We start from the raw sequence: 144,179 nt of genomic DNA, 5'->3' as shown, positions 1-144,179 counted from the left end.
CATTGTAAATAACAAAGCTATTAATTTCGCTATTTTCAAAACAAGCACATAAATAAAAAATGTGTCCTTTACAATACCAATAGCTCAAACTTTCCTAATGCGAGACCTATTGCATTGTTGTGCTTCTCTCCCCTGCTGCACTCTCCTGCTCTCTAGAGATGTGGCCTAACGACCAGAGCTGCCATCTAAGTCACGTAAATACAAAACATGTTGCATTCCAAATGCTATAGGTGTCACATTCGCGAAAGTTATAACTATTGGCATTGTAAATGACAAAGCCATCAATTTAGCAATTTTAAAAACCAACAAATAAATAAAATATGTCATTTACAAGACCAATAACTCCAACTTTTCTAATGCGAGACCTATTGCATTTCCAATGCTTGTTTCTAATACAGTCTATTCCCACATTACAGGTCTGTGCGGCCAAGCAGTACTTCACACCCCCCCACACACAAATGCACAAAAGACATACTGAGGCGGGTGCCCTGCGATGGAGTTACCAGCCAGTAACCCCCAATATCATGCTGTGAAGACAAAGTTTATTTATGGCTGCTGCTGAGCGGCTCGAGTTTCACAACTTAAGCAGGCCGAGGGCCCTAAATAAAAGCAACCCCCGCTGCAGAGAAGTAGAGAAGAATACAACTAGTATTCAAGTCAACACTACATGAAATAGTGAGGGCATGGGACTACTACTATTCATCTCGTCATCTCTGGGTGTCTGCTGCACCTGCCCCATCACTTTCACTAGTGGCAATGTGACTTTCCTATCTTATCATTTGTGGCCAATTGCACGCCCCAGCCCTCCAGCATTGACCTGGGAGCATGGATGCCCGTGTTCATATATCCTACCATATCCTGATACCTTCAGATGTCCCTGGGCTCGGAGGCGCTCTTCCCGTCATCTCATCTCATCACATATCATTACAGTGATGACGTGCTGGCAGGCCTCCCAATATTGAACAGGGCTACTGAATCAGTCGGGGTCATTTAAATGAACATGAACTGCTGTTTGTTAGAGGACAGAGGCCCGGCCCTGTAAATTGATACCACTGCTGCGGAGGAGGGGCACCCGGGGCAAGATTCCATGCCGCTCTGACAAATGCACGCTTTATGACCCTTATCCATTCGTTCCTCGCTCTTTTACAGCAAATGTGCTGATGGTGCAGAGTTGTCAGGCCTCCCTCATTCATTCATCACCTATCCTGTGTCCGGCTGCTCTTTTGGTTTCCATTCTGTGACGTGCACCTCGCAGGTTCAAAATGCTCTCAAGTCCTTCCCTCACCCTGTCTTGCACTCAGTGACATCCCTATCACTCAATGAGCACGCAGCGACAGGGTGCGCCTGACCGAGAGTCATCTTACGGGCCACTCTTCTTCAAGATAGTGCATACGGAAGCCTTCTGCCGCTTCATATGTTCAAGGGTATGCGACCAGCATTAGTATCATTTTAGGGTAGCACCTGAAACTGCTGGCTTGCACCCTTGCTACCCTTGGCCAGTCAATCTGCCTCCGTCCAAGACTCCGACTGACTTTAGGGCTGAGGCCTACAGCTTAAGTGGCACTGGAAGGAACAGGCAGGCGGCTGAAGACTGGGCAAGCAATCATTAAATGATGGCCTCACGGTCCCTTTCAGTGCAGCCTCAGACCCACTGGCCACCTCACGTGCAGTACGTTGCAATTTACAATGCTGAGCCCAGCCCCACCCTATGTCCCTCTCTTAGGGTGAAGAACATGCAGATGCAGCTTGCCGCTGCAAGTCAGGTGCAACCCTGTCAAGCGTAACTTTAAAACTACGTCCAAGTCGGATGTCACAAACCCAGTTGTCAGAGTGTAGTGCTGTGTGCACTACTGCGCTGAGGGGCTCCTGGATGCTAGGGCATGGGGCACCAGGGCCAATGTTACGGTTTGCGCCCATGTCTCTGAGACTTTGACTCACCTGAGGCCTGCAGTTTTGGTGGCAGGCACAGTCAGGCGGCAGAATACCTGGCTAGCAATTATTAAATTATGGCCTCATGGTCCCTCTCAGTGCTGCCTCTGACCCACCCGCCACCTCACTTCACTTCACCTCACATCACGTGCAGTTTTAGTTGCGCATGATAAGCTACTGAGCCCAGCCCCACACAATCCCCACCCTAATGGTGAAGACAACGCAGAGACTACCGCAGCTGCGCGCGATGTAGCCAGCACGCACCATTTAGTTTATGATGAGGTGAGGTGCAACGCTGGTGAGCGCAACATTAAAACTACATCCTAGATGGACGGATGTCAGGGCCCATGCTTGCTGGCTCTGTGGTTGGGGCCCCTGGAGCGCCCCACCACAACACGGTAGCCTAGGTTACACCCTTGGCCACATGAGGTTTGCCCCTGTATTGAAATAGTGGTGCATCTCAAATGAAGGGGAGGTTTTTTCTACAGAGGAAGTTTCTTTCTGAAGTAATTTTTGATGCACACAGAGATATTTCAGCAGGGGGCACGGAGGCAGCATGAGGGGGATTTGGGGTGGCACAGGGGTGGAGGAGAAGTGGTGGGCTCGACCACCTGCAGCCGAGCCACATACTTTGACAGCTGATATTTTCCATGGTCATTTCATGCAGCTCCTCTGCCACCTCTCGTGGCCTGGATAAAAGTGGCCCCTGCACTTCCTTATACAGGCAGATGTAAGGATGTAATGCCGAAGCCTAGCTGCACTCGATCACTGCCACTAAATGCCAACATCCTTTCAATGCAAATCCTTGCTTTAAAAAATAAGCATACATGTATCACAACATTTCTTGGGTCTGGGCTTGGCTAGTTGGCTGCTGGCCTGGGTCATCTGCACATGCACAGCCTTCAAGAGAGAGCACCACCACAAGGTCGTCTGACGAAGAAAATCCAGAGAGGCTGTGATGTGTGTGGGAAGTGACGGAGGGTGGGTGGACAGCGCAAGGACAGTGATTGGTGTGATATTATACAAGGGCCGTCATTGGTAGCGCTTTCTCTCAGAGCAGCACATTGACAGCCCTGTGAGCAAACACACCACTAAGAGATGGTCACATGTTGAGTCCATGTAGCTGTAAGCACTGGCAGGCCAGCCCCAGGAGGCTGGAAACAATTTAGAATTGAGTGATTATGCTCTGATTAAGCCTGCTTATTACTGGGGGCTAATACTGCAGTGCTGCTACAAACCCAGTAACAAAATTACCCCTTCCCATCCTTCTTCCAGCCTCCCGGAGAAACACCTGATGTGCCCCGGTCTAGCCTTTATCATTCTGATACTACTCAGAGGTGACGCCACAGCCCCATTGATTGCAATCAAGGTGGCAATGGATGGCTTAGGGGGTCACAGTTGCGACCCCTGGCCACCCCTAATTGACGTCAATGAAGAAGGTCCTTGCTTCTGAGCAGAAGTAGACAAAAGATTTGCTTAATATCACTGGTTTGAATGCCTCCTAAGTCAATGAGATGTGTTGGCAAGTGAAGAATACAGGGCGACAAATGTGCTTGCTAATGTGGAAATCGTTCAACTGGTTTGGGACAATATAAGAGCATATTTTCCAGATGATCCTATCCTGGGATCTACTGGAGTATAGTTATGAAGCACATGAGACTTCTGACTCAAATGTGCACCTCACAGAGAGGATGGCCTTCATCTTTTGTCCAGTTTGACCTCATTCTCTATTGAATCCCCTGGCCCAGGTTCCTACCGACAAAGCTTTAAATCAGGAGTATTCATATCTCTGCTAATATCTCCCTCATTCTTCTGTATGGTTTCACAACACCCATTTTTTTTTATTCAAAACACTAAATGACTTTCATTGAGATCTCTCAGCATCTTTATTTATCATCGGCTCAGTCCCCTTCAGTCAGGTTGCCAAGCTCTTCACTTATACAGCTGCATGGTCTCTTTCTCATGTTGCAAACTTCACCCCTGCCACCTACAATGATCCTTATTCTTGTCAACCTCCCTACAGCGTTTAATACAGTTGATCACCCTATTTCTGTCACCCCTGCCTGTATTCGGCTGTGCCCTAGACTGGATGTCATCTATCTGACTGCTGATTCTCCATCTCAAAGGGGCTCTTTCTGCCTTCCTGGACACCTACCTGTTAGCATCCCACAGTGTTTGCCCTCTGTCAATTCCGTTTCTCTCTCAGCACCAGTTCCAATGTTACATGTTTTCCTATAATCTCTATGTGGAAGTTGTATGACAGAAGCACGCATGGGTAAACCATGCTTGCCTATACCACCCTCTTCCAACAATGACTGTTTCTTAACAACCCATGCCTTTACTATGTTTCCTTGTAAGGGCATGATTGGTAAAGGGATATGCGTGGTAAAGATCACACACTAGCCCCCACCCCGAGCCCTTATTCCTGGCCCACATACTTCCTGTGCCCACCCATCCATGCATTTAGACCATGCACGGTCTTAGGCACGCATATGTGTGGATAAGGCTTATGCGTGGTTATGGCAAGAATGGTTACTCTTGTGGGGAAACAGCACACAAGGCTGAGCCTGGGATGTAAAGGCTGTTTCCCCTATGCTGACTACACTCAATCATCTTGATTCCTACATTTGACCATCACCTATAAGCCATTAATCTCAGGATGGCTCTCTGACTAACTCTAGATGGTGCTCTGCATTCTCTTCCAAACACCCAAAACATAGATAGTTTAGGGTGAGCACCGTTGCCTACTGGAGTTTTGTGAGAAACCCAAGGCCTGAGTTATGGGCCACTCTCTATAGAGAAATGTAAAAGAATTGGACTGAGAACATGAACATAGGCACTTATAAAGTGCAAGGCTACGCCACAGAGAGTCACCTTTTGTGTTTGGGAAAACAATGCTCAAGCCATATTTATTACACAAAGCATTATTAACATTTTGATTTCCATCACACATTGCACACCAGTTTTACAGTTTCACATTTTAGATGAAAAGAATTTGAGAACTGCTATTCATTGGAATTACTTAACCAACACTGTTTGAGTCGTGTTTTGCCAATCCACTGGTTCTTAGAGCACCAGCTAATTGTCTTGAGAGCCACAGTGCAAGCCTTCCGGCCCCTCAGAAAAATCCTGCTCCCTCACAAGGAGAGAAGCCATGTCCAAGAAGTTACCTGAGCCACTTAAACATCCATGTCAGAGTCAACCCAAAGAAGGATCCCCCATGGGACCCTTTTAGGTGATGGCCTGGTCAACCAGGCCATGTCTTGGACCCCTGGCACTTGCTCCAACTCACAATAATCCACAGACAGTGCAACAGAATACCTGTTTGGTCAAGGAATATTGCTGTTATGCATGTCCCTGATACTGCTCTACAGACCGTAGTACTACTATCCCAACTTGAGCAAAGGTTTAAAACAAAATGTATCCAGAATTTGACTACCATTTGCTTCCAAAGCAAAGGTGTATACTAGCTTTGTGGCCAAACATTACTCCGTTCCCACACAAATATGACAAACCATGAGAATACAACAATATGCCCCAAAGAAAAACCAAGGGAAACAATCAACAATAAACAATCATATGTCACCTTACCCCCTTCACCGCAATCATCATCCCTGCAATGGGGGGAGGGATTAAGAAGCTTCGATCCAGGGCAGCAGTCTGTAATGGCACAGCAAGCCAGGAAGCCAAATGGCTTAAATGGCCCTTCCTTTTCCCCTTCTGGCAGCCCCGGCAACAATGCTGATGCATTGCAGCCAATGGGCAGCAAACCTGGCTTCTTGGTTGTCCCTGAAAATCATTGCACTTTTGAATACATTCACAAGAGCAGCAAATTGTTAGTGCACCCCCACACCACAGGCCAGGTATGTGCTACAAATGTGGCTGAGGCCTTCCATTATGGCATCACCCTTCTGAACATTTTCTTGCTACCTCTACACCTGCCTCCCTAACCATACTTGTTGCTTTTCTCTCTCAGACACTTTGAAGCTGCACTGTCGGTCAGAACACTTTTCGTCCTTTTTAAATATCTGATGCAGTTCATAGTCCCAGGTTAGACCATGCCCACCCCCCCCCCTAACTTAACCGAATCAGTGACAAGACACTACACTCACCATGGATAAAAGGCCATGTTTATTCCTAACAAACATGACATTCATAAACTTTGAACAGAAATACAAACAAGTTTGAGTATCTAAGGATTGCTACCCGCCATCCAAGGAAATGTGCAATTAACACTTCCCAAAAAATTGTGCAAACAGCAGATTGATTATATCAAACAGAGGGTACCCCCAAAACATATAATTCTAGGTTTGGTAAAGGGTCAACAATAACAATGAATAATAACACTTCCTTCTAAGCTGTCAACATTAATCAGTGTGATTAATCCAGCATGGAGAGACCTAAAAGAAAATTATTTCATTTACATTTTATTTCACTTTGCATGATTAATTTTCTAACACTATTTCCTATTCTCGTATATGCCATTTTCACATGAGCTTGATTGATGTGAATGCAGTTCTTCATTTCATTTAATCTAAGATCTTTATTTCAGGCAGGAACGTAGCCATAAAGGTGCAGCAACTACAAAATGCATCAACTCTCTTCATAAAAATGCATAGATCATAAACGACCGTACACAAGAACAGTTCAGAGTCTCAGAACATCAGAAAGTTACCAACATGTTACATATGAGGAGGCAGCACTTCACTTGTTATCCCATCTCCATGCAGCCAAATAAAGTGCAAGTGCCAATTTACTATGGAAGAAATAAATAACTGCATAACATTCCTTTCAATGCTTAATAATTCTTGTGCAAAAAAAGAGCCAATTAAAACAGCATTGAGTTCCTCCTATTATTAGCAAATTTTAAGAAAGAACATTTATTGACAGTTAGTTGGGGCATACAGTACTTAAAATTAATATATTCATTTTGGAAACAGCACTACACAGTATATAAAGACATATCCACTTAATACTTCGCATTACAATGTGACAATCACCCCACTCGCCAATCACTCTCTCACTCACACAACACTACCATGCTCTCCATATATATACATCAGTCTTTAACAGTCCACCAAGGAGACATTTCTTTTTTGGACTTCCATAGATGTATCCATCCTGATTGGGGGTTTTCTAGCATTGGTCATCACATACTTTGGTGGTATGCAGATGTTTCTAACCACCTTCTTCCGGACCTATATATCTTTGATTTCTTTATCAATTTAATACAACAAGTGGGGGGAGCTCTAAAGAGGTAAAATATGTATGGGTAAGAATCTCCATTGCAATTGAGCATATCTTCATATACTTTTTTTAGTTATAGTTGCTCATGACCAGATCCCCCCATATAGTCAGTAGACTCCCTTTAAGTGAAAAATTACCAATTTAGAAAATCCATTATAAAAAGATCCTTTTTACCAGGCAAAATATGATGGTAACTATCACCTCACAGACACCACTGTGTTATATCACCACAATTGATCAGTAATCGTGAAAAGAGAGGGACAAGGAAAAAGGAAGAGAAAACCACAACACCATCATGTACATCATCCAACCTTATGCCCAGTGCTCATATGTTGTATTACACTTTCAGTCAATTAGGTTTATGGTTATATAGATTGCAACTGTGTTGTTTTGTTGCCAATATTATCTCATATTATCTCATCATGCAGCAACTCCAAATTTGGACAGATGGTGACTTATATTGAAAAAATAAGGATACAAGGTTTTTTCTAAGACATACCTAAACAATATGTAGACTCTGATTTGGCTTTTAATGAATATATTGACCCAGCATATGGTCCACCATATGCAAACTCATATGTAAACAGGCCCCATGCGATTCACTAAGGCACAAACTGTCGAGGCACCCTTCTTGGAACTAAATCACAGAAACGTCAATGAATATCTTGAAGTTTATAGAATATAAAGTACATGAGCACTATATAATATTCGCAAAAGTAGCATAATTGGAATTAAGCTCCATAATAATAATGAAGCTCCCTTAAGCAAAGATGATATCCAAGCAGCAATATATTCTCCAACTTTACACTGTTTGAAATGTTGCCATCATAGAACAATAGCAGCTCCCACACTATGCTCTCTAACTTGTACTAACTTGTAAGCACCACGCCTGACTTAATGAGTGCAGCCTTCCATATTACTGGCCGAAAAGTGTACAATTATGCAACAACATGAGTTCAAAGAATGCCTTCTCTGTGGCTGGAAGATGAGCACAATATCTGTTCCACCTCCCCACTTGCTTTGGCTGAAGGGCTGACAGCATCTGAAAATACATGTACAGTTTCACAAGTTTTGGCTAAAGAGTAGACAGCACCTCTAAATGCTAATGCGTTTTTCCGAGCTTTTGACCTAGAAATGTTACCTGGAATTCTCCTCATGTTGAAATCCGGTTCCACCAGATACGTACGCTACGGCCTGCATCCTTACAATCTGAATGATTCTGCAGTTTACTGCACTAATCTCTGTATACTGACCCACTCTATGTTCTTTAACCATTACACAGTCACAAGTGTCAGACCACTTGATCTACACGTTCTATCTGGGCACCATTTAAAAGGGAGCCATACATAAAGGAGAGTGTGATGTTTGTATAATAATCATAATTGGAAAGTCCAAAACCTTATTCATCATAAAAGGAGATCTTTATTTGTTGAAAGATGCCTGACCTATCAGTTCATTGGTTGTAAAGAGGAAACAAGTAGGCTTCTCAAATCCAGATCATGACTCGATGTTCCTCAGTGGAAGCCATCTTTATTGGGACGCTTTCCTCCATAGGACCATCAGAAACATGAAGACCTAGGATCATACCTCTGCATTCATTCGCTCTAATCTTCTGATCCTAGCAGCCTCATACTAATTTTCTAATTAAATCCTCACTGGAATAAAAATCCTAGAATGTAAAATCCTCAAAGGCACCAAAACTAGGGTGATTTCTAGTAAAGGGTGTCTCTTCAATGTGATGGTTTTTGCTCTAATTAATTGATACAGAGATGTGCCAATGAATGTCAACTATGTTAGTAGGGAAAAGAGCGGAGCTAATATTTCAGTATGCTCTATTTCCTCTGTAAAGCTGCTTATATCGCCTTCAACAATAATACGTTGACAAAACATTTTTTTTAAAACTCCATCCGTCTTATGTGGTGAATTATAAGCAATAAAAATATTATATCCATGTCTACACTTATGTATGTTCAAAAGAGATACCTAGTCAAGAGTCAATATTGCTCAAATGGTAGTCTATGTATAAGCCTTCCCATATAATGACATGGCCATCTCCTTCGTTTCCACTAACAGGAATTGACATACCAATATATTATTGGTTGTAGTCTTACTTCAATCATAGGAACTCGCATGAAAATATGGGTATTTCACAAAAGTCAGATTGATAGACAGGGGATAACATATTAATATGTGCTTGGCCAAATAATTTCATCACATTGTATATCTTTAGCAGTAATACATTTGCCATTGGTATAATATTTTCTTAAGGATATGTTAATTTCCCCTTGAATTTGTTTTATATGTACTTTGTTCAACTTAAAAAAAATAATAGTGATTGATTTTGCTACTCTTCTGTCAAAGCTTCTTAATTCCCATTGGCATATTGTGCTATAATGTACATCTAAATGTCTATCTTTATTACCAGGTATTTTTTCTCTACCAAATATTGTTGGAAATGCTAAAAATTCAGAATCTTTGTCCTCTTATAACCCTCTAGGTGAGTTATGTTCAGCTGGTGCTAATTTTAATATATTAATTGTTTCAGTAGCAATAGTTTGATTAGTTAACATAGTATCTAAATTGCCTGTCTCTATGTTGTCTGTGGTATCTGATGAATTATTGGTCCTGATGTTTCACTTTCATAGTTAATTTCTTGTGGTGTATACTTCGAATTGGGATTAACAGTTATTCAATATTCTCTAAACATGCTACTATTTATTTCTAACCATAATGCTGCTTGTTTGACTTTATTTGTTCTTACATTTTGAAAATGTGCATATGATTTATAAGCTATTTTACTGTTTTAATTTAATAGGAATTGTCATGTTATCATTAATTTGCTTTGGTATGTTATGTTAGAAGGGTTTTGTAGAGCGCTCATTCACCGGTTGGTTTATTGGCGCTGATGAGGCAGAGGGATCACCAGTCTGAACAGATTAATTATAGGCGCGTGAGAAAAGCCATGTTTTGAGGGACTTTCTGAATGTGATAAGGTTAGTGCTTAGTATGATTTCCGCTGGGATGGAGTTCCATATTCGAGGGGAAAGGGTCGCGGACCTGCAGCTGCTTGTCGCTTCCGTTTGAAGGTGGGTACTGTGAGGAGGTGAAGGTGGGCTGAGCGGAGGTTGCGTGAGGGTGTATAACGGGAAATGAGGTCAGTGATGAATTTGGGGCTGTGATTGTTTAGAGATTTGGACACCAGGCAGGCGATCTTAAAGGCACAACGCTGGGGGATAGGTAACCAATGCAGTTTTTTCTAGGAGAGGGGAGGCGTGTTGCAGTCTGGGTTGTTGGTAAATAAGTCTAGCCGCTTGATTTTGCACTAGTTGTAGTCGTTTGGTTAGTCCAATTGGGAGTCCCAGGAAGGTGGCGTTTGCAAAGTCAAGCCGGGATAAAACCAGGGCTATCACGACCTGGATCAGTGCAGTTTGGGATAAAAGCCTTCTTATTTTCCTAATCTTGCGTAATTGCAGGAAGCAGGTGGAAATCACGGTGCCTATGTGCACTTTGAGGGACAGATCAATGCTTATGGTGACCCCAGGGCTTTTTTACTGAGTTGGCGTGAGAGGGTGGGGGGCTAGGTTGTTAGGCCAGTAGTGTGGGCCCCAGTGATTTGTGATCCATCCATAAGCGGATGGAAGTCATTGTGTCTTTGAAGTCAGATATTGACTGCGGGGAGTTGTCGATCTGGAAGAGGAGTTGGAGATCATCGGCATAATTGAAAATGGTGATTCTTCTCTCCTTGAGGGTGCTTATTAGTGGATATTGAACACATGGGGGGGAGAGGGACAAGCCCTGTGGGACCCCACAAGCTGTTAGCTTGGGAGCAGTGAACGGTTCGAAGCAGACTGCCTGAGAGCGGTTGTTAAGTAAGGATTTTATCCAGCAGAGAGCTGGGCCCCTAATGCCAGCCTCTTCAACCCTGTCGGCCAAGATCCCATGTTCGACCGTATCAAAGGCCGCCGAGAGGTCAAGCAGTACCAGCGCATGTGGTGTACATGTATCTGCTTTTTCACGTAGGGAGTCAAGTACAGCTAGGATCACTCTTTCCGTGGAGTGTGCTGGGCGAAAGCCGGCTTGACAGGGGTCGAGGAATCCTGTCTGTTCCAAGAAGTTAGGGAGGCATCTGGCTACATGAGCTTTCAGTAGCTTGGCCATGTAGGGGAGCAGAGAAATGGTGCGGTAGTTGGCCGGCAGTTGTGGGTCCGCGCCAGATTGCCCTGTTTGCATACTATACGATTCCGTAGTTGTAGATTAAAGTTATGACTAGCTGAATGTGGTCAACGCGTTTTAGAAACCCGAATTTCTTTAACGGTTCGTCCTCAGTACCAGGACTAGGCCAAGCACTGTGGTACACATACAAAATACATAAGTAGTGATTACAATAATGTCCCTAGTGTTAGAAATTGTCCTACATATCAAAAAGAAGGATGACAAGTGTGTCCTTACCCTTCACGCTTGTGAAAGAATGGAACCCGTGAGGGAGCATGTGTCCACTTTAAACATCAGTTTCAGTTTCAACATCAGTTTCTGAAAATTATAAAGAACAGAAGTGCGGGCTTAGTGAAGCTGAGCGCAGTACAACCGTTTTTTAAGTAGATTCTTTTGAAACAGGACATAGTAATAAATATCCATACAGTGCTGGACTTCTTTAAATCAAAAAATGTATATTACCAAAAAGTTAAAATAAAGCTGCTGCAACTTGCCTTTAAATCATGGCCTCTAAGGGGGATTGCAGTTGTTTCACAATAAGGTGACCATGTGAGAAATAATTATGTGAGGTCAAGGAAACTGCTTGTTCATTTCTGATGCTTTTATGTGAAATTTCTCTGAACAAATAATTTGGCACTGAACTCACTTAAAGGCGTCACCAGCAGAATCCTTGCGTGTCAGTAACGTGTCAATTAGTCAGTACCTAAGGGAATTGAAGCAGGATGTAAGCGTGTGTTCAAATGCTGGGTGTGCTCTCTCAAACGCGAGCAAGTAAAATCTCATAACTTGCCTGATTTTTTTAAGCTTGCACGAGTCAAAGAGCATTCCGGCGTGCGCTGATCACAGCATCTGAATAATGCGGAAGTTTGATAAAATCAACCTTAGACCTAACTTGTAGATTCAGATTATGTGAGAGGCGCATTGCATGATGGTACTGGTAGTTTAACAACAGGGCAGAATAATCATGTTTGATATTGCGAGGCTATATTGTGGGTATTTTTATAGTCTGTTTACTGCGGCCATCTCGTTCAAGCCAGAAGAGGCAGTATTAAATTTCATAATAAAGTAGGCCTCTCTTTGATGAAGAATTCTTTCACAGTCGCCACCTCGATGGTTAGGTTTTACAGTCCCAACAGTCAAAAAGGAGGGGCTTGCATCAGTGTTAACCAATAACAAGTACAATATTTTAAAAGGCACATTAGATAACAAATAGAAATAACGATTTTAAAAGAGGTGGTTCCACACATAGTAAAGCATATACTTCATGTCTCAATGAGACAGCGCATGCGCTGCCTAGGCGAGACCTATAACATGAACGGAGAAAAGAGACAAGTTAACAGAGGCAGGGCAAAACATATTTCAATGCACTTCAAGGCAGATGTAGCATTTGAAGCATGCGGAGGCCATAACCTCCTTTTTTAACAAAACCACCCCTACCCTAACGGTCACCTCCCTATAGTCGTAACTAGTTGGGGATAGTAACCAGACGGCTCAATCCGAATCGCCCTGAGGGCAGTAGCAACATCTGATGAGAATGTGCTCACTGGTCATTTATGGAACTCCGTAGCTTGATGAACAGTCTATCCTGGGAAATGCATACACATCTTGGATTCCTATGGTAAAGGGCAGAGGTGTGCCCCAAGTGTTCACATTTGTAGCACATGGCTGGGCCCAGTCTTCCCTTATATGCTTCTAGGATGACGGTGCAACAGCAAAGTCTTATGGCTACTGAAAGATCAGCAGGTTTTCGATCTTGGTTTGCAGACATGGTTACAACGAAGAGAAGAAATGTCTTGTTCTTGTCTGTAAGTGAGGCAATCTGGGTTTTGTTCCTTACAGGAAGTCCAAGTCCTGATAAATGGCACGTGATGTGTCCAAGCGATGCGTTTACTGGTAGTCCCCATATTACAAAGTTCTAGGCTTTTACTGGGTTACTTCGTTAGTAAGCTGTTCACACTCCTATAATCTTCGGGTGTTGCAAGCATGATTTTGGCATGGTGGTGCCGGAAAGTAGCCGAGGTATAAGTAGTTCCTTCACATCACACATGAATAGATTCAGTGAAACAGGCATGCAGAGTGTTCTCCAGTATGCAAGAGTTGCAGTGCAATTCTCCCAATTGTGATGCTGCATAAGGAGTGTTACTCTGATTTGAAGGCCTTTTAGTGAACGTAAAACAGTAAGTACAAAGGTGCACAGAGTGCAGAAAAAGTATTTTCCAAGGCACAGAGTTTACGTACTAAATAAACTTCATGTTCACAATTTATTTCTTGTACTCTGGAACCTTTTCAGAAAGTGAAAGTCTCAGGAGGTGATGTGCATCAGTCAGTTTTCTTTTTGGTTTGTTTTAGAACAACCATTGTGGAAAAGGAAAACTTGCACATAAATGTGGAGGCAAACATGCAAAATATTTTCTGTGCCCAGGTAAAAAGAAGAGGGACTTTTTCAGAGGGCACACTTTGCCAGAAATCTTCTTGTTCCTTCTCCAAGAAAGAGGACTCCGGCACAGAACTGTTTTGTATGCCAATTAGTTTCATCTAAGCTTGTGCCCTTTTAAAACCAATAAGTTCAACAGCTTCAAGATTCCTTGCACTAACCATCCATGGATTTTCTACAAACCTGAAAAGGCTTGTAAACTTATAATATCGTCTCTTAATGTCCCCAGAAACGTCCTCCAGATGAGTAAACAGATTGAGACTCAAATACATTTCTTAAGCTTTTTCAACACTCTGAGTTAAAGCATACAACCTAGGGAAGTGGGTGAGATCACCATCATCCAGCTTCTCTCAGAAAAGGTCAAGTTTACTTTGGAGCAATATATTGCACTCATCATTGAGGACACAAGTTTCTGTCTCTCTTGAAGCATCAGTTTGAGAGTGTTGAAATGTGAGAAAATGGCACACAGAAAATGGAGCATGGTGAGGCACTGCAAGTCATACAATTCTGGGAAGGACTGTCCTCGACTGATTACACTTTGTTCAATTCCTGGATGCAAAGTGATAAGCCTTTCTAGAACTCTACATTTTCTCAACCACCTAACTTCAGTATGAAACAACAGGTCTGTATATTCAGTTTCAGTATTCTTCAGCAATAATTGAAAATGTCTGTGGTTGAGTGCTTTTCCTCAAATGAAATGTACACCTCTTACAACTTGCTTCAGAACATCATTTAGTTGTCCTTGTTTTATTTTTGTGCACAATGCTTCCTAATGGATTATACAATGATAATCAATGAAAGTGGAAGATGGAAAAAAAATTCTTAACAGATACAAATCTCCTCTCATGTCCAATCAGGGAGGGTTCCCCGTCTGTAGTGATACATACAAGATTTTTAATTGTCAAGTGACTATATTCAAAGAAATTACGCATGCTAATCAATACATCCTCTCCTCTTGTGTGATCATGCAATGGCAGAGGACAGATGAGCTCTTCCTTTGGGGTGATTTCTTGTTCCAGATACCTCACCCACACTGTTAACTGAGCAACATCACCTACATCTGTTGACTCAACAGCACTGCTAGAGATGGGGGACAGTTTAACAGTATTATGCCCTGTGCTAGAACATTGGCACCCATTGACTCAATTCTACATGTGTTTGCCAAAGCTGACAGTTCTAATGCCCCTATTTCCTATATAATGTTTGATTTATTAGAATGGTTGGAAAGTAAAATGGCTGCTGCTGAACAGAAAGATTTTCTTTACCAGCTCTGTAAATGATTTGTAATGTTTTGCAAGCAAGTAGCATATTTGGAAGGATGCTTTGGGTGCAGCCTGATTCTTTCATCTAGCACAGAACACTTTTGTTGTGATAGAAGGACTTGCTTAAGTGATGCTACTTTCGCCGAACACGGTTTTGAGAACTTTGGGACATTTTCTGTGAAGTCAGAAGGACAGGTTTTATAATGTTGCTCCAGGTTATATCTTTTGGGTACATTGATCTTCTTTTCTTTGCAAAGGAGACAATTAACTTTCTCATTTAGATATTCCACAAAAAGATATTGTTCTTCCCACAAAGCCTGGAACACCCTGTGTTCACTCTGTATGGATCTGAGTCTTTTGCAAGATTTTGTTACCGGACTGTATGCCATTTCTGTTAGGTTCCTTATAAATACTGCAGGAAAACAGGATTTGTGTTAAGGACCGATGACAACCCTGTCTCATGACTGATGGCACGACCCTGTCTCATGACGGATGGCACGACCCTGTCTCATGACGGATGGCACGACCCTGTCTCATGACGGATGGCACGACCCTGTCTCATGACGGATGGCACAACCCTGTCTCATGGCGGATGGCACGACCCTGTCTCATGACGGATGGCACGACCCTGTCTCACGACGGATGGCACGACCCTGTCTCACGACGGATGGCACGACCCTGTCTCACGACGGGGGGCACGACCCTGTCTCACGACGGGTGGCACGACCCTGTCTCACGACGGGTGGCACGACCCTGTCTCACGACGGGTGGCACGACCCTGTCTCACGACGGGTGGCACGACCCTGTCTCACGACGGGTGGCACGACCCTGTCTCACGACGGGTGGCACGACCCTGTCTCACGACGGGTGGCACGACCCTGTCTCACGACGGGTGGCACGACCCTGCCTCAGGACCCGCGGCACGTCCCTGCCTCAGGACCCGCGGCACGGCACGGCCCTGCCTCAGGACCCGCGGCACGGCACGGCCCTGCCTCAGGACCCGCGGCACGGCACGGCCCTGCCTCAGGACCCGCGGCACGGCACGGCCCTGCCTCAGGACCCGGGGCACGGCACGGCCCTGCCTCAGGACCCGGGGCACGGCCCTGCCTCAGGACCCGGGGCACGGCCCTGCCTCAGGACCCGGGGCACGGCCCGGCCTCAGGTCTCGGGGCTATGCTAAAAGCTCAAGCCAGCGGGAATTGCATAGTTGTTCTGCTTTGCCGTGGTCCAAACACAGAATTATCTGCCGTACTTCATTCCTTAATTGAAGGATGCGAGTCGGCACTTTACCCCGGGATACCCACTGCACTTCTGTATGAAACAAATAGCCATCATGTTGTGCTCCCATTTCTGCACATAAAATTGCAAATAGACGACCTATTGTGGAATGGGTCTTTATAAAATGTACTATTTTTATAGCAGAATTCAGCACATCCTCAGGTTAGCTGTCTATGTTTCAAACAGCAAGAACGTCCCTGTGTACTATACAATAGGTCCATAGAATATATGGTGCCACTTTCAATATGTTAGCTTTTAGGCCATCCCTAGTATCACACGTTGAAGGAGCACCATCTGTACAGATTCCAACACAGTTTTCCCATTTTAAGCCATGGGTACTCAGGAAGTCATTAATAATGGCAAACAAATCAGATCCAGTTGCTCGCCTTGCAAAAAAAAAATATTCTCATAATAGCATTTCATAGCAGTATCGAACATAACCAGTTAAATGGCATCCTTTGACACATCAGTTGCTTCATCCAATTTCGAAGCAAACAAACTTGATTTCAACTGGGCTATGAGCTGTCCCTGGATATCTTCTGACATGTCAGAGATGCAGCGGCAAACTGTTGTGTCTGAGATGGGTATACTTTTGAACTTCTCTGCTGCTTTTTCAGCAAGCATTGTCCTAGCCACATCTAGCAGTGCTGAGAGAATCATCTTTTCTCCGTCTACAAAGGACCTTTTGTTTTTGGCAAAGTGGTATGCTACTTGGTATGATGCTTTCAATGCATTTTCAGGAGTATTTGCCATATGTTTCACTGCTTCTTTCTACTGAATTATCTTTTGCAACTTCTTGTCAAAAAAATCACTGCTTTTTTCCGCTAGTGACCCATGTTTTGTTTCAAAGTGATGCCTTAGTTTGGTTGTCTTCAAGCTGTCGTTAGCTAACATCACACCACAAACCCCAGACTGTGGTCTACTTTCTCCCCTAACAACAATGCAGGTGAAACCAATGTCCAAATAGGAGGAATCATATTTCCTTGTTCTTGCAGCTTCTCTCTCTCCATTTGTTTCTGTTTCAGCCTTTTGCTTGAGCACTCTACCATCTTTGCGAGCAGAAAACGATCCATGTCAAATGTTTGCTTAACCTAAGATACACATTTTGAGGCTGCATGTTAATGAATAGTACATGCCTGCAATATTACAGGTGCATGAGGTACAGCAGATTGTTAACTTGGTTGCTTCAAAAAAATCTTTTAAAAAGTCCTATGTTTTAAATGAAATACACTTGTGTAAAAGAAAAATGTTGTGGTAAGTGGATAAAAAGTCATTCCAGCTAATCCAGGCTTTAACTAGGTGCTCCCAAAATTGCTGCAGTATGTATATACTGTATACCACCGATGAGGCTCTGCAAGTTACTTGTTCAAAGGTTAGTGAGGGCAAACTTCAGCACTGCCCCTTCACCCAAAAACAAATGCGTACCGTCTTATCACTGCCTCAGATGTTCCTGCTGCTGGAGTAGGAGTGCTTGGCCTAATGATCAAGTAACTTTACCCTTGTAATAGAGAGAAAATCTTTAATAAATATTACTTGCATGTTCTTGGTATGTTTTGCATGAGACACCGTGAAAGCTACCCCGAGATCAAAATCAGTGATGGGCAAGGGAGTGAATGACATGCCTAGAAGTTACCTGCTGCCTTATCTTAAGGGCAAATAAAATACACGATGATCTGCAAGTTATTAGTTTGAAGTCCTGATGGCTGCTAAGATAGCATGATTTCCAAGTTAAAAATTTGATTTCTGACATGGCCACATTAGCTTTCCATGCTTTCAAGTTAGGTAAATTGATCTTGCATGTACATCCTTGCAGTTTCTCCTCGTCAATATCCCCCATACATAACACACCACCTCTCCTGTAAACACAGACTTTCTTTTACTTGTGCCATGTTAATATTTCAACACCTGTGCAGTTCCTTCTTGCACTTTGCATAGAATCACAACTGGCACATGTAAATAATGTAACGTGCACTCTGCAGAGAAGCGCAGGATTGAATGAGCATGTATTTTGAACAACTTTACGACCAACTGGCAGGCACTGTGAGAAACTTACACTGCCTTTGATTCTCCTTTTTTTCTTACTGTAGTCCTCATACCACCAAGAGCATCTGCAACTCTCAGGGGACCGCTCGGTCTAACCGCCCAGCGGTCACTGCATTCGCCCATGGTCCTGACACCATACAGGACCTTCACTAATATTGATGCCTTGGTGTAATCATTGGGATATATGACCAGAGCCGAGGGGACCATACCAAGATGAGAAATCAGACCATAACGCCATAAAAGAGCTCGATTTTGTGCCCTGATCCAATATTTTACTTTCGGGGTTGATAGGGTCTTTCCATTTAATTCAAATTTCCCGTCTAGCTATTAGTATCAGATAAAAAAAACAACTGTCTCTGTGATCGTTCTAGGAAGTTACTAGTTATCTCATGAACTCCAAATAGGACAAGCCTCGCATTCACTATAACCCCCCACACCCATTATATCCTTTAGGGAGAGCTCTATACCTTCCAAATAGGCTCCCAGTCTGGGACATTGAAAAAAGATATGGACATCATCAGCCTCTAGGTGTCCACACCTTATACACTTAGGAGAGGGCAAGGGGGCAAACTTTGCAATTTTAAATGGTGTCCAATGGAGTTGATTAATGGTGAAGAAAAAGTGGTTCCTCTTCAAGTTTTCGGGTCTAACAATAGAATATAAAAGCCTCAAAGAGTTATCCCAAATTGATTTAATGTCCTCCACCAGAAATACCCCACTCCATGCTTGGTGGGGGGAGGGGCAATAACTTCTTCTCCTCAGCCTCTAGAAATTATTCATACCACCTTGCAACCTCCTTACCTATAGGTCTTATATCTTGAAGAACGGTCTCAAACTCCCAGTCGCCTCCCAACTCCTATTTGGAGGCAGCAAACCAAGAAGACAATTGGATCAATTTAAATTTAGAGATCATTTCCTGTTTTTGCCTTAAAGACTTCCGATGGGAGCATTCATCCTCAAGTCGGCCCATGTATTAAGACCGGCCCCTTAAGTGGAAGACTTAATGTATCTTTTAAACAAATTGGAGTCCCTGGGGAATCCCAGACTGGGGCCAGATTGAGAATAACCTAATCCTCACCTTCTCCTCATCCTGTACCACAAATTTAGGGTGGAGTTTAGTACTTTCAATCGGACCTTCTTAAAAAATGTAGGAGCACCTAACAAACTTATGAAGGAATCCCTCCATACTTGCACCTCTCACCATTTCCCCTAATAGGTTACCCCACGTGAAATCATCAGGCTTTTCCAGCAGCATCCAGATATTTTTAAATTGGAATGCTGCACAATATAAATTGAAGTCAGGCAAGGCCAACCCTACCTTAATAAGCCTAGGGATACGTTTTTTTTCCAGGCCAGCCTAGCCCCTTTATGAGACCAAATAAAACTGGCAACCTTCAGCTGGATTATGTCGATGTTGGATTTTAGAAACATAAGTGGAATAGCATTAAAAAGGTAGGTCAATTTGGGGATTATCACAATTTTCATCAAATGTACGCACCCAAAGATAGTTAATAGGAGATTTTTCCACCTGGCAAGTAAGCCATCAATTATTCTGGCTACCCTCTCCAGATTGATCTGGGAGATATTATCAATATCATCCACAATTGTGATCCTTAAATATCTAACAATTTGTGCTTACTCTCCCTCCCCAACCTCTAACATTCCAGCACATGACCTCCGTTTTAGATGTATTCACAGAGTACCCTGAGAGAGCCCCGTAATCAGCTAAAAGGTGCTCTACTCCTGGAATAGTTAAGGTGGGGTCTGCCGTATAGATCAAAAGATCGTCTGCATACAACGCAACCGTACTACTATAGGGTGGAGAACTAAAACACACCACCAAAGCGTCTGATCTTAGAAGTTGGGCATAAGGTTCTATGTAGATATCAAACAAAAGGGGATACAGAGGGCAGTCCTGCCATGTTCCTCTTGAAATGCTAAAGCTGGATGTTAGTGTATCATTAAGGAGGGTCTTGGCAGTGGCACCCTCATAAATCGACTAGAGTGTATACAGAAAACAGGAGCCAAATCCCATTGCTCTCAAAATCTCCAAGAGAAACCTCCAACACACTCGATCGAAAGCCTTGGCCGCATCCATGGCAATTACTGACAATGGAGCAGATCTGTTGATGGCAATTGTGATTGTGCCAATAAGTTGCTGAGTCTGCTCCTCTATTTGCCTCTTAGGGATGAAGATATATTGAAAGTGGGTGACCCAATAAATCATTGCGAGCTTGGGCTGAGATATAGTATAGGCAAAATTGCTTACAAGGGAATTTGTTAACAGGGAACTTTTTTTTGAAAATGTATTGTGAAACAGGAGGTTGATCAATCTTAACTGAAAAGAACTTAGGACCAACTTAAAACTATTAAAACATGTTTCTCATACAGTTCAACATTTGATTAGTCAATAAAGTGGTGACAACTCACTATAGAAAAATGCTACACGGGAAGTAGTTTTTATGAAAAAAAGTTTTTATGTATCAAATTTTCATTTCATGGGGTACAATTTCTTAAAAAAACAGTGAAAAAAATCAACAATAAACATGTGGATAAGACATAGATTAGTTGTTCTTTAAAATCCACTTGCGTTATAGTCCACTCTTTTAAGTTATATCACAACGAAACTTATTCACTGTCACCAAAGATAACGTTGTATGGAGTTAATCTGACAAACAAGGAGAGATGTGGACTGATATGTCGACGTTTCGGCCTTATTATTGACAAATCCTCAAGGCCATCCTCAGGACTTTCAATCTTTTGTATAGTATGACCCCCTGTGAAGGAAACAATAACCATATTGTTACCTTATTATCTTAAAAAATAGATATATTTACAATTCTTAACCCGTGTGCTAAACAGAAAAAAGTAATACGTTAACTCATCCATATTACTCTCCTATGATTGATTCCTAACAAAACATTTTCATATTTCATTGATAGAACTTTGACGAATAACTTCTTCAATAATTGTAAGGTTATTCACATATCAAAGGCTTCTTCTTTGTCACATTTCAGAAGAGCCATGTCTAATTTTCGAACAATTTCTACTTAAGCTGTAAATCGCAGATAATACAACATCATTTGTGCAATTTGAGAACAAAGAACAACTGGCTTGTATGATCTCACGTTTTACAATGTGCACTGATCACTTCTATACAGTTGTCACCAACCCCTTTTTTTTCCGATCTATTGAGATCTATATCCTGGTGAGGTTTTGAATCTAATCTTGTTATTTATATAGTGCTGAATAATTTACCTGAGTCTCCAACTGATCAGCTTCAAATATGTGTTTAGTACGGGACCTTTGGTTCAACCGTTCCTATCAAAGAAAAAAACTCAATTTGTTTCTATGCCCGACTGATGAGATAATCAATCTGCACACTAGCTCTATGCCTAAAAAAGATAGATTCGTTTAACTTCATACCTTAGCTGTTGAAGCTTGTATTCGACAATGGTTTTATGGCGTCTTTTATCCGCTTCCACAGTAAATGCCTAAAGGGAGAAGTTACTGTATATTATTTTGTGCACTTTATCGAATATTTGTGATTCTCGAATTATAATCAGATAGAGCACGCTATATTTATAGGTATCAGGTGTCCTATAAAGTTACTTATTATGCTGCTTCAATTAACAATAATACGCTGCTTGATAACGTGTTAGTGAAAATGGGGTTATTCGATTTACACATAACCTAAGTTATTGGGGGGTGAGTGTCGGGAATCGCTAACGCACTGTGTTTTGGGGATTAAATGCTTGAACGTTATATCGTAAAATCTTTATCGTTAACAACAGCATAATGGTTATATCTAACTCTGTGCTTGGCAGTTCAAATGGACCAAGTAGCTTGCTTTTATTTAGTTAAAGACCTCCTCAAGACCGAGAAATACTCGAGGAGTATGCAGGCACACTAACATACTTGGATCCATTAGCTTACTTCTATTTAATTTACGACCTCCTCTAGAGCACTCGAGGAGAGTGCAAGCAAACGTACTTCTTCTTATAGCAAAACTTCGTACGGCGTGGCTCAGTCTCACGGGTAAAAAGTTAGACAAGCACGAGGCGGCCTACCTTTGTTTTTATACCACTATTTTGATGCTAGTCTTTTCTTGTCGGCCATATTGTAAGGGTAATGTTACCTATAGAATAGGTTTTGGTTCATCTCTCTGGCTTCATAACGCCATTACTTTGATGAACTTCATATGATTGCATTAATCTAATGAGACATTGGATATTATATTTTAAATAAAGAAAGGTGGTATTTCACCACCGTATCACCTCATTTAATTCTTAAAGTTACGACACCTTTTGTTTGATTTAGTAAGATTCATCACAACATGAAATGGCAGCCATCTTATAACGATATACACCGAGTATTTCTATCTATCGGATGAATATGGAATTTACTCTCGTTTTGTATATATATCTATATGTGCCAGATCGCTTCCGCATTGGACATGTTGTCTACGATTAGCTATATCTGTCAAAAATAAATCAAACATTATTTGTGTATACAGATGAAATGAAACCTAGAAGAATGGCGGCCATATTGTAGTGGTCTACTTTGGTTACTGTTGTATCTATTGAATCGATCTATGAGCTGACTGATTGGTGACATTTGACACATCTATTCAGTTAATCTATTGTATACTCAAATAAATAACATTTACTTAAATGAATGTCTTTATACCTCATTGAGACAATTCGATAATCTATTGTCATTAGGCAATTATAGGTGTCGCCTTTTTTTTTATGTACAAACATTTTTCATTGATATTTCGTTTAGAGTTCATTCAATCAGACTGTCATGAGTCCCACATACAAATTTTACAACCTGCTGTATCCATCAAATCTCATTTCAAGGTATCTGCCAAATTGTGTGAATAGGTTGTAAAAATAGACAAGTGAATTATAGACTATATGTCCTCTTTCATACATCACATATATATATCACATAAACAGATGTCTAAGATTCGTGTTATTGGACTATCTGCAGAGTATTCGAGCTGAAACCATTTATGTACAAACTTTTCATGTCAATTGATTAATACATGATAGGTCGATATATCATCTGTATCAATAGTGGTAATACTTTTGTTTGCCATCACTGTCAACCTCTAAGTTGCTCACAATCTGACCATGAATCTTTGTCCGTCGACTCAGTGTACAGCAATTACATCTGAAACATTTCCAATAGAATTAAATGTAGCTGTCAACCTTTATGTTGCTCCCAATCTATAAATGTGACAACCTATATTTCCATAGAAACAGAGTATGAAAAGGTTAAATTGCAGTTGGCTGTTTTTTCATATGGAAAGAGTTTCTTACAGTTGAAAAGCTACAAGAATGGTGACCTATTTATCTTAGGCAGGCTAATGTGTGCCACTCCGTGGCTGAGTTCAAACCTTGTTTAATGCTGTTGGCTGACTCTATCCAGCGATTTTCCTTCATAGTTAGCAGATGGTCAACATTTTTCCGTCTAATCGTGGGTTTCACAACTTCTATTACCCACCATTCCATTTCCTTTTCTGAGTGTTTAAAGGATTTGTAATGATCTACTAATGGGGCATTTTCCACATTGCATCGTATGCGGGATTGATGCTGCAGTATTCTTTGTTTGACCATCTGGGTTGTCTTGCCTATGTATGGTAAACCACATGGGCATCTGACACAGTAAACCACATTAGTGGTTTTACAATTTGAAAAGGACTTTTATTCTGTAGTTCTTTCATTCAGTTTAAAGTTCTTAATATTCTTGGTTGTTTCACAAGCTTTACATGCATTGCATCTAAAGTGCCCTTTTACTGGTATCAGTTGATGCATGTTATCCACTATGTTTGTATTGCTCTGTTGGTCATATGCTCGGACCAGTTTGTCTTTTAAATTTTGCCCACGTTTAAAAGCAAAAATAGGGTTGGCCTGCAATTCTGGTTGGTTGTTTAACAGAGACCAATTTTTGGTTATATCCATTTTAATTGTTGTGTCATTGTACCAAATGTGGTAACACATACTAATATATTTGATGTTGTCTTTCTGTTATTCTCTAAGAGGGCTTCCCGGTTGTTATACCAGGCCCTTTTCAAGGACATTTTTAGGAGCTTGTTCGGATAGCCTCTAGCTGCTAATTTTACTTGTAATTTCTTGGCTTCTTGAAAGTAATCTGTGCGTCTTGTGCAGTTTCGCCTCAGTCTGAGGAATTGCCCAAAGGGCAACCCATCTCTTAAAGATTTAGGATGATGGCTAGTATATTTAAGCAATGTATTCCTTGCTGTTGGTTTTGTATAGAGAGTAGTGTATAATTCACTTTCTTCTCCTACTTTGATGGTAATATCCAAAAGGTTCATCTCTGTGGTGTTACTTTCCGTTGTGAATTTTAGATTAGGGTTTCTCTCATTTAGCCATTGATCAAAATCATGTAGAAGCTCAGCTGAACCCTTCCAAATCAGTAAGATATCGTCAATATATCTTATCCAACATGAAATGTTGGCTAAGTAAGGGTTTAATGCATTATTGACATGTTGTTCCTCGAAGTTGGCTACATAAATGTTTGCTATATCGGGGGCGTAAACCTCCCCCATAGCCACTCCTTTCAGCTGTTTATAAAAAGTTTTTTCAAACAGGAAAAAATTCTCACATAAGGAAATCCTTACGCAGTCAATTATAAATTCTGTTGGTACATTGTGAGGAGCTACACGGGTGTTTAATTTCTCCTCTAAAAGGGTAAGTACCTCCATTATCCATGGTAACCATTATCTCCTCTTTTGGGTCAAAGTGATGATGTTCTAGCCTATTAATGACTGCAGTGGTGTCTTTGATGTAACTGTTTGCCCCTATAGCAAATGGTCTAATGAAAAAATCCGAGTACTCTGCAAGAGGTTTTAGAAGGGAATTACACCCCGAGACAATGGGTCTCCGAGGTGGATTTTGTGCGTCTTTGTGCACCTTGGGCAAGATGTATATTGCTGGAATTGTGGGTGCTTGATTTATCAAGAACGATGCTTCTTTTTCACTTAACCACCCTCCCTCTAGACCTCTTTTGCTCAGGGAGACTATTTCTTTCTCAAGTCTCTTAGAAGGATCTGTGGACAACTGTTGGTAATTGGTTTTGACATTCAATTGTTTTAACATTTCTGTCCTGTAAGCCTCACTGTCCCACAAAACAATTCCTCCTCCTTTATCGGCTGGTTTGATTATCGTATTGTTGAGGGATTGTAGATTTTTCAAGGCTATGTGTTCATCTTTGTTCAAATTGTTTCTGAAAAAACCCGGTTTTCTAAACAGGTTCTCTGTTTCGATCAGTACCGCATTCTCAAACTATTATTTCTTTGGCTACTAAATTGTTAGGGGGAAAAAAGGATGATGTATCCCCGTTATATCTTTGTCTGTATTCGATGGTTTGTTGGAAAAGAAATTTCTTAGTCGAATTGTTCTAAAGAACCTGTAAAGTTCGAGCTTAGTCTGAAATAAATTGTTTCTATTGGTAGGTACAAAGGAGAGACCTGCAGATAAAACTGAGATCTCTGTTTCATTCAATTGATGTTTGGAGAGGTTAAAAATGGGAATGGTCTTACTTTCCTCCATTTCTGTTCTCTCTGTGCTTACCACTCGTAGTGTTGGTTGCGAGTTTGCCTCTGGCCTGGTGTGTACTGATTGCGGTACCAACCCCGTCTTGTTGTTCGGGCTCTCCGAGGTTGACCGGTTCCTCTCCGACCCCGTGCTAAAAAAGATCGCCTTGAGGTGGAGGGTTGTGGTTCGTAATGTTGTCTTTGGGGACCAGTGGTGCTATCTTCCCCGTCAGTCTCAGAGCCAGTTTCAGAAAAAGTGATTCTTTTCTGTTGAAATTGGTTTGGATTATTCTGATAACTACCTTGATTTTGATAGTAGTCTTTCTGTAGATACAGATAGGTGCGTTCTTTATTGTATCTACGTATGTCGTTGTGTAGTTTGTCTGGTTTTTTTTGTGAATTAAATTCTTCAAATTCTTTAATCGTGAGATTCACTTTATCTAGTAATGTTTTGGCATTGGTGATATTCGCATCACCTAAGATTTTATTCTTCAAGGTCTCTATTTCTTTCAGTAATGACTTGATCTGTCTGGATGCTGTTTCTATACTCAAAACCATCCAGGTTCTGGAGCATTTATTAGCTGCAAAACCAGTTTTGAATTGATCATCATCTATAAAGATGATAGGTACATTCCTGATTTGTAGACCTGATGGTATTATATTGGAGCTCAAGCAATCTGTTAGGAACTTCGCATGTAGTTCAGTCCTAACTAATTTTTTCTTGAGACGCTCGAGTTGGTTCAGATCAGTATCATATGGTGAACTTGTAACTGTCCCTTTGTTTCCTGATAAGCAGGGCCTTGATGCTATTTTTAAAACATATTCCTCTGAATACGTTAGTGCCTCAAATTCAGACATAGATTGATTTGGTCTGACAAAATAATAATTTAAACCATTTATTTCAGTGGCCCACAGCAGATAAAAATCTGCGCTAAATATAGATATATTGAAAGTGGGTAACCCAATAAACCCTTGCGAGCTTGGGCTGAGATATAGTATAGCAATTTTGCCTATACTATATCTTAGGGATGAAGCCCTGCTGATCTGAGTGTATCAGTTGCGGAGCTAACTTAGCGAGTCTCCCTGCTAAAATGCTCATGAAGATTTTATAGTCCGCATTAAGCAGGAACATCGGTCTATGAGAATCAGCTCTATTGGGATCTTTATCGGTTTTAGGGTGAGAACTATTGTAGCCTCTTTCCAAGATGATGGTAGGGCCCCCCAATCTATATATTGAATTGAAGAGGGTTTTCAACATTGAAACCAATTTCTCAATCAATAAACCATAGACTTCTTTCGGGAGAGCATCTGTACCTGAAGCCTTACCACTCCCATTGTTGGCCAGGCTTAGAGAGATCTCCTCCTTTGTAATTGGGGCATCCAATAGCTCCCGAATCCTCACAGTAAGGCAATGAAGCTGTATCTCATTTAGCCAAGCTTGGAGACTATCTTGATTGGGACATATCTCCTCCTTATACAAAGTAGAGTATAAAGCAACTCGACAAGCTTGCATATCCCCAACTTTATCCGAAACATCCCCTCTACCGTTCACAACCAGCTGCTTAATGTAATTCATTGATCTGTCTGTTCTTACTTTCCGAGCAAGAATGCACCTGCCCTTTCGCCATATTCGAAGTTCTACATAGATCTCTACATAGTCTCGAGTCTCGAGTCTTTGATTTCGCAGTTCAGTTTGCCTTGACCCGAAGTGATACTCTGTGCTTTATGACTGAGACTGTCCCAGTGATTAATGGGTAGAATGTACTTTTCAAAATGCAAGTCATGCAGTGGAAACCGCTGGCTCAGCTGTTCAGGTAAACACATTTCTTTCTTACAGTAGGGCAGGCGGTGGAGGGCTCGTCAACAATCTGTTTATGATGGACCTCGTGATGTCCCCTTCTGTGATAACCGTGATAACCATTCCAGATGTGTACGATAAACTTTGCATTGGCTGTGGGGTGTGTGCCGCATTCTGGCCATGCTGTGTAATTCATCTTCAGTAGAATTATAGAGCAACTTCCATTCATCTAATGAGCTGGTGGAGCCTGCCGCGCAAAACTTGTAGTAAAAGTAATTAATACTAATCCTGCTCCCGTCTACAGCAAATGTTTGCCAACAATTAGCAAAATGTGCGCTCCTTTTCAGGAAGGCTTTGTACATGTGATCAGGCAAAATTACCTTACTCACAATGCAAGACAACTGGATGAAGTGGTCTGACCCATTTACCCATGCTGTATGCTGTGATGGGCTGAAGAAAGGTGTGAATGACGCACAAACTGACCAATGGATGCAGAAGGCTGACCGAAAGCACAAATACGTGCGTTTATTTTAATTTAATGTTTTTAAACAAGAGGCTAGTGAGTCATCTTAAGCCTTCCCTAGCAAGACCTAAACAAATTGAATGACACGAGTAAGACTGTTAACATTGCAGATATTTATTTGGCTATTGTTTACATTGAGTGGAAAACAAGGTTCCCTCTAGTTGTCCAACCCCATGTTTTATTTGTTGTTGCTTAACCAACCACAAGTTTTGAGACCTACTGGAAGAATGCGGTTATAAATAAAAACTGGTAACAGAACCTTATTGGGCACAGAACATTCTCTTCACATTTTTGTTACGTTCACAAAAATAGTAAACCCACAGCACTTACCATAGTTCTTGCTGTGTTCTTACTTAATGTGGAAACAGGGGTTATGGAGAGAAGACCACATAATACAGTTCATCACACCCCCATTGACTAGCTATAAAATAACAGTTTCAAATAGGCCCATGCCTACCACACTTCAATCCACATTTTTCAATAAAAAAAGAAAAATCTAATCTTGAACGTTAATCCAGTTGGTTCAATTGAGCATGATCAGGACAGCAATTCCCAGAATGCATTTAGGTTGCTAAGAGTTCCGTGGATTCAAACAGTCCATGGCATGTCATCAGCTAACCTTACCCTGTGATCCTTGTTTTCCATCTTCATACTTAGTTTTAATAGCACCTGTAATGCTTTAACTTAATAATTTTGATAAGTTTATTGAAGTGTTGGGCTAGCTTTATTTGACTTTACTAAGTGGGTTTGAACAAAGTGAGTATCACTGCTTCCAGGATGAATGTGTGATACTAAAATATTTCTGCTCAATAAAGAGTTGGTCATTGGGAGAGTCAAACAAAACTAGGCTGAGGCAAAGATTAGCCCTACCAGCAGGCAATACTTCCACATTTAGTGAGGTATGGGAAGACGAATGAGAGGGGAGCTCTACACAGACACCTTACAGCGATACCTGCGTGCAGCTTCGCGTGCTCTGAAGGCCACTGCATGCTGGTGCTGGAAGGAAACTATCGATCAAAATGGCACCTATGTTGCAGTGTAGACAAATTTGTGTGTGTTGGGGGTAGGGCACAAGTCAGACGACGACATCGGTTTAGGGAACTAGATCGAAGCAAAATATAGAGTTTTCTAAAAGCACGAGTAAGACCATCTTTGCTGTGACATGTCAGAATTATGTTATTGCATTAAACGGAAATACCGTGGGAGAGGCTAGGCTTTGCAAAGGTATTTATGGTAATGAGGCCCTAAAGAACAGCTCTCGGCCTTCCAAAATGGCGCGCATCTCGAAAGAGCCATCTAGTGTATGTTGTTGAGACACTCACGTTATTTTTATGCCTTAAAATATAAACGTAATTTTTTTTAACTTAAAAAAAGGGGGCTCCGCTGAAGCCAGGTAAGTCTGGACAGAATGCGAAGGGTACTAGTTTGAGAAGTGTTATGGGCAATATCTATAAAAAATAAGATCTGGGGTGTTTTCGTAACAGACGGGTGCCAGCTTTCTCCTCCGTGTCTGCTAGCTGGGTCTTCCCAGGGAGGGACAGGTGCTGAGGTAATTCACACTGCACGCGACTGGGTTCTTTCAGTTACAGCACACTTGGCACCTGGGCGGCAGTCCCGACCTGCCTGTGTTGCAGTATGGGCGACACCTTTGAGTGATGCTGTTTGGGATAGCTGCTTTCCCACAGGAGAGCCCTCAAACCCCTTTCCCACCCCCTCTTCCCACGTTGAGAGGATTATAGGGAGGAAACAATTGCGTGCTAATTAACCTCGCAAGTACCACCAACCCTAGCAGCACACATCATGAATGCGTAATAACAGGAGTGGGTAACAAATGTTTGTATGTTTTTAGGGGGAAAAAATGTTTGAAATGCTGTGACAATTTATGAGGTGACTACCGTTTGCGTTCCACAACCCACTGGAGCTGCATTATTTATTTGGAGGGATACATGGGCCCAACACTGTAAATTAAAAGGCCTTTTGCCATTTTTTATGCTTATCTATGTTCAAACCGTTTGCTACAAGTAGGTTGTTTTAAGGCTTTGTCATGAGGATGCCCCATACCCCCATTTTGGCCGCACCTCCACACCACCCAAACTAGGCACCAATAGCACTTAAAAAGAAAAACATGGTTTATGATGGAGCAGCTTTATTAAAAATTGGCAAACTACACTTGTGAAAAAACAGTCCTAAAAATTCAAAGTGATAAAAGACATGTGAGTAATGAAAGTGATTCGGTTTCTGTGCCTCTGTGCCCTGCTTGTGATCCGGTTTGTGTGCCTCTGTGCCCCCCTGCCCCCTCGTTGCTTGTGCTTGCTCTCCTGCCCCCTCGTTGCTTGTTGTGCCTCTGTGCCCTGCTTGTGATCCGGTTTTTGTGCTTCTGTGCCCTGCTTGTGATCCGGTTTGTGTGCCTCTGTGCCCCCTCGTTGGTTGTGCTTGCTCTCCTGCCCCCTCGTTGTGCTTGCTTTCCTGCCCCCTGTTCCCTCATTGTGAGCGTTTTTTTCTGGCCTCTGTGTGTGTGTGCCTCTGTGTGTGTGGGGGGCTCTGTGTGTGTGTGTGGGGCTCTGTGTGTGTGTGTGTGGGGCTCTGTGTGTGTGTGTGTGTGGGGCTCTGTGTGTGTGTGGGGGGCTCTGTGTGTGTGTGGGGCTCTGTGTGTGTGGGGGGGGGCTCTGTGTGTGGGGGGGGCTCTGTGTGTGGGGGGGGCTCTGTGTGTGTGGGGGGGGCTCTGTGTGTGTGGGGGGCTCTGTGTGTGTGGGGGGGCTCTGTGTGTGTGTGGGGGGGGGCTCTGTGTGTGTGTGGGGGGGCTCTGTGTGTGTGTGGGGGGGCTCTGTGTGTGTGTGTGGGGGGGCTCTGTGTGTGTGGGGGGGCTCTGTGTGTGTGGGGGGGGCTGTGTGTGTGTGTGGGGGCTCTGTGTGTGGGTGTGGGGGGCTCTGTGTCCGCGAATACTCTCTACTACTCCCTAATGCTCACCTATTGCCATTGTAAATGACAATACCATTTATTTATGTTTAAAAAAAAAGAAATGTCATGAGCAATGCCAATAGCTCTACCTTTAATAATGCAGAGACCATTGCATTGTAAATGCTTGTTTTAAAATGTGTTGTTGAAATATAAATCTTTCCTATGCCAATGCTCAGACTCCTTTGATTAAGACACCACTTTGATATATTGGGAAAAATTAGTGCCAATAAATCCTTTAAAAATATTATATTTTCACAATTTTAGATTGTGCAAACTCAACTCCTGGGCACTGGGACACTTTAAATGAGTACCAGTTACATTACACAGGGTCAGATTTATTACATTATGCATGGATAAATTAAATTATTTTGTCCAAGACCACAGGATGTTGCGCCAAGGCCAGGATTCAAACCCGACTCCCCAGGTACAAAGTCAGCAGCTCTGACTATACAACCACATCCTCTCTGCTTCCATTTTAGACATTCCACGTCCTACACACCCAGTAGCTATGAAGAGTGAGCATTCTGATGTAAACAAAGCCTAAAAATGCCAGAATTTTCAATTTTAAGTATGCTTTTTCCACCAAAATCAATCTTGTAAGTAGAATCATGCTAAGTGCAATAATGTGTGTATATGACGCTTTGAATCTCTGTAACTTCTGTAGCATTTTTAAGGCTGCTAGTGATAGCTGTGTGTGTGTGTGCGCACACGTGCACTAGTATGTGTTTGTGTTGCAGAATGTGTACCCTTGTAAACGTCTGAGTGTCTGTAAGAGAGACAGTGTTATCAGATTTTTCTAGCACTCCCTAGCTCAGAGCTGGTACATGAGGAACAATTATTCTCTAGAAATCATTAACAAACATTTCAGGCAGCATTATAATGTTCTAAATGCCCAGCAACCAGTTATGGAGCCAAAGACAATGGTGAAAGTCCCAGGGAGAGGGCGCTGAATGAACACTTCATTGAGAATTCCTTAGAGGTATGAAATGTTGCTTGCCTGAAGGAGGGGGGGTTAGGACACATATTGGGTTTATGTTTAAAAAAATAGAACTAATAACAAATTATTGATGTTGCCTATTTTACTTCAGAACATTGTTGTCTGACTGACTTTGTGGTGACACGGAAATGTTAAGGATTTTGGGTGCCCTGTTCAGAACAGCTTTGAGTTTATGATTCACTTTCAGCTCTGCCATTCCCTCTTTAACCAGGCTACTAACAGTGCACAGGCATATTGTCGAAATTCTAAAAACTGTTTGCATCTAATAATCTAATAGTAGAGCAGCATCCCCTAATTTTACAGCCAATAATATCTGTGACATCCTCCAATTTTCCGTTATGATCTAAAATAAACTTTTTTGTAATTTTTAAATGAACCAAACACATTTCTCTTCAAATAGTGATGGACTCTCTCACACCAATCACATTAAAAAGAAATTTTTAAAAAACGTATTTACAAGAATCTGTTTAGGAATTATTTCAGGCTATCAGGGCAAAAGCAGCTGGTTTTATCAAGGGGCCCCCTGAAGGGCTGGATTGCAGTGCATGTAAATGTGTACTTTTGTAATTTAGGATGAGAACCTTGCACAGTCTTTTTGGTGCCCCTCTCTCATTGCCTCTATCTCCATGAATTCCCTCACTAATACTCACCAACAATGCACCTCATGTCTAAATAGCATCTTTCTGACAAACTTTTCATTTTTTACAGCCCTATTCACAGTTTACTCACATTCAGTTCTTTGATCTGCATAGTAGACGTTCTTTGTAGCAGGCACATTACCCTCTGCGCTGTGTGGGTATCAGGAGTGCCCATGTGAGTGCACGGTGAGCAATGCACCTGTGTGAGAGTAGGGTAAGAGGAGTCACTGCAGGGTGAGTGAGGTGACCATATGAATTTAGGTGCAAATGTAAGTGCAGAGTGGGATGAATGAATAAATGGTGGTTAGTGATGGGCTTATTTGAGTGAAATTGCAGATTGAGCAGTGAGAGGGACAGGTGAGTGAAGTGTCACATGATTGCCGCTTGAGTAGTGTGCTTGCAGGGTGAAGTACAGAAGTAACCAGTGCAAGTGCATTGTGAGTGCCGAGAGATCGCTGTGAGTGCAGGGTGAGCGTTAAAGTGAAGGGCGAGAATGAGGAGCGAGTTGTCTGAATGCAGGGTGCATTCCCAGACACTTGAAGTAACTCAGCATGTTATTGACCGTGGCTTAGGGTTTCAGATATGTTAAACTACTGGTATTATGACTTTAACCAAGGATCGAGGGTGGAGGAAATAAATAATGTGCTGATCTTGCAACAAACTTCCAATTTTATGATTATGCTTGCCAGCTCATTATTTTGATGTCCCAGGAGGTTACAAAACTAAACAGTAGCCTAAAGCCGTATTTTCAGCACTTATCTATGCATAATTCGAACAGAAAATATAAATAGAAAACACTTTTAATTGAGTTCTAGGTCTGCCTGAATGATCCATGACTGACATTAAAGGGAACAAAGAAAGAAAAGTCACATTACAAATGAATGCATACTTCTTTATTTAAAACCCTATTTAGTGTCAAGACGAGGTCTTTGCAGGCTGTTCAAGCAACACATGGCTGGCATTTTTCTTTTGGCAACATGAAGCCCTTTCAGCCCTGTGGGCGTTGCGCGCCTGCGGGTATAATTGTAAGAGAAACTTTGACTCCTTTCTAGGAAGAGCTAACCGTCCCAGGACAGGGTTAATTCCTAGAGCTGAAATGCTTCAGCTGCAGTGGGAGGCAGGGAGTCTCCTCGGCTCTGAAACCGAATGCGAAGAAACAGAAAGTCCATAATGCACATGCTGTTTGTTCGCTTTCGGTTTCATAGCAGAGGAAGCAAACTTAGGAACGCACACACATTGTAAATTAAAACAAAAACAGCAAATGCCATTGGTGCGCACCTCCCAAGGGCAAGTTGTCAGGCCCACCTGTGGCCAAGGCGCACCATTACGGCATTGCCTCTCTATTTCTAGAGAAGGAGGTTTCAATAAGAGGAGCAAAGAACAATCGGAGAGAGAATGGTGAGAAGAAAGATTTCATCCAAAGTTAAACATGGATCTGGTGAAGCGAGGGAAACTATGCCTCATTCGTGAAAGAGAAGGGAATGAAATGGTGGAAATGTTTGGTTAGAGTGACTGTTACCACAATTACTTATTGAAGAACCCATTTCTGACAGGACATGATTCAGGAATAGGTGAATATACTGTGTATGTGTCAAATCTGCTTATTTTTATCTGCAGACAGTATTAGGTGGGAAAATGCTGTGATGCTTTAGTTTATCCAAGGATATACATTACTTATTACCTGAATTACATCTTCCTTATAAGAAGTAAGTATAGCTTAGAGCAAATTATGGAAGGTATCTTTGGGGATTCAATGCCTTCTTGTAGGAATGTCCCTATATGATGAGAAGATTAGAAAACTGTCCACTTTGGTCAAGAGACTTACTGTTAACCCCTTCGCTGCTAGGCCTTTTCCCCTCCTGTGCTAATCCTTTTTTTGGCGATTTGGGGTAGTGCGCGCTTAGGCCCCTGTAACTTTTTGACCACATAAGGTATCCATGCCAAATTTGCGTCCTTTTCTTCCAACATCATGGGGATTCTAAAGGGGCCCAGGGTTTGTGGATTCCCTTGGAGGGGTTCCAGAAATTAAGCAAAATACTGTGAAATTTTTGTTTTTTTCAGAAAAATGGGAACAACGGGCTGCAAATGAAAGCCTCTGGGTTTTTCCCTGCAAATGTTATCAAAAAAGGGTTTGTGGGGCTGAAATCTCAATTTTCTCAGCTTTTAGGGAATGACAGTCTTTTGTCAGAGAACCAACATTTTTCAGACAGTTTTGGCATTTTTCTGGGACATAGCCTATTTTTGCTATTTTTAGAGCTTTCCACCTCCTTCCAGTTAATGGTAGAAATGAGTTTGAAAGCAATAATGGATCCTGGTAAGCTGTACATTTCTGAAAAGTAGACAAGATTCTGAATTCAGAAAGGGGTCATTTGTCTAAATCCATGAAGGTTTCTTTATAGAAACTAACAGTTAAATATTGGAATAAATGAAAATTTGTTAAAAAAAACAGCCTTTTGTCTCATCGTTTTCACCTATAACTTCTTGTAATTTTGACAGCTCTTACAAAGCAATGTACCGTTACATTTGTTAGGCCTTCCTGGTTGTGGGGATATATAGGACTTGTAGTTTCTCCAAGAACCCGACGAACCCAGATCCAAAAACTGAGCAGCAACTTGCAATGATTTTTTTTTATTTACTGGGTATAGAGCACTTATTCTTGGAAAATGTATATGTGGAAAAATCGGTATGAAAGACACCTATGTATTTCTGAATTGGGTACAAATTATAGAGTTTAGAAACAGTATATAATTGCGCTTTTTCAAAATTGGGAATACTCATACTAGCATGAGAATTATTGGTCATTTTTGAAAAAGATATTTTTTTTACACAGTCTTTCATTGGGAAGGGAGAAATGCATAAAAACTCGATTGGTAATAACAGTTGATTTACAAATCTGAATTACCCTAAGTCTCCCGATAAAAACGGTACCTCACTTGTGTGGGTCGGCCTTGTGCCTGCGACAGGAAACGGCGCAAAATGCAACGTGGTCACACCTCAATTTTGAAGTTAAAAACTGACCCTTTTATGGCAAAGTGCCTACCTGTAGTTTTTGCACCCTAGCTCTGCCGGCACCTAGGGAAACCCAGCAAACTTATACAATTTTTAAAACTAGACACCCAGGGGAATTCAGGATGGGGTGACTCGACTGCCTACCACCAGGTTCTGTTACCCAGAATCCCTTGCAAAGCTAAGAAATTGACAAAAAAACACATTTTCCTCACATTTCTGTGGTGGAAAGTTCTGGAATCTGCGTGGATCAATACATTTCCACCCACCCAGCGTTCCCCCGGGTCTCCCGATAAAAATGCTACCTCACTTGCCTGGGTCTGCCTAGTGCCTGCGACAGGAAACAGCGCAAAACGTAACGTGGTCGCACCTCAATTTCCCAGTGAAATCGTGCCCTTTTTGGGCAAAGAGACTACCTTTTGTAGCCTCTTCTGCTTTGGGGCACCCACACAAGTGAGGTTTCATTTTACTCAGCATAACAAGGGGAACGCTGGGTGGTAGGACGTTTTTGCCGGCACGGAGATCCCACGCACAAAAGTTTGGAAAAGTGTTTTTTTACCTAATTTTAAGGTTTGCAAGGAATTCTGGGTAGGAAAACATTGGGGGGCCCACGCATGCCATACCTCCCTGGACTCCCCCGGGTGTCTAGTTTTCGTTCCTCTACCCAGAATCCCTTGCAAACCACAATTTTAGCTGAAAAAAAAGTTTTTTCACACTTTTTTGTATGGGAAAGCGTGGCATCACTGGGCTCACACAAATTTCCTCCCACCCAGCATTCCCCAAGGTCTCCCGATAAAAATGGTACCTCACTTGCGTGGGTAGACATAGTGGCTGCAACAGGAAAAGGTCCAAATCGTACGGTGGAGAATTTAAAATACCCTATAGCAAAACTACCTTGATTTTTTGGGGGGGGCACCTGAGTTTTCTGGCCCGGGGCTCGGCAGCCATCTTTGGAAACTACCATACCCAAACAGTTCTGAAAACTAGACACCCGGGGGAGTCTAGGGAGGTATGGCATGCATGGGTCCCCCAATGTTTTCCTACCCAGAATTCCTTGCAAACCTTAAAATTAGGCAAAAAAACACTTTTCCAAACTTTTTTGCGTGGGTTCTCCGTGCGGGCACAAATGTCCTACCACCCAGCGTTCCCCTTGTTATGCCGAGTAAAATGATACCTCACTTGTGTGGGTGCCCCAAAGCAGAACAGGCTAAAAATGAATTTAAAAAAAATGTAGTATTTAGGTTTGACAAATTAAGCACCCCACCTTAGTCACAGGCCTTTGGCCCACCCACACAAGTGAGGTATCATTTTACTCGGGAGATCAAGGGGAACGCTGGGTGGTAGGAAATTTGTGCCGGCTGGGAGATCCTGCCCAAAAATGTATGGAAAAGTGGTTTTTTTAAACCTAAATTTAAGGTTTGCAGGGATTTTTGTTTAGGAAAACATTGGGGGACCCACGCATGCCATACCTCCCTGGACTCCCCCGGGTGTCTAGTTTTCAGAACTGTTTGGGTTTGGTAGTTTCCAAAGATGCCCGCCAAGCCCTGGACCAAAAACTCATGGGAACCCCCTTGCAAAACCAAATTGATTTGAATTAATTAAGTTTTCAATTTGAGAGCGTGCGATTCTGGGGACAATATCGCATGGAAAATGTGACAGACAATTTCTAGTTTGCAGGAGATTGTGGATAAAAAACAACAATAGAATTCACCAGAAAGACATGACCATATACTACCATGATTTCACAATAATATCTAAATTTAGTAAGTTATTTATAGCTATAAAATACACCTTATCAGAGTTACTCAAAAGTCAAACTTTCAAGCACGGCTATCTATTCCTCAAAGACACACACATACAGGTTGGATTTGGCACGAGGGCGAGTGATGGTTCAGTACATAACATTTTATTAACATGATATTTCAAAAAAATGAAATGCTATGTCAATAAATAAATTCATAAAAACCGAACCAGTGACTCGCAACTCGTGAGCTGTAAAGCCACGACAAGGCACCAACCGTTTTACAGGCCATTCATGCACCTTTCATACCTGATACAAATCAGACAATTGACACCATATGGAAGGAAAAGCAACACATTACAACAATCACAATAAGGGACAAGGTACACCTTACTGCAGAAAGAGAAAAAAAACAAATATTACTGCACAGCCATCTAATCCGCAAGCACACACACATACTGGTTGGATTTGGCATGAGGGTGAGTGATGATTCAGTACATACAATTGTATTCGCAAGTATTTTCACAAAAATGAAATACACTGCGTATAATTGAAAGTATGATTAACTGAACCACTGACTCACAGCTCGTGAGCTGTAAAGCCACGTCAAGGCACCAACCTCTTTACAGGCCATTCATACACCTTTCGTACGTGTGACACATACAAAACATTCACACCGCCAGCCGCGGACCCATCACATTTCAACACTCACACCAGCAAACAGCTCCATTCAAGGGCCCATCACTTTCACACGCCCACATTTCTGACACTGCAACTACACAAAATGATGGACTGCGTGGAGTGTCACTCAACTAGCAGTGTGTGTAGTGACCAACAGAAAGTAACTAAAAACACACACCGCCAGCCGAGCGCCAGTCCACCCACACCACCATCCAAGCACCAGAGCATGCACACCGCCAGCCAAGCACCACTCCGTGCACAGACAGCCAAGTACCACTCCACGCACACCACCAGCCAAGCGCCACTCCACACACCGCCAGCCAAGCACCACTCCGTGCACAGACAGCCAAGTACCACTCCACGCACACCACCAGCCAAGCGCCACTCCACACACACCACCAGCCAAGCACCACTCCGTGCACAGACAGCAAAGTACCACTCCACACACACCATCCAGCCAAGCGCCACTCCACACACACCACCAGCCAAGCACCACTCCGTGCACAGACAGCCAAGTACCACTCCACGCACACCACCAGCCAAGCACCACTCCACACACACCGCCAGCCAAGCACCACTCCGTGCACAGACAGCCAAGTACCACTCCACACACACACCGCCAGCCAAGCGCCACTCCACACACACCGCCAGCCAAGCGCCACTCCACACACACCACCAGCCAAGCACCACTCCACACACACCACCAGCCAAGCACCACTCCGTGCACAAACAGCCAAGTACCACTCCACACACACCATCCAGCCAAGCGCCACTCCACACACACCGCCAGCCAAGCACCAGCCTGCACACACCACAAACACATTTAGAATTCTTTTTTTCAAAATAACACTAAACAAATGGAAATACCTACAAATCAGCTAACACAAATTCTAAAACTAAACACATTGCACTAATGCCAATCCTTGAAACAAACAAAAAATTTTTACAGAATACAGACCAGGCAATTTACTTTACAGCTCATTAAAACTGCCAAAACTTCTTTTGCGTGTGGTACGATTTAAAACAAGCTGACACACACAATCCAGGCTCAGAAGGACAGTCAGGGCAGTACATACGAGACTCCTTCCGCACGCCTCTTCGCCAACAGACTCTGCATCTTCTAGTCGGAAAGTCTCTTGCGGTAGTGGGAGGAATGTATTCAGGAAAGTGACGATCTTTCAATCTAGCCACATCCTCCACCACTCCAAATCTAGAAACCCTTGCCTGCTCCACAAGTACGAGGCTGCCTATTATAGACTCCTGAAACTTAACAAAAAGCATTTTCGACTCAGGACAAGACTTCTGGTACACAACAAAAGCGTTAAAGAATGCCAAGTGGAACAGATGGATAGCCAACTTCTTGTACCAAACGTAAGCCTTTCAAAGAGCAGCATAAGGTTCCAACCTCTGATCTACTCTGTCAACACCACCCATGTACTTATTGTAAGCTAAAATGCACACAGGTTTGCGCACTTCAGCACCCTGACTCCAAACAGGCACAGGTACAGTACTTTCATTGTGGATAGTAGTCAGCATGTACACATCTCTCTTGTCTGAAAACTTCACAGCTAGAAGCTCCCCATATCGCAATGCAGTAGACTGTCCCCGCACAAGCCTTTTGCAAACAAGTTCCTTTGGGAAACCTTTACGGTTACAGCGCATTGTGCCACAAGCAACAGTGCCCACTTTGGCCAACTCCTTGAACAACCGCACACCAGTGTAGAAGTTATCTACATATAAATGGTGGCCTTTGTTAAATAATCCTCTACCTAGTTCCCACACAATTTTCTCAGTCACTCTAAAAGTGGAAGGACAACCAGGAGGGTTAATGCTGGACTCCTTACCAGTGTACATCCTGAAATTGTAGACATATCCAGTCTCACTGTCACACAGCATATACAGTTTGATTCCATAGCGTGCCCTCTTACTAGGAATGTATTGCCTAAAAAACAAGCGGCCCTTGAACAATAGCAAAGACTCATCCACTGCAATTTCTTTACCAGGGGCAAAGATCTCAGAAAAACGATCAACAAAGTGATCAAGGACAGGCCAAATTTTAAACAGACGGTCACAATCAGGGTGATCGCGTGGCAACGCTAAACCATTATCAACAAAATGCATCATCCGAAGAAGAAGCATATACCGATCACGACTCATGACTGCTGGAAATATAGCTGTTGCCATCAAGGGACTAGTGGACCAATATGGAGACATTGATGGCTTCCTTAGAAAGCCCATCAAAAAAGTTAATCCCAAAAACTTCTTCATCTCTTCAACATTTGTGGGAGTCCACCGGGTAGCTCTAGAATGGGGCTTAAGGCTGGCACTGTTGTCCCACAATAACTGTTCTGCATACAAATTAGTTTGCTCAACAATCTATTGCAAAAACACATCGTCAAAAAACAACTGGAAAAAATGTATTGGCAGAAAATTCTCAGTATTCACTCTACACCCAGGAACACCAGTGAACTCTGGCAATGCCGGCTGCACCATGCCAGGGGGAACCCAGAGGCCATCCCTATCAACGGGGGGAGCAGCCACCCCAGCCTGCAGCCCAGAAGCCTCTTGCTGCTGTTCACCAACGGGAAGCCTAACAGCCACAGATACTTCTGGCTGCACAACACCAACAGAAAACATAGCATCCCCAGAGGGCTCTTCCTGCACTACACTAACGGGAAGCCTAGCAGCATAAGATGCTTCTTGCTGCACTACACCACCGGGAAACCAAGCAGGCCCAGATACCTCTTGCCGCTCTACACCAATGGGAAGCCCAACATCCCCAGATGCCTCTTGCTGCACTACACCAACAGGAAGACTAACAGCACCAGATGCCTCTTGGCGCACCACAGCAATGTGAAGCCTTTTGGGCGCAGGCTGCAGCCCACATGCCTCTTGCCGACGTAAAAAGAAAGGAAACATTGCGGCCCTAGGCAGCAGCACAGATGCCTCTTGGCCCACTACCGGCATATCAATGTCCTCCTCTACCATAGGCACTTAATCAGCACTAGAAGAAGATTCATCATCCGATGATTCCATGCGAAGAGAAAACTCACTGCCTGAATCTTCTGCCCCTACCTCTGGGTCCGAATCAGAGTCAGTCTCTGAACCATGGTCAGAAGAAGACTCAAAAAGCAAACCAAGAACCTGCTGAGCAGTAATTCTGCGACTAGCCATTATCCTTACAAAGCAAGAAGACTGCACACACAAGTGAACAACAACCTACACTGTGCAAAGTAAGAAGTAAACAAGGTAAGGCTTTCACACAAAGAACAATACAATCCAAAACAATTTCACTCTTACCAAATATAGCTACACTCACCAGCACCTACTCTGCTGAGACACAGCAAAAAGAAATGATATCCCACTAGAAAGAAAAAAATAATTACATGATTTGAAAACAAAGGGCACATCAAGCACTAATGCTGAAAAAAAAAACACACAGCCACACAAACTGCGATAAGTACACCTTTTTCAAAAAGACAATCATCAAGGGAAAGAAGTACAAAATACATTCACTTACCAAGCACAAGCAACTACACAAGCTGCAAAACCAGCAGTAACAGACCCGCAACCTACAACAATCCAAACAGCAAAAGCCTGGAACAAGACAAAAATAGAGAAGAAAAAAAATTACTACCACATTTCACAAACATTATAAGCATTAAAAAACAACACACAAATTTGCCCCCCAAATTTACATTCGCCCAGATGGGCCATCAAATAGGGCTTGGACAAATTGGGATTAGGTGAGGAAAACCATCAAAACACTGGTTAATTTTTTGAAAGTTTTTTACTGCCTGACCCCTTTGGTGCCAGTCGGTCTTTTGCTCCTAACAGTACCCCCATCACACGGGGGCAGTAAGGACAAAAAAAGACCAACTGGCACCAAGGGAGGCGGCCAGTAAAAAACAACCAAAAATATAACCACCTTTGGAACCAAGCCTTGCCCAAGGGATCGCTTCGACACACTACAAATCTCAAATCCTAGGGCCTAGTGGGCCAAAAAACAGAGGAGAAAAGGGCCTATTCGTCCCCCCGCCGGGGAGGGGGTGAAGCAGAAAAACATTCCCAAAACAAGTTCCCTCTAAGAAGCAAATCTTGCCCAAGGGGTAGCCGCCATAACAAAAAAACCAATCCCTGGTGCTTAGTGGCATTTCCTGCCCCCCCCTCCCCGGGGGCAAAACGGGCAAAAAAACTGGCCTATTTGCCCCCAGGGGGGGCAAAAATATACATAAAAAATTAAGACCCCTCCAGGAAGTGACCATTGCACAAGGGGTCAATAAAAACCATGTAAAAAAAATAACCCTGGTGCTAGCGGCAATTTTCTGCCCCCCCCAGGAGGAAAAACGTTAAAAAAAAAACTGGCCTATTTTCCCCAAGGGGGGGGGGGGCAGAAATTCATAAACATAACTACTAGCCACCAGGAAGCGACCCTTCCCCGAGGGGTCGCTTCCAAAACATATACATTGCCCCAAAACTAATCCCTGGTGCTAGTGGGGAATTTCTGCCCCCCCCCGGGGGCAAAACGGCCGAAAAAACAGGCCGATTTGCCCCCCGGGGGGGGGGCAGAAAATCAAAAAAATTATCACAGCCCACCTGGAAGCGACCCTTGCCCAAGGGGTCGCTTACTAAAAACTAAATTTAAATTCCCTGTTGCTAGTGGGCATTTTCTGCCCATTGGGGGCAAAACGGCAACAAAAATGGGCCAATTTGCTCCCAGGGGGGACAGAAAATAAACAACAAAATCAAGGCCACCTGGAAGCGACCCTTACCCAAGGGGTCGCTTCCCAAAACAAACATTGCCCTAAAAAATAATCCCTGGTGCCAGAGGGGCATTTCTGCCCCCCCACCCCCCCCAGGGGTCGCTTCCGAAAAGCTAAATTCACAATCCCTGGTGCTAGTGGGGGCATTTCCGCCGACATCAGGGGAGAGGATAATCTCTTTCCTCTCCAATGATGCCTCTTTGCGGCCCCAACCCCCCCCCCCCCCCCCAAGCACGAAAAACCTACCTGTTCCCTCGGCGCGCAGGAAGCAAATGGCTTCCCGAGCGCCTGGGAATCCCTGATGATGTCAGCGCGCGCTGTGCGCGCTGACGTCATCAGGGATTCCCATGGGGAGGGGCGGGGGCGGCAGCGGAAACTCTTCCGCTGCCATCCCCGTACTTTAAAAAACGATCGCAGACCCTCGGGGGGAGCGCCAGTGCTTCCCCCAAGGGTGGGGCTCATGACGAGCTGGGCTCGTCATCAGCGCACGACCGGTGTGCGCCATGACGAGCCCAGCTCCTCATCAGCCCCGAAGGGGTTAATAATGCTGGCAGTTATTAATAAAGAATTGTTTGCTATGAGTGAAGAATGCACAAGTACGAATTTGCTTGCTAAGGTGGGAATCATTCGACCCCTTTGGGATGATATAAGAGCAGGTTCACCTGATGACCGTATCCTGGTGGTGATGGTTATAGTTATGAAACATGTAAGACTTGTGGCTCAAAGATTCATCCCTACCCACAATGATTTAAATCAGCAGTATTTATACCTCTGCTAATATCTCCATCCTCATTCTTCTGTTTCTTTTAAAAACACTAAATTACTTTCATGGGGTTCTCTCAGCATCTTTTTCATCATCAGCTCAGTCCCCTTCAGTCAGGTTTCCAGGCTCTTCACGTATACATCTGCATGGTCTCTTTCTCATGTTGCAAACTTCACTACTGTCACCTACAATGATTCTTATACTTGTTAACCTATCACACCATGTAATACTGTTGATCAACCCCATTTCTGTCAACCCTTTCTATTTTCGGCTCAGCCCTTCACTGGATGTTGTTGCGAAGTAAACACTCCACGAAATGTATAAGTAGCAGCAGCAGGTTTATTCAAGAACTCAGCCGTAGTTGAGGAGGACAATCTGGACACTCCTCTTCCAGCCTCGATCTGCTTCAGACTGACCACCAGGATTCCACGGTTAAAGAACACTACATGTGGAATCCTATGGGATCATCTAGCAGCGAGGACACAAACACAATTATTATTATTATTTAATTTTATAAGGCACTCAGCTACCCAAGGGTTTCCCGGTGCCGCCTGCATAGGTCAAACAAATATGGGAGAGGGCCTATTGATTAAAGAGCCAGGTCTTCAACATCCCACCAAAGTGCACAAAATTGGGCTCATTTCTTAAAGTCAGAGTAAGAGAGTTCCACAAGATAGATCCTAAATAAGAAAAAGAGCGACCGCCAAATCTAGACAGTCTGTATCTATATGGGTGTTATTCCCAGATGCCTTCATTAGAGGTCAGTCATGGTCTCTTTGGCGCCTGTCTTTCCGCCATCTTCCATCCGTGGCTCAGCTACCGAGGTAGAGTTCACATTTGTGCCCTATCCAGGTGTGTGTGAAATGTGAACTCGTCTTTCATGTGCACGTCCGGAAGAAACACAGGCTCCCTTCCACGGGGCAGGACTGCACCACCCCACAACACTTCCCCTTTCCTTCAAAAAATAAAAAAAACCAAGATAACAAAATAAACCTACAATATAAGAAATGCATATCTAAATAAGATGCAATCCTAACTTAATAACATTTCCTAAAATAAAGTAAAACACATGCTAGGATAGATTAAGAAGGACAAACATGTGTAATGTAGGGGCATATGTAGGTAATTTCCATTTTGCGATTCCCAAATAGCGATTTTTAAGGAATCGCTATTTGAGAATAGCAAAATGGAATGTAGGTAAAAATGCGCAATTTTTTTGCGAATCTTTAACATTCCTTATTTGCGATTAGCAAATTGCGAATCGCAATTAAGGAATGAGTGTCCCCATAGGAATGAATGGGGATACATTCTCAAATTGCGATTTTCTCTGTGAAAATCGCAATTTGAGAATTGCAAATCCAAGGGTGCCAGAGTGTCCAAAGGACACCTGTTGCACCCCTGGAATGTGCCTGTAAGTACATGTGGCGCACCTACATGCCTTAAGGGCATGTCTGTGCACCACATGGCACTTTGAATTAAAAAAAAAATGCATTTTTGAAGGAAAGCGCAAAATACCATCTGCTTGAAGTAGGTGGTATTTTGTGAATCCTTAATAAAAAATCGCAATTTTTAAAGCACCCCTACATAGCATTTAAGGAATCACAAAATTGCGATTCCTTAAATGCTATAAGCAAAATAAGGAATCGCAATTTTTGCGATTCCTTATTTTGCTAAGTGGCACTTACATATCAAAACGCCGTGGCGATTCACAAATGCCAAAATTCGCCGAATTTCGGCGTTTGCGAATCGCAAACGGCTACCTACATATGCCTCGTAATCTTTTAAATAAAAAGGTTTAACACACATTCTTCCAGCCCTAGTTACTTCAGAATTTACCTCATGAATGCAATAATCTTTTGATGATGCTACACATGTCAGGACTGGGAAGGTCATTGTGAATGCAAGGAGAATCACCACCATTTTCCCACTCAATAGCACGAGGAGAATTTGGAACACAAACACATTTCATGTCTTCTGCAACATCTGAGGTAGAATCAGTGTTACAGGGAGCATCTTGGATCCAATCATACTTAATTGGATGATGATTAAAATGGTTATCTTGAGTTACATTAGGTTCAAATTCTCCTCTGAACTTGGCAATCCTACTGGCATGCCACACATTTCTATCACTTAACAAAGCAGAATTACACATTACTTTGATCACTTTTAAGGGAGCAGAAAATGTACTTTCTCTCTTACGTGTCAGTCTTCCTTTTTTTACTTTCAGCACATCACCAATACAAAGATATCCTTTTTTTACATTGTGAGTATGGTCAAAAACCTTTTTTTGTTTGTGTTGAGTATCTTCCAAAGACCTCCTTACTTTTTTGGCAGACCAAGTTACAGAATTAGTATATTTCAACCAACCCATATAGTCTTAGGTACGAGGAAGTCTCCCCCTCATGAGTTCAAACGGGGCATACCCTGAAGTTTCACAACGAGTTACTCTGTATGCATTGACTGTTTTTCTTAACTCATCCTCCCACTCTAAGTAATTACTAAAAGACATTTCAAAAACACCCTTTATTACTCTATTGAAGCGTTCTACGCAACTGTTTCCTTCTGGGTGGTAAACAGAAGTGGTTCTATGGTTAATGTCGGATTATTTAATTAAATTCTTTGTGAGTAGTTCAACTTTTATCGGAATTAATGCATTGAACACAATTTCTAATTTCTCTCTCAATGTCATTATCGATGCCAGGCCACCAATAAGACTGTTTGATTCTGGTTTTGCACTTAACAATCCCTAAATGACATTCATGGCATAAGCCAATAATGTTATTCCCGAAAGTCTACAGGATGGACAAGTCTTCCATTTCTAATTAACAGATCATCCTCAACTGATAAATCATTCCTAACCTCCCAAAAAGCAAATAAATTCTTCTCTAACATAGCTTTTGTAGGCCAACCTTTCTGGACATGGTTGATTACTGTGGAAAAGAAGAAGTAGGCAGGTCCAGTTCCATATTTCTTTATTCCAAGAAGATAGTATAACACAGCGGCACCGAACACACCTCCAACCTCCAATCCTCCTCCTTCAGCAACTGCCTTCCCTACGACCTCAACCTTCTAGTATCCCATGCATTCCACACCCTACACACGTGCACACATAGACACGCGCTAACACACACACACGAGATAAACCACGCGCACAACACAACACATATCAACCAATACCACACACCCTCCTCCTCAACAGCTTACAAGACACTAACCAAAAAGTTACCCTAACTTAAAATCAGTAAACCGGACAGGCAACTTTTTCGTTCTATTACCACGGCGTAAAGTCTCACCTTCAACACCAACATTGGTACAAGTGGAACCAGGTTCAATAAGATCACTAACACCACTCCTACTCCTGATTACATCACGGCCAGATGTGTCACATCTAGTATTACAACTACTCGTACTTTCAGTTGACGCCACATCCTTCATTAGTCCAAAATCATCACCTAACATATATCCACTACATACTCCTTCATCAACACCAGATCGTGTACCTACCCCGCCATCCTTCCCATTGCAAAGACTCAATTGGCGAAAATTCCATCTCTTACCGTCCTCCAACTCTACTGCACTGCCAAACACCTTCATTACTCTCAGGGGTTTAGACCATACACTTTCTCCCTTCAGCACAATTCTAGGATTCTTTACCCAAACCATTTGACCTATCTTAACTAACGGCCAACTACACCTACCTCCATGATACTGCTGACTGCGATCCTGATACTTTTTGACCTCAGATCTAATTTCTTTATCTATATCGTTGTTATTGCACTGCATTTTATCATTCCTTTTCCTTAACCACCAAGGAACTAACCCAGTGAATGGTTTCCTACCTCTCAAAACCTCAAAAGGTGTTTTCCCCGTAGCGGAATGTGGTGTGACACGGTATGCAGTCAACGTTTCTTGTAGAGCCTTCCTCCAGGGTAACCCTGCACTCAATGCTAATTCAATCACTTCCTTGACCACCCTGTTGAAGCGCTCAACTTGACCTTTACTTTCGGGATGATATAGTGATGATTTGATGTGCTTGATGCCCATCACCACTAAAAATTCTTCCATTTTTTGTGACACAAACTGCGGCCCATTATCCGAAACAAGAACTTCCGGGACTCCTTCCCTTGAAAACACATCCTCTAAAAACTCAATAACCACATCCGTAGTCATCCCATTTACCATTCTTACCTCAGGCCATTTCGAATAATAATCGACTAATACAATGGCATAACTATCCTTTGCTGACAGAGCTGAAAATGGACCCATAAAATCAATAGCAACTTTTTGCCATGGATACTCAGGTAACTCCACCATAGTTAAAGGCACGCTCAACGGCTTTGCCACCTTATCGCTGGTACAACAAACTTTACAGTTCCTCACTAAACGGTCCACCATAGAATCAACTCCTGGCCACCAAAACCACTCTTTAATTCTCCTTTTTGTACTGGACATACCACCGTGCCCCCAAGTGACTCTTCTCAACAATATCCTCTCTTAAACTAAATGGAGGCACAATTCTGTCCCCTCTTAAAACAATATCATTAACAACACATAGTTCCTCTTTGATTTTCCAAAATGCAGCACATTCACCCCATAAGTTAGACTCTCTTGGCCAACCATTAATTATGAATTGTTTAACTTCTTTCAAAACAATATCTTTGTCCATCTCGCACATCCATGACGCCTCAGATACTATGTTATTGACATCCTTTCCATCAATCAAAAATACATCTTTGAAGGTAAAAGCTATTTCACAATCATTGTTGATTTCAGTTCCTGTCGAATCTACATTAGGTAATCTTGAAAGACCATCCGCAACCACGTTATTCTTACCAGGAATATATTCTATGTAAAAACTGAACATTTGTAACTTTGAAGCTAAGCGAGCTAACCTAGGAGTTAAATTCTTCCCACCTTCAGGTCTCAGAATATTTACCAAGGGTTTATGATCGGTACAAATTTTGAATTTTCTCCCCCACACGTACATCCTAAATCTCTCTGCAGCCCATGAAGCAGCCAACAACTCCTTCTCTATTACAGAATAATTGCGTTCTGATTTTGTCAACGAGCGTGAAGCATACGCAACTACCCACTTCTCTGATTTAACATGCTGAGAGAACACAGCACCAATGCCATACCCAGACGCATCCACAGACAATATACATTCAGCAGTTGGCAGGAATGGTTTCAAACATGGTGTTGTGAGAATTTCTTTCTTCACTTTTTCAAAACACATTTTTTGTTGCTCATCCCATGTAAATGCTACACCTCTTTTTAACAATGACCTTAATGGTTCCACTTTAGAAGCATCATTTTCAATAAAACGTGAGTAAAACTCTGTTAATCCTAAGAATGACATTAATTGTTGTCATGTATTAATCCACAGGAATCATGATATTAAACTTGAGTTTATTAGTAAATGAAGAAGCACTCTTCGCATACAACTGAAGGCTCCAGTCATTGACAGTAACTGACTCTTCTTAACAGTTAATACATACAATCTATTAAATACAAACTGTAATGGGTAGCGAGACATACATGTTTAAGTAATAACATTTCACGTGATGAATTCAAAGGGAAACACACGCGCGAGTCGCGCACAGTGAATGGACATTAGAATGATGTTATGTGTGCGCGAGACACTAGAATGTAGACATGAGTGTGAGCGCGTGTATGGTTGTATAGATAACACACCTTCCTCCCTTATAAAATAATAAAAAAACAAAAAAAATTAACTTCTGCCAGATATGTAAGCAACAAAATCTGATAACCATTTGGGTTTCTTAGTTGTTCTTTTGGATAGAGAAACATCATTTTGGATATCAACTTTTTGATTGTTGATGTTATTGCTTTGACAATAAGGTTCTGTAGTTATATTTTGTTCAGTGTAATTATTATTTGAACAACAAGGTGTATTAGCTGTATTATTATGAGCTTCACTTTCACTTAATTCTTCATCTAAAAATGACATATCAGAATGCTCTGAATTTGGTTCTTTATGATAAATATCTTTATCAGCTTTGAGAATGGCAATTCTACTGAGATTCCAAACTTTATTGTTTGATAATCTCACTGAATTCTTTAGTACTTCTATTACCTCAAAAGGACCCATGAATGAACTCTCTCCTTTTTTGACTTTCCATGTTTTTTTTTACTTTTACCAACATACCGACTTCTACTGTTGGATCTGTTTTTGAACCAAATTTCTCATCAAAGTATTTCTTATTTGTGCAATGAGTGCGAATAAGATTTTCTTTAACTACGCTCAAATCTACTTTTGAAGATGTAGAACTGATTAACCATGATGGATTCACAATGGTTCTGGGAATTCTTCCTCTCATAATTTCAAAAGGAGAATATCCAGTCATGGTATTCACATTTGTTCTGTACATCCATACTTTTTTAAATATTTCAATTTCCCATTTTTTTTCATCACCACTGGTGAATTGTATGGCACTCTTGAGGACTCTATTGAATCTTTCTAATATTCCGTTCCCACTAGGATTATATAGGGAAGTGGTGGAATGAGTAATGCCAAGTCTAGTAAAATAGTCATTTGCTTTCTTTGAACTAAATTGTACACCATTATCAGAAATAATTCTAATTGGTAGTCCTTCTTCAATAAAAACTTTATCTAGGAAACTTAATACAGAGTCAGTGTCTATTTTCTGGACAATCTTGATAATGGGCCATTTGGAAAAAACGTCTATTGCTGCAATGACATATTTGGATTCATGACCAATGGGACCCATAATATCTATTGCAATGGTTTCCCATGGATTATCAGGTATGTTGTGTGTACTCATATTTGGTTTAAGAGTCACTAGTGATTTATCAGAATTTGCGCATACAACACAATTTCTGATTAACCGTTCGATGAACATATCCATACCTGGCCACCAAAATAAATTTTTAACTTGTTGTTTGGTTCTGACCATACCACTATGGCCTTCATGGCTTTGTAAAACTATATCTTTTCTTATACCTATGGGTGGAACAATGCGTTCTCCTCTTTTGATGATGTCTTTACAACATGAAAGCTCTGTTCTTACTTCCCAGAAGCTCTTTAAATCTGAATCTAAACATTTCTTATCAGGCCAATCAGTATTGATGTAGTTTTCCACTCGTTTTACGTGTATAATCAATTTCTGCCTCTGTAAATGGAGAATCACCGTTGAAACTGTAAACGGGTGCCGACGTTAAAAATGAAGTCACCTCTTTTGTTTTTTATTATTTAGACGGGGAGTAGCGTCTTAGAGGAAGTGCAGCTTTCGCTTCCGCTTAAATTCATTCAAGCGTAGGGTGGATGAAGATTTTCATCGGTGCAAGGGAAGCTGCCGCATAGACGCTCTGCCACACGCGAAAAGAAAAGAAAAGGGATTCCAGACCTTGGTTGTAGTCGATTCTGTTGCAGGTACTGGGAATCGTTTTCTTTGTGATTGAAGAGGTGTTCCGACGATCTTGAGAAGTAAAAGTAAATATAAATTCCAAAATCGATCGGAAAATGCTTGGAAATGCTTCTTCTAAAAGGTCCAAAATGCTCCGTCCTTCGTCGCCAAATTGTCATGTATTAATCCACAGGAATCATGATATTAAACTTGAGTTTATTAGTAAATGAAGAAGCACTCTTCGCATACAACTGAAGGCTCCAGTCATTGACAGTAACTGACTCTTCTTAACAGTTAATACATACAATCTATTAAATACAAACTGTAATGGGTAGCGAGACATACATGTTTAAGTAATAACATTTCACGTGATGAATTCAAAGGGAAACACACGCGCGAGTCGCGCACAGTGAATGGACATTAGAATGATGTTATGTGTGCACGAGACACTAGAATGTAGACATGAGTGTGAGCGCGTGTATGGTTGTATACATAACAATTGTTCCTTATTTGTAGGTTCAGGAACAGCTAGAATCGCATCCACATGACCAATTTTTGGTCGAATACCATCTTTGGATATAACATGTCCTAAATACTCCACTTCAGGTTTTCCAAAGACTCATTTTTCATTTTTGATAGTTAATCCACTACTTCTCAATGCTTCTAAAACAGCATATTAACTTTCATCATGACATTCCTTATTCCTTCCATATATTAAAATGTCATCCTGGAATACGTTTGCATTTTCAATGCCTTTCAAAATTCTGCACATCTCTCTTTGAAATATTGCAGACGCGCTTGCCAGGCCAAACGGCATACGTTTATATCTAAACATACCCTCTGTGGTAATGAATGCGGTACAATGCTTAGAATCTTCATCTAAAACGATTTGGTGATACGCATTTGTCAAATCTGTCTTGGAAAACCAAGAGGACCCACCAACAGAAGATGTAAGTTCTTGTAAATTTGGAAGAGGAAATGTATCAACCCAAATGGCATCATTTAAACATCTTAAATTGACACATAAGCGTAAATCGCCATTGGATTTAAGGGAAATCACCACTGGCGAAACCCAGTCAGAACTCTCAACTGGTTCAACAATTCCATCCTTGCACAATTTCTTTAGTATTTCACCCAATTTCTCTCTATAACCAATAGGAACGTTCCTAAGTTTTTGTCTCACGGGACACGCACCTTCTCTTAGAATGATTCTATGTTTAAATCCAATCATCTTGCCGATGCCATTGGAAAATACATCAGGAAATTTTTCCTTAAGAAATGAATAGTTGTTCATCTCACGACACTCATCCTGAATAGAATAAACAGGACAATCTAAACTAGGATCAATTTTCATACCCAAGTCAGTTATGTGTGGCCATCCTAAAATGGTTGCACCTTTGTTAGCCACATATATTTTACCTTGACACGAATTATGTCCAAAACTAATCTTAGCCAATATAAAACCTTCTAAAGGTATTTTATGTCCAGTATAACTTCCAGGGTGTACATCCGATCCTAATAATGATCTGTTTGGCCAAAGTGATTTAAATAGATCCATGCCCATAATGGTATACCATGCACAAGAGTCTACCAATATTTTAACTTCTAGACCGTCAATGTTGACGATGCATGATGGTAACTTTTTAACTTTACTCGTCCCCTTAATTGACTCATCATGTACACTGCAAATTTCACCTACGACATGAAAAATATCATCTTGATTATCTTCTTGGACACAATTAATGTCATCTTGATCATCCTCTTGGACACAATTAACTTTCGCCTTAAAGTTGTGACATACTCTAGTGAAATGTCCCTTTTTTTTGCAGTTGGTGCATATTTTATCAAGTGCAGTACACCACTTATAATTTGCTAAATGGTTGCTAGATCCGCACCTATAGCATGCAAACTTCTTTTGCTCACTGCTTTTCTCGTAACTTTTCTCATTACCTTTCTTGTTAGGGTAATTACTAAACGACTTACCATCATTCTTATACTTGGATTTGTCACCCTTATTTATCACATTAACTGAACTAGATTCAGAATCATTTTTCTCATTTCTAACTTCACGAATACATTGGTCCGAAATTTCCACACCTCTAGCTACTTCAATGGCATTTTTTAACGAAGTACTACTTGATGACCATAACTTTTCTTGAATTTTTTTAGATTTAGTTTTCATAAGAATTTGGTCGCGTAAAACCTGGTCATATGTCATACTTTCAAACTCACACGTAACAGCTAAACCCCTCAGAACTGAAACATACTGATCAATCGACTCATCCACTTTTTGAGCCCTCGAATAGAACTTGAACCTTTCCATAACAACATTAATTTTCCTCCCAAACCTCTCCTGCATTTGTTTAACAGCACATTGATAAACACCCATGTCGCCAGTATTCTCAATTTTAGGTAAATTTTTGAATTCCCTTAAACCTACTGCACCAAGTCTATGTTTAAGTAAAGACACTTTCCTTTCCTGTGAGCATTCTTCTTCATCTAAAACCTCAACATAAGCTTCAAACATGTCAACCCATAAGTCCCATGCAATAGGAGGTTCACCAGATTCTGCTAAAAAAAATTGGCGGTGGGTGAATTGAAGACATTCTAAATAGAGAAATAAAATACAATGCAAGAAAAAATAAACTTCCTTTTTAAAAAAAATATAATTCTTGCTCAAAAAGTTCACCAAAGTTCCAGTAGATCTTTTGTTGTACTTAAATTTGGGCAAAAAGTTCACCACAGTTTTATTTGGAATTTTCCCAAAGTCAAAAGACTTGTAAATCGAAATAATCCAGAAGATTAAGAAAAGGTGAATTAAAAAAATATAAACGCTTACTTAATATGATAAGTGCTGGACAATAAAAGCTTCTTCATGCATACAGCGTAAGAAAAATAAAAGTTCTGCGCTCGGCACTCGTTGCTCGGTACACGGCACTTGTTGCTAGGATACCTTCGATAAAATTAAAGATGGCCGCCAATTTGCGTGGTAGTACGTGGTGATGCGCAGGCGTTGATGACGCAGTACGGAAGCTTGAAAGCGTGTCCTTTGCATCATTTGTTGCTAAGAGACGTAGATTGTAGTGCGCACGCTCAGTCTACTCACGCACGTATTGATGGGAACCACTTGAAAGATGCCAGGTGTAACGGTAACAGACGAGCGCCACAGAAGTAAATGTTTCAATCAAGATTTTCAAGGATTCTGCTGATACAAAGCTTGAAAAGTACCTTAGAAAATCCAAAAGTCTAAAAATCTGTGAAATCGGTAAGACTGCACAAGTAGTAAATCCGATGTAGCAGAGAATAATTTTTTTTGAAAAACACGAAAAAAAAACTGTGCTCGGTGCCGCTGAATCCCGCTCGTCGCCATGTGTGGAAAAGAAGAAGTAGGCAGGTCCAGTTCCATATTTCTTTATTCCAAGAAGATAGTATAACACAGCGGCACCGAACACACCTCCAACCCTCCTCCTTCAGCAACTGCCTTCCCTACGACCTCAACCTTCTAGTATCCCATGCATTTCACACCCTACACACGTGCACACATAGACACGCGCTAACACACACACGAGATAAACCACGTGCACAACCCAACAATTACAGTAATCAAGGTTGAATCATTAGCAAGGGTTTGTTTCCATTCATCAGGAGAAATGCTTTGTAACTTGTTACCAAAAACAGAAGCTACCATCCAATCATCCCATTCATTCTTTTCTTCTATGGTATTGCAAAGGGGCATCTGCTGAGAAAGTCAGCAATCCTATTTCGAACACCAGGAACATAGATTGCGTTATAAACATAATCAAGTAATTGGATAGACATACATGAAATCCTAGGCGAAACATTGCTAAGATTTTTTGATGTGAGTACTTTGGTCAAAGATTTGTGATCTGCTCTAACAGTTACACATGTACTCCAAATGTATTGCCCGAAATTTTTAAGGGCCAATATACAACCTAAAGGCTCATGTTCAATCACTGAGTATTTTTCCTCAGTGCTAGCGAGAGCTCTAGAAGCGAATGCCACAAGACATTTATTGCCATTTTCTTGGATTTGAGATAATACCGCACCCAGGCCCTTCCCACTAGCATCGGTGGTGATGATGCTCTTGAGGTTGGGAGAAAAGCCCTTGAGTACGGGAGCGGAACAAATATCTTGATGCATTCAAAACTGGATTGACACTCTTGAGACCAATAAAAAACACAACCCTTCTTAAGGAGCTGTCTGATACTGTACATCTTCCCAGAGAAAGTATGTATGAATTTCAAATAAAATTCCGCTAATCCTAAAAAAGATCTAACTTCGTCTTTATTTTGAGAAGTTGGAGCATCTTTAATGGTGTCAACAAGTTCAGATATAGGAAAAATCCGTTTAGAGTTAATTTCATGCCCCAAGTAAGTAAAACAGTTCCTAGCCAACTTGCACTAAGATTCTTCAGCTGTAAGCCCTTTAAGTTCTAAAATGTCTAGAACTTTAATCAGGGTATTGTCATGCTCACATTTGTCAGACCCCATGACAAATATGTCATCCTGAAAAAATGCTATATTCTTGGTGTCAGTAAAAATCTGACGCATTAACCGCTGAAACATTGCGGCAGCAGATGCTAAACCGAAAGGTACTCGCTTGTATTGAAAAAGGCCAATAGGAGTAATTAAAGCTGTAAAGTGTCTGCTTTCTAGGTGAAGAGGAACCTGTGGTAAGCGGAGGTCAATCGATAGTGGAGAACAATTGGTTGTTCTTTGTGGCAGAGAGTAATTCAGAAATCTTGGGAAGTGGAAAAACATCTATAAAAATGTTCATATTCAGTTTTCTCAAATCCACACATAGGCGGATTTGGCCGTTGGATTCGCGTGTGACCACTAATAGAGCGACCTAATCAGATGTTTCAATTTGTTCGATTAAACCATTCGGAAGAAGTTTATTTAATTCCTTAATAACTTCTTCTTTGACGCCCATGGGAATGTTCCTGACTTTATGAATGCAAGGACGGACATCTTTTTTGAGAATAATCTTGTGTGAAAAGCCTTTCAATTCTCCAACCTTACCTAAAAATACCTTAGGAAATTTAGAAATGATGACTGCACCGTTTGTTATCAGTTTCTGCAACACTTAACACCGGATCAGCACTGTTGGTATTTAACATTATTTCCAACTCATCCTGGTCCCACCATCCTAGGACGCAAGGTACAGATTTAGAAACATAAATTTTGCATTCAGCCTTTCTGCCCTTGAATTCAAAAGGTAATTTTTCAAAACCAATTAAGTCGATAGGCTCACCTGTGTAACCAACAGGATGAATGTTAGGAACTTCTCAATCATTCCTAAGATTCTCTTCTAAAAATAATTTCCAAGTGTTTTGACTAACAATTGCATATGGTGAACCCGAATCAGCCATTAGTGTGACTGTAACTCCTCCAATAACAATATTGCACACAGGTGTCTTTCTAATGATACCTCTGTTACTATTAGGTTCATCTATGACGCAAATAACAGCTTCAGAGTCTGAACATTCATTCTCACATGGGTACTCATCAATAACACTTTTAACAGATCTTGTTCATTTTGACAAACACGAGAATAGTGTCCAAGAACTTTACAATTAGTGCACCTTTGTCCTAGCGCAGGACACTTCTTGTCATGAGCGAGATGGGAAGAACTCCCACATCCATAGCATTTACCTCTTAAGTCTACTATGCCGTCATTTTGAAAACTTTTGACATTTTTCTTTTCTTTGGTTATAATTTCTCTATCATTTCTATTTGTTTGTATGATCTTCTTGACGAGAACGCGCTCTCACAATTTTAATGATTTCATCATATTGAGAATTACTAGAAGAGACTACAGGCTTAGCACACCCGGGCGTGAGTTCAGCTTTAGAAATTATAGAAGTAATTTCTTGTAAACTGGAGTCACCATTCATCCACAATTTATCCTGCAAATGTGTATTATTACAATGCATAACTAACTGATCGCGAATCAATTCTTCTTCTATTGCACCAAATTTTGATGGTAACGCAAAATTTTTCAATGCTGCTATGTAATCTTCTACTTTTTCATTTGCACCTTGTTTACGATAAAAATTGTAACGGTGTACAGCTTTGCACACAGTAGGGGCAAAGTAGGAATCAAGGTCTAATAAAGCATGTACAAAAACATCTCCTTCCTCACCAGTCCTAGGTTTCTTTTCCATGCGGTTGTAAATACGTAACCCACCTATACCTAAACAATGTAAAAGTACTTTCTTTTTCCTTTCAGGTGAAATTTCTTCATTTTCAAAAGCTTCTAAATAATTAATAAAATGATCTTCTCACTCTTTCCACTGCAAACTAGAAACTTCACCTTCTTTTACCATAAATGCTTGAGGTGCCGGTAAATTAATTGTAGCCATTATGAAACAAATTCATCAAATACGGTAAAAAAGAATATAAAGGAAGATACAATAAAATAATAACTGTCACAATGATGATACACAGTGTGTGTATCACTGTAGGCTGAAGTATGGTGTAAATTTTCCAATATAGAAGCACTATAGAAGTAAAGTAATACAGTCACCACAAAATGATCACCGTAGTAGACTGAAATGTGGTAGAAGTCGATCTTTACCGAATCCGAAACTGACCCCCAGGATTCTACAGTTACAGAACACTACATGTGGAATCCTCTGAGATCATCTAGCAGCGAGGACACAAACTCAACATATGTCATCTATCTGACTGCTGATTATTCATCTCAAAGGGTCTCTTACTGCCTTCCTGGACATCTCTGTGTTAGCGTCCTACAATGTTTGCCCTGTGTCCATTCCGTTTCTCCCTCAGCACCAGTTCCATTGTTGACATCACCAGTTCCATTGTTGACATCACCTTGTTCACATTTTCCTATCATCTCTATGGGGAGGTTGTATGACAGAAGCATGCATGGCTAAACCACGCATGCTCCCCCCTTCTCCACGTGTGCACACCTCACCACGCAATTTTGTTGTAAAGGCATGATTAGTAGAGGGATATACGTGGTAAAGATCATACCCCAGTCACCCTGTCCTCTGTTCTAACACCTGGCCCCACGTACTGAAAACTGCCAGCTCCAGCCCCGTCCTCAGCCCTAAAACTGCCCCCAGCCCTGAAAACTGTTCCTTCCCCCCAAGCCCTAAAAACGGACCCTCCTCCCCCGTCCTAAAAACCTCCCCGACCTAGCCCCCCTGCCCTGAGCCCTAAAACTGCCACCAGTCCTGAAAACTGCCCTTTCCCCATCCCAACCTGTGCCCTAAAACTCTCCCCAGCCCTGAAAACTGTCATTTCTCCCGTCCCGACGTGTGCCCTAAAAACTGATCTCCACATCCTAGAAGCTACCCTGGACCGCCCTCCCCTGAGCCCTAAAACCCATCCTCTGCCCTATATAGAACAGACCCACCCTGAGCCCCAAAAACTACTGCCCACCTCTAAAATCTACCCCCATTCCCTACAAAACCCTGCCCACTTACTAAACCGTGTCCTCTCCTGATCTTTCATCTTCCTGTACCCACCCATCCTCGCATCTTGACCGTGCACTTCCTTAACCACACTTATGCATGGTTAATGCAAGCATGGTTCTGCTTGCAGGGAAACTGCATTTGTGTCTCAGCCCGGATTGTGAAGGATATTTTCCCTATGTGGATTTCACTCAATCTTGTTCTCCTTTCCTACATTTGAGTCTCTCCTACAAACCATTAATCTCAGTATGGCTCTATGACTAACTCAGTGCAATCTAACACTAAATGGTGCTCTGCATTCTCATCCAAACACCCAAAACAGGGATACCTATAGTTAAGGGACAGCACCGATGCACACTGGAGATTTGCGTGAAACCCAAGGCCTGAGTAATGGGCCACTCTGCAGAGAAAGGTAAAGAATTGGCCAAAGACAATCACTTTTTGTGGTTGAGAAAACAATTCTCAAGTCATATTTATTATACAAACCATAATTGCATTAATAACATTTTGATTTCCATCACACTTTGCACATCATTTTTACATTTTCACATTTAATATGAAAAAGAGTTTGAGAACTGCTATACATTGGAATTACCTAACCAACACTGTTGGAGTCTTGTTTTGACACCCCACTGGCTTTTAGAGCACCAGCTAATCGACTTGAGAGCCAGAGTGCAAGCCACCGGGCCTCTCAGATATAATCTTCACCAGATTAACTAAACTGCCCCCTCACAAGGAGAGAAGCCAAGTCCAGGAAATTGTCTGAGCCCCTTGAAAGTCCAAGCCAGAGCCAACACAAAGAGGGATCCCTCATGGCACACTTCAGGTGACGGGCCTGGGCAACCAGCAACCAATCCATGTCTTGGACCCTGGCACAAGCTCCAACTCACGATAATCTCCGGGCAGTGCAACAGAGTACCCAGTTGGCGAAGGACAATTGCTGTAATGCACTTCCTTGATAATGCTCTACAGACTGTAGTACTACTATCCCAACTTGAGCAAAGGTTTAAAACCAAATATGCCTAGAATTTGCCAACTTTTTTTCTTGAAGCTAAGGTATCTACTAGCTTTGTGGCCAAACATTACTCCATTCTCGCAACAAATACAACAAACCATGAGAATGCAAGAATACACCCCAAAGAAGAAGAAAAAAAACCAAGAGAATCAATCAACAATATGTCACCTACCCCCGAACCCCCGACCCCAATCATCAACCCAGGAATGGGAGAACGGGATTAAGAAGCTTCTGTCCAGGGCAGCAGGGCCTGTCAATGGTCTGCAATGGCACAGCAAGCCAGAAAGCGAGTTGTGTGCCTAAGCAACTAGTGGCTTAAATGCCCCTTACCTTTTCCCCTTCTGGCTGCCCAGGCTACAACGTTGACCCATGGTAGCTGATGGGCTTCAGTCTTGGTTTCCTGGGTGTCCCTGAAAAGCATCCAAATTTTGAATACATTTACCAGCTCAGCAAATGAAGTTAGTGCATCCCTCCCCCTGGCCAGGTACAGTTCATACCTGTGGTTGAGGACTTCCATTATGGCATGGCTCTTCAGAATATTTTCTTACTACTTTTACACCTGCCTCCTTAACCAAACCTGTTGCTTTTCTCACAGACACTTTGAAGCTGCACTGTAAATTAGAAAACTTGTCATCCTCTGGTGTAGTTTATAGTGACCGGGGCCCCCCAGGTTGGACCGTGCCCACCTCAAACTTAACTGAATCAATGACTAGACACTACACTTACCATGGATAAAAAGTCATGTTTATTCATAATTCACACAAACGTGACATTCATAAACTTTGAAGAGAAAGGCAAACAATTTTGAGTATGATAAGGATTAATAACAGGCATACAAGGAAATGTGCAATTAACACTTCCCAAAAAATTGTGCAAAAGCAATGATTTATTATATCAAACAGAGGGTGCCCCCAAAACATATAATATTAGATTCGGGAAAGTGGAAATAACAACAACAACAATGAATAATAACACTTCACTCTAACCTATCAACATAAATTAGTGGAATTAATCCAGCATGTAGAGACCTAAAATAAATTATTTCATTCACATTTTTATTTCACTTTGCATAATGTATTTTCTAACAATGTCTTATTCTCATATATGTAATTTTAACATGAGCTTTATTGATGCGAATGCAGTACTTTATTTCAGGCACCAACGTAGCCATAAAAATGCAGCAGCTAAAAAGTATATCACATAGTTAAAAACAATGAATAGCATCTCTCTTCATAAAAATACATACATCATGAACAACTGTATGCAAGAACAGTTCAGAACTCACAACATCAGAATGTTACCAACCATATACATATGACGAGGCAGCGCTCCGCTTGTTATCCCATCTCCATACAGCCAAATAAAGTACAAATGGCATTTAATTAAGGAAGAAATAAATAGCATACCATTGTTGTCAGTGTTTAATAATTATTCTTGTGCAAAAAAAAGAGCAAATTAAAACAGCACTGAGTTCCTCCTAATAATAGCACATTTCAAGGAGCATATATTGACACAGTTTGTTGGGGAATAAAGTACTTCAAATTCATATATTCATTTTGTTACCCACACTACATAGTATATAGAGACAAATATACCTTGTAATGCAGAAGTAATTGAACAAATCTCCCATGATCAAGAAGTCTCTGACCTATATTCTCTGATTAAGAGATGTGAAGTGCCAAAAAGTAAAGGAAGTGTGATCAATAGAGACTCTAAGATGAGCAGTATTCTTAGCCATCTCGCGAGAAAGCACTTCAGTGTGTTTTAATGAGCCAAGGAACTGTGAAGATTTCATTACTGACAACAGGGAATCTATTGTTCACGGGCTATCGCCATTCCCAGACTTCAAAGTCTGTCATCCATGTGCCTCTCTGCCATCAGGTTGTCTTCTTTCAGAGTCTCCAGACTCCTCAACCAGCCTGCTGCTTTCAGAGTCTCTAGAGTCCTCAGCCTGCCTGGCTGCCATTTGAGCCCGAGCCTGCAGCCTGCCTGCCATTTGAGCCCAAGCCTGCAGCCTGCCTGCCTGCCATTTGAGCCCAAGCCTGCAGCCTGCCTGCCTGCCATTTGAGCCCAAGCCTGCAGCCTGCCTGCCTGCCATCTGAGCCCGAGCCTGCCTGCCATCTGAGCCAATGCCTGCAGCCTGCCTGCCTGCCATCTGAGCCAGTGCCTGCAGCCTGCCTGCCTGCCATCTGAGCCAGTGCCTGCAGCCTGCCTGCCATCTGAGCCAGAACCTGCTGCCTGCCTGCCATTAGTACTGGAGCCTCCCTGCCTTCCGAACCGTAGCTTCAAGGCTCCCTGCCTTCCCACCTAGAGCTTCCGGGCTCCTTGCCTTCAGCACTCACGTTTCCAGCCCGCCAGGCTTCAGCACTGGAGCTTCCAGTCTACCTGCCTTCTGGCCTTGAGCCTCTATCTTGCCTACTTTTTGACCCTGTGTTTTCAGTTTGCTAACCTTCAGAGGTCTCAGTACGTATACATTCAGAGGCTGAATCTCCAGCATCAGAGATACAACTCTCAACATGTAAGCCTCCAGGGCCTGGGTCTCCTTCATACCTACCTCCAAAGACTCCTGCATGTGAGTCTTTTGTGTTTTACTCCAGGGCCAGAACTTTAGGTCTGATTCCTGTCACCTCCTTTTTCAGCCAGTTTGCCTTTGACCTCTGTGTCTCCTGCCAATTCGTTATCTGCTTTTGACCCTACAGTCAATCTGCCTTTGTTTTCAGAGTGCTACTCTAGCCTGCCATCATCAAGACTTCAAACACTTTTTAATTCAGGCTTCTAAGCCCCTGTCACTGGATTTGGACGCAAGTTCTGCTTTCAATACTGCTGATATTTTACAGCCTATTATCCAACCCTCCAGAACATCACAGTTTTCATGCAGTCCACTGGCATCTTGCACTACATCTACAATGGAAATGGACTTACTTCTTAGGAGCAAAGGTTTTGAATCCAGTTGATTTCAGGAGAGGGTCATTGGAGGGTGTGTACTGTCACAACTTGCTCCCTGCGTTTCTGTGTCCACCACCAGGGGGCTGAACTGTGGGACTCTCCAGTGTCATAATAAGTTACTGGACCCTCCCCTTCATGCATATTTTAACTTCCAGCCATTCTGACTCCATGGGTGAATTGACATCCATTCACAAACCATGCTAGGTTGTGTGAAAGCCAGCCTGCTCATGTTTGACTCTCCATCACCCAGAATTCCCTGCTCACTGCTTCGTCTCCACCCCTGCAGGCCAAGGATGGGTGGAGGAATGCAGCACACATGTGGCTGGCTGATGCTAGCCTGCTCACACCTGATGAATGTATTTACTCTGAGCTTGTTTAAGCCCCAGCTCCCTTCAGTCCAGGGTTGGTTATTGTACCAGTGAGACCGATCCTTGTTTCCAGTGCTCCCTGAGCTTTTGCTATCCTTGTTTCCTGAGCCTTAGCCATTCCTTGTGTCTGAATTAGCACTGCCTGCAGTGCTACCTTGTTTCCTGAGCTATAGTTAGTCTTTGTTTGTGTTCCTGGGCTTCAGCTATTTCTTGTTCCTGATTTGCACTGTTTCCTGAGCTGTAGCTATTTCCTGTTTCCCTGAAGCTTTAGTAATTCTCTGTTCCTGAACCAGCACTGCCTGCAGTGCTACTTGACTCCTGAAGCTTTAGTAATTCCCTGTTCCTGAACTAGCACTGCCTTCAGTGCTACCTTGACTCCTGAGCCTTAGCTCAATTCTTGATCCTGGCCCAACACTGCCTTCTATGCTACTTTGTTTTCTTGATTCCTGAACCTGCACTATTCTAGTATTCTAGTACCTGCCTTTCTTCCCATTTCCTTGGTTCCAGTTCTAGTATACTGTCTTTCTATTCTGCTGTCTTGCTTCTGTTGCCTTGTATGTTTGTTACCTGCTTTCAGCCAAGTGTGCCTTGTGATTTCCTTCCTTTCCTGTTAAGCACTCCTCCTTGCTAGCTGCGTGTCTATTGTGCTTGTGTTTAGTTCTATCCCCTTTCTGTTACTGCTTTGCGTGTTCCTGTTTGATCGCCAGGATCCGTGGGCACAGCTGACTACCTAGGTGGTGTTTCTTGTTCACTTTGAGTATTGTCTTTGAGTTGCATTCATAACATCACCATAGGTATGAGCTCCACAGACCCTGCCTTTGCATGCATATCCTATATGTGGATATTTGCAGTCAGTATCTGTAACAACAATTGTGGGTGAGAAACTTACTGAGCTTCAGTCTTATTTTGTGGAGCTCCTGAGTGCTGTACCCCACACTTGCTTTTATTGTTAATGTTGTATTATATATATATATGTCTTACACGTCCATCCTGGGTGTAGTTATTCTAAATGCTAAATTGCCTTGTGAGTGCCCTTACATTTCTGAGTCTTAGCCTTCTTGTTTACTTGTACAGGCTTCCCCCTTTGGATCTCTTTTTCTCCTCTGACTTCCTTTGTGATACTGGGCAGCGCTGTACTCCTCTGTGTATGTTTTCTACCCCGTTCCCAGTCCTTGCCCAAGTACCTGACTGTGTTCCTGACATAGTTCCGGACAGTCCCTGACACATTGAGGAACAGCAAAATCTGTTTAGGGATCAAATCGCTCTGTATCAATCCGTTGCGCAGGGAACTGGAACTGTAGCGCAATGTCAAAATCTGGTAGCAGAGGATTGTTCTGACTAGACTTGTGTGGTACCAATTGGACCAATGCAGGTTAATTGTCCTTGGAGACCGACAACTGTACTTTAATGGTTCTGCTGGTATTGCCCTGAGCTGAAACATTTGTAATATCAATAGAGAATGATGTTTTGGAACATCAGCAGTCCAACTTGATGGTTGTCTTAACGTTTGTGCCCCAGGATCAGCAAAATGGTTGCATACAACCTAGCAGACTCTTTGTTCATAGACCATGCTTAGGTAGATACTTCCTGCACACTGCTCCATTTTCTTTTCCCATGTCCCCTGCCCCCTTTCTTACTGGATGATAGAGAAAATATGATGCTAATGGGTTTTAATTTGTTTAGTACTCTTTCCTTTGGTGGCTGTTATTTTGTTTCTTTGTTGTCTAGGTTAGGCAGGGTTTGTATAATACTGATACATTTTAAAGCTATAAACGTTACCATCCTGGTAAATTGAGATGCTCACTTGCCAAAACGTCCCTCTAGCTGTGGGCTAAGGGGATGGTCACGGAAGCAAGCTGAATAATATTATAGTATTTATAATGCCTTGCAATTAGACATGTCCCACAAAGTGGCCCCATAAACTACGCTAATTAATACATTTACTTTTGTATAGTTGCAGCAGTTCCCTAATGGGTTTATTTCCAATTATAGATGTAAATCTAAAATATTACATCTGAGTGTCTGATAAATTTCAGTCTTCCCATTTTCAAATGTGAATTCCCCGAGCCTGCTGAGTTGTAAGATTGAATCCCCAAGTAGGAAAAACTCTCTACTTCTACTGTTGCCCGACCATTAATATAATGGCTTTTGCTGAACTGCAAGTTATAACATAGGGTTTTTTCAGTTTAGTTTCATGTCCTTGCCCTCCATAAATGTTGTAAATCTGTCAATTAAAGTGTTGTAGACCATTTGCCATCCCAGATATTAATACCGCTTCATCATTGTAAAAAAATATTGGGGTTGAGCGATTGCCTACAGGCAATTTTTGTAAGCACTCATCCACCCCATTTCTAGACACTTAAAATAGAAAGCGTGCAAGAACTCACTCTTGCCTTATGGCCCTTGTAACGCTGAACCCTGTGGTACACTGACCGTTTACACCATACCTTACCCAGGTAATTAAATGACAATACATGTGTGACAAAAAGGATATTAATATCAGGTTGTGCACCCATATCTATCAATGTCTTCGACAGCTTTTTGTGGTTCACTAAATCAGTGAGGCATTTAACAGGTGACCTTTCTTGGCTATAGTATATGTACTCAGGAGCAAGTTTAATATTAAGCATTGCTCTAGAGTGCCAAGTTTACTTCTGAATCCATGGTGTGAATCAGTAAGCACCTAATTAGCCATGTCCCAAGTCTCGAAACTTTCTAATAAAATCCTTCCCAATAATTGTAACAGATGTATCAAGGAGGGAAATTAGCCTATAGCGCTGAGCGTCCCCCTTGTTCCCTTTTTTAAAAATCAGGACTATATAGCTTTCGGCCCAAGAGGCTGGATTATAGCCTTTCGTGGATGCATTTAATACTTGTGTAAGAATGGACCCCTAGAGTGCAGGTAGTGATGTATAAGCATCCACAGGGACCTAATCTGGGCATGGGGCCTTCCCATTAGCACTCTTTTCAAGAGCTCAGTTGACTTTATCAAGGGAAAATGCAGTGATATAGGAGGGTCAACCACAATTACATCATCATGCAGAGAGACCACAGATCTATTATCAGAATGAAAGATTCTACCATAATGGTTCAGCCAGTCTTCTGATTGGACATGATTCTCAATCGTGGGATCATTTAAATCTCTGAGAAATGCTTGATTTATAGTCTATCAAAACAAGATGCTATCCCTGAGTTTGGCTGCCTACTCTAGGGCTTCCCAGACCTCTGTATGCAATTCTGGTTTTCTATTCTGTAGAGCATTTTTGTATAAGAAGTGTTCATTTTTCACCTTCTCAGTTTTCCTTGGTGTTACATGTAAAGCATTTCTGAGATTTTGGTTTGCATACATATTTTGGTAGTCAAACCATCCCAGTTTAGCTGGGTGACCAGATTTAATTTTCAGTTTGTTAATTTTAAAGATGGCTGCAATGGCTTGTGTAAGTTTACAAAAAGCTAAAAAAAAATTGCAGTGGTTGGTTCCACTCTGTACAAATAAAAACATCATTTTTATTAGCTTTAATAATATATTCTAACAGGGCAGTTTCATTAATACATGTCCATTATAAGCTAATCCCATTTTGGCCTGCTCTACCAATATGTTCTGTCCGCTGTGCCATATTCACATGTTGGGTCTTAATATTTAGAACTAGCAGTAACGGCCGATGATCACTAAAGGAGCTGGGTTTGACACTGAATGTATCAACCGTTACCACGCTATATTTAGAAATAAAATATGGTCCATAGTTGAGGAATAGCCACCCACCCTAAAGGTTGGCAACGCCATGCCATTTTCTCCTTTGCTCTGGGTCATTGGTTCTATATTAAGAGTAAACCTCAATTCATTCAGTATTTCTCCAAATGCATTGTGTGTAAAGTGTGGTTGCCCATTGCCAAAACAATCTTTATTATTCCATGATTCATTGTTAGTATCATGGCATTTTCTGATGTTAAAATCTCCTACTCAAATACAAATATAGGGTATCCTAATACTGCTGACAAACAAGTCTATTTTATGCTGTCAGTCTGATTTCACAAAACTTTTTGAAGACTCAAACTATTATTATTATAATTAATCAGTATAATTCCTGGGTTATCTTTTAATTGTAAGAACAGAATCTGATAATAAGGTGAACCAGTGTATACCTTTGTTAGTGTTACTAGAATTAAGATTGATATCAATACTGCTAACCCCCTTTTTGCTCTTCCACTAGACAAAGGGATAGCTGGGGTTATTATAGATACATAGACTCCTTCAAGCCACGTCTCTTGTAGACAAATCAAATGTGAGAACTTTAGGAAATTAAGCCATTCCATAATGTCTAAATTGTTTTCTACTCCAGCTATATTATAGGTCATTATCTGTACTTTCTTTCCCTGCCAAGTAGAGTATGGGCTTTCAATACTTGTTGCTAGTCCAGCTAATATGGTCTCTACAAGACGAGAGGAATCTTTTACGCCTACCTGCAGCCTTGGTTGTCAGTCTAAGGCCTCATAACTTCTAAGGGGTGCAAATCTGTTTGAACTTTTCCTGGTGTCCGTCCTTGCTTGTATTCTTGTAGGATACTTTAAGCAATTATTGCCTCTTGGATTAGGTTTTTAGAAAAACCCAGAGGAACAGCAGTAATATTTGCCCCATACCAGCATTGGGATGCTGCCTATTGTAAAGATCCCAAAGGAGATGTTTAACCATAAGTGGGCAATGAAAATGTACTACAATACAGTCACCCTGACCTTGTTTCTTTGTTTGTCCCAACCCTCCTACTCTTACCATAATTATATCCTGACATATGAATAGACATCCCATTAATTACTTTGTTTTGTAATTCCCTCCTCAACTCTGTAGTGTTAGGTTTTAATTTTGGGACATTGTGCAGAATTATAACATAGGACGTGGCTTCTGGGTCAGGATGTAAAGTACACATTTGGTTAGTCTCCTTCTCTTGATCGATTTTACAGGAGGTAAGGAAGTTGCAATATCATGTGGCTGTACAGCTGGAGATAAAATGTCACGAGAGCCAATATATAATATTATACATATAAAGTGCTCGTGCTGTGTAATACCTTAATTTACTACAACTATACATTAAAATAACCTAATCACAATAGTGTAAAGTGCTAGTGGTGTGCAATAGTGATAACCTTGTTATCATGGCTCAATCTTCCATAATTGGATACATTAAAATGCTGATCATTTCTAATCAAGCTGCCATGATTTCATAAAGTGCTGTTGGTGTAGTTAAATATTCAAACCTCCACTATGATCATTAAAAAAAATTGGGGATGTTGCGATAACTCTCAATCCGATTGAACATAATATTATATCTCCATATTGTTTCATGAGCAATCTCATACACATCACTGGCAAATACCTATGGAGAAATAAATATCACGGGCTAGTGCCTACATCAATCCCTTGCTCCCATTGCATGTCATCTAGTGAGAACCCAATTCTTAAAATGTTATAATAATGTCAACTTAAGAGAAGATGCAAAAAAAGGAGAAACAATTCCACTGTCCCTTGATGGATTCTATATTCTATCTGGCACACCGCACAATCTTTTGTATAAACGCACGCACTTTTTGCCCCTATTACAATTTTTTCATTTTTTTCCTCTTTTTCTTCTAAAGTGCTTAATATTGGTAACCAGGTTTCCCAATATATACACATATGATCCATTATTACTACTTTATCATTCGAGAGGAGAATCCTTACTAAATATGTACTTCTATTTCAAGCTATGTGGTATTTTAGTATTTAACATCACAATATATTTCGATTCCAGTTGCCTTAATTTGAGTTCTCTATTCCCACCTCTTCTATTTTTTGGGGACGGAATCAATGACATAGTAAAAGATTCATTCAGATTCCCTCCATGCAGGTCATTGATATGCCTGGCGATGGGATAGCTTTTGTCACAATTGTGTTGCAAGATTCGCACATGTGCCATATGTATGGTGCTCCCCACATATAATTTAGAGTATTGTAAAATATATACAACATACTCACTCCTGCAATTGTAGGGGTTGAAGATCTTCCATGGACTCTTCAACAGTTGTAACTGTACTCTCTCTTATTAAGACCATGTTTGCAAGCTTTGCACTTAAGACACCTAAGGAACCCATGGCTGGCCCGCAACCATTCTTCTGTCTCTGTCACCTCAGGGTTACTCCCAATTAGCTCTTGGCGCATTAATTTAGCACGTCTGAAAGTCAGCCCGAGGTTTGCGCGATGTTACACTGCATAAAATGGGATCACTCTTGATTAGATGCCAATGCCTAGTCATTACCTCTCTCACCTTAGCATGATAGGCATTGCGCCCTATAATCATTTGCATTTCATCTTTACCTTTGTTTTTATAGCACCACTGGTACCCTTATCCTCTTCCCTGTTTGAAAATATGAGTGAATCTCTGGTGATTCTCTCAACCTTATGCCTGGCTTGTTCTAGTACTTGGGAGCTGTACCCTATCTCAATAAACCTTTCTTACAGTTGCCCCTGCGCTTCCTTCAAGGATGTAGAGTCACTGCAGTTCCTTTTCATCCGAAGGTGTTCTGCATAAGGAATGCTCTGCTTCACTCTCTTTGGATGAAAGATGTGTGAATGAAAAATGGAATTTCCAGCTGTGGGTTTCCTACGTGTCTTCATGTGTAATCTTTTATTTTTTACAAACACTTCAAAATACAGTAAGCAAATTTCTGATGTGCTGATTGTGGAAGTGAAATGTAGGTTCAAGGCATTGATGTTTAATTCTGATACAAATGCCTGGGTTGATTCTGGGGTGCCTTTCCACAGGATAAACAGATCATCTATAAATCTTGTCCAAAGAATGACAATCTCTGACCACTCTCTGGCATATTTGACCCGGAGCACCTGATCCTCCCACCAACCCATGTGAAGGTTGGCATAACTCTGGGCAAAGAAGGTGCCCATGGCCCTGCCCTTTACTGGCTTGTAGGTATCTTTGCCAAACATAATAAGATTGTTGTTGGAAAAAGAACAAACAGTAGGCCAAGCACATCCAGTCCATGAGTACTAAAAATTTAGATGGTGGTGCAATCTCTTCCCAACACCCGCCATCCAGGGGTGTCAAAATGGATGCCAAATTGAAAACAGAAATTGGAAGGTGCACTCTTTCTTGGAGTTAATGAAGCAGCGTAAAGAAATATTCTATAATTTAGTGCTTTTATTCAATCATTTTCTTAAAACTGGCACACAGCCAACGCGTTTCGTTCCCGAAACTTTGCCAGTGGGAACTTCGTCAGGGTTGTAACATTATAGACAAGACACAACATCAATAAGACATATCTTAAAGTTGACATAATGAAAACATGAACACATATATATCACACAATAAATATTGGAAGGTCCAAAACTCTACCATTACAATAAATCACAAATTACTTTGAAATTATATAGACCAAATTATATAAACAGTTACAGACAATTAACTTGACAATCCTCATACAGTAGTTAAAAATGTTATTCAAAAAAGTACAAACAATGCGCATGTCAGTTCTCAAAATCAGAGATGTATATTACTCAAGAAGGAAACATATTTCATGACTCACAAAGATAAACATAAAAAAAATATAAAAACATTTAAAAACATATAAAAGATATGCACCAACATGTATATTAGCTCACAATTTGGCGAATAGATATTTGACGCTCAACTGCATCGTGTATTGGTTAGCATAATGTCTAGGATATATTAATCTCTAAAGCTCTACCATCGGGGACAATTCCATATAGTAGCAACAGTGCTTGTATCAGAAAGAGGGGGTATGGAAATTAAGTCACATATATATTACCAAACCTATATCCATTTGAATAATACCCCAATGTTAATATGTCTCTCACCTTCTATATTGCAAGTGTCCAATCACAAATGGCGATTATTAAACCTCAAGGAATGGTATGTACAATAATACGTTCTGAAAGAGATAGAACGGAAGAGAGAGAGAAAAAATTCATCATAGGAAAATTGATCTGATAAGGGAATAGGGTATGTAAATTGCAACTCCTTCAGAATGCACCTCATAAGGTTGTTGGTTCAATCAACTCACCTCAAAAGCACTTTCATTTGAAATGTGCTTTATCTTGTGTTGTAGAAAAATTCCCTCGTTTTGTCTAGTGGATAAATATTCTGGGAGGGGAGATGGAAAATGGAAAATAAAAAAGCCGGATTTGCTAATGCAAAATGCTAGGTGCACTCACCTCACAATTCCAATTATAGTGGATGTGAGGAAATCGTATGACGTAATACGTGTCTCAGAAGTTATTAGATTTCTTCGTACAAAATGCAGTGTTTAGTTGCAAGAGCTGTATAGGAGAATACCTGATATTAATATAACAAGACTTCATGTGTAATTTACAAGATCTGATAAGTATAACAGTGAAAGTAAAAAGCATCCTAAATAAGGTAAAACCTACTAATATGACTTCAATTTGCACCATGATTAACAGACCTAATTAATTCCTCACACCAACAGCTCATACATAATACATTAAAATAGCGTAATTACAAGAACCTCTGAAAGTCAGTCCAATAGAGGTTAATATATTAAAATGAACTGCACGCTTCATAAGAAGGTAAAGATGAAGTGATCCCAGCCTATCTTGAACCAAGAAAGCAAGTATGTTACATTTTAATTTAAAAGCAGCGCCAGGACAACCAGCCTTCTATTGAACATCAGAAAGCATACCGCAACATGCTAATCCGGTGCTATTATCTTCACGTATTAGACTTGTACCGAGTATAGAACATCTCTATCGAAGTAGCCATAAGCAAAATCAAAAGTATATGCAAAAAGTGGCATTAATGAAATAAAACTCAATGCAGCATAAACTAAATTTAACCAAAAAACTATGGGCCCTGAAAATCAATCAAGCGACCAAATCTGCCAGTGGGAACTCATTGGAATATCCAATTGAACTTATATAGTAAATGCGCTTAAGAGAACAGGGACCAGTGCGCTTTGCCTATGGCGAATAGGTGAATTCAAACGCACTTAATTTAAAATGGAAATTTTACATAATGTTAATACGGGCAGCAGAACCATTATGTATGACAATGCGCTTAAGAGAGCGGGGACTGGCGCACCTTGCATGTGTGGAAATGGTGCAGTCAAACAAACTTATCTTAGACCCAGAATTATGAATCAAACCAATACGGGCAGCAGACCCGTAATTTGGTGTCCAAAAACAAAACGGGTTAACCCAGAAAAACAAAGCTCCAAGCACCGGCGTCTATCGAAAAAACGGCATAACTCATACCTCGTAGGTGGCAGAAGGCAGCGCAAGTGGCATGTTAACCCACAGCAATGCCGTTGTCAGAGCCGTGCCATTATTTAAAGTCCTCCGAATGATGTAGTGTCGTCGCCGGCTTTCCGGTGACATGATGAGACATGTGATCAGAAGTAGTGTATGCATACTGAGCGAGATAATATGTAAGATTGGCGGCCATCTTAAAGAGGTAGGAAAAACAAAATAACCAAGCAAATAAATAACTGAACGAAACTGCTTTGGCTGTGTGCCAGTTTTAAGAAAATCATTGAATAAAAGGACTAAATTACAGAATATTTCTTTATGCTGCTACATTGATTCTAAAAAAGAGTGCACCTTCCAATTTCTGTTTTCAATAAAAAGATTGTTTTTAAGCACCATCTTGACATCTTAATGAGCATGTCAGAATGTAGGTACAGATATATTGGTCCTAAAAAATACTTCATAGCTCTAGGCCCGTCCTCAAGGGAGATGCTGTGGTACAGCAAAGTCACATCCTATGTCATCAAGACCTAAGGCTCCTCCCAAGGTATGTCATGGATTCTTCTAAGAAAGCCCCCTGTATTCTGTATGTAGGACAGGAGACTACCCACAAATTCCTGCAAAAAGTTGTCAATGTATCGGGATGTGGTTTCAAATAAACTGCTTATTTCTGAAATAATCATCCTCCCAGGCAGAATGTCTTGATTCTTGTAATCAAGTATAATATTGGTGTTATAGGGGCATCCACCATACCTTTTCCTCTCCACTTGGCTAGATATGCATGGAATCCATTTTTAATTTCAACTAAATTGGCTTGCTGTACTTTGTGGTAACATTCATAGGAATGGATAGCTAACGTGTAGGATTTGTCATTATCTACAACAGTCCTGGCTACATATGATATGCTGTTGTCCCCACCTTGCTCTTGATCGTCGCTGCCTTATGCTCCCAGTCTATCGGGACAAGTTTCTTAAGCACTGCAGAGAAGCATTTGATTTGTGCTTCAGCAATAATTCTGCTCAAGTTCTAGCAAGGGTTAAGAAGTTTATTGACATTACTTCAATCGCACTGCACACAGCACAGCATCAAGAAATAGACAAGGAATATAAGTTTGGCTTCAAGGGGTTAAATCTGATCACCTTGTAGTCTAACAACGCACTTTCAGAGACTGTTCCGTGAGAGCTGTTAAAGCAATCCCAAATTCTCTTTTATATTGCACAAATGGACTTTGGTGAAAGCCAGGTATCTGTAACGTTGGGATATTTTGCACTCTGCACTTTCCTTCTGGCTCTAAACGGCCTATCTTTACCTACTTGACATCAACCAGAACTGCTGCTTTGGAATGGTCACTCATCTTGTACTGCTTGCTTTTATAATGTGTTTTCAATTTTTAACTTTGTTTTAATTAAGTCTCAGCGTGATGTTTGTATGGTGCGGTTTTAATTGTCTGTATAAAAAAGGAGATATTAGTAATTGGACGGAAGTTTGTTAGGACCCGCAATTCTGCATTTGGCTTTTTTGGGATGGGTGTGACTTGTCCCATCTTTAGACAATCAGGAATCCTACCCTGCATGAGAGATTCATGGATAATCAAGGACCAGAGTGGGAGAGTGGCAGATTTTAGCTCTAAGGAGAACTTGGTGGGTAGCGGATCGTTGAAGAGATTGGAGGGTTTTAATGAAGACATAGTATTGAGCAGCTCAGTAAAATCTGGTAGTAAAAAGGAGTTCCATGATGCATTGTTTTTTGGAGTATAATCTATAGAGTAGGAAGTAGGGGCTCTTACTGCGGTTAGCCAAGATGATGGTGTGGGCAGGGTCTGATGCTGCACATTTGTTTATGCGAGTTGCAGTTGAAGTTCAATTATTTTAGCATTTTCAATGAAATGTGCTGAGAAATCCTTCCCACTGGGCCAAGAGATCTTGGGTGCAGGGAGTTGCTTGGTTGTGCGGTTAGCTTGTTGTTTGATAATTTCAAATCGTTTTTTGTATCTGTTTTATGGCATTGTCAACCTGTGCCCTATGGTGATCCGTTTTCACACCAAGGATATGTTTGTTATTTGAGCTTCTCGTCATCCTCAACTGTTTGGCGTTTGTAATGGAATGTGAGTTTCTCCATAAGCCTTAGCTTACATCGTGCCTTGTTTAGGGAGCAATTTAACCAGGGTTTGGACTGTTTGATTGGCATCCTTCGAGTAGCTTCAGTGCAATTGTGTTGAAAATATTTGTCATGGTGTGGATGTAATAATCAGTAGGGTCATCCAGGTTAGTCATGTTAGGGGGTGAAGGAAGTAGATTATTACTAATGGAAGTTAGATAATTTACATTGATGTCTTTCAGATTTTGAGACCACTGTTTGGTCTTGTGAGGTTGACCTTGTTTGACAAGTACCTTTTCAAGGATGTAAAAAGAGATTTGGTAATGATATGACCAGTCACAAGGTGATATGTTATCAAGTTGTATGATATCTTTAGCTCTGATTAAATCAAGGGTGGTGCCTTTATTGTGGGTAGGTCCATTTCACGCCTGGGTGAAGTTTGTGTCCTTCCAGGGCTTGTTTTCTGGTACTACTATCTCCTTTTTGATTGAGCAGTCAATGAGTGTGTATGTGTTTTCTAGTTCTCTGCCTCATGTACACCCCTTCGCCCTCCGGGTTCATCTTTCTCACCTTCCTTCCATTGTCCTTCTAACTTCCTCCCCACCCACCTTAACTTGCCATTATTGCTTCTCCACCATCCACTTGTCTGGTTGATTACCCATCCCCCACTTGCCCATCATCTATATATTCCATTGACACACCATCTGTTGTTGTTGTGTTTCCTGTCCTTTCTGCCTACCTTCCTTAAACAATTAAGAGCTGGTGGGAGTCGGTGGGGAAGGAAATGGACAGTGTGCTTCCATGTTCACCGCCTGTCCACCCTGTTCATTTTCTGCCACAGCTGCCCTTTTTCAGTTTGCTTCCCCATCGTCCACCCACCCACCTTTGTCGGCTTGCTGCTCCAGCCCCTCCCACCAGCTCTTTGTTGCCACCTTTCTGCCCTGGTCCCTAAGTGCCCTCAGTTGTCTGCTTGCTGCGCCATTTCCTCCTGCCCATCCTCTAATCTCATATAGACAAAAACAATGGTTCTGTAGGGCATACAAAATATTTCTTTCGTAAGCAATTATTTCCTATGTTATTTTCTACAATCTTCAAACAATGATATTCGAGATGTTTAGACACATGGAGCACATAGCAAAAAACAGTGACGCAAATTGATGAGTATTATGTGGTTTTCTATAAATAAAAGCATTTATATATACTCACACATTTGTAAACAAGGCTGTCAACGCAAGGTAAAGCTTACGGTGATATGTGCTAAAGTGACATTAGTACTCAGTGATAGAACTTGGTGCACATATTATATACAAGGTGATTAAAATATGTACAGGGGAAAAGAAGGCCAAAACATTATGAAAATCACAATGACTGTTGCTTTATACAAATTAATCAATCATTTGCACCCACAGCCTTGGTAAATCTGGACCATAGGGGATCGTCGATGTTTCAACCCAATCTATGCTCAATTAAGACATCAAGGTGGGTCTTCATCATGACAAGTATGGGGGAGTAGGGGGTGACAGCCTGTGAATGAAGGAAGCATAAATCAAGATGTGTTCCATATGAGAACCAATTATGGTACACAAATTATTCTCAGCTTACCATGCCCCTCTCACCCGCAATCTCCCACCTTCCCTTCATTATCAGCTCAGTGCTCACGCCCCTGTTATTGGCTGCTGCCCATCGCCTGCCTCCTGCCCTCCATTGCCAGCATGCTGCCCCAACCCTTCTCTGCCACCCTTTATTGCCAGCTTTGAGGCCCAGATCCATCCCTCCTTCCATTGTCGGCTTGCTGCCTTAGCCTCCATCCCACATTCTATCATCATCTTTCAGGTACAGCCCCTCCCACCTACCATTGCCAGTTTGCTTCCACACAGTACTTAATTTGTAAAGTGACAGGGCCCTTGTCAGGAGGCCACAGTAGCTTGCACGGCCCATTGCCCCTGCTAGTGCTGCCAATGACAATACAAGCACAACTACTAACCATCCCACGCCCACAAGTGTGACAATTCAAACTACTTAAGGCCACCCAAGGCTATAAGAGTGATTGGGGTGGCAAGTATTAGTCATTTGTATGTATATTATTTTATTCAACAACTGTTCTTGTGCTCATCTTAAAAGTAACCAGACATCGCCACCATGTGGTGGACTGTCAATATCTGTGTTGACATTTAAGTGCCGGTGGTAAGCACCAGAATCTACAGGCTCAAATTAAGCACCGCTTCCTCAGATTCCATGGGCTATTTGCTGTCGGAGCCCCTCCTGCTCACTCTTCGTTGTGAGCTTACTCTCCCAACCCCTCCTGTCCGGCCTTCATTGCCATGTGGCCCCCCCATAACTCCTGCCCACCTTCCGTTGTCAACTTGGCTCCCCAGCCTGTCCTGCATTGTCAACTTGCTGGCCAGCCCCTCCCACCCAACCTTGAGTTGTCAGCTTTCTTCCCCACCCCCTCCTACCCAACCTTGAGTTGTCAGATTTCTTCCCCAGCACCCTCCTACCCTCCCTCAGCTTGCTACTTAAGCCCCTCCTGTCCATCCTCCGTTGGCCATGTGCTTCCCTATTCTCCACTTTTGCCTGTCCCTCAACTTACTCCGCAGTTTTTTTGGTTTCTTTCCTTAATAAAAAAGTGCAGTATTGCTGGCCCGTTGAAGCGCTATTATTTAATATTATTTTAGCCATGCTGTAGAGCATGGCTGAAAATCATTGGCAAAGCCAATAATTCCTAGAGACGAGAACTATTGGCTTTGCCAGTGCCTGCTTTAGTTGTTTCTCGGTTTTTAGATGGAGCCTGGGCCTCGGTTCTTAGGTGGAGCCTGGGCAGCACATGCTCTGCTCTCCTAGGCATGCTGTATTGAGGTATGGCATAATAGCTGTGCCCCCTTCCTGCCCATCTTTTCTATTGGCTCCTGTTACTGCCCTTTATCATTGCTTTTCATTCGTGAATAGGCTTAGTCGTCCCTCCTTAGTACCGCCTTGTCCGCATTTCTAACCTCCAATAACGACTGTAGTTTTTACTTGTGTTGTTACACGGTCTGCTTTATATAGTCGATAACCACTATTTTCTTTAATGATTGAATCTATTTCATCCACGACATCACAGCATGCTGCCACCTTTTATATTGGTATGAGTCATGTATGTTTTTTATTTCCAGTGCGGTCCGCTTTAACTATAGCGGCAGCCCCTATTTAATTTAGGGTACAGTCCTCTTTCACTTTAGTGGCCACGCTTATTTATTTATTTAATTTACAGTGACACCGCTTTCACATTAGCAGCCACACTACAAAAGCTTTCTTTATTTTTACACTTTGTAAAATGTCTCATACTTGCTTTCACTTTAATGTTGGCCGCGCCCCTTTCTTTAAACACTGCTCACTGTAACCTGAATAGGACCCGGACCCCCCAGGTTGTTCCCGTCTCCGCCCCCATTGGAACCCACAAATCAAGAACTGATTACAAGAGCTGTGGGTAAAAGTGGCCATGTTTATTACAAACCATCACACATAAACATGACAATCCAACTCATGAGATTCACATTCCATAAGATATAGATTTATCAAATTCAATCACTATATTCATATTTACTTTTTTATTTAAACATATCATAAATCATCGGCAGAAATGACAGACTTAAATTATATACAAAGAATGTTCTCTATTGCTCCAGCACTAAGGGGCCCTCGAGCTCACGTCCCCTAACTGAGAACCACGCAAGGCGCAACCCACCTGCGTCATTGAGAGATGAGCCCCTGCCATCTGGTTCTTGTCCACGACCCTAGGGACCCACTCCTCCACCACCAGGCTACCCAAGGGGGCTCGTAGGGTATCACTAGGGGCCGCAGCCCCATGCCCTACATTGTAACCTGGTGCCCTTGCCCCCCGCCGGTATCTCCATTCTCTCTGGGGTGAGCTTACCGTCTCTCCCCCTCAGTGCTGGCCTAGGGAGTATGCAGGAGGACTTCCCTTAACAATGTAAGGCAATTTGTGTGGCTTCCTTACCGCCACTCAGTTCGACTTCCTACACCTTCCCAAACTCTAAATCTAAGGGATGGGCGGGTGGTCGATTCCAAGGAGTCCACTGTAACCAGGACCGGCGCTGGAGAAAAGAGAGGCTGAGGGTCTGGGCAAGGTGCCCTAAATAGGCCCCCACCAACTCCTGCCAGTCCCGGCCAGAAGTGACATCACGTCTTGCCCCAGAAGGGATACCTGCCGGTCCGCTGTCCAATCCCAGGGCCCAGTGTCACGAGGGCATGGCCGGGATCCAGGGTTTCCATGCCCTAATTGCGCGTTTTCCTAAAGTACACACTTTTCCATAGGACCCTGACCCCCCAGGTTGTTCCCGTCCCTGCCCCATTGAAACCCACAAATCAAGACCTCTGGGTAAAAGTGGCCATGTTTATTACAAACCATCACACATAAACAATCTAACTAATAAGATTTGCATTCCATAAGATGTAGATTTATCAAATTCCATCACTAAATTCATATTTACATTTTTATTTAAACATATCATAAATCATCAGCAGAAATGACAGACTTAATTTATATACAAAGAATGTTCTCTATCGCTCCAGCTCTAAGGGGTCCTCGGGCTCCTGTCCACCAACTGAGTAACATGCAAGGCGCAATCCACCTGCGTCCTTGAGGTGAGCCACTGCCATCTGGTCCTTGTCCACAACCCTAGGGACCCACCCCTCCACCATCTGGCTGCCCAAGGGGGCTCGTAGGGTATAACCAGGGGCGGCAGCCCCATGCGCTAGCTTGTATCCTGGCGCCCTTGCCCCCAGCTGGTGTCTCCTCTCCATTCTCTCTGCGGTGAGCTTACCATCTCTCCCCCTCAGTGCTGGCCTGGGGCGCATGAAGGAGGACTCTTGTAACAATGTAAGGACAATTGTGTGGCCTCCTTACCGCCACTGGGGCGACCAGGGTCAACCGGTCCTTCGCCCACCCCACCCCACCACAGAACAAATTCCGCACAAATTACCAAATGCCATCAATCCAAAGGTCCGTGCCAATGTTTGACAAGTGCACGCCATTGCAATAGAACATGTGGTCCCCTCTGAGCAATCTGTGAGCTATGTGACAAAGGTGGCCTTGCCCTGAACACAGTTTGTCCAATTCTCCATTCAGGCGCCTTACAGAAACGTTCAAAGCACTTGACCTCACACCAGGCCCCCATTTCCGCTGTGGGGTCATGCATGACAATGTGATCCACGCCCCAGGGAATATTCTCCCCAATCATGCGAACTCTGTCAGCAAAGCCTCCCTGACCGACCGACGACCCAGAGTGACCATGTCATTCCTGCCCAAATGCAGGATGATTAAGTTCAGTGACTGGAGTCCCTCATGCACCCTTTTCTCTTCCACCAACTGCTGTAGCTGCCCTATCCGGAGGCCCCCAGTGCCCCGCCAATGGAATGACATCCCTTCCACACACACCGGCAGCAGCGTCACTATGGTTGGTGTCACCCAGTGCGGGTAACTCATGGTATCACCCTCTCACCACTTACCCCATGATGGACCTCCTCCGAGTCCGCCAGTGCCAAATAACGGGACCATATAGAATCCTTAGAAACTTTCGAAATTTAGGTCCTATATTTACAAAGGCCATAGAAGAAAAATTGTATTCAAGGTCGGAGGTAAAAGATTGTAAGTAGTTAAGAACTAAGAAGTAAGAACTATATAGAAAATGTTACTTTTTTATTTTAATTTTAACATTAAACTTTAAATTTTACTGTACAGGAGATAAGGTTGTAACCGTTCTGTATTGGGTTTGCACAATCAGCAACTGCCAGAATAGTATGCAACAGTACAAATTACAATGTCACATTAAATCTCGACTAATCAGAACTTTCCTTTCCTGGCATTTAAAGCTGCAAATTTGTTAATTACTTAATCGAAATCAACTCCTTTCGCCAAATCACTTTCAATTGATAATATTGTAAGATCAGAAAGCCTTGACTGTCCCATGGCAGATCACAAATAGGTCTTTATGAACTTCAGATTTGGCTGCACACAACTATTCTGTGCTGGTTAGGAGTGGCCCGGAAACACCAAACCAGTGCCGCTGGATTACCCCCTCACCAGACTTAATCGGCTGCAGTGAGACTGTGGGGGCTGACAATTGGGGGCTGACAAATAATCTCAAATTAGGTGCCGAGATGACCCTGCATGGGATTTGTTATTGGCAATGGACCGAGTATCTATGTGGCCCCACCTGGGTTATGGTCCAGCTTGCTCTAACTTTTGGGAACCCATGAGACACTTTTCTTTCATTGCCGGTCTACCAGAACGGATCTACTTCCCTACCCCCTGCATTTCTTCTCTCCTCCCTTGTTCCTTCCTTCCTCTACTTAGGACTTCATCTCCTATGTTTGATTTTACAACTGTTAACTAATGTAACCATTCAAATCTGTTATCCTTGTTATACCGTGGGTGAAAAACTGAATCTGTGTGTAATTACCACTAAACCAGAGTAACATTGGCCGTTACCCGGTGGAGCTGTCCTATGTAGCTTCAGAGGAGTCTGGCCATGGTTCACCCCCTCGGCCGTCACCAACCTAGCCGGACTTCGGGTATTGTTTTTAAGGATGCTTCACAGTCTTGTCTATCTTTCACTCTGACTGCTTGTTTCCCCTGAAGTCCCTTCCCCTCTGATCTGCCTTACGCTATCTGCATTCCTTTTCACCCTGTTTACCTTTCCCCCTCTACCTTCCATTCCACATGCAACGTTTTGTCTTTGCTACGTAACGCGAAAATAACTTATGTTATTGTGTAATAGCATGTGTTCTGACTGTTTGTTTCTCACCGCGGAGTCCGAACAACCTTGGCCGATGCCCGGTGGAGCTGTCCTATGCAGCTATAGAGGAGTCTGGCTATGGTTCACCCCCTCGGCCGTCACCTGCCCAGTCGGACATCTGACATTGTTTTCTTTTCCTCCCCGTTATGTTTCCTTCCCTCTAACTTTCTCTGATGTCTATACTTGGAATATGTAACTGAAGTAATTATGTAATCTTTAACTTGCTGATCCACATGGAAAGTTCTCTGATACCTACTGGTCCAGCCAGTGCTATATAAAACGTTGCAAATAAATAAACAAATAAAATAAATAAAAAACTCCTCTCACATAAAGCCACAGACACACAGATCGTAATAAATAATTGTAGGCTCACTGAGAGATATGGGAGAGATTCTAGGAGGTCCCATTCAGCTATGAATTTCAAAACGTCAAATACTGACCAGTCTTTAGCTTCTTCGAGATCTATCTCTGCTGCCTTCAGGTGCCTTCTCAGCCTTGGTATTTCTAATAAAAGCTCGCCTTCAGATAACTCATCATAGATAGTGGACAATTTTGGAATCAACACCAGTAACTCTTCTTCAGTGGCAGATATCAAACTCTTGGCTTGAACAGCCTCAAACATGGCTGCTACTTCCTTGATGGCTCTTGATCTGATCTGGAGTTCAGAATGGAAATGATCAATACACTCAAGCATTGCCGTCATGTTTTCTTCTTGCAGAGTTAGTCCTGCATCTATTGTCTTCTCACCTGTCATCCTCTTCTTGAACCTGGGTCTGCTCTCTACTGAAATTCCATATTGGTCTGATTTTAAAACCGCCTGTTCAATTGCCTGCTCCGCTAGATGATTGCCCTGCTCGTACAGAAAAAGCCTTAGCGTCTCTAGCTTTGTCACCACCTTGTCAAGAGTTAAGCCCTCAGTCTGAAGGTACAGCTGTGGAAGATTAACTTCTTCAAGTACATCACACCAAAAGTAGAGGTAGAACAGAAACGTGAAATTGCAGCGTGTTGTTGATAGTCTTTTCACTGAGACTCCAGCGTGGTCCATTAAAACATCCCATCGTTGAGTGGAAGCAACAAAGAAGGAAAACATTGCCTCAAGAGTTCTAAAAAAGTGACACACAAAGCTTTTTCAGCAAAAGAGTATTGGCCTCACAAGTTAAGCGAATGGTCCACATATCTTTTTAAAAATAGCTTTCCTGTTCTTTCTTTTCAAAATGGCTTGTACACGCCCATGGATTCCAGCCATCGTGGTAGCATTATCGTAACCTTGAGCGTGGCACATCATAATGTCGAGTCCATCACTTTCCAGATTTTTAAGAATATCAGAACTGGGGTCAACAGCTTTTTCCCCCTTTAAAGGGAAAAATCCCAGAAACACTTCTCTTACTTCAATTTTCCTATTTTGGATTTTCACATATCTGATCACTTCGGACATTTGGTCAGTGTGTGATATGTCAGGTGTGCAATCGAACATGATCCCAAAATACCTGGCAGATTTTATATTCATGACAAGCTTCTCCTTCACATGATTTGCTATGACATGTATAAAGTCATTCTGAGTTTTTGGTGCAAGATAAGATATTGATGCTTTGAGTTTACATGTGCTTCGCTTTAATCTCATTAGGTGCTCTTTCAGCACTGGGTCATATTTAGAAAGCATCTCAACCATTTTAAGAAAGTTTCCTTTATTCAATGAAGATTCATCTTTATTATGACCCCGGAATGCCAGATTCTGCTTGGCAAGAAACAATGTGATATCGAGCAACCTGTGCAAGATGTCTCTCCACTTTTTCTTCTCTATGTCCATCAAACAATACTTTTGGCGTCAATTGTTTTGTGTAGTCTAAGTCCTTCTGCCAATGTTTTCCATTTTTCAAGGCAATGTAAGTGCTCTTCAGATGTCTCATGATTATGCACATTCGGGCTCAGTTTCCACCACATCTGAAACCCAGTCACAAATTTGGATGTCGTGTCTGTAGCATTAGCGGCAAAGAGTCGGCAGCAAAAACAATATAATTTCTCACTGACGAGTGAGTAAACCATCCATGATCGCAACACTTTCTTGCCATTTGGCATCACCTTGTAAAGCCACTCTTTTGATAGCTGGCGACCATCTCCTTTTGCTTTTGGTTTTTGCCTTGTCGCAATTCTGAAAGGGCCATCTTTGTACTGGAATAAAGCACTTCCTCTTTTGATGATTACAACCCGCAAATGATCTGGAACTGGTATATTCCAAAAAGAAGCATTATCTAAAATATTCAAATTTCCCCCCTTAACCTCATTCATCAACTCATTTACAGTATAGTGGTTACAGTCACTTTCAGTACTCTCTTCTGCTTCAAATTAATCCATTTGAATTTCCATTTCCTTTCCTTGTTTTTCTGCTTCATTTTCTTCTATTTCAACTCTAGCATCAGAATCAGTGTTATCAATTGGTGGCCGAGGACCTGTGTCTTTTGATGAACCCTGGCCATCATCTGGTCTCTTGACATATTGAAGCATAGATCCACGTAGTGTTGAGAGTGATTCATTTTTTTGCTTTTTTGCTTTTCTTTGCTGGCATCCACTTGGCCTCTTTGATTTATGTATTCCATGTGGCATGATTGATATATATATCCTTGAACTAATATTAAAAAAACAGCAACTTTAAAAACACCAACAACAGCAACGACAAAAACAAAGCGTGTTTTAAGGATGCCAGGGGCCCTAGAGAAAATAAGGACATTTGGCACCCACTCCATTGTTTTATTAGAAAAAACGGCCACCCATGGGCCCAGTTGCCACTGCACCTGCTGCACTATTGATAGCTAAACCCCTGGCTGTGTATGGCATTGTGCATGTGTCTTGGGTGAGGAGAAGGTATGACGTAGATGGCTATGTGCCACTTTCTCACTATTACGCTAAGCGCTCTGAAACCTGGCTGGATAGATTGCACATTATAAGACCAAACATACATAGCTAAAGAACTTCTACATACATGTGCATAATACACATGTGCTACTAAAACAGGTTTTTACATAGAACTTCATTACACCGTTTTTTGTAGCTTCTAAGCACTGTATGTCACTTGGATGTTTAACTTACCACCTACCATTCCAGTTCATTCTTAAAAATATGGGTTTACTCAACAACACAGCAGGGGTCTGTGCAAGCCACAAAGAAGACACAGTGCTTCTGGGTCAGCATAAGCAGGGGGAGGTGTAACGAGTAGGCCTAAGAGCACAAGAGCACAAAGGAAACTGTCAGTAGGAGAGGATATGTGCAGAGTGTAAAGGAAGCTGTGCCCAGGCCACGGGGCATCTTAGAGTCCCACCACCGCACACAGCACAGAGGGGAAAAAAATACAGCCTTGAATAGTAAATGTGCCACATCATTTTTACATTTACCGTAAAGTTACAGAATACTATGTTCGACGCATTTTTTTGTAAAACAATGGTTAGCTGTTCTGCTCGCCACCTTTACAAAGACCTCTACATCAAACATTTACCTCATTGCTCACGAAATCCACAATCTGCCCTTTCTAGTAGAGTGCAGTTGAACCAAGAGGCTATGGCAAGAATGGCAGCCGGCAATCTGAGCAAACCACCCAATTAAATATTACAATGAATTGAAACACACACGCCAACCTCAATTTCCTGTACTTAAAACATAGCTTGAAAAATGAATAAAACAACATTTATTTATTTTTGTCCTCATAAACTACCCTGTACATTCCGTTAAAGTCTGAAGAGAGTGATACGCTGCCTCAGTAAACTAGATAGCCAGGCTTATTGTAGAAATAGCCACCGCCAATCAGTGATGTCAGAGCCTCCAAGATCTTCGTACAGAGCCCGAAGGAGAGCTGCCTTGCAGGGCCTGTATATCCATAATCAGGACACGACCTGATATGTCTGGGATTGCCAATAAACAGAAAAGAGACAAAGGACAGCATAATCATTGGACAGGGGGGAAAAAAAACCCAGGCCGACATCACACTATTGGGACCACTTCAAAAGGTTCCAAAAAGCTCTCTTATTTTGGTTGCCTGATCTCATTAGGTCTAACCTCGAAACCTGCAATACTGACGACCGCCTATCCAGAAAGGAGGGGGGTATAGAATCCTTCCACTTTTTGCAAATTTCTCTCCTAGCCAGGAGGATGGAATAGAAAAGAAGATGTCTGGCAGCACCCGTGACCCCATTCATCACACCAAAAATTGCAAGTACGGGATTGATCGTGATTTGGCGGCCGAGCAAAGTTGACAGTAGCTTACTTATGGAATACCAAAAGGAAGACAGAGATGGGCAATCAAAGAACATATGTAAGTCTGAGGCAGCTATTGTCCCACACCTCATGCAAGATACTGGTAAGTCTTTTGTTTTGAAAATGTTTAGAGCCTCTGTGGTGAATAATAGGCCTTATGCAGGGTGAAGAGGTGAATCCTTCGGAGCCATGCTGGTTTAACAATATCCAACAGTAGCTTGAAGGAGTTAAACCAGAGGTTACCCACATCATGGTTCAAAAACGAGCTCTCCCATAGTCTATTGCCTAATAGAAATTCACCGATTTAATTAAAAAGTTGTAACCCAAGAGGGTTACCTCTCCCAACTGGGAGTCTATTCTTAATGGTGGACTGTGACTGAGCCCAGCTAGCTATCTGCAGATATTTAAATCTAGACCGGTTTGAGCCAACTCTATCACTAAGGGATTCTCATGATTCGAGAACTCCTTCTACAAACAAATCACCCCAAACTACCAACCCTGCCTCTCTCAAGGGCAAAGCAAGGCTATCCTTAAGCCAACCCAGACCCCCTGGTGAGTCCCATAAAGGTGCCTTACTAGAAAGAAATCCTAGCCTTACAGAACTACGCACATTGGCCCACATTTTAGCCATGCCCTGTAGGACCTTCAGTTTTATTTTATTTTTAAATTTGGGTTCCAGGATTTAAACAGAAACCCCTCCTGTGATAAGCTAGTCCCACTAAGCATGGCCCTGAACATACAACCAATCCCGATGTTAATGGGCACCTTCAATAGCATGCGGGAGTGGGTAAGTTGAAATGCCCATGCATACCATTGAAGATCCGGGGCTGCCAGTCCTCCCTTTTCTCTTCGGCACCTAAGTTTTTTCCAGGTAATCCTGGGTATATGCTGCGCCCAAATAAATGAACTAATATCACTCTAACTTAGACAAAAGTAAAGGTTCAAAATAAAGAGGAATAGTGTTAAACAAAAAAGTGATTGTGGGTAAAATAGACATCTTTATGAGGTTAACCCTTCCCAAAATAGACAACGGTAACTAAGACCATGATCTCATAAGTTTCCAACAGTCTTTCGCTACTGCAGAAAAATTAGTTTCAGCAATCTTATTGACATTTTGGACAATATTAATACCAAGGTATCTCATTTTTTAACTGGGCTGCACTCCTGCCATTGACTCTACGTTATTCCAAACCATGATCTCTGTTTTAGAGGCATTAATCTCATATCCAGAGATTGCCCCAAAATCCTGAGCCAATTTAATCACTGATGGAAGGGCTGTACACAATTCTGAGGAGAAGATCAAGATGTCATCCGCGTACGGGGCCACCTTCTTCTCCCACTCCCTGTACCTAAAAGACTTGATCTTAAGGTCATCCCTCAGCCTTTGGGCAAAGGGTTCAATGTATAGGTCAAACAGGAGAGGGGAGAGTGGGCAGCCCTGGCGTGTTCCCCTTGTGATGTCAAAAGGTTCAGACAATGCTCCATTCACCAAAAGGCAGGCTGAGGGATTCTGGTATAGCGATCTCACTGCTTGACGGAAATTATCTCCGATGGTAAATTTACCTAAGACCCCCGACAGGTATGACCAATTCACCCTGTCGAAGGCCTTAGTAGCGTCGAGCGTAAGAACAGCCAAAGGGCTAGAGTCGGTGGATGCAATGTCAATTGCACCTATAAGGTCGTAGGTCAGCTCAAAAAGTTGTCGACCCTTAACAAACCCCCTCTGGTCTTGGTGCAGGATGTCAGCTGCAACCGAACCCAGTCTATTGGCCATAATAGAAGCAAAGATTTTATAGTCCATGTTAAGAATGGAAATTGGTCGATATGACCCACAGCTTGATGCCGGTTTACCAGGTTTTAAAATCAATGTGATGGATGCACTATCCCAAGAGGCGGGGGGTGACCCCCCTTCCTGGAGGATCTGATTGAATAAAGTGGTTAAGAAGGGAACAATTGCCTGCTCCAAAACCCTATATACCTCAGCAGGAAGGCCATCCGGACCTACTGCTTTAATCTTCTTACTGCTCACAATAGCCGCTTTGACCTTATCCCGCTTGATAGCCCGATCTAGAGAAGCACGTTGTTCCGAGGTCAGTGAAGGTAATTGTATCTCCTTCAACCAATCTTCAATTTTTTCCACCTCGATACTTATATCCTCCTTATAGATATCCTGAAAGAACAGCCTAAAAACCCTCCGAATATCCTCGTCTGATGTATACCCCAAATTATCCTGGGAAATTGAACCAATGTTGTTTTGCACCTGGTCAGCCTTGGATTTCCAGGATAAAAGTCTACCCGCTCCCTCACCATATTGAAAATGAGCTATTTTACTGGCTTCCCATCTTTGTAGAACAAGTATGCTCAACACTGGCTCCAAGTGTCCCTTTTCTCGCATTAACTTGTTATGCAACCCCTGTGAGATGTTAATAGGGGCATCTAAATGCGAATCTATTTCCCCTTGTATCTTCACAATTTCGGCCTCACTAGACGTTACCTCCTCTCTATTCAATTTCCTCCTATAGTTAGCCCTGCTAGTTATTTGCCCTCTTAAAAAGGCCTTATTGGAGCCCCAAACACAGCCTAATGAGGCTGAACCAATATTCGCAGTCATGAAGCACTCAGTTTCATTTACCCAAAAAATAATCTCCTCTTGTACCGAGAGAAGCGAGCGGTCAAACGACCAAATTCTGGGCGAAGTCTTGGGAAAGCCTTCCATTACCATCAATACAGCTGAATGGTCTTATAAATGTGAGGGATATTTTTTACTAGATTCTCCAGAGTCTGGCTAATAAGGATAAAATCGATTCTTGATTTATGATGATATTCATGGCTTTGAAATGAGACACCCAGTTGTTTTCCGGATCTCGCTCTCCATTTGTCGACATAGCCATACTGTTTCATGTTATCCAATAGGAAAGCCCTGGTTTTAGAAGATGTTAAAGCCCAACTATTTGGTGATTTGTCAAGGAGGGGATCTAAAACTATATTGAACTCACCGGCCACGATAATAGGTTCTGAAAAAGATGATAAATGAGAAAAAATGGATTTAAGAACAGAGGGGTCGTCATGGTTCGGACCGTAGTATCCAACAATTGTGATTTGTGCCCCTGCAATATTTACTGTAGCAATGACCCATCTGCCACCTGAGTCTACTAACTTATATATAAGACAGGCTTTTATTGGTTTCTTAAAGAGGATCGTGACTCCCCTGATGTTCATTGTCTGTGTTGTAGAAATACATAAATCAATCCATCTATTATCTTTGGCCAAGGAAAGCATCTCTGGTCTGTCAAGTGGGTCTACTGGAGAACAATGACCTGCGTGCCAGAATCACAAAGATATTGCAAGATCATATCCCTTCTGGGTCTGGTGCGAAGGCCATTCCAGGAGAGAATCTGCAAGCTATTAATAAGAGAGTTTGCCTCCCCCCTTCATGTATCCTGTTTTGATTAAAAAAAAACTCCAGTCCAACCAAAAATACCTTGATTTCACCAAAGGTCACTCTATAAGAACAAAAATAGAAAAAGAACGTTACAGGGAAGAAAATGACAAAATGTTTAGTTGTTTTACCTTGCGACACCCACCCACCTACCCCGTGCCCTAGACTAAAAGGGGTCTGTGCCAGCCCCAAAGAAGACACAGTGCTTCTGGGTTAGCATAAGCAGGGGGAGGTGTAACGAGTAGGCCTAAGAGCACAAGAGCACAAAGGAAACTGTCAGTAGGAGAGAATATGTGCAGAGTGTAAAGGAAGCTGTGCCCAGGCCACGGGGCATCTTAGAGTACCACCACCACACACAGCGCAGAGGGGAGAAAAATACAGCCTTGAATAGTAAATGTGCCACATCATTTTTACATTTACCATAAAGTTACAGAATACTATTTTCGACTCATTTTTTTTGTAAAACAATGGTTAGCTGTTCTGCTCGCCACCTTTACAAAGACCTCTACATCAAAGATTGACCTCACTGCTCACGAAATCCACAATCTGCCCTTTCTAGTAGAGTGCAGTTGAACCAAGAGGCTCTGGCGTGACTGGCAGCCGGCAATCAGAGCAAACCACCCAATTAAATATTATTATGAATTGAAACGCGCACGCCAACCTCAATTTCCTGTACTTAAAACATAGCTTGAAAAATGAATAAAACAACATTGTGATGCTGTGAGCGTTCAGTATTTTTGGAGCATGAATGCCTGCTTTGATGTATATATCACATCTTAGTTTGGACAAGGTTACAGAGATAGGGCCACAAAAAGTCGTATTTTTATGTTTTATGAAATGTGTTGAGATGTGCTCAGTCCGCCTCAACCCGTCTGCTACTTACAGCCACAGAGGAGTCGCGCTCCGCCCTGCCCCCACCCCACCTCCTTACCTGGTGGCAATGAACGAAGAAACAGCAGTGCCTAAATTTTAAGTTTAAATTTTAAGCATGTGTAGTGGGCGACGGGCGTGGGCTGATGAAAACGGCGGGTCCGGGAGCCATGTGAGTGACGTTAACATCGACGTCATATAGCTAATTAGACAATAATCTTGGCTGACAGCCGGGTAACGGGTTCCTCCTGATTTATGTAGCGATTTAAAACAGAGGCTCACTAGGGTTGACGCAAAACAAAACCATAACCATTTTTTTGTGTTTATCACTAACAGAACAGAGATATTTTTATATTTCAGTAATACATTTCTGTTGCTGGGCTGAAACCATGAATAAGAATAATTTCATAGCATAGAGTGACATAGAATCATAGACAGACAGTAATATTTTGCATTTTGGTGTCATTGTGTCACCCCATGTGATGGTGTCACCCGGTGCGGTCTGCACCCCCCTTGTGACGCCACTGCATGCCGATTTCGACCCACGCTGCTGTTGCAATCGGTAAGCGGCCTGCCGCATGAGTGTCCCGTAACCCATATCACTTTAGAGGGCATACTACTGTAGAAGGAGACAAAATTAGAATGGCCACACGCAAACAGTTTGAGCAACCACACAACAATTCAAGACGCACATATCTCTTGAAACACGAAGAAGACCATCGACCTACACCCTTAACCTTGTCACTTGACAAACCTGCTCCCGCCGCCAGAGTTTCAGCCCCAATCCTGAATGAGTGAGAAGAATAACTAGTGGGATCTATCCCTAGACCTCGCAAGGTGCTCATGAACACCACCCTGAATTGATACTTTGGTAAGCACCATTCCTTTTTATGAATAAACAGTGCATTCTTCTGCCCCTGTGTGCAAATAGCAAATTAGGCTTCCATCCAAGCACCTGGGCACACTAGGGCCCTTGCGGCAAGTTTAAGCCGAATCGTAGTCCCTTTGCTTAAAGGATCTATCTTGGATTTACGTAATGTAATGGAAAGCCCACCCTGAAACAGTTTTACATCCTGCCATTGCAGTCCACCAGCAATATCTACTTTCGAGGCCCCCACCAATTTGCTCACTCTGAAAGCCCCATAAAAAGCTAGCATGAAAGCGGCAGCAAACGGGGTTGTCTCATAAGCAGATGAGCACATTGACTGCGAGCATCTAGCATATCCCCCAGCATGCTCCAGTCAAGGGGCCTTCTGCTGTCCTCCTTCACACCGTCTAATGTGGCTCACCCTGCGAGTGCCTTCCTGACCAAGAATGAATTCCTGGCATCCTGCACCCCTAATAGTTTTGCAAAAAAGCCAACCACTTCTAAGTGACCTGTCGCGTAAGACACTGGTCTGCCTTGCTCCCTCAACGCCTGTAAGAAACCAGATATGGCCTCTGATGAGAACAAGCTGACAATCCCTTGTCGCTGCACAAAAAAACCTGTTGGCTTTAAAATTATGTCTTCTGGGTGGCTCGCTCAGTGAGGCCCCTAGGAGACCTGCTAATGCGGGGCTCCAATCTTCCACAGAGATCTCGGGAACACGGTCATCTGGTCTGCTGCTTGTGGGTGGAACTTCCGAAATTCCTACAACTTGGAGTGAGACAAAGCATCAACACCTCGGATATGTGCAGCCCTAAATAGTAAATTTAATCTCAGACGTAACAGAACCAGATGCTTGAAAAGTCTTAGAACGTGGGTTCATGAAGCACCTTGCCTGTTCATAGCCTCTACTACATACTTGTTATCTGACAAAAAACTGCAGATTTGTTACAAAAGATGTCAGACCATACTGTGACTGCCAATACAATGGGAAACAATTCCAAAACGGCAATATTTCTCGTCAGCCCACTTTCAAGCCAAGCCCCTGGCCAATCATCCCGGCACCAGCGAGGCCCCAACACTGCCCCAAAACCAACTCTACCTGCTGCATTGGCGAACAAACCTAATGCCTCACTGGTAACCGGTGGCACAGGCCAAACCACTTTTCTCCTTAAAGTCCCTCAGAAACTCGCACCAAATCTTCAAGTCCTCCTTCACTTCTGCCCGCAACCTGGTATGGTGGTGCTTCTTCGTCAGACCGGACATTGCTCTCACAATTGATCTGGAGAAGAGGTGACCCATAGGGATGATGCGCAAAGCAAAATTTAACCAGCCTATCAGCACTAAGAGCTGATGTAAAGTCACCTTTGCTCCAGACAGAGCAGAATCAATTGCCTGCGAAGATGCCTGCACTTTGTCCCATGGTAACCTGCACTCCCCTACCACTGTGTCGATCTCACTCCCCAGGAACGCCATGCATGTAGCAGGGCACACTGTCTTCCCTGGTGCAAGAGGCACACCAGACTCTTCAAACATTGACACTAGATCCCCAAAAGCCCACCCACAGTGTCCTGAAGAGGACGGGCACATAGCCATGAAGTCATCCAAATAATGAACAATATCTGTGTGATCTGTTCTGAAAAAAAATAACGAATGCAACATTGAACTGAATGGCTGAAAGTACTTACAGGATAATGCACATCCCATTGGCATGCATTTGTCATAGAAATACTGGCCCTTAAATTGGAATCCCAGTAAATGGTAGTCATCAGGGTGCACTAGCATGAGCTGGAAGGCTGACTCTGTTAGTTTTTGCCATGAAGGCGTTGGGGCCAAGGCCACACAATTTTTGCAAATGAAGAGTAAGTCATGGAGCATAATGCAGGGTCTATCGCATCGTTAACACCCTTAGGTGCAGATAAATTATGTATCATTTTGAACGGGCTGGGTCTTTTTTTAGGCACAACCCCTAATGGCGAACTAACATAATCAGGCTGGGGTGGGGCGGGGGGTTGGTGAAAGGGCCCGCTATTCTGCCCAGCGCCCCTTCTTTCTCCAACTTTTGGGAAACAACAGTGGAATGGGTGCGTGCAGACAGGAAGTTCTCACAAAGCATAACAGGTGGTACCCCTTGCGCAGGTATGCGACATCCCATGGAAAAACCTTTATAGAGCAATTGGGATACTGATGCAGCCAGAAAATCAGTCTCTCAATCTCAACTGGAGTGGGCAAAGTCCTATTGGGATAATGCCTTGGGGTCCCTCCCTCTATCCTTGGATTTCTTAATGCATTTGAATTATGGATGGGATGGGTGACTGGCCATAAAAAGCACAGTTGTATTTAAATTTACACGATCCGGCTGGCCGTGTACACATTTTTTGGTTGAATGCCCAGCAGGTCCCTTTTTCTCGCTCGATCCCCATTGTGTTATACGAAAAGACTGTTTCTTTGGTGTCTTGTTATTCATGCTTTCTAACCACACATTCACCTCTGTCTGGTCCCAGCCAATCTCCAGGTCCTCCACTTTTGCCCATCTGAAATCCCTATCGTAGTCCAACCATGTCATCCCGCCGTACATTGCATGCGCCTTCAAAATTTTATTAGAATAAAATATCAATGGCGCCGCCAATTCAGGCCTCTTCTCCAGTATTGCCATTGCAAAAATGTTAAAACCGAAGAGCCAATTTGTGATTGACTCCTCCACTTTTGGTTTTTTATCTTGAGAGGAGCTATCATTCCTCTCCTTCTCCTTAACCGCTACCGTCCTCCTTTTAGACCTGATCAGTGAGAATATATCGATTAACTCACCCTTCCAAATCTTTTCCAAGAGGCTAATTTACCAGGTTTGGAAAGCAATGTATCATGGCTCCCCAAAGCCTTCCCCCGCCACTGAGGTTTTTATCTGTGTTCTCTGCCCCTTACCTGTTGGGGCCACTGTGGGAGTATCGTTTCTTGCAGGGGCCTCCAGACCCACTGCCAGAGGAGCTGTGCTTGAACAATCTTTCCCTTGCGTCCTCGCCATGAGTTCTATCTGTTTGTGTAATTCACTCATGGCACACTCCAAGTTTGGCGAGGGTTCCCACGGGGCCACTGATGCACCACTGACCTGACCCCCAGACGTTGGTGCCGCTAACTGCACTAGTAATGCTGCCATTGAGGCAAGTATGCTTGTTGTGGACCCTTGTGGTAAACAGGTTGACCCCCCGGGGTTCCCTGATGTGGGCGCAAGTACCACCCCCACTGGTGTGCTCTGCGCTGGTCCCCCTACACCCAACAGGACGTTCGCTGCAGGCGCCTGCACCACAGCAGGCACCACCCCCGATGGTGCATTCTGAGCTGGTCCCCTTCCACCTAACAAGACTTTTACTGCAGATGCCTGTACTTTTGCAAAGGAGGAGCCCGGTCCCCTCATATTTGGTAATGCAGCGCACTCCCCTGTTACACCCGCCGAGGTATTTGGACAAGGGGGTGGCAGTGACTGCAATGCACTGTGTAGCTCCTCTAACACTGCCCCCACATCTGTTGAGCCAGGAACTACCTGCGGCGCTACCGCTGGAGGCGTAAGTGGGGCTGCTGTGCCTGGTGCCCGCTGCACACCTTCACAAGAAGGAGGCTGAATATCATGCCCAGGCTCACTGCTTAAGTCTACTAGATCCACCCTCTTACTTATAGCTTTAGCCTTAGTAGGGCATGTCTTGGCCCTTTTCTCCAGGGGTGGGAATGCTGCCGGGGGGGGGGGGGGGCACATTGACCTTGCAAGGACGATCTTGACCCCCAGGTGCTGGTTCCTGCTCTTGGACCCACCCAGCTGGCTCATCCTCAGTCCCATCACTATGGCCTAATTTAGCCAGAAACAATTTAAGCAACTGGGACAGATCTGGCTCACTGTCCTTCCTTTTGCCATTTTGACCCCCTTTTGCTGGCATGATTCCCCAACTTCCTTTACTACACACTTGGAGAATAGCTCAATAAATCCATAAAAAAAACAGCCCCAGGCAGGCGGAGTGCCAACCAAGACGGTAATCGACTGTCTGTAATTCCTTGCTACCCCACCACAGAAGGAGCAGATATACAACAATAATCACAGCCCACCTGTGCCGCTATCCGACAGGGGTAAGATTAGGCTAAAACAATTGAGGAATGACCCCAATGCGCCCCGGACACACTAACAACCAGGCGGTTAATAAGGTAACGGGAGTGGAGGTCGAGAGGCTTCTCCCGCACACACCGCTACTGTGCGTCTTCTGCTCTCTGTACTGGGCAGCCAAAGGAGAAGGAGGCGCTGGGGATCGCCGTGCTGGAGCTCCCCTTGTTTGTATCAAATTATTTAACGCACCTCCCTTGTGACTGCCCAACTGCAAAGACTAAAGGCCCCCCCACCCCTTTACTCCGTGTGCCGGAACGCACACCAACCAACAAAATCCTGCTCAACTGGGGAATCCCACTGCTAGTGTAGACCGCCGAGAACCGCTCTGCTACAAAGGCCTTGCTCTCTCTAGTCCACATAGTTCACGGTCCTGTAGAGCCTAGACCCCCAGGGTCTCCCCCACCCTAACCTCATGCAATCCCACAATCAAAACTAGCCAGTCCAAGAGTGTGGGTAAAACGGCCATGTTTAATAACCTTCAAAACATTCATAAACATGACTCAAGTATTCATAAAATTCACATTTAAAATTCAATATTCACACTTTTAATATTTACAAGTATCACTGATCATAACCACCGGTTATGCGATATCTAGCTACTCCAGCACCAAGGGGCCCTCTGGCTTGCGTCCCCTATCTGAGAATCACGGAAGACGCAACCCACCTACGTCCTTGAGCGGTGAGCCCTCGGTCCTTGTTCGTCATTTCCGGGGGCCCACTCCTCTACCACCAGGCTGCCAAGGAGGCTCGTGTGACCTGGCGCCCTTGCCTCCCCAGCCGGTGTCCCCATTCTCCCTGCGGAGAACTCCCCTCAGTGCTGGCCTCGGGAGTATGTAAGCAGGCCTCCCGTTAACCCTGAAAATCAATGTTCTGTGGCCTTTTTTCCACCATTCCCCCTCATAACCTACCCCAAACCACTAATCTCAGGGACGGGTGGGTGAGAGATTGATTTTGCTCCACTGATCCAGGGGTCAAGAGCGGGAAAAAGAGGAAGCTTGGAAGTGGACCCTGGGCCTAAATAGCCCCCCCTGGCTCCACCCCTAATGCTCCCTGCTCCGGCCGGACATGTGTCATGGGTGACCCGGAAGTACTTCCTCCGGCCAGTAGCCAATCGGGCTACTAGACTGAACTAAGGGGGTGTGGCGTGGGTCCAGGGGGCCGGGCCCTAAGGGCGAGCTCGCCGAGATCTTGTGCCTATCATAGAGCGCAGGTCCAAGAGTGTGGGTAAAACGGCCATGTTTAATAACCATCAAAACATTTATAAACATGACAAAAGTATTCATAAAATGTACATTTAAAATTCAATATTCACACTTTTAATATTTACAAGTATTATCACTGATCATAACCACCGGTTATGCAATATCTACTTACTTCAGCACCAAGGGGCCCTCTCGCTCCATCTCCTATCTGAGAACGATGCAAGACGCAACCCACCTGCGTCCTTGAGCGGTGAGCCCCCAGCCCTCGGTCCTTGTCCCTCATTTCCGGAGGCCCACCCCCTACCAGCAGGCTGCCAAGGAGGCTTGTGTGAACTGGCCCTCTTGCCTTCCCAGCCGGTGTCCCCATTCTCCCTGTGGAGAGCTTACCATCTCTCCCCTCAGTGCTGGCCTCAGGAGTATGTAAGCAGGCCTCCCGTTAACCCTGAAATCAATGTTCTGTGGCCTCTTTTCCGCCACTAGGGTGACCAGGGCCCACAGGTCCTTCACCCTGCCCACCTGCAAACAAGTTCTGAACAAAAGACCAGATTCTCTTGATCCACACGTCTGTGCCATTGTCCGACAAATGCACGCCGTCTTGGTGAAACATCATGTCCCCTGTGATTAGTCCATGTGGAATATGACACAAGTGGCCCGGGCCTAAGCACAACTTGGCCAATTCACTGTTGAGGCGCCTGACCGACACGTTTAAAGCTCGAGATTTGACTCCAGTGGCCCATGTCCAGAGAGGTATCATACAAGACCATGCAATCCAAGCATGAGGAAATGCTCTCCCTAGCCAGGCGAATTCGGTCAATAAGGCTTCCCTGCCTGCCATGTGTCCCAACTCCACCATGTTGTTTCCGCCCAAATGCAGGATAACCAAATCTGGGGATTGATGTCCCTCGTGTTCCCTCGTCTCTTAAATCAGCTGTCGCAACTGCCGAATTCGCAGGCCGCCGACGCCTCGACATAGGAACGAAGTTCTCTTTAAACCTGATGGTTTTGACACTCACTTCTGCCGTAGCCGAACAGTGGCACACCGCACGAACAATTGTCCCAACACCCATATCACCTTTGAGGACATACTAGTAGCAGGAAGAGAAATGAAAAAGTCAGCATGGTCATACTAATATCAGTCCGTTGTCCTACAGTAATTCGGGCCACACATAGTGCTTAAAACAGGCCGATGACAAGCGCTTCACCTTTCTGACCACCTCAGCTGGTAAGCTGGCGCCCGCTGCCAGCGTTGATGCCCCAATTCTGATCGAGTGTGACGAATACCCTCTAGAATCCAGACCCAGACACACCAGTGCCCGCCTAAACACGGCCCGGAATTGGTACTGTGACAGCATTCGCGCTGTCCACCCCCTGATGGACAAATCGCAAAGTATGTTTTCATCCTGCCTACTGGGCAAATCTCCTCCCCAGGCACAGGGGACAAGAGAATCGTGGCCCCCCTCCACAACAGATCTGTCTTTGATTTCCTCAGAGCCACCACCAGACCCCATTGGACTAAATTTGTGTCCTGCCACTGGAGCCCCCCGCGTGATCTGGTTTGGAAGTCCCTCACCAATTCCCCATACGAAACGCACCATAAAAGGCTAAGGTAAATGCAGCCCCAAATAAGATGCTCTCGTAATAAGAGGATTTATTTACAACAAGGGGTGGTGATGGACAGAGTCTCTGAATTAAGCAGAGTACTCTCACCCAGTCAAGAGATGAGGGCTAGATCCAACACCGTTTTTTAGCTCATTGCACCATCCCAGTTTCAGAACCTGGCTGTATGCAAATTAGTCTGTCCCTGGCCCAGTGCATCATGGGAACAGGGCAGACCAGACTACAAAAGCCAATTCTTACACTGGGAAGGAAACAAGCTTGCGGGGACCAGTTTCTGGCATTACAGCCGTCTTCGACCCGGCTTGCTTGAATCCTGATGGTGCAATGAGCAAGGGACTCACATCTGAGTATACCCTTCCACGCTTAGGGTGGACAAAATTATTTACAACAAGGGGTGGTGATGGACAGAGTCTCTGAATTAAGCAGAGTACTCTCACCCAGTCAAGAGATCAGGGCTAGATCCAACACCGTTTTTTAGCTCATTGCACCATCCCAGTTTCAGAACCTGGCTGTATGCAAATTAGTCTGTCCCTGGCCCAGTGCATCATGGGAACAGGGCAGACCAGACTACAAAAGCCAATTCTTACACTGGGAAGGAAACAAGCTTCCGGGGACCGGTTTCTGGCATTACAGCCGTCTTCGGCCCGGCTTGCTTGAATCCTGATGGTGCAATGAGCAAGGGACTCACATCTGAGTATACCCTTCCACGCTTAGGGTGGACAAAATTATTTACAACAAGGGGTGGTGATGGACAGAGTCTCTGAATTAAGCAGAGTACTCTCACCCAGTCAAGAGATCAGGGCTAGATCCAACACCGTTTTTTAGCTCATTGCACCATCCCAGTTTCAGAACCTGGCTGTATGCAAATTAGTCTGTCCCTGGCCCAGTGCATCATGGGAACAGGGCAGACCAGACTACAAAAGCCAATTCTTACACTGGGAAGGAAACAAGCTTCCGGGGACCGGTTTCTGGCATTACAGCCGTCTTCGGCCCGGCTTGCTTGAATCCTGATGGTGCAATGAGCAAGGGACTCACATCTGAGTATACCCTTCCACGCTTAGGGTGGACAAAATTATTTACAACAAGGGGTGGTGATGGACAGAGTCTCTGAATTAAGCAGAGTACTCTCACCCAGTCAAGAGATCAGGGCTAGATCCAACACCGTTTTTTAGCTCATTGCACCATCCCAGTTTCAGAACCTGGCTGTATGCAAATTAGTCTGTCCCTGGCCCAGTGCATCATGGGAACAGGGCAGACCAGACTACAAAAGCCAATTCTTACACTGGGAAGGAAACAAGCTTCCGGGGACCGGTTTCTGGCATTACAGCCGTCTTCGGCCCGGCTTGCTTGAATCCTGATGGTGCAATGAGCAAGGGACTCACATCTGAGTATACCCTTCCACGCTTAGGGTGGACAAAATTATTTACAACAAGGGGTGGTGATGGACAGAGTCTCTGAATTAAGCAGAGTACTCTCACCCAGTCAAGAGATCAGGGCTAGATCCAACACCGTTTTTTAGCTCATTGCACCATCCCAGTTTCAGAACCTGGCTGTATGCAAATTAGTCTGTCCCTGGCCCAGTGCATCATGGGAACAGGGCAGACCAGACTACAAAAGCCAATTCTTACACTGGGAAGGAAACAAGCTTCCGGGGACCGGTTTCTGGCATTACAGCCGTCTTCGGCCCGGCTTGCTTGAATCCTGATGGTGCAATGAGCAAGGGACTCACATCTGAGTATACCCTTCCACGCTTAGGGTGGACAAAATTATTTACAACAAGGGGTGGTGATGGACAGAGTCTCTGAATTAAGCAGAGTACTCTCACCCAGTCAAGAGATGAGGGCTAGATCCAACACCGTTTTTTAGCTCATTGCACCATCCCAGTTTCAGAACCTGGCTGTATGCAAATTAGTCTGTCCCTGGCCCAGTGCATCATGGGAACAGGGCAGACCAGACTACAAAAGCCAATTCTTACACTGGGAAGGAAACAAGCTTCCGGGGACCAGTTTCTGGCATTACAGCCGTCTTCGACCCGGCTTGCTTGAATCCTGATGGTGCAATGAGCAAGGGACTCACATCTGAGTATACCCTTCCACGCTTAGGGTGGACAAAATTATTTACAACAAGGGGTGGTGATGGACAGAGTCTCTGAATTAAGCAGAGTACTCTCACCCAGTCAAGAGATCAGGGCTAGATCCAACACCGTTTTTTAGCTCATTGCACCATCCCAGTTTCAGAACCTGGCTGTATGCAAATTAGTCTGTCCCTGGCCCAGTGCATCATGGGAACAGGGCAGACCAGACTACAAAAGCCAATTCTTACACTGGGAAGGAAACAAGCTTCCGGGGACCGGTTTCTGGCATTACAGCCGTCTTCGGCCCGGCTTGCTTGAATCCTGATGGTGCAATGAGCAAGGGACTCACATCTGAGTATACCCTTCCACGCTTAGGGTGGACAAAATTATTTACAACAAGGGGTGGTGATGGACAGAGTCTCTGAATTAAGCAGAGTACTCTCACCCAGTCAAGAGATCAGGGCTAGATCCAACACCGTTTTTTAGCTCATTGCACCATCCCAGTTTCAGAACCTGGCTGTATGCAAATTAGTCTGTCCCTGGCCCAGTGCATCATGGGAACAGGGCAGACCAGACTACAAAAGCCAATTCTTACACTGGGAAGGAAACAAGCTTCCGGGGACCGGTTTCTGGCATTACAGCCGTCTTCGGCCCGGCTTGCTTGAATCCTGATGGTGCAATGAGCAAGGGACTCACATCTGAGTATACCCTTCCACGCTTAGGGTGGACAAAATTATTTACAACAAGGGGTGGTGATGGACAGAGTCTCTGAATTAAGCAGAGTACTCTCACCCAGTCAAGAGATCAGGGCTAGATCCAACACCGTTTTTTAGCTCATTGCACCATCCCAGTTTCAGAACCTGGCTGTATGCAAATTAGTCTGTCCCTGGCCCAGTGCATCATGGGAACAGGGCAGACCAGACTACAAAAGCCAATTCTTACACTGGGAAGGAAACAAGCTTCCGGGGACCGGTTTCTGGCATTACAGCCGTCTTCGGCCCGGCTTGCTTGAATCCTGATGGTGCAATGAGCAAGGGACTCACATCTGAGTATACCCTTCCACGCTTAGGGTGGACAAAATTATTTACAACAAGGGGTGGTGATGGACAGAGTCTCTGAATTAAGCAGAGTACTCTCACCCAGTCAAGAGATCAGGGCTAGATCCAACACCGTTTTTTAGCTCATTGCACCATCCCAGTTTCAGAACCTGGCTGTATGCAAATTAGTCTGTCCCTGGCCCAGTGCATCATGGGAACAGGGCAGACCAGACTACAAAAGCCAATTCTTACACTGGGAAGGAAACAAGCTTCCGGGGACCGGTTTCTGGCATTACAGCCGTCTTCGGCCCGGCTTGCTTGAATCCTGATGGTGCAATGAGCAAGGGACTCACATCTGAGTATACCCTTCCACGCTTAGGGTGGACAAAATTATTTACAACAAGGGGTGGTGATGGACAGAGTCTCTGAATTAAGCAGAGTACTCTCACCCAGTCAAGAGATCAGGGCTAGATCCAACACCGTTTTTTAGCTCATTGCACCATCCCAGTTTCAGAACCTGGCTGTATGCAAATTAGTCTGTCCCTGGCCCAGTGCATCATGGGAACAGGGCAGACCAGACTACAAAAGCCAATTCTTACACTGGGAAGGAAACAAGCTTCCGGGGACCGTTTTCTGGCATTACAGCCGTCTTCGGCCCGGCTTGCTTGAATCCTGATGGTGCAATGAGCAAGGGACTCACATCTGAGTATACCCTTCCACGCTAAGGGTGGACAAAATTATTTACAACAAGGGGTGGTGATGGACAGAGTCTCTGAATTAAGCAGAGTACTCTCACCCAGTCAAGAGATCAGGGCTAGATCCAACACCGTTTTTTAGCTCATTGCACCATCCCAGTTTCAGAACCTGGCTGTATGCAAATTAGTCTGTCCCTGGCCCAGTGCATCATGGGAACAGGGCAGACCAGACTACAAAAGCCAATTCTTACACTGGGAAGGAAACAAGCTTCCGGGGACCGGTTTCTGGCATTACAGCCGTCTTCGGCCCGGCTTGCTTGAATCCTGATGGTGCAATGAGCAAGGGACTCACACCTGAGTATACCCTTCCACGCTTAGGGTGGACAAAATTATTTACAACAAGGGGTGGTGATGGACAGAGTCTCTGAATTAAGCAGAGTACTCTCACCCAGTCAAGAGATCAGGGCTAGATCCAACACCGTTTTTTAGCTCATTGCACCATCCCAGTTTCAGAACCTGGCTGTATGCAAATTAGTCTGTCCCTGGCCCAGTGCATCATGGGAACAGGGCAGACCAGACTACAAAAGCCAATTCTTACACTGGGAAGGAAACAAGCTTCCGGGGACCGGTTTCTGGCATTACAGCCGTCTTCGGCCCGGCTTGCTTGAATCCTGATGGTGCAATGAGCAAGGGACTCACATCTGAGTATACCCTTCCACGCTTAGGGTGGACAAAATTATTTACAACAAGGGGTGGTGATGGACAGAGTCTCTGAATTAAGCAGAGTACTCTCACCCAGTCAAGAGATCAGGGCTAGATCCAACACCGTTTTTTAGCTCATTGCACCATCCCAGTTTCAGAACCTGGCTGTATGCAAATTAGTCTGTCCCTGGCCCAGTGCATCATGGGAACAGGGCAGACCAGACTACAAAAGCCAATTCTTACACTGGGAAGGAAACAAGCTTCCGGGGACCGGTTTCTGGCATTACAGCCGTCTTCGGCCCGGCTTGCTTGAATCCTGATGGTGCAATGAGCAAGGGACTCACATCTGCGTATACCCTTCCACGCTTAGGGTGGACAAAATTATTTACAACAAGGGGTGGTGATGGACAGAGTCTCTGAATTAAGCAGAGTACTCTCACCCAGTCAAGAGATCAGGGCTAGATCCAACACCGTTTTTTAGCTCATTGCACCATCCCAGTTTCAGAACCTGGCTGTATGCAAATTAGTCTGTCCCTGGCCCAGTGCATCATGGGAACAGGGCAGACCAGACTACAAAAGCCAATTCTTACACTGGGAAGGAAACAAGCTTCCGGGGACCGGTTTCTGGCATTACAGCCGTCTTCGGCCCGGCTTGCTTGAATCCTGATGGTGCAATGAGCAAGGGACTCACATCTGAGTATACCCTTCCACGCTTAGGGTGGACAAAATTATTTACAACAAGGGGTGGTGATGGACAGAGTCTCTGAATTAAGCAGAGTACTCTCACCCAGTCAAGAGATCAGGGCTAGATCCAACACCGTTTTTTAGCTCATTGCACCATCCCAGTTTCAGAACCTGGCTGTATGCAAATTAGTCTGTCCCTGGCCCAGTGCATCATGGGAACAGGGCAGACCAGACTACAAAAGCCAATTCTTACACTGGGAAGGAAACAAGCTTCCGGGGACCGGTTTCTGGCATTACAGCCGTCTTCGGCCCGGCTTGCTTGAATCCTGATGGTGCAATGAGCAAGGGACTCACATCTGAGTATACCCTTCCACGCTTAGGGTGGACAAAATTATTTACAACAAGGGGTGGTGATGGACAGAGTCTCTGAATTAAGCAGAGTACTCTCACCCAGTCAAGAGATCAGGGCTAGATCCAACACCGTTTTTTAGCTCATTGCACCATCCCAGTTTCAGAACCTGGCTGTATGCAAATTAGTCTGTCCCTGGCCCAGTGCATCATGGGAACAGGGCAGACCAGACTACAAAAGCCAATTCTTACACTGGGAAGGAAACAAGCTTCCGGGGACCGGTTTCTGGCATTACAGCCGTCTTCGGCCCGGCTTGCTTGAATCCTGATGGTGCAATGAGCAAGGGACTCACATCTGAGTATACCCTTCCACGCTTAGGGTGGACAAAATTATTTACAACAAGGGGTGGTGATGGACAGAGTCTCTGAATTAAGCAGAGTACTCTCACCCAGTCAAGAGATCAGGGCTAGATCCAACACCGTTTTTTAGCTCATTGCACCATCCCAGTTTCAGAACCTGGCTGTATGCAAATTAGTCTGTCCCTGGCCCAGTGCATCATGGGAACAGGGCAGACCAGACTACAAAAGCCAATTCTTACACTGGGAAGGAAACAAGCTTCCGGGGACCGGTTTCTGGCATTACAGCCGTCTTCGGCCCGGCTTGCTTGAATCCTGATGGTGCAATGAGCAAGGGACTCACATCTGCGTATACCCTTCCACGCTTAGGGTGGACAAAATTATTTACAACAAGGGGTGGTGATGGACAGAGTCTCTGAATTAAGCAGAGTACTCTCACCCAGTCAAGAGATCAGGGCTAGATCCAACACCGTTTTTTAGCTCATTGCACCATCCCAGTTTCAGAACCTGGCTGTATGCAAATTAGTCTGTCCCTGGCCCAGTGCATCATGGGAACAGGGCAGACCAGACTACAAAAGCCAATTCTTACACTGGGAAGGAAACAAGCTTCCGGGGACCGGTTTCTGGCATTACAGCCGTCTTCGGCCCGGCTTGCTTGAATCCTGATGGTGCAATGAGCAAGGGACTCACATCTGAGTATACCCTTCCACGCTTAGGGTGGACAAAATTATTTACAACAAGGGGTGGTGATGGACAGAGTCTCTGAATTAAGCAGAGTACTCTCACCCAGTCAAGAGATCAGGGCTAGATCCAACACCGTTTTTTAGCTCATTGCACCATCCCAGTTTCAGAACCTGGCTGTATGCAAATTAGTCTGTCCCTGGCCCAGTGCATCATGGGAACAGGGCAGACCAGACTACAAAAGCCAATTCTTACACTGGGAAGGAAACAAGCTTCCGGGGACCGGTTTCTGGCATTACAGCCGTCTTCGGCCCGGCTTGCTTGAATCCTGATGGTGCAATGAGCAAGGGACTCACATCTGAGTATACCCTTCCACGCTTAGGGTGGACAAAATTATTTACAACAAGGGGTGGTGATGGACAGAGTCTCTGAATTAAGCAGAGTACTCTCACCCAGTCAAGAGATCAGGGCTAGATCCAACACCGTTTTTTAGCTCATTGCACCATCCCAGTTTCAGAACCTGGCTGTATGCAAATTAGTCTGTCCCTGGCCCAGTGCATCATGGGAACAGGGCAGACCAGACTACAAAAGCCAATTCTTACACTGGGAAGGAAACAAGCTTCCGGGGACCGGTTTCTGGCATTACAGCCGTCTTCGGCCCGGCTTGCTTGAATCCTGATGGTGCAATGAGCAAGGGACTCACATCTGAGTATACCCTTCCACGCTTAGGGTGGACAAAATTATTTACAACAAGGGGTGGTGATGGACAGAGTCTCTGAATTAAGCAGAGTACTCTCACCCAGTCAAGAGATCAGGGCTAGATCCAACACCGTTTTTTAGCTCATTGCACCATCCCAGTTTCAGAACCTGGCTGTATGCAAATTAGTCTGTCCCTGGCCCAGTGCATCATGGAACAGGGCAGACCAGACTACAAAAGCCAATTCTTACACTGGGAAGGAAACAAGCTTCCGGGGACCGGTTTCTGGCATTACAGCCGTCTTCGGCCCGGCTTGCTTGAATCCTGATGGTGCAATGAGCAAGGGACTCACATCTGAGTATACCCTTCCACGCTTAGGGTGGACAAAATTATTTACAACAAGGGGTGGTGATGGACATAGTCTCTGAATTAAGCAGAGTACTCTCACCCAGTCAAGAGATCAGGGCTAGATCCAACACCGTTTTTTAGCTCATTGCACCATCCCAGTTTCAGAACCTGGCTGTATGCAAATTAGTCTGTCCCTGGCCCAGTGCATCATGGGAACAGGGCAGACCAGACTACAAAAGCCAATTCTTACACTGGGAAGGAAACAAGCTTCCGGGGACCGGTTTCTGGCATTACAGCCGTCTTCGGCCCGGCTTGCTTGAATCCTGATGGTGCAATGAGCAAGGGACTCACATCTGAGTATACCCTTCCACGCTTAGGGTGGACAAAATTATTTACAACAAGGGGTGGTGATGGACAGAGTCTCTGAATTAAGCAGAGTACTCTCACCCAGTCAAGAGATCAGGGCTAGATCCAACACCGTTTTTTAGCTCATTGCACCATCCCAGTTTCAGAACCTGGCTGTATGCAAATTAGTCTGTCCCTGGCCCAGTGCATCATGGGAACAGGGCAGACCAGACTACAAAAGCCAATTCTTACACTGGGAAGGAAACAAGCTTCCGGGGACCGGTTTCTGGCATTACAGCCGTCTTCGGCCCGGCTTGCTTGAATCCTGATGGTGCAATGAGCAAGGGACTCACATCTGAGTATACCCTTCCACGCTTAGGGTGGACAAAATTATTTACAACAAGGGGTGGTGATGGACAGAGTCTCTGAATTAAGCAGAGTACTCTCACCCAGTCAAGAGATCAGGGCTAGATCAAACACCGTTTTTTAGCTCATTGCACCATCCCAGTTTCAGAACCTGGCTGTATGCAAATTAGTCTGTCCCTGGCCCAGTGCATCATGGGAACAGGGCAGACCAGACTACAAAAGCCAATTCTTACACTGGGAAGGAAACAAGCTTCCGGGGACCGGTTTCTGGCATTACAGCCGTCTTCGGCCCGGCTTGCTTGAATCCTGATGGTGCAATGAGCAAGGGACTCACATCTGAGTATACCCTTCCACGCTTAGGGTGGACAAAATTATTTACAACAAGGGGTGGTGATGGACAGAGTCTCTGAATTAAGCAGAGTACTCTCACCCAGTCAAGAGATCAGGGCTAGATCCAACACCGTTTTTTAGCTCATTGCACCATCCCAGTTTCAGAACCTGGCTGTATGCAAATTAGTCTGTCCCTGGCCCAGTGCATCATGGGAACAGGGCAGACCAGACTACAAAAGCCAATTCTTACACTGGGAAGGAAACAAGCTTCCGGGGACCGGTTTCTGGCATTACAGCCGTCTTCGGCCCGGCTTGCTTGAATCCTGATGGTGCAATGAGCAAGGGACTCACATCTGAGTATACCCTTCCACGCTTAGGGTGGACAAAATTATTTACAACAAGGGGTGGTTTTGGACAGAGTCTCTGAATTAAGCAGAGTACTCTCACCCAGTCAAGAGATCAGGGCTAGATCCAACACCGTTTTTTAGCTCATTGCACCATCCCAGTTTCAGAACCTGGCTGTATGCAAATTAGTCTGTCCCTGGCCCAGTGCATCATGGGAACAGGGCAGACCAGACTACAAAAGCCAATTCTTACACTGGGAAGGAAACAAGCTTCCGGGGACCGGTTTCTGGCATTACAGCCGTCTTCGGCCCGGCTTGCTTGAATCCTGATGGTGCAATGAGCAAGGGACTCACATCTGGGTATACCCTTCCACGCTTAGGGTGGACAAAATTATTTACAACAAGGGGTGGTGATGGACAGAGTCTCTGAATTAAGCAGAGTACTCTCACCCAGTCAAGAGATCAGGGCTAGATCCAACACCGTTTTTTAGCTCATTGCACCATCCCAGTTTCAGAACCTGGCTGTATGCAAATTAGTCTGTCCCTGGCCCAGTGCATCATGGGAACAGGGCAGACCAGACTACAAAAGCCAATTCTTACACTGGGAAGGAAACAAGCTTCCGGGGACCGGTTTCTGGCATTACAGCCATCTTCGGCACGGCTTGCTTGAATCCTGATGGTGCAATGAGCAAGGGACTCACATCTGAGTATACCCTTCCACGCTTAGGGTGGACAAAATTATTTACAACAAGGGGTGGTGATGGACAGAGTCTCTGAATTAAGCAGAGTACTCTCACCCAGTCAAGAGATCAGGGCTGGATCCAACACCGTTTTTTAGCTCATTGCACCATCCCAGTTTCAGAACCTGGCTGTATGCAAATTAGTCTGTCCCTGGCCCAGTGCATCATGGGAACAGGGCAGACCAGACTACAAAAGCCAATTCTTACACTGGGAAGGAAACAAGCTTCCGGGGACCGGTTTCTGGCATTACAGCCGTCTTCGGCCCGGCTTGCTTGAATCCTGATGGTGCAATGAGCAAGGGACTCACATCTGAGTATACCCTTCCACGCTTAGGGTGGACAAAATTATTTACAACAAGGGGTGGTGATGGACAGAGTCTCTGAATTAAGCAGAGTACTCTCACCCAGTCAAGAGATCAGGGCTGGATCCAACACCGTTTTTTAGCTCATTGCACCATCCCAGTTTCAGAACCTGGCTGTATGCAAATTAGTCTGTCCCTGGCCCAGTGCATCATGGGAACAGGGCAGACCAGACTACAAAAGCCAATTCTTACACTGGGAAGGAAACAAGCTTCCGGGGACCGGTTTCTGGCATTACAGCCGTCTTCGGCCCGGCTTGCTTGATTCCTGATGGTGCAATGAGCAAGGGACTCACATCTGAGTATACCCTTCCACGCTTAGGGTGGACAAAATTATTTACAACAAGGGGTGGTGATGGACAGAGTCTCTGAATTAAGCAGAGTACTCTCACCCAGTCAAGAGATCAGGGCTAGATCCAACACCGTTTTTTAGCTCATTGCACCATCCCAGTTTCAGAACCTGGCTGTATGCAAATTAGTCTGTCCCTGGCCCAGTGCATCATGGGAACAGGGCAGACCAGACTACAAAAGCCAATTCTTACACTGGGAAGGAAACAAGCTTCCGGGGACCGGTTTCTGGCATTACAGCCGTCTTCGGCCCGGCTTGCTTGAATCCTGATGGTGCAATGAGCAAGGGACTCACATCTGAGTATACCCTTCCACGCTTAGGGTGGACAAAATTATTTACAACAAGGGGTGGTGATGGACAGAGTCTCTGAATTAAGCAGAGTACTCTCACCCAGTCAAGAGATCAGGGCTAGATCCAACACCGTTTTTTAGCTCATTGCACCATCCCAGTTTCAGAACCTGGCTGTATGCAAATTAGTCTGTCCCTGGCCCAGTGCATCATGGGAACAGGGCAGACCAGACTACAAAAGCCAATTCTTACACTGGGAAGGAAACAAGCTTCCGGGGACCGGTTTCTGGCATTACAGCCGTCTTCGGCCCGGCTTGCTTGAATCCTGATGGTGCAATGAGCAAGGGACTCACATCTGAGTATACCCTTCCACGCTTAGGGTGGACAAAATTATTTACAACAAGGGGTGGTGATGGACAGAGTCTCTGAATTAAGCAGAGTACTCTCACCCAGTCAAGAGATCAGGGCTAGATCCAACACCGTTTTTTTAGCTCATTGCACCATCCCAGTTTCAGAACCTGGCTGTATGCAAATTAGTCTGTCCCTGGCCCAGTGCATCATACCGACTGTAGTACCCCCAGAACGTCACCCAGGGTTTTCACATCCAATGGCCTTCTACTATCTTTTTTGACCCCTTCTAGCCTAGACCAGCCTGACAGCGCCTTCCTCACTAGAAAAGCTGTGCCGGGGTCGCGTTGTCCTGACAATGTAGCAAAGAAGCATATCGCCGTCACGTGCGCCCTAGCAAAAGATGCTGGCCTTCCCTGATCTTTTAGAGCTAGCAAAAGCTCGCAGAACACCCGTGTGGAAAAAAGGGCCATCCGGCCTGTGCGCTTAGCAAATCTCCTACATGCTTTGAACTGTTGTTGGTAAGTACTTCTAGTGCGTTCGCTCAATGAAGCTTCGACCAGCCCTGCTAGGCCGGGGCTCCAGTCCTCCACAGACCTGTCGGGAACACAGTCATCTGCTCCTCTGCCTGAGCGTGATACCTTCGGAAATCCTGCAACTTGGAACGAGACAAAGCATCAGCCGCCTGATTCTCCACACCTGGAATATGTGCCGCTTTGAAAAGCAGCTTGATCTTTAAGCAAGCCAAAACTAAATGTTTTAGCAGCCTAAACCATGTTTACAAGTAGCTCCCTGCCTATTGATAGCTTCTACTGCCGCCATGTTGTCTGACCTCAAAATTATGGACTTGTTCATAAAGAATCCAGCCCAAATGTCAACTGCCACTATGATTGGAAACAGTTCCAAAAAGGCTATGTTCCTGGTCAAGCCGCTCTCATGCCAGGATGCCGGCCAATCACCCCTGAACCAGTGGGACCACAACACTGCTCCAAAACAAATGCTATCTGCTGAGTCAGTGAGCAAGCCCAAGTCCGTGCTGGATATTGCCGGCTCTGGACAGATTACCTTACCATTGAAGTCACTCAGGAAACTATGCCATAACCTCAGGTCCTGCCTCCCAATAGCCTGCAGTCGCACGTGATGATCCTTTTGACTCAACCCCACCATTGCCCGAGCAATTGACCTTGAGTAGGGGCGTCCCATTGGGACCCGCCAGAGCAGAATCTATTGCTTGCGAGAAAGCCTGTACCTTGTCCAGTGGCAACCTGCATTCCCCCACTACTATGTCTATCTCAATGACCAAGAAAGACATACTAGTACCAGGACCCACAGTCTTACCGGGGGCCAATGGCACCCCCAGCTCTTGAAACATAGCTACTAGCTCGCTCAAGGCATGGCCACACTTTCCTGATGCTGGGGGGCCCATGATCATAAAGTCATCTGAGTAGTGTATTATGTCTCTGTGCCCTGTTCTGAAGACAAACAACCACTGCAGTATAGAGCTGAACATCTCGAAGTATTTGCATGACACTGCACAGCCAATTGGCATAAACCTGTCATAATAAAAGTGGAAATTCAGCTAAAAACTTAGCAAATGATAATCCTCGGGGTGCACTGCAAGAGCCGGAAAGCTGACTCAATGTCAGTCTTTGCCATGAAGGCGTTGAGCCCTAAGTCGTGCAGCCTCTGAAGTGCTGTGTAAAAGGAAGAATATATCACTGAGCACAGGGCGCATCTATGGCATCGTTCACCGATGCTCCCCATGGCGCTGATAAGTTATGAATCATCCTGAACTGGCCTGGCTCCTTTTTAGGAATCACGCCCAGAGGTAAACACACATATCCTGGCAATGGAGGGGCAGTGAATGGGCCAGTCACCCACCCCAACACCCTTTCCTTATCGACCTTCTGTGACACCACCGTAGGGTGCATGCACGCTGACAATAGATTATTGCAATAACCCACTGGGGGGGCACCCCTTGTGCTGGAATGCGGTAGCCTGTGGAGAACCCTTTATACATTATCTTGGCTGCCTTCCTGTCAGGATACAGATTCGGCCAGAAAATCAGCCTCCCTATATCCACTGGCGTGGGTAGCTTACTGTTGAGGTGGTGGTTTAGACTCCCTCCCTTTTTCTTTGGACTTCTTAATACACTTAAACTTGGGATGGGAAGGGTGGCCCCAGTATGCACATGCGTGTTTGAACCTACATGCCCCTGTGGCCCAGGTACACGTTTTTCGGTATAAAGCCCAACACGTTCCTTTTTTCTCCCCTGCGCCCCCTTGGGAAGTCTGAAAGGGCAGTTTCATAGGTGCTTTATTATTGACTCTCTCTAACCATATGTTTAACTCGGTTTGGTCCCAGCCCCTGTCAGTGTCATCTATCTTGGCCCATCTAAAGACCCTATCATAATCCAACCAAGCTTCTCCCCATACATTGTCTGCGCCTTTAAAATCTTATTTGCATAACATTTCAGGGGTATCGCCAATTCCGGCTTGTTTTCCAACATTACTAAGGAAAAAACATTGAAACCAAACAACCAGTTAGTGATTGATTCTTCTACCCTTGGTTTCCTATCGCTGAAGGAACCTTCTTTCCCGTCTTTCTCTCTAGACTCCACTTCTCTCCTCTTTGGTCTAAATAAGGAGAATATATCAACAAATTCCCCCTTCCAAATCTTCTCTCTTGTGTCCAGCGTAACATGCGCTGCCAACTTACCATGCTTGGATAACACAGAATCATGACCACCGAATTGCTTTACACCCTTTATCTACTTCTTTGCCTGAGCACTCCACTGTCTTACCTGCAGTGGACCCTATTGTCACTGGTTGCGCGGGGCCGCTTGACCCGCCGCCTGGAGGGGCATGTTCACATCCTTTTCCTGTGCTTTGCCCAAGAGGGCCACCTGTTTATTTATCTCGCCGAGCACCCCACCTGTATGAACAGGGCCTGGCCCATCCCTACGGGGCGAATGGCCAAGTATGACCCCATCAGAGCTACCGGGCAGATTATTATGCCTGGTGTGGGACAAAGACGAATCTTGGTACCCTTCCCCAATGGGTCCGTTTTTGATTTCCTCAGGGTAACTACCAATTCACCCTGCACCAGCTTGGTGTCGCGAAATTGTAGGCCCCTTCACTGATCCCCCCCCTGGAGGTCCCAACCAATTCCCCCAACCGAAAGGCCCCATAAAAAGTTAGGGGAAAAGCGGCCCCAAATAGTATGATCTCATATGATGAGTAGCATACCACGCATAGTGACCCCAGAATGTCGACCAGTGTCTTAACATCTAAGGGCCTCCTGCAATCCCTCTTGACCCCCTCAAGCATGGCCCACCCTGACAGAGCTTTCCTGACTACGAATGCTGCGCCTGGGTAACGTTTATCTGCAGCTTAGCTAAAAAACCTACAGTGGTCACATGTGCCCTAGCATAAGAGACTGGCCTGTCCTGATCCCTAAACATTTGCAAGAAACTGCATGTCACATTGGCAGAAAACAGGCCCACTATCCCAGCCTGCTGTAAAAACATCCTGTAAGACATGAAATGGTGTTGGTAAGTTCTCCTAGTGCGATCACTCAGTGAGGCACCTACCAGCCCCACTAAAGTGAGACTCCAATCCTCCACAGTGATGTTGGGAACACTGTCATCTGCTCTTCTGCCCGTGGGCTGTACCTCCGGAAATCCTGCAACTTGGAACGAGGCAAAGCATCAGCAGCCTGATTCTCTACACCTGGAATACGTGCCGCTTTGAACAGCAGGTTCAGCCTCAAGCAAGTCAACACCAAGTGTTTCAATAACCTCAGTACATGTTTACACGTAGCCCCTTGCATATTGATTGCCTCCACTACTGCCATGTTGTGTGACCAGAATATCACCGATTTGATCTCAAAGAATTCAGCCCACACAGTCACTGCTACTATAATTGGGAACAATTCCAAAAAGGCTATGTTCCTAGTCAAACCGCTCTCATGCCACGCAGCCGGTCAATCGCCCCTGCACCAGTGAGATCCCAAAATTGCTCCAAAACCTATTCTACCCGTTGAGTCTGTGAGCAAGCCAAAGTCAGCACTAGAAACAGATGGTGCGGGCCAAACTACCTTACCACTGAAGTCGCTCCAGAAACTGCACCACACTCACAAATGCTTCCTCACCTCAGCCTGTAGGCGCACATGATGATGCTTCTGAGCAGACCCCCCAGGATATAGCGGCATGAACTAGTACATTTAGCGGCACAAATCAGGAAATTTAGCGGCACAAATCTGGGAATTTAGCGGCATTTAGCGGCATTTTATTTTGGGTTTTTTTCGACAACAAACACAGATATCTTATGGTTTGAGTTATTTTACAACATGGAGCTATGTAGATTTTGTTTATTTACAATTCAGGCCATTTGTTTTGGTTAAAAGACATGTTAATCTTGGCCATGTACCTGCAGTTCTTCTGAGCACTCCAAATCTAGACCAGTATTGTGCTGCTGGTTATAATGTAAAAACAATAATGCCCGGATCGATTGCTCTGAAAGGGACCGTCGTCTGGATGAGAGAATAATTTTGGAGATGCTGTTGCTCCTTTCAGCATCTGCAGAACTGGTCACACAGTCCTTGTACACAGCTGCAAGTTGGGAAAGAGCTGGAATGCGGTCAGGCAGCCCACGCCAAAAGAGGTCTGTGTCAATCACTCCAGAAACAGATGCCTGCACTGCTTCTGGGCCTACATTTTCAAACTAGAGGCAAAGCTCCTGATCGGGAACTTCGCTCAAACCAGGGATGGCTGAATAGGCACTCTTCTTATCAGGCAGGATGCAGAGTTGCGCAGGATTGAAAAGGCGCACTTGTTTCAAGAATTGTATGCCTGGCTGGGCCTCCCCATGTATTTGCCCACCTTTTCTAGTGAATGTTCAAAAGCTTCATTAAGCTGGGCTGTTATCTTTTTTTCTGTGCCAGACTTAATTTTGCCCCTGCAGTGGTCTGTAGAAATGGTTGTAGTGACTCCACAGTGAGGATTGAATTGTTGGTTAGGTTCATGTAGAGCTCCTCCAAATAATCATATACCTTCATAGTCACTGGTGTCTGACTCTGGAATAACTCCATCAGGTTTAAAATGCTTTGGCATTTTTCTGCCACAATGTCCAATTGGACTTTAATGCAGTTTCTTTGGTCGCTGTTCAAAATCTTCTGTAGATTTTCAAGGGAATCTGGGGGAGACTTGCTGAGTTGCATCTCAGACTCAACAAACCCAGTATAGGCCTCAAAGTGCTTGCAGTGGTACTAGACAGCAGCAAACCAAGAATTCCAGCGGGTACTGCAAGGGTCAGGTGCCACCCGTGCTTTCATCCCATGGTTCTCAGCAAGATGGTGCAGGTACCTTCTCTTTCTGCTACCGGCCATGTAAAAGATGCGGGAGAAGTACAGAAGGAAAGCATTGAGCTCCACAAAAGGCTTCCTAAATGACTCTCCAACAAGATTCATTATGTGTGCCAAGCAGGTGATGTGTATGGAGTTTGTATACAGATTCCTCAACACCGTGTTGTATGCCTTGAGCATGTATGCCGCATTGTAAGTGTTAAAGGAAATAACGTTCTGGAAGTCTATGCTGTACTCTGTGAGCACCTTTACAACAGCTTGCGCTACAGTCCCATGGTTGCACTGTGATAGGAAGACTGTGTCCACCAGGTGGGTATGGATCTGACGGGCACCCTGCGGAGAGACTACTGCAACTAGCACATTCAAAACATACCGCCCTTCGACATCTGGTGTTTCATCAAAGATAACACTGATCTTCTGATCTTTCAAGAGCTCTTTCAGCTCGTTCTTGGCACTTATATATCTCTCTGGGAGATAACATTCTTGCAGCTGATGACTCCCAGGTATCGCTCCACCATTCCGTACTCACTTGTGTAGGAACTTGCGCAACACAGGGTGGTCGGTTTTGCTCAGCGGAATGCTCAACGCGGTGCAGACGTTAACCCACTCACTTATCATTTCATGGTTTGTGGCACCAGCAGCTGTACTCTTTGTGAATAGCGAGTTCACAGTCATCTGACGTGCACGTTTTGGCGAAGATTGAAGGTCAGGATCATCTGAACAGCGCTTCAAGTGTTTTTGGGACCGCACATGCATATCCACAGTGTATTCCGGATGTGGTCCACCGCCACATTGCACACACTGCAAAACAGCACCCCACCATCAGTGTGCTGTAGTCTCTGGCCCGATCTGCTGCGGTTATCTGGGTGGGCAGATGTGATCTGTGCTTCACACCCTTCGCAGGCTGCAGAAACTTCTCCATTCTACTTTTGTTGTGGTGGCTTGTTGCTCCCTTGGAATACAGAAGATGTCGGTGTTGTGGCGCAGTCAGTTAACTCACCTACAAAGATAGTTGGTATTACTAAATGCGTCTCAAAGGGGGGAAAGGCAATTGTTGAATGGGAAGTTCAGAAAGCGCCGGTGCTCAATGATAAAAAATGCATGCAACCCTGAAGCACTAAGTAAAGTGACAAAATTGTTGGGCCATAACTGCAATGGGAAATGCCAGTCCCCGAACCACGTTGAGCAAACAGACAGTGTGAAAACCGCATGGGCAGCCGCCTACAAATATATTTGGTGTTAGCTGTGGTTCAAAGGGGGAAAAAGCCATTGCAATTGTTAAAAAACTCCAAGTAAGTGCCTGAAAAATAACATGCCAAAGTTTCATGGGTGGTGAAAAATGGACCAAAAAGCCACGTGCAAAGACAGTGAAAAAACAAACAATTATGAAATTCCCCAGAGGTGCCCAGAACCCCAAACTTACCAGTGTGCTGCGGCAGCTGGCCCAATGGCTCTTGAAACTGCAGTTCCTTTCCCCACAGACAACACAACAATTGCCCCAAACCAAAACAAACAATTATGAAATTCCCCAGAGATGCCCAGAACCCCAAACTTACCAGTGCGCTGCGGCAGCTGGCCCAATTACGGCTGTTGGAACGGCAGATTCTTCCCTGTGATGCTTTGCAAAAGAGCAAAAATAAAGAGTTAGGAAACTCACCAGAGGGGCCCAGAACCCCAAAACTTACCAGTGCGCTGCGGCAGCTGGCCCAATTATGGCTCTTGAAACTGCAGTTCCTTTCCCCACAGACAACACAACAATTGCCCCAAACCAAAACAAACAATTATGAAATTCCCCAGAGGTGCCCAGAACCCCAAACTTACCAGTGCGCTGCGGCAGCTGGCCCAATTACGGCTCTTGGAACGGCAGATTCTTCCCTGTGATGCTCTGCAAAAGAACCAAAATAAACAGTTAGGAAACTCACCAGAGGGGACCAGAACCCCAAAACTTACCAGTGCGCTGCGGCAGCTGGCCCAATGGCTCTTGAAACTACAGTTCCTTTCCCCACAGACAACAAAACAATTGCCCCAAACCAAAACAAACAATTATGAAATTCCCCAGAGGTGCCCAGAACCCCAAACTTACCAGTGCGCTGCCAAAGAACCAAAATAAAGAGTTATGAAATTCCCCAGATTAGGCCCCCCAGGGCCCGCAACATGCCCCTGCGTGCGGCGGGCCCCCACAGAATGTGGCCCTGGGCCTGTCGCACACCGGGCACGCGGCGGGACCCTAGGCCAAACAATCTTAAAAAATATTATGCCCGCCGTGTGTCCCATGTGCGGCGGTCCCCCACAGAATGAGGCCCTGGGCCCGCTGCACACCGGGCACGTGGCGGGACCCGAGGCAAAACAATTTACAAAAAAGATTATGCCCGCCGCATTCCCCATGTGCGGCGGGCCCCCACAGAATGTGGCCCTGGGCCTGCCGCACACCGGGCACGCGGCGGGACCCTAGGCCAAACAATTTTTTAAAAACGTATGCCCCCCGGGGCCCGCCGCGTGCCCCATGTGCGGCGGGCCCCCACAGAATGTGGCCCTGGGCCCGCCGCACACCGGGCACGTGGCGGGACCCGAGGCCAAACATTTTTTTAAAAATTATGCCCCCCGGGGCCCACCGTGTGCCCCATGTGCGGCGGGCCCCCACAGAATGTGTCCCTGGGCCCGCCGCACACCGGGCACGCGGCGGGACCCGAGGCCAAACAATTTTTTAAAAAATTATGCCCCCCGGGGCCCGCCGCGTGCCCCATGTGCAGCGGGTCCCCACAGAATGTGGCCCTGGGCCCGCCGCACACCGGGCACGCGGCGGGACCCGAGGCCAAACAATTTTTTAAAAAATGATGCCCCCCGGGGCCGCCGCGTGCCCCATGAGCGGCGGGCCCCCACCAAATGTGGCCCAGGGCCCGCCGCACACCGGGCACGCGGCGGGACACGAGGCCAAACAATTTTTTAAAAAAAATTATGGCCCCCGGGTCCCGCTGTGTGCCCCATGTGCGGCGGGCCCATACTAACTTTAACTTTCCCCTTTCCCTTACCAGGAGAAGAAGAGAAGCGCACAGCCGCGAAATCCTGGGAGGGAGGGTCAGGCGTCAGAGGCAGCAGCAGAGAGGCAGCAGCAGGCAGAAGAGCAGCAGGACCAGGACAGGAGCAGATGAGGAGGCGGCACAGGTGAGGTGGGGGTATTGCACGGCACTGAGATGAGAGACCCTTTTGACCTGATGACCTGACCCTTTCTTTTGGCTCCGTGGTGATGAGAGCCACGGAGCCAATAGAAAGTGCCGGATTTCGCGGGCAGTTTTGTAAAAATCGCGGCATTTTCACAAAACTGCTGATTTCACGATTTTTGGGCAAATGATGATGCTTCTGAGCAGACCCCCCAGGATATAGCGGCATGAACTAGTAAATTTAGCGGCACAAATCAGGAAATTTAGCGGCACAAATCTGGGAATTTAGCGGCATTTTATTTTGGGTTTTTTTCGACAACAAACACAGATATCTTATGGTTTGAGTTATTTTACAACATGGAGCTATGTAGATTTTGTTTATTTACAATTCAGGCCATTTGTTTTGGTTAAAAGACATGTTAATCTTGGCCATGTACCTGCAGTTCTTCTGAGCACTCCAAATCTAGACCAGTATTGTGCTGCTGGTTATAATGTAAAAACAATAATGCCCGGATCGATTGCTCTGAAAGGGACCGTCGTCTGGATGAGAGAATAATTTTGGAGATGCTGTTGCTCCTTTCAGCATCTGCAGAACTGGTCACACAGTCCTTGTACACAGCTGCAAGTTGGGAAAGAGCTGGAATGCGGTCAGGCAGCCCACGCCAAAAGAGGTCTGTGTCAATCACTCCAGAAACAGATGCCTGCACTGCTTCTGGGCCTACATTTTCAAACTAGAGGCAAAGCTCCTGATCGGGAACTTCGCTCAAACCAGGGATGGCTGAATAGGCACTCTTCTTATCAGGCAGGATGCAGAGTTGCGCAGGATTGAAAAGGCGCACTTGTTTCAAGAATTGTATGCCTGGCTGGGCCTCCCCATGTATTTGCCCACCTTTTCTAGTGAATGTTCAAAAGCTTCATTAAGCTGGGCTGTTATCTTTTTTTCTGTGCCAGACTTAATTTTGCCCCTGCAGTGGTCTGTAGAAATGGTTGTAGTGACTCCACAGTGAGGATTGAATTGTTGGTTAGGTTCATGTAGAGCTCCTCCAAATAATCATATACCTTCATAGTCACTGGTGTCTGACTCTGGAATAACTCCATCAGGTTTAAAATGCTTTGGCATTTTTCTGCCACAATGTCCAATTGGACTTTAATGCAGTTTCTTTGGTCGCTGTTCAAAATCTTCTGTAGATTTTCAAGGGAATCTGGGGGAGACTTGCTGAGTTGCATCTCAGACTCAACAAACCCAGTATAGGCCTCAAAGTGCTTGCAGTGGTACTAGACAGCAGCAAACCAAGAATTCCAGCGGGTACTGCAAGGGTCAGGTGCCACCCGTGCTTTCATCCCATGGTTCTCAGCAAGATGGTGCAGGTACCTTCTCTTTCTGCTACCGGCCATGTAAAAGATGCGGGAGAAGTACAGAAGGAAAGCATTGAGCTCCACAAAAGGCTTCCTAAATGACTCTCCAACAAGATTCATTATGTATGCCAAGCAGGTGATGTGTATGGAGTTTGTATACAGATTCCTCAACACCATGTTGTATGCCTTGAGCATGTATGCCGCATTGTAAGTGTTAAAGGAAATAACGTTCTGGAAGTCTATGCTGTACTCTGTGAGCACCTTTACAACAGCTTGCGCTACAGTCCCATGGTTGCACTGTGATAGGAAGACTGTGTCCACCAGGTGGGTATGGATCTGACGGGCACCCTGCGGAGAGACTACTGCAACTAGCACATTCAAAACATACCGCCCTTCGACATCTGGTGTTTCATCAAAGATAACACTGATCTTCTGATCTTTCAAGAGCTCTTTCAGCTCGTTCTTGGCACTTATATATCTCTCTGGGAGATAACATTCTTGCAGCTGATGACTCCCAGGTATCGCTCCACCATTCCGTACTCACTTGTGTAGGAACTTGCGCAACACAGGGTGGTCGGTTTTGCTCAGCGGAATGTTCAACGCGGTGCAGACGTTAACCCACTCACTTATCATTTCATGGTTTGCGGCACCAGCAGCTGTACTCTTTGTGAATAGCGAGTTCACAGTCATCTGACGTGCACGTTTTGGCGAAGATTGAAGGTCAGGATCATCTGAACAGCGCTTCAAGTGTTTTTGGGACCGCACATGCATATCCACAGTGTGTTCCGGATGTGGTCCACCGCCACATTGCACACACTGCAAAACAGCACCCCACCATCAGTGTGCATCACGGTGCTGTAGTCTCTGGCCCGATCTGATGCGGTTATCTGGGTGGGCAGATGTGATCTGTGCTTCACACCCTTCGCAGGCTGCAGAAACTTCTCCATTCTACTTTTGTTGTGGTGGCTTGTTGCTCCCTTGGAATACAGAAGATGTCGGTGTTGTGGCGCAGTCAGTTAACTCACCTACAAAGATAGTTGGTATTACTAAATGCGTCTCAAAGGGGGGAAAGGCAATTGTTGAATGGGAAGTTCAGAAAGCGCCGGTGCTCAATGATAAAAAATGCATGCAACCCTGAAGCACTAAGTAAAGTGACAAAATTGTTGGGCCATAACTGCAATGGGAAATGCCAGTCCCCGAACCACGTTGAGCAAACAGACAGTGTGAAAACCGCATGGGCAGCCGCCTACAAATATATTTGGTGTTAGCTGTGGTTCAAAGGGGGAAAAAGCCATTGCAATTGTTAAAAAACTCCAAGTAAGTGCCTGAAAAATAACATGCCAAAGTTTCATGGGTGGTGAAAAATGGACCAAAAAGCCACGTGCAAAGACAGTGAAAAAACAAACAATTATGAAATTCCCCAGAGGTGCCCAGAACCCCAAACTTACCAGTGTGCTGCGGCAGCTGGCCCAATGGCTCTTGAAACTGCAGTTCCTTTCCCCACAGACAACACAACAATAGCCCCAAACCAAAACAAACAATTATGAAATTCCCCAGAGATGCCCAGAACCCCAAACTTACCAGTGCGCTGCGGCAGCTGGCCCAATTACGGCTCTTGGAACGGCAGATTCTTCCCTGTGATGCTTTGCAAAAGAGCAAAAATAATGAGTTAGGAAACTCACCAGAGGGGCCCAGAACCCCAAAACTTACCAGTGCGCTGCGGCAGCTGGCCCAATTATGGCTCTTGAAACTGCAGTTCCTTTCCCCACAGACAACACAACAATTGCCCCAAACCAAAACAAACAATTAGGAAATTCCCCAGAGGTGCCCAGAACCCCAAACTTACCAGTGCGCTGCGGCAGCTGGCCCAATTACGGCTCTTGGAACGGCAGATTCTTCCCTGTGATGCTCTGCAAAAGAACCAAAATAAACAGTTAGGAAACTCACCAGAGGGGACCAGAACCCCAAAACTTACCAGTGCGCTGCGGCAGCTGGCCCAATGGCTCTTGAAACTACAGTTCCTTTCCCCACAGACAACAAAACAATTGCCCCAAACCAAAACAAACAATTATGAAATTCCCCAGAGGTGCCCAGAACCCCAAACTTACCAGTGCGCTGCCAAAGAACCAAAATAAAGAGTTATGAAATTCCCCAGATTAGGCCCCCCAGGGCCCGCAACATGCCCCTACGTGCGGCGGGCCCCCACAGAATGTGGCCCTGGGCCTGTCGCACACCGGGCACGCGGCGGGACCCTAGGCCAAACAATCTTAAAAAATATTATGCCCGCCGTGTGTCCCATGTGCGGCGGTCCCCCACAGAATGAGGCCCTGGGCCCGCTGCACACCGGGCACGTGGCGGGACCCGAGGCAAAACAATTTACAAAAAAAATTATGCCCGCCGCATTCCCCATGTGCGGCGGGCCCCCACAGAATGTGGCCCTGGGCCTGCCGCACACCGGGCACGCGGCGGGACCCGAGGCCAAACAATTTTTAAAAAACGTATGCCCCCCGGGGCCCGCCGCGTGCCCCATGTGCGGCGGGCCCCCACAGAATGTGGCCCTGGGCCCGCCGCACACCGGGCACGTGGCGGGACCCGAGGCCAAACAATTTTTTTAAAAATTATGCCTCCCGGGGCCCACCGTGTGCCCCATGTGCGGCGGGCCCCCACAGAATGTGTCCCTGGGCCCGCCGCACACCGGGCACGCGGCGGGACCCGAGGCCAAACAATTTTTAAAAAAATTATGCCCCCCGGGGCCCGCCGCGTGCCCCATGTGCAGCGGGTCCCCACAGAATGTGGCCCTGGGCCCGCCGCACACCGGGCACGCGGCGGGACCCGAGGCCAAACAATTTTTTAAAAAATGATGCCCCCCGGGGCCGCCGCGTGCCCCATGAGCGGCGGGCCCCCACCGAATGTGGCCCAGGGCCCGCCGCACACCGGGCACGCGGCAGGACACGAGGCCAAACAATTTTTTAAAAAAAATTATGGCCCCCGGGTCCCGCTGTGTGCCCCATGTGCGGCGGGCCCATACTAACTTTAACTTTCCCCTTTCCCTTACCAGGAGAAGAAGAGAAGCGCACAGCCGCGAAATCCTGGGAGGGAGGGTCAGGCGTCAGAGGCAGCAGCAGAGAGGCAGCAGCAGGCAGAAGAGCAGCAGGACCAGGACAGGAGCAGATGAGGAGGCGGCACAGGTGAGGTGGGGGTATTGCACGGCACTGAGATGAGAGACCCTTTTGACCTGATGACCTGACCCTTTCTTTTGGCTCCGTGGTGATGAGAGCCACGGAGCCAATAGAAAGTGCCGGATTTCGCGGGCAGTTTTGTAAAAATCGCGGCATTTTCACAAAACTGCTGATTTCACGATTTTTGGGCAAATCGCGAAATCGCGATATCCTGGAGGGTCTGTCTGAGTCAATCCCACCATTGCCCTTGCTATTAACCTTGAGAAGGGGCGCCCCATCAGGATGATACGATGGGCGATGTTCAGCTGACCCACTAACACCTGAAGTTGGTGTAAGGTAACTTTAGCCCCAGCCAACGCTGAATCAATTGCTTGGGAAAAGGCTTGCACTTTGTCCAATGGTAACCTGCATTCCCCCGCTACTGTGTCTATCTCATTTCCCAGGAAGGACATGCATGTGGCAGGGCCTACAGTTTTGCCAGGAGCCAATGGTACTCTAAATTCCTCAAACATGGCGACCAGTTGTCCTAACGCCTGAGCACACTCATCTGATGTTGCAGGGCCCATGACCATAAAATCATCCAAATAATGCACCACGTCCCTACATCTTGTCCTGAAGGTAAACAACCACTGCAGCATAGAGATAAATGTCTCAAAGTATCTACATGATACCGCGCAACCCATTGGCATGCACATGTCATAGTAGAACTGGTGATTCAGCTGGAAGCCTAGCAAATGATAATCATCCGGGTGCACAGGCATGAGCGGAAAAGCGGACTCAGTGTCCGTTTTTGCCATAAAGGTGTTTATCCCTAGGTCGGGCAGCTTTTGCAGTGCCATATCAAAGGAGGAGTAAGTCAAAGAACACAAGGACGGGTCTATGGCATCATTCACTGATGCCCCCATTGGCACCGACAAGTTGTGAATCATCCTGTACTGGCCTGGCTTCTTCTTAGGAACCACTCCCAGTGGTGAACACACAACCCGGTAATGGGGGAGCAGAGAAAGGGCCAGCCACCCGACCCAGAGCCCGTTCATTCTCAACCTTCTGCAACATTACTGTGGAGTGCATGCGTGCTGACAACAAATTATTGCAGCGATCTACAGGGGGTACTCCCTGTGCTGGAATGCGAATGCCCGTAGCAAACCCCTGACACAAAGTCTTGGCTGCTATCCTGTCTGGGTACTGATTCAGCCAAAAAATCAGTCTCCAAACATCAACTGGTGAGGGCAAACTATGGCTGTGGAGGCTTGTTCTCCCTGCCTTTTAATGCACTTAAACTCGGGGTGAGAGGAGTGACCACAGAATGCACAGGAGTGTTTGAACATTGACTGGTACGCCAGGTACAGGCTTTCTTGTTAAATGCCCAGCAAGTCTCCCTCTTCTCCCCTGATCCACCCTGAGAGGTCCGAAAGGGCTGCTTTGTGCGGTGTCTTGTTATTAATGTTTTCCAGCCACACATTCACCTCTGTCTGATCCCACCCAATGTCCGGATCCTCAAATTTTGCCCATCTGAAGTCCCTGTCATAATCTAACCATGCCACGCCCCCAAATGATGTGTGGGCCTTCAGAATCTTATTTGCATAATACACCAAAGGTATTGCCAGTTCTGGTTTCTTCTCTAACATCACAGTTGTAAAAACATGGAAACCGAACAACCAATTAGTAATATACTCTTCTACCCTTGGTCTCCTATCTTTGAACAAACCTTCCTTCACTTCTTTCTCTTTAAATTCCACCTCCCTCCTCTTGGGCCTAATTAACGAGAAAATATCCACAAACTCCTCCTTCCAAATTTTCTCTTTTGTATCAAGAGGGACATACGTTGCCATTTTGCCAGGCTTAGAGAACACTGTGTCATGAACCCCCACTGCTTTAGAGCCACCATCTGAGTCCTTGTTTAAGCTCCCCACTGCCTTACCTGTTGCGGTCACTGTTGCCTCTGATGTGGTGGGGGCCGCTTGACCCGCCACCTGAATGGGAGTGCATAACTTTTTGTCCTGAATTTTCCCAAGAGGCGCCACCTGTTTGCTAATTTCACTAAGCGTGCTCTCAGCACTGATTGCGGTGCCCAAGGTGCCACTGCCCCACCATCAGACTGATTCCCCCCACCGGTGTAGCCAGCTGCGCCAAAAGTGTAGCCACTGAGGCCAGGACACTAGCCATGGGATCCTGAGCTCCTCCCTCTGGTACCTCTGGTTGTGCTGGGGCGGGAGGAACTACTGCAGCTGGTGCCGTCCCCTGCGCGGGCAAAACTCCCCCTTGCCCTACAGGTATGGGAGGCACTATGATCAGCACCACTTCCGGCAGTACAGGGTTTGGGGTACTGGGCAAAGGCACTAACGACTTCAAGGCTCTCCTGATTTCCGCAATATTGCCCCCACATCATTCCCTGGATCATTCCCTGGATCGGGCTGTGGTGGTGTGGTAGGAACTGACTGGGGTAACCGCTGGGGGGGCACTATAGGCACAAGTAGTGAGGGTACGCTAGGTACTGGCTGTATGGGAACACTGGCACTGGGGGCCGGGTCCACTGGTTCTGACTGCGGGGGATCCACAGGGGCTGGGGGGCCTCAGGCACTACAGACTGCCCCTCATGTAACTCGCTTTTCCTATTCCTTTTTGCCCCACTACCGCTCCCTCCCTGTCCTTTTCTTGGCTGTGTCCTCGGCCTCTTAACCAGAGGTGGGAAAGCAGCTTTGGGAGGGACATCATTTCTACGAGGGCGTACCCCAATCCTGTCTCTGGGGTCTGTTCCTTGTCAGACTCAGGGGCCTGCCCCCCCCCTGAATATCCTCGCTCTCCTCCTCCTCCCTGCTAAGCTTCGCCAATACCAGCTTGAGCAAATGCGCAATCTCGGGGTCTGTGTGCTTCCTCCTATGGCTGCACCCCCTTGCTGGCATCCTGTAGCTTAATGAGTGCTACCTGCACTAGCCGTCTTTCTTCGTAGCACACTTGTCCCCCTATTCGGGCTTGCAGCTAGCACCCGCTGGCCCGCTACTTTCACTCCTTTCTTCAATTTATTCTTACGCGCTTGCCCACTCCCCCACACTTCAACAAGTGATCTCTCCTTCCAAATGTCAGCAGCGCTCAATTCCTGCTCCCCACACTCCAACAGGTGATCTTGTCCTCTAAATTTAATCAGCACTTGATGCGAGTGTGAGAAGTTGGCCTGGTATATGATGTTCACTATTCTAGTGAGCACCTTGCACCAGTCCAAACAACCCTTATGTTGATGGTTGTAAAGTCAACCTTATAGACCAGCTATCCTAGGGGTTGCATGGACAAAAGCAGTCTTAGGCTAAACTCAAGAGGGCATGTGAAGCCAGCTGTTTTACCATATGCAAACCTTTTAATACCAAATGAAAGGACACCACACAGGTTATATATTCAAAATATATATGTATTTACTTCTAAATAAATCCCCTTAACTCTTTATGAGCACAGGAGCACAAGCGTATAACAAGTAACTTAATATAACATACAAAAGTTGCACAAATATGGATAGGCCCTGGTGGCCTTTAAAACCATATACTAAAATAGTGGTATAAGAACTACGTCACGAACAATGGTAAGGCCTAGGACCTTGGGAATCGCTGGGGCTACACTGGACTAGCAACAGTTAGGACGTGTGAGGCCCACAGGATGCGGGTGCAGTATCTAAATGCACACGCGTGCACCTATAGAAGTCAATGGGTGCAGAAAGTTAGAAAGTTGCAGATTTGGAAGTCTTCCGACTGGACTAGAACTTAACCACTGAAAACTAGGACACTAGGGATGTAAATCTCTACAGGAGCACCGCAGTACTCGCGTTACCTCACCCACAGGAAGCGGGTGCATAGGTGTCAAAGTGTGTCGGGTTTCGTCGTGGAGTTCTATGGAGCCTTGTAGAAAAGATGCTGCAGGCAACCAGGAGAGAAGAGTCCGGTTGGATCCAAGGGTGGATCGAAGATGTAGAGTACCTGAAAGCAGAGGGGACAGAGTCTGGGTCTCTAGCCAGTGACCAGGAAGGAACCAGGCGATGTCGGGTTGCAATCAGGTGAAGTCATGTCGTGAAGCTTGTCTCCGCTGCCACGTGGACCAGGAGGTGTCGATGACGACCAGGTGCTGGGCACGGACTGTCCCACGAAGGCTCTTGCTGTTGGCGGTGTCGGATCTCGATTCGGAGTCAACAGGCCTTGACAGATGCAACTCACGCAGGAATCGAAGATGGCTTCTGGATCAGACCAGGAAGGTCTGATGGGCTGCTCCTTTTCAGGGGAGCAAGGGCGAGTCTGGAGCAACCAGACCAGAGTTGAAAATTCAAAGGTTTATCGTCACAGAGGCCACTAGCCAACGGGCAAGTGACCGGACAGACGCGTCGAGCAGGAAAATGCAAAAGGGCCCCATGCAGCACTCGGTGAGTGTGGAGATGTGATCTTCGGTGCAAAGGATGCTGGGGGCTGGGGCTTCTCAATCCCCAATGCACAGTTTCGAGGGTGCCTCAGGAGCTGCACAGAAAGCACTTCGCTGGCGTTCCAAGATGGCCGGTCTCACGTCACCTCCACGGGTCTCAGCTTTGCTGTGGCTGTGGATCGGGCTGTTCGATGTCTGGAAGTCCGGTTCTTGACGGTCTCTGTCGTTCGAGCTCCGGCGGGAGCAACAACAAAGCAATCCTTTGAGCGCTTGATGGTGCCTGCTTGCACAGGGTGGTCACTCCTTGACCACAAGGGAGATTCTTCAGTCTTCTACGTCGAGTAGGATGACGAAGGGTCCAGAGTTTCGTATCAAAGTTTCAGTCAGGATGATCTAAAGTCTTGGGACACAGCTCCTACCTTTATTCCAAATCAAGGGGCTGGATTACCTGCTAGGTCCCTCCCATGGGTGGGACCCAGGAAGGGGTGGTTACACCCCTTTCACTTTGTCCAGTTTCACGACAGAGCTGGGGCTGGAGTGCCCAAGCACCGGTTTGAACTGGACTATGCATGGGACACCTTGTGTGCCCCAGGCAGTGTCTCGTTTCATTCAGCCCTCCCTGCCCCAATCCACTGTCTCCTGTCTGGGGTGGTGCTAGCACCTCCCTGTGACAGGAAACCTATTGTCCAAGCCTCCCTCGCTGGAAGGGCTCCCTGCAGCAGGAGGCCAGACTTGTGTCTGTGGCAGCAGCATCCATTTTGTGATGCTGAGGCTTTGGTTAACTTTAACCGGGATTAATGGAAGTAACATGTCTTCTCCCTCTAGAAGGGTGGAATGCTACCCCCGTCGCCAGAATTGGCGAGGGGGTAGTATTCCAAAGCGTATGACTCCTTACACAACATGTTTTGATAAAGCCAAACCAAAGTTAGCAATAACCGCAAGGATTATAATGCACTAAAGAGTATATGGTATGGCAATATCCTAGAAAAGCTATAAGGACATGGTTCCGAAAGCTGCAGACAGGCTCAGCTCATGCTAGAGCACCATCTCACATAAAACCAAGCACTCTGCCTCCAGGATTGTTAAGGCCTGCCATAGGAGTGATTTATAGGTGTATATGTGTCCAGATATAGGTTTAGACATAGGTATACTATATCTAAGCAAGGGGTGAATACACAACCTTGCCCCAGCTGAGTGATCAGCCAGTTGTGTCAGTTTGGATGGCCAGCCAGGGGTGGCAAACGATATGCTGCAGCCCCTGGTAGGCCTTGGATGCACCTATGCCCTGGGTACCTATAGTACACAGTACAGGGGCTCATAAGGTGACCCAATCCCAATTGGTGATGTACCTAAAGTACATGGTTGTGAATTTAGAGAGAGAACAGCGGGGCTGTGGGTCTGATTAGCAGTCCCACAGCCACATTAAGTCGAAAACCAGTGAAGAAAAATCAAAAAAATGGGGTGACCATAGGATAGCAGACCCTACTCTCCTACAGCGAGTGACTCCCACCGTGCACGTTCACCCTCCGCCCCTGCCCCAGGCTCCAGGTCATGAGGAAGGCGCTGGTAATTCAATGCACGCCAAAATCTTGCGGGACACCCCCGGCAGCCGCGGACAGTAGGAGATGCCCCCGCAACAGCGGTCTATTTTCTTGCTCCTTCCCACCTCCCTCGGCTGCTCAAGTCCCCCCGACACCTTATCCCACGAGCCGGCCCGAGCTTCACCAGCAATCCGCTTCCGCCGCAACTCCTGCAGTACGCTCAAAGGGAGCCTCCGAGACTGCGGGTCCTCATCCAAGATGAAAACCGCTCCAGCCCCAAATAAATCCTATGCGCCAACGCTGCTGACCTCTGATATGGGTCCTGGAGTCCACGTGGTGCCCCAACAATGCCGATCCTCTTGGCCGATGCTGCTCCACGAGATTCCCAGGTGAAGAGATAAAAGGATTGCTCGGCGAGGGCAGTCCCGCGGTCCCGGCGCAGGAGAGAAAGAGACAGAGCATGGTGTCCCAGGCCTCAGTCTCAACCCCCTCCTGTCACACGTCACCGCTGCCCCGGAAGGAATTACGGCAGCTGGTTGCCCATTGGGCTGACCCAGCCGCAGTGAGTGGGGCGTGGCAAGGGGCCAGGGGGCCGGGCCCTAATAGCGTGCTCTTCGAGCATCGCGCTTTCCAAAAGCTGTGCTATTTCTGACTCGCCTTCCTTTCTCTTCTGGTTGCGTTTGGGTGGCATTCTGTGCTTACTGACCAGCTCACGAACAATTTGTGATGTCTAATCTGATCAAACCTCCCCCGCTCCTGGCGTTAAATAACAGCACGAGACACAATGGGTAAATTAATGTTGCCTTAGACCCCGATGTAACATACGCATTGACTGAGAACCCCGCGCTAAACCCAAACTCAGAAAATGGATCGGTTGCACCGTGAATGACACGCTGCCCAAACTCCCTACAACGCGCTACCAACAGGCCAGAAGAAGCAAGATATATCACAGCACTAATGCCAAGGTCCGAGAAGAGTGCTTGTGGCAAAGTGCCCTAAAGGTGCCTCAAACGCCCCTTACCAGACCCTGGAGCACTTCCTGATACCGGCGCTGCACACCGCTACACCGGGCAATGAGCGCCTAACTGTGACAATATTTTACGCGCTCACACTCTGACCCCGCCTTAATTGAACCACTCGCCGTACCTTAACCAACGCGCGAAAGCTAAGGAAGTACTACCGCGGGACCCGCTGTCCTAAAATCAGATTCCTGATCCCGCTACTAATTCGAGCAAAACGAAATGGCAAATCACGCGACACGCCAAACCAATATCCGCTGCAATTAACAGGAATGCCTGAGACAGCTCACACCACGCTACCGCTGGGAGACGTACGACTGATGGATACGATGAACTACCCGGGCCTGAACCCTTATCCTTGCAAGTCTATTCACTCAGAACCCGCTCGCCGGCACACGCTACTCCCAGGGATAAAAGTGTGCGAAAGATAACAACACACGCTAAACCAATGTCCGCTGCGATGAAATAAGGAATGCCCGACGCGCAACAGCCCACACAGCGCTACCACTGGGATAAAAGCGCACAAAAAATACCACTGCTCTACTGCTCACAACAACTCGCCCCCCACGCTTAACGCGCCCGAAATAGCACCCTGCACACGAACCCTGGATCCTAGAGGGAGCTTTCGAATCAAACCTGATTACCAGGAACAAACCTAACACAAGGGAGGCACTGTGTCGCCACCGGGGTCCTGCGGAGGCCAAGGGTCCTTAGAAGACTCACCTCTGGCCACACACCGTGCCCCAAAGGCCGCTCAGCGCTCCCCACAGCCCCAGACACCTCAACTCCGGTTCTGCGACGCCCAAGACGCTTCTATGATAGCCGCCGACCGCAATCCGAACTTCCACGAGGATCGATTAACCCCCAAGACAGCAAGACGACTGCGTTTCGAGTTCACAGATCAATTTCGCTCCACTGATCCAGGGGTCAAGAGCGGGAAAAAGAGAAAATGTGGAAGTGAACTCAGGGCCTAAATAGCACCCCCTGGCTCCGCCCCTAATGCTAAGAAAGAGAACAAAGCTGCTGCCTAGGTCTAGTAATGGTGCGGGCTCTATTTGAGTCCCCAATTTTATGAGGTAAGTCTGAAGCAAACTGGTACAAACAATTTATATAATGATATGAAAAGCTTTCTCCCGCAATTAATTTTAGGTCTAGAGGAAGGAGTAACAATAAGAAACAAGCAATAAGGAATCTCTGAACTGACCTATATGATTTTAGAGTGACTAAATCTGCAAGACTCAGTATGACAACATTTAATCTCACCTAGTGTGTGATCATACAATATAGATATAATTAATATCTTTTGCTACCTGCCCAGGATCTAGGCTTGACAATAGGGCTTTTTCTTGTGACAGGCAAATTACATGAACGCAGAAGGATTGACGCTGAATGCCAACGCATTCTGAAATAAAAAGAAAAATGGAGGCATCGTATGATCACACACTAGGTGAGCACATATATATGACCAGACAGCCTACAGCTTATGTCTGTTGCTCCCTTTCAGGCTATGATTGCTTACATTCTGGTGTCCCTAAGTAGACATCGTTCCTCTGGCACTCCCGTTAACATATAACAAGCAAGAGAGGACATCAAATATCATGCACATTGTAAGTCACTGGAGGATATTTGTCTCTACCTCCTAGCCCTCCTTCGAGACATGCTTATCAAAGACAAATGTCATATGGATAAAAGACCTTTGATCGCAGAACTATTTTTCTTTTCAGAGTTGTGCTCTGGATAATGAAATCGCGCTTTCTGAGTCTCTAATATAAGACGTAGCTACATTTATTCCCATGTAGGTATACTTTAATGTTTTATTCTCTGGTGAAGGATTCTGTCACTACATGTAACTATAATGACTGCACTCTAGGAGCAATTCTGGCTCTCTCTTACCTTTCTTTCACTGTTGGTACTCTGCGGGCACGCTGACCATTCCCTCTGTCCACCAGGGATAAGTACAATCAGACATAACCCTCTCTATCATATGATAGCTCCAGAATTGCTACCTTCTGGCCTACCTCATAGCACACCTTGTAAATATTATGTATAAGATTGAGTATGTTGGGGATACCAGGATGCAACACTAAAATATGTAATGTGTTATATATTCATTTTCAGATGAGAAGATCCCCCAGTTTTTATATTCATGTTTATTTCTTTGTTTATCTTGGCCCTGAAGAAGGTGATATAAGTTCTACATGTTCACCAAAACGTACGTAGGCCCTATACACCTAAGATCTACACATGAGAAGAGAAAAATAAATAAAAAATAAAAAAGCAATGTATAACCTATGGAGCATCAAGATATAGAATTGCAAATGTAAACATTTGTGAATACTCCTAGAATCTCAGTTTTACTCCCTTCCCTTGTTGTCGTAGTTGTTTCTATATAGTTTTGGTATGAGTATGTATGAGTGGTTGTCATGGTGAGATAGTTCAGGATTGAATGATGATGAGATAATGTGCACTATTTAATTATATCTGGGGTTAATGTCAAGTTTCTCTTTTATATTTCAACTATTGTATGTAATGAATTTGTTAAGTTTTGTAGTGTAATCATAAAAATGCCATAAAAACCTTTATACTTTGATAATTGAAAAAGAAAATAGCAAAAAAGAAAAATAAACAATATGAAAAATAATATGTCTGTTTGAAACTTTTTATATGTGTTGCATCCACCTACGTTTATAGATTTAGTCACTCTAAAATCATATAGGTCAGTTCAGAGGTTCCTTATTGCTTGTTACAAACAATTTATATTAAACGGCCACAAGGAGAGTAGAAAAAAATATAAGGCCACAAGGAGAGTAGAAAAAAATAAATATATGGCCACAAGGAGAGTAGAAAAAAATACACGGCCACAAGGAGAGTAGAGCCCCTAATGCTCCCTGCTCCGGCCGGACACGCGTCATGTGTGACCCGGAAGTACTTCCTCCGGCCAGTAGCCAATCGGCTACTGGACTGGACTATGGGGGTGTGGCGTGGGTCCAGGGGGGCCCTAAGGGCGCGCTCGCTGAGATCCTGTGCTTATCATAAGCGTCCGGATTTCCCACGACGATCGCCGGCCCCTATCCTTGATCTCGAGATGACGTCCACCACCTGCAGGGGAAATAAAGAAAAAGCAGACTCTCCAATGCGAAGAAGATTCCAAGGAGTCCACTGTAACCGGGCCCAGCGCTGGAGAAAAGAGAGGATGAGGGTCTGGGCAAGGTGAACGAAAAAGGCCCCCAGCAACTCCCCTCCCCCTCATCGCCAGTCCCGGACGGAAGTGACATCACGTCTTGCCCGGGAAGGGATACCTGCCGGTCCGCTGTCCAATCCCACGGCCCGGTGTCACAAGGGCATAGCCGGGATCCCTGGGTTCCTTGCCCTAATGGCGCGCTTTACTAACGTATACGCTTTACAATATTTTGAGCAATGTCTAAAGAAAGGGGTGCGGCTACCATTAAAGTGTTCTTGCATTTGTGAGAGTTTGAGCTATTAGCAATAGAAATGACAATGCCTTTTATATATGTGTTGCTTTGAAAAAGACATATATAATGGCGTTATCATTTACAATGCCAATAGCCTAAAATCTCGCAATTGCGAGACCGATTGCATTAAAAATGGAAGAGCACGTACAATGGAGTCCTCCGGCATACTCCCTTGGCCAGCACTGAGGGGAGGGATGGTAAGTTCACTTCAGACGGAATGGGTACACCGGCTGGTGGACAAGGGTGCCACGTTACAGACCAAGCCATGGGGCCGCGGCCCCAGGTTATACCCTAAGAATCCCCCCTTTATCAGCCTGGAGGTGGAGGGGTGGGTTCCTAGGTTGGCGGAAAAGGACCAGATGGGAGGGACGCACTTCTTAAGGACGCAGGTGAGTTGCGCCTGCACGGTTCTCATTTGGGGGGTGTGAACCTAAAGGACCTTAGTGCTGGAACCATAGATAACATCTTTTATACAAAATGCTGATGATTTATGATATTAGGTTGAGCATATATGTAAATTGTGATGTGTCAAGAAATGTTAATACAGTTTGATAAGTGTTATTGAATTGCTAGTTATGAATTGTTGTGTTTATTTGAATGTTTTTATGGTAATAAACATGGCCCTTTTCACCCACAACAATGGTTGTTGAATCACTGATTTGTGGGTCTGGATGGGAGCGGGGCTGGGAGCATACTGAGGGGTTCGGGTCCTATACTTGTTGTTTGTATTACTAGAAAACATTCTGGTGGTGCTTCGGTGCCGTGGATATAGATCTACTTAAAATAAAAGCAATTTTTATAGAAAATATTAGGAAATTATAATTTTTATAATGCGACATTTGCTGTTTTCCGTTTTTTTTGTTTGGCCAATATTCTGCTTTGCAGTTGTTGTTTTTTATTTTAGTGCATTCTTAGAATGTATATTGCACTGACTCAACTATCTTTTTTGCCTTGTTCTCAATGGCTTGTCAGACAGGCCACGTGATATATTAATTCATTTATCTTTCTTTGACTATTCTTGTAACATTTATTTTTAATTTCGGAAACAGTAAACATCACTTTCGTACTCGCATAGCTTTCCTCTGGACTGTGCACTGCCCTGACAGCTGAGTTTAAGTTATTCGGTGACACCGAGACAAATGTAGCTTAAACTGTGAGTATGCAAGTTCTAATTATATTATGAGGGCCAGGGGTCAGGACTGTTGGTCTTATGGCAGGGGACATCGTGACTGTCAAACAGCTGTTTTGGCGAGCCTTGGTCTAAAGGACTAAGGGCGCCCCCACTCAGCCTGAACTTTTTTATGCCTGGATTCGCCGATTAATAAACTCGGTCTGGGCCAGTTAAGGAAATTGCTCAGTAGGGTGAGAGGTAAAAGTAAACCTTGTTGGAAAATGACTCACTCTTTATAATTAAGAAATTTTAATATTATCAAGAGAGATGCTTAGAGTACAACAGAGGCAGTAAGACCACCCCTGATATTATTCCCTTTGGCTGGGACAGAACAAAGTCGTGCACTGTATTTAGGACCCGGATCCCCCAGCATGCTCCCCGCTCCCTCCTCATACTTGACGACCCACATGAGAATCAACAACAGAGATTTGTGTGGGTGTAAAACGGCCATGTTTAATATTTTTTGACATTTCATAAACATGACAAGGCATTTCAAAATTCATTACATACAGTTATCAACACAATTTTAATCTTGACTTCCTGATCTTCATCCGCCAGATTAAGATTCTAATCCCCTAGCACTAAGGGGGGGCTTCCGGCTCCCCTCTTCCATGTCGTGCATCCACGCGAGGCGGAACCCACCTGCGCCACATGAGGAGTGGGCCCCCAACCTCTGATCCTTGTCCGCCTACTCCAGGGGCCCACCCTCCGACCACCAGGCTGACCAGGAACCCAGGAGGCTTGTAACCTGTCGCCCTAGCCTCCCCAGCCGGGGCCCTATTTCACAACGGAGAGCTTACCGTCTCCCCCCTCAGTGCTAGCCTAGGGAGTACGCAAGGCGGACTCCCGTCCATTCCGTCGGTCAATTGTACTGTTCCAAGGTCTTTCCACCGCAACACGCCCCTCCAATCCACTGAGCTAGAGGGACGGGTGGGTGGGAGTTTAAAACTATACAAAAGGGGCTGTGGAAGGGGGGACACATCTGGGAGGCCCCCACGATCCGGTGCAACAGAGGAAGGAGAGGCCGGGGTCCCTGCCCCTAGAACCTAAATAGGTCACCAGACTCCGCCCTCTGTTACACCGGAAGTGCGTCCTGCCCCAGAAGTGATAAACGGCCGGTCGCCCATTGGGGCAGACCGGCCGCCCCTATCTAGATCAGGGAGGGGGCGGGGGCCGGGCCCTAAGTGCGCGCTTGCCGATGCTCTGCTCGCGCTTGGCATAGGACCCGGATCCCCCAGCATGCTCCCCGCTCCCTCCTCATACTTGACGACCCACATGAGAATCAACAACAGAGATTTGTGTGGGTGTAAAACGGCCATGTTTAATATTTTTTGACATTTCATAAACATGACAAGGCATTTCAAAATTCATTACATACAGTTATCAACACAATTTTATTCTTGACTTCCTGATCTTCATCCGCCAGATTAAGATTCTAATCCCCTAGCACTAAGGGGGGCTTCTGGCTCCCCTCTTCCATGTCGTGCATCCACGCGAGGCGGAACCCACCTGCGCCACATGAGGAGTGGGCCCCCAACCTCTGATCCTTGTCCGCCTACTCCAGGGGCCCACCCTCCGACCACCAGGCTGACCAGGAACCCAGGAGGCTCGTAACCTGTCGCCCTAGCCTCCCCCGCCGGGGCCCTATTTCACAACGGAGAGCTTACCGTCTCCCCCCTCAGTGCTAGCCTAGGAAGTACGCAAGGCGGACTCCCGTCCATTCCGTCGGTCAATTGTACTGTTCCAAGGTCTTTCTACCGCCACAAAGGTGATCAGGGCCCACAGGTCCGCCACCTTCCCCACCAGCGCTCTCCATGAAAGACCCTAATCCTCTACCCAGCTCTATGTACCTATTCCTGATAACTGCACTCCATCATTGCGATACATCACCTCACCGGTAAACCATTTGGTGCGGAATGTGACACCAGCAGCCCTTCACTGAGCCCACCTGGTCACCTCCAACCTTGTGATACCTCACCTCTCCGGAGACTGGAGACCATTCGGGTGGAATGTTACACAAGTGGCCCCACACTGAGCACGACTTGGGCAATTCCTACTTGAGCCGCCTCACCAAGACATTCCAGGCTCTCGACATCTTTCCGGGGCCGCCCGCCCCGACACAGGAACCCTGTTCCCTTCAGGCCTACCGGCCATACCACTCGCCACTGCCATAGTAGCCTTGCAGCTTGTCGCATGAACGAGTGCCTCGTGCCACCACCACCTTCGCGGGCACACTACTGAACAGGAGAGAAATAGAAAAGTCAAGTATGGTCATTGGCAAATCATTAGCATTTCTGACACTACCATTCTGGCCCAATGGGTCTCATGCCACCGTTGGACGACCAGCGCCCGACCTATTCCATTGTGCTGCCTGGAAAGCCTGCCTCTGCAGTTAGCGTTGCCCTACCTATCCTGCCTGGGAGGGGCCGGGTATCCCAACACGCTCAGTCCCAGTCCCGCTAACACTACTCTGAACGGCTTGCTTCGGTACTGTTACAGACAGTCAACATACTGCAAGTAGGACCCCAGGCCTGACCAACTCCTGCCGCGCGCCAGGGAAACGGTTATATACATTTCTATGGAAACGGACAGCCCGTTTTATCCTGTGTATTCCTGAGATAAACTAAGTGAGCCTGAGTGACTGTATAGTTTCCATGCTCTTGGGGATCAGGGCCGTCCTGTTCCGGGGATGCTAGAAACTAGGCGGAGATTCAAGAGACTCTGTGCGCTCGCTGATCCATAGAGCCTAATGTATACGGGGGGAGCATGGAGGCTGTCTGCCTACAAAACCTAGTCTATGATATCCCAACCTGACGGGCCCACCTAGGGTATATGGGAACTACACGCCACTTGAAGGCGGGGTCCTATGTTATCAGACAAGGCGACCAGACCAGTGGAATCTAGCTACTTCTTATTTACCCGAATCTGGCCTACTTTCCAGGATCATAATTGCCATATTGGGGGGGGGGGGGCTTGGGTTGAATTAATAACGCAGCTTATCATATGGTTTCCACTCCGGAATTAGCAGTACCGTGAACCGTATGTACACGATAACTATAAGCCCCTGAGACTGATGAAGCAAAGCTTCGCATATTTTGCGGTTTGCCGAAGTCAAGAACCTCGTTTATGTGTAATAAGGTATTTTTGTTTAGGCAAAGTTTATGAAGCTTGCCTACGTGTATTTCTAATACACTTACCCTGTGTACTTTAACATGGCCGCCGCTTGTATTTTAGTTACTGCGCATGCGTCAGCCACACTCACGTGTCCTGACGCGTCTGCAGAAGTGGAGGGAAATTTATGCGCATGCGTAATTCATAGCTGTGCTCATCATGTGGTACTGCTCGTGCCACTGCTCTTGTGCCGTATCAATATAGCTAACATTTAGAACGCATAAGTTTATTTCTTGATGATGAGTTAAAAGTACAAACCCTGTGATGTGTTTTCATGATGACATTATTATGTATTAATTTGTTTTCGCTTACTTTTCATGTACCGCGGGGAATGGGGGTCTGTCTATACTGAGAGCCATCTTGGATGTCCCTTCTGCGCAGATGCGACTTTCCGGGGACCTGACAACCTTGGCTGATGGAACTTAGCCAGCTGGCAGTAGTGGGCAAGATGCTCCTGAGAAATGACCTGCAAGTTCGGCTGAACGGAGTCACATGACCCTACTACGTTACAATGTTAAAATGTCATTGTGTTTCTGCACAGTTTCTCCTGGGAACCCCAAACCTGCTAGGCGGTACCCAAGTATGCTAATGAAGGCTTAAAATCTTGTATTGTGATTGGTGTGTTACCCAAATCCTACCTTAGGACCAATTGAAATTGAGGGATTCTGACACTTTGCAACATTGGGGGGTGGTACACTGTCCCCAAACTGTATATCTACCCTGGGTTCCCCTAGGGAACCGTCCGACTTGTCTGGTTTAGCTGACCTGTCACTGACCCATCGTACTCAATAGGTGACTGAAGATACAGAGCGCTGCGGAGCACTCTGTCCGAATTTGACCATAGACTAAGGTTCTACTGAACCTTAAAGTGCTGGCGAAGCACTTTGCTGGGAGTTCGCTGACCCAATCGGGGTCTTGATCGATAGCTGCAGAGCGGGTGGAGCGCAGGCGTTGCTTCCGAACTGTGGGTTCCGGTCCTGTCCTGAGAGGTCCTGTCCTGAGGGTTTGCTGTCCTGTCCTGAGGTCCTGTCCTGATTCCTTATCCGAGGGTATCCTGTCCTACCCGGGGTGTCCATTCTGCACCTGCTGTCCTTTGAAGGGTATCCTTCCTTGAGGGTTTCCTGTCCTTAACTGACCCGTGGCCAGGGTTTGGTTTCCACACCTTTCTAGGTAAATATTGATCTGAACCTCTTAAAATCTTGCACCTTCTGAATTTCTAACTTTTGCTTTAATAAAGTTCACCATTGCATATGTTATTTTTCCATGTCTTTCCGCAAATATTGAAAGTCATTTGCATTTTTCACATAAGTTTGTTCCTATGTCTTCACACTTGTTAGAAATTATATTTTGCATTGCAGTTTGTCATTTTCTGATATGGTCTAGAACCTCATTGCCTAGATTGTTCAAAGGCCCGTTCACCTTAAGTGAAGCGTGTTACTCTTTATAGGCCCTCCTGTAGTTATACCTACATAGTCTGCCCCTGCTAAAATAATTCTGATTAACATAGTATCTTCTCGTTATACTTTATATCAGTATTTCAATGATTACTCTGTCATTGTTTCTTTACAGCTATATCATTTACGTTATCTTGGTTATTGATTGCCTTATTTTACTGTACCTTATACACGAAGCAAATGAACTTTAGATAAACATTTTTAAACTTCCAGTTGTCCGTGGTCATTTCAACAGTATTTTGCATGTTATTGGTGGGGTTTGTATTTTGCTGCCTTTCTTTTACAGCTAGCTCCCTGATTCATTGTGGTCATTAGGTACTCGCATCGGTGGATGGTAAGTCGGGTGCACTGAGAAATAATAGTAGGGAACACACACACAAATTGGTAGAGCTCGTGAAGTCACCTGATCGATGTATATGGTGATTTGAAAGTATATGGGCCCTGAAGCCGGAAACGGCGAAAACTATTGGTCGGGTGGCCTCGCGTGCTCTATCAAGACCACTATGTAAGGTACCCACATGGCGCTATCCTCATTTGTCTTAAGTACTAGCAATAAACCTCTTTACTCGCTGGTAAGGGAGAACTCCTGTCCCATTTAGATCACTCAGCGCTGAACTTGAACTCTTGCACGTTCTGCCCCTCCTAATCCCTTTGTTCATTAATAAATACCCACTGACAACCAATAAAGACTTGTCCCCCTACGACAGTCTGCTCCCATTAAGTTCCTCTATGGTCTTCTTGTGGATCTGCAAACCATAAGCACTTACCAAACCAAACCCAGCCATCAGGAGCAGGATGTGAAGAAACCATGGCCCACAATTACCTCCAGGATGGATTACCGAAATTCTCACAGGTGCAGACACAAAGGTCACAGTACTTCCGTGGGGGTCCCTTAAAATTGCTAAAACCCCAATTTTTGAAGAGATGAAACTCACCAGCCTTTGCCTTGTAACACCTACGCCCCCGAGAGCCACTCCTCCGAGGACATCGTTCATGAAGCATATTTTAGAATGATTGTCAATACTGGACATTTTTGCATTCACCCCCGGATAAAAACATTTCAGTTGCCCAACTGAAGAAAAGAAACGCAGCAAATATATGTCAGTCCTTATCACATTAAGGTTATTGCCGTCTTAATCTACATATTCCCTTTATTTCATGAGGGATTCAAGCAGTTCCTCTTATGTATATTGTATTGGGTGTGTATTAACATCTCTGCCGTTTATTTTCACGTGCTATTGTTATGTACCTCGCTGACGTGATAGGCCCTTGCCAGCAAGTCTAACCACGCCTTCCATCATTCTGAGGTAGGAGCGTTGAATAACCCTGAACTGAGTAATAGTAACACCTGTTAGTCACAAAACATGGAAATGACAGTCGCCCGAATAAAGGACTATGTAAAAAGGAGGTAAGTATTATGATTGAGCCGATAATAATTTCTAAAAGGTTTGACTGTCAATCAAAGGAGATGTACTTATATCAGAGTTCTCCCGCAAAAATATTGTTGCCCATTACCCCGATCAGTTGTTGAGGGCGACCTAACTTGGAATATTGGCTCAAAATGTCCACACAGGGCCAAACCCTTATTAAAGGAAAATCAAAATAGAATTAGCAAGAAGATGCAAAGTCAGCTGCTGAAATTATATCAGGACACAGCAAACATCTTACCATTCATGAGAGATGTGGTAGGAGAATTTACAGAAGCACTGATGAAAGATGTGGCTTCTAGCATACTCCGCCGACACAGGGCGAATGTGGATACCCTCATCGTTTGAGCAGCTTATGCTCTCCGCGTCCCCACCCTATTCAGTGACATGGCCTTCCCACTGACCAAAGCCTTTACCCTGGCAGGACCATTAGTATGATATTCAAAGACCCCTCATTTTCTAATTCCAATCTTAGTCGCCTTGTTGTTGTTGAGGCAAGTCCTTTTCATGGTCATGTGGACAAGAAGTTTTGTCAAAGGGAACATTTGCATCGTAATGTTATGTTGGGAGTGTTTCTTAGGGCCGAATCGCCCAACTAGCAACTTTCTGGTGCTAAAGACAAAGGAAATAAAATGTAATCGGGCATTCTCAAATTGAATTTCTGAAGATGTTGTTCAAGGAAGAGAGGAATCTTTCTGAAGATCGAGCGGTCATTGATGTTTCACAGGAGCACAGGCATGTTATGCTGTGGGGTTGCTATTTAAAGAAAGTGTCAGACATAGGTCAGCTGCCTGGCACGTGATGACCAAATTACTACCATGTCTCCGCGCGTTCTTATTCATGTGATGTCACATCTGCCTATATTCTCCAAAAACCACAATGTGTTAGATGCCATCATCTGGATTAATTGGTTATGTTTTTCGCGAACTGCCTAGTAAATGGTTCATGAAGATCTCATAGTCGTTCCCTCTTCAGTGGCCAAGGAGCAATGGGAACTGAAGATTAAAACCAACAATCCCTTTGGATGTGAACACATTTTTCGGGGCTAACTTAAATTTACTTTGATTTACCTTGGAAAATTACACTTTTGGCCCGTACGGGCATCGAACCTGCGACCCTGGCGATATTAGCACCACGCTCCAACCAACTGAGCTCACCAGCTTCCCATAGGTCAGAAGGAGCAACCCGCCAGCACCCAAGTAACTTACACCCATGTGCAAACATTAGGGTAATCGATCAACGGGTAAACATACAGAGTGCCACACACACACTGGATTGTTATTCCATAAACACTGACCACAACCGTGTGAGTACCGACAGGCTTCAACCCGTAGCAGGCATGGAGTATGAGGATTTCTCAAACATCATGGAAAACAGAGCCCATACCTTTGGTTTCTCGTCAGAAGAAACCAGTCGAATATACACTCTGACACAGTAATTAGACCCTTCGACAACCAGCACGTTTTCGACTCAGAGCTTACTGAAGCAACTATTAAAGATGAAAGGCTGAGTAGGCCCCACCGACCCTCTGCTACGCCCGCACACACAAATATTTACTTACAGCACGATTCTCGCACCCTGGTCTCCCTTTCCTTGTAATTAAGGCCCCCGGATGTCCGGACACTAACAAAACAGCCTCGTTTCTGGCGGGAAACGCGGGAACCGGTTCCGAGCAGGGAGGGCCAACCCCGACCCACCCCGACTTCCCAGCGCGGCACCGGCAGCCCGCGCTCATCAGACAATGGAGTTGCATATTTTTTGTAGTCCTCAAAGGCCACTTAGTGCCCGGAGCAATATCAACAAAAGAAAATAAACGAAGAAACTCGAAGTAGTTTGTCCCGCCCTTAAAACTATATTTTGAAGAAAAGGACTTAAAAGAAGGTATGTAGGCCCAAATACAGCATACGTTTCGAAACGCCCGTTTCCATATCATTTACAATATGTATGCTGATGCCAACCCTCACTATAGAATAAATGGAGCGACGGCCTACAATTTGAGCGAAAGGGGGGGCCCTTGCAGATGATTCATTCTAAAGAGTGTGCTACAACGCATGACGGATTCCTGCCCTGGCTGCCCATCTGGCCAGGCGAGGCCAAGAGACCGTCCTGGGGATGTGCTGGAGTTTACTCCCCGCACCCCGACCCCTACAGTCCGCCCACGTCATCCAAGAAGGAGCCCGTAGGCCCAGGGGCCCTGCCGGCAGCCGCAGACCACCGGAGTAGGCTCAATGCTATCGCCGGCCTCGGGCACCCCTCCCGCAATCCGTGGCTGCATACAGGCCCCCCGGCACCCCCGACCCCTTACCTGGAGATGGACGGCTGCAACCCGACGCGCTTCTCCTCCTCGTTGCCTCCCATCAGGCACTCGGCTGCGCTGAACCTCTGCCTCCAACTCCGACGAGGGAATTCGGGAATTTGGGAGTTTAAAACTATACAAAATGGGCTGTGGAAGGGGGGACGCATCTGGGAGGCCCCCACGATCCGGTGCAACAGAGGAAGGAGAGGCCGGGGTCCCTGCCCCAAGAACCTAAATAGGTCACCAGACTCCGCCCTCTGTTACACCGGAAGTGCGTCCTGCCCCGGAAGTGATAAACGGCCGGTCGCCCATTGGGGCAGACCGGCCGCCCCTATCTAGATCAGGGAGGGGGCGGGGGCCGGGGGGCCGGGCCCTAAGTGCGCGCTTGCCGATGCTCTGCTCGCGCTTGGCATACTCTCTGTGCAGTATATGTGTGATCCTGGACATATGCCACGGCCGATCCCTCACACTTCCGAAGGTGTTGTCTTGGGAAGAGAACTCTACTATTTTAGCACGGATAAGCAAATGAGCCCCCTGCTGGCTGGCTGACACTTGGCACGAGACCGTCTGTCCTTGACGAGCAGTGAGGGGCTGGTGAGGTGTGAGGATCCTCCGGGCAGGCGAGGCAAGCGCGAGCGGACACCTCCACTGCCCCCACGCCCCACTCACAGCAGGAAGCAACACCTAATGTGTGGACAGCTCTTCGCGCGCCTACAGCGCACGCGCATCCCGTGCTGAAAAGACACCACTTTTTAAAGGATGTCCACCTATGACGTAAACGCTTGAAGCCGGGACAGCTATAGACTAGGACTCTGTGCTGCCATCAGAACCAGAAGAAAGGGAAGCCCACACCCGAAGTAGAACATGTTAACGCCCCTCAACCCCTTCCTACCAGTGACCAGGCGCGCAACACCCATTGAACTCACCGGGCTTCAGCCCCTCCCCCCCACCACCCCCCTCGTATGTGGCAGCCCGGGATGAGACCGATCCCGGGCACACACACAGCAGCACCCGGACGTTTGACAGGTCTTTAAAAGCCATTTGAATGTTAATTAGGCCTTCATGTTGTTTCACCCCTTGTTGGAGCCCCTACAGCTCCACTCTGCCTACTGATTAAAGGTTCAGCCCCCCCACCCCCCCGAATTTTTTTCTTAGCCCCCCCCCCCGGCGAAATTTGGCTCTAGTTGCGCCTCTGCCAGTGACTGCGTCATCCAAGAAGTCCACCTCTCTTGTTTCAATCTGATCCTCGTTATTTTCTCGGACGTGACCCCTCCCCAGGGTAGCCCCCCACATCTAGCGAAAGTAAAGTATTTTTTAATCATTTTCGGAACTTCGGAATTAAAAAAAAATAAAGACAACAAGTAATTACACTTAGCAATAATATAACATGCATTACAAGGTCATCGATCGTTAACAACGAAAAAATTGCAAGAAATAGCCCACTTAATTAATTAATTAAATAATGAATTAGGATATCACCATAGTGACTGACAAGCATCCCGCTTGCCTACTCTCCATTAATAATAATAAAAAAAAAATAGGTTATATCTTATACATAGAATCGGTCCCAAATTTCCTTTCACCTTCCTAAACCGGCCTCAACCGGTAAGGTGAAAACCCTGCCATTAACCTGGAGGTCTTGAACTTTACAAAAGGGCATGAACCCCCAATTGTCTTGAAAGTGTTGAGAATCAACCCATTGTGTCACTACTTCCTGGCTGCTTTCTTTGTCAGTATTATCTGTCTCTATTCTTTCCTGTTGCCCCCACCCCCTTTAGATAAGCGTTATAAAGGATTGCAAATTGGTAATAACATCAATTAAAACAGGCATTTGCAATGCAATCGGTCTCGCCTTTGGGACCTTATATGTACTTAGTTATGCAGCACATTAGCATGGGTGCTCAAATATCTACTGTTCTTTAACATGGAGGGAAAGTAAGCACCCAACTGCGTGACACGCCAGGTATGGGAACACATGGAGGGAAATATTGCCTTTCATTTCTTAAGGTAACTTTGAGGCAACATTGACTGCGGCTTCCATATCAGTTTTTAATGTATTTTACCTACTCATGGACATTTTCTGCCAAACCAAGAAAAATTGCGCTGGTGTTTATAAAGAACATAGGTTCATAGATTCCTCCAGCCCTTCTCTGTCGAGGGCCTGACTCCGGGAAGTCTACTTATATCACACCTAAAAAATATGACATCTCAGAATTTTGAATTTTTCCAGATGTGATAGACCCTGAGATTTCTCTTGGTAATGAGGAATAGAATACTGATACGTATGTTTACATTTACCAGTGTTGCCTTCGATCGGCTTACTCTGTACTGTTTGTAAAAACTTCTTCTAATAAAAACTTTTGAAATAAAAAAAAAGGCATTCGCAGATTTGTGTGTTTTCTGCACCGAAATCCACATGTCACAGTAGCTACAAGGTTATTCCACCCCCTTGAATTCCAGCATATTTGTCTGCCGAAAAGAAAGCAAGGGCGCCTGTTTTATCGCAGTCAATAGACCACTTAT

The sequence above is a fragment of the Lissotriton helveticus genome, chromosome 12 (assembly GCF_964261635.1).
Source record: "Lissotriton helveticus chromosome 12, aLisHel1.1, whole genome shotgun sequence".
NCBI lineage: Eukaryota > Metazoa > Chordata > Amphibia > Caudata > Salamandridae > Lissotriton > Lissotriton helveticus.
Note: the sequence above shows the minus strand (reverse complement) of the source record.